A 144,179-nucleotide genomic window follows, 5' to 3' on the forward strand; every position below is an offset into this window, starting at 1 on the left:
GAGATTGCATGTCCATACATCCCTGAACGTAGCTGGCCAGTTGGATAAGTTGGTTAAGAAGGCATACGGAATGGTTGTATTTATTGGCAGAGACATGGAATAGAAGAACACGTGGGTTATGCTATTACTGTATAATCTTCCGGTCAGTCCACAGCAGGAGTACTGCGTGCAGTTCTGGTCACCGCATTTAAGGAAGGACATGATTGCGCTGGAGAGGGTACAGAGGAGTTTTACGTAGATGTTGCCGGGAGTGGAGCAACTTTGCGATGAGGACAGATTGGAAAGGTTTGGATTGTTTTTCTTGGAAAAGAGGAGGCTGATGGGCGACAGCATAGAGGTGTTTAAAATTAGGAGGGGCCTAGATATTGTTGATTAAAATGGCCTATTTCCCGTAAGGGAGAGGTCAACAACCAGGGGACATAAATTAAACGTATTACTCTAAGGGTTAAAGGGGATTTGAAGTTAACATTCTTCATCGAGATGTTTGTGGGTTTCTGGAACTCACTGCCTGAAAGTAGGTGGAGGCAGAACGTCTCAACACGTTTATAAAGTACTTGGATGTGCAATTGAAATGCCGTAAGATGCAGGGTTACACCCCTAAAACTGGACATTTGTTGGCCGGTGCAGGTACGATGGGCCGAAAAGGACTCCTTCCAAGCTGTAAACTTCTATCATTGCATAATTATCGGTTAGCATTACTTTCATGATACAAAACGAGGCGATCGGCTAATTAATGGCGTTACCAGTGAAAAAAAAATGTTCGTGTAAGCTGCGGCACGAACTCAGGAAACTGAGATTAAGAATCTTATGAGGATACTGTTCGGTGAACGTGAAGCTTTGGCTCGAGCCGTGGCATTTTGAAGCCCAGTGAAGGGCGTTAAACCGCTGTTTGATGCTGCATTCACCGCTTTCTACCGGCAACGGCTGATTGGAGAGTGCGTGACTGGAATGTTGGGGCTTGTCCCGCCCTCAGTCACTCTGGAGCTCGGGAAGAGCGTTTAGTCTATTGGTTTCTTTGTGGCTTCGATTTTCTGTTGTGAAGCGAGGCAGCGCGGCAGGATCCTTTAATAGTCTCTCACAGCTCAACTGAGTGAATGGAATGTGCAGCTTTCAGATGGGTTTATCCCCCTTCAGGGCTGGAAACGAGAGGGACTGAGAGACACTGTGTAGAGTTTGAGTTTGTACAGAACTGTACACAAAATCAGCAAATGCAACAGCGTCGTGAGACACTGCACTCTGTTAATATTGAAACGCTAATATGAATTATTTAATTTTTTCTAATCATTAATTGAACAGGTTTGCGAAATGATTCCGCCCGGTTTCGAACCGGGGACCTTTCGCGTGTAAGGCAAACTTGATAACCACTACAGTACGGAAACACTGCGACAGAATAAATGTCGGGAACATAAACAAAGCTTTAAACTCAACAGCTGCGCTGCACATCAGGAGCTTGCATTACGCGAATAGAATGACGTTGCTATATTTAGCAAGGTTGTGAGTGTGGGAGGAATTGATCCCATGTTTCTCGGAGTTTATACATAGGACCAGGCGCTGGCCATCTCGCACCACTGGTTAGAATCTGGAACACACTGCTTTAAAGGCGGCGGAGGCAGACTCAATCTTATCTTTCCAAAGTGAGTTGGATCAGTATCTGAAGGAAAAGAATGCACAGCTGCGGGTAAATGACGCGGATGTGGGACTTCTTGAGAGTAGGCATGGGCTCGATGGGCTGAATGGCCTTCTTTCGTGCTGTAACCATTACATTATTCTGTGATTCAATAACTTAGTAGTACATTTAATAGTGTGCATCGAAGCTGAATATTGCAAAGGGACAAGCATTGATTCGGCACAACTAGCGGCATCTGATTGAGAAGGTTCGGGTGCGCGAAAATTCGGGTGTAATGACTTTATATGCATCATTTTTGTTTTGTGAAGTTTCGGTCAGAGAAATGTTTTGGAAAGGAATTTTTTGCTGAAAAGACTCAGCATTTAATCCTCTTTCTGGTTGTTGGGGTCACATTTATTTTCGATGTTATTCTTCCACAATGTATATTTTGTTTGCTCTTTCACAATAACCAGACCTTGCTCTTCAATATATTTCACTGCTTACATGGTCACAGCAATGGAACAACGGGGGAATTAGGAGTTCCAGAAAGACAGGAATTTGTTCAGTACAGCAGAAATAGCTCCAGGAACAAAGGAATTACATAGATAAAGAGAAGAGTTGGCTCAAAAAACAGGTAAACTAGCTGTTCCTGTAGCAGGGGAATTAGGAGAGCGCACCATAATCACAATAATTCGTAGCAAAATTTATCGGGGATATGGCAGCCACATAAAAAGCTAAATAAGGTGCAATATAAGCAGCGCAATTTGAAGGTCCAGAAACAGGGGAATTAGGGTCTTCACGAACAACTAAAATAGCTCCAGACACAGGGGAACTAGGAGCTGCATAACCCGCGGTAGTAGGAGCTTCAGCAATAGTGGCTTTCGGAGCACCCTTAAGATGGTATTTAGCAGTTCCAAGAACATTAAAACTAACCACAGAACAAAGGAAATAGCTCAAGAAACAGGGGGAATGGGATATCCTTAATTACAGGAATTAATTCCATAAGCCGGGAAATTAGCTGCAGAAATGTTGGAGTTAACCTCACAAACTGGGGAATTAAGTGCTCATGTAACACCGGGATTAGAAGCTCCAGAAAGCGGGGAATTATGTCCAGAAATATCGTGATTAGCTTCAGAAAGAAGGAGAATCAAGTGCTCCAGAAACAGAGGACATTTCAGCTACAGATACAAGGTGATTAGATGGAACATGGAATGTGCTCCATAAACGGATGAATTTGGAACTCCACAGACTGTTAAATTAGCAGCTCGAGGAACAGTAGAATTAGCTCCAGAGACAGTGCAATTAGCTCCAGAAACAGGGGAATTGTCTTTAGAAAGAGCAGAGTTAGCTCTAGAAAAAGGTGACTAAGCTGTCCCTGCAGCAGGCTTTTTTTGAGAACGCGCCATAAGCAGGACACTTCGAAGAGAGATATATATATATATAATTAATAGAACTTAAATAAGACAATTCGGTGCTTCATCAACAGCGCAATTTGGAGTTCCAGAAAATGGAAAATTAGGAGCGCCACAACACCTCAGAATCTCCAGAAAGTAAGAAACTAGGAATTCCAAAAACTATCGAATGTTCTGCACATACAAAGGTAATAGGTCCAGAAACAGCTGAATCAGCTACAGAAACAGAGCAATTCCTTTCAGGAACAGTGAAATTAGAAGTCACAGAAATAGAGCAATTAGGAGCTGCAGGAACAGGGGAATTAGTGCAAAAACAAGGGACATGGCGCCAAAAAAAGGGGAATTAGGTTCAGAAACCGTGCAGTTAAGTGTTGAAAAAAGAAAAGTAGAAATTACAGAAACTAGTAAATTAACAGCTCCAGAAACAGTGGAATTCGCTCCAGGAACAGGGCAATGGGGAGCTGCAGAACGAGGGGAAGCGAGCTCCATGAAGACAGGAATAATCACAGTACACTTAATTAGCTGCAGAAAAAGTGCAATGGGGAACGGTACAAACAGGGGAAGCGAGCTCCAGGAACACAGGAATAATCATAGCACAGTGCAATTAGCTCCACAAACTGGGGAATTTTAGAAAGGGCAGAGTTACCTCCAGAAAAGGTTAATTTTCTGTTCATGTTGCAGGATCATTAGGAGAGCGTACCACAAACAGGACAATTCTAACCCATATCTATCTACAAACCAGAAGAAACATAAAAAGGACAATTATTGGAGCTCCAGAAAAAGGGAAATTAGGATCTCCAAAGGAATTTTCACCAGAAATGTAAGCATTAGCTCGAGAAACAGTCGAATTAGTAACAGAAACAGGGGAGCTACCTCGAGAACGGATGAAATAGGAGATCCACAATCTGGGATATGAGGAACTCGAGAAAAACACATGAGCTCCAGAAACAGGGGAATTAGCTCCAGGAACAGTGGAATTAGGAGCTGCAGAGAGGGGCATTAGGAGTTCCAGGAATACTGGAATTATCTTCAGAAACAGGGTAATTGTGTTTAGAAAGAGCAGAATTAGCTCCAGAAAGAGGCGACTTAGCTCACCCTGCAGCAGGGGATTTATGAAAGCGCACCATAAGCAGGACATTTCCAAGATATATATATATATATAATTAATAGTCACTTAAATAGGACAATAAGGTGCTTCATCATCAGTGCAATTTGGAGCTCCAGAAAAAGGACAATTTGGAGCTGCGCAAGCAACTCAGGTTCTGCAGAAAGTGGGGAACAAGGACTTCCAAAAACTATCGAATTTGCTCTGCAAACATAGGTATTAGGTTCAGTAACAGCGGATTTATCGACAGAACAGAGGAATTCCCTCCAGGAACACGGACATTAGGAGTCACAGAAAGAGAGCAAGAAGGAGCTGCAGTAACAGGGGAATTAGCGCAGAAACAAGGGAATTAGCACAATAAACATTGCAATTAGGTCTAGAAAATGTGCAATTAGGTCTTGGAAGAAGAAAAGTAGGAGTTACAGAAACTAGTAAATTAGAAGCTACAGAAACAGTAGAAATTCGCTCCAGAAACAGGGCACTGTGGAGCTGCAAAAACATGGGATGTGAGCTCAGAAGCACAGGAAAAATTAATAAGAACATAAGAACATAGAAATTAGGAACAGGAGTAGGCCATCTAGCCCCTCGAGCCTGCTGCGCCATTCAACACGATCTTGGCTGATCTGGCCGTGGACTCAGCTCCACTTACCTGCCCGCTCCCCGTAACCCTTAATTCCCTTATTGGTTACAAATCTATCTAACTGTGATTTGAATACATTCAGTGAGCTAGCCTCAGCTGCTTCCTTGGGCAGAGAATTCCACAGATTCACAACCCTCTGGGAGAAGAAATTCCTTCTCAACTCGGTTTTAATTTGGCTCCCCTGTATTTTGAGGCTATGGTCCCTAGTTCTAGTCTCCCCGACAGTGGAAACAACCTCTCTGCTTTCATCTTGTCTATCCCTTTCATTATTTTAAATGATTCTATAAGATCAACCCTCATCCTTCTGAACTCCAACGAGTAAAGACCCAATCTACTCAATATATCATCATAAGGTAACCCACTCATCTCCGGAATCAGGCAAGTGAATCGTCTCTGTACCCCCTCCAAAGCGAGAATATCCTTCCATAATAAGGTGAGCAAACCTGCACGCAGTACTCCAGGTGCGGCCTCACCAATACCGTATACAGTTGCATCAGGACCTCCCTGCTTTTGTACTCCATCCCTCTCGCAATGAAGGCCAACATTCCATTCGCCTTCCTGATTACCTGCTGCACCTGCAAACTATATTTTTGGGATTCATGCACAAGGACCCCCAGGTCCCTCCTTCTGCACCTCAGCATGGTGTAATTTCTCCCCATTCAAATAATATTCCATTTTACTGTTTTTTTTCCCAAGATGGATGACCTCACACTTTCCGACATTGTATTCCATTTGCCAAACTATTCGCATACCCGATCTAAATCTCTTTGCAGCCTTTCTGTGTCCTCTACAAAACCCGCTTTCCCACTAATCTTTGTGTCATCTGCAAATGTTGTTACACTACACTCTGTCCCCTCTTCCAAGTCATCTATGTATATTGTAAACAGTTGTGCTCCCAGTACCGATCCCTGTGGCACACCACTAACCACCGATTTCCAATCCGAAAAGGACCCATTTATCCCGACTCTCTGCTTTCTGTTAGCCAGCCAATTCCCGATTCATGCTAATACATTTCCTCTGACTCCACGTACCTTTATCTTCTGCAGTAACCTTTTGTGTGGCACGTTATCGAATAGCTTTAGGAAATCTAAATACAACACATTGGTCGGTACACCTCTATCCACCATGCTCGTTATACCATCAAAGAATTCCAGTAAATTAGTTAAACATAATTTCGCGTTCATTAATCCATGCTGCGCCTGCTTGATTGCACTATTCCTGTCGAGATGTCCCGCTATATCTTCCTTAATGATAGTTTCAAGCATTTTCCCCATTATAGGCTTTAAACTAACCGGCCTATAGTTACCTGCCTTTTGTCTGGCCCTTTTTTTTAAACAGAGGCGTTGCATTAGCTGCTTTGCAATTCGCTGGTACCTCCCGAGAGTCCAGTGAATTTTGGTAGATTATAACGAAAGCATCTGCTATAACTTCAGCCATTTTTCTTAATACCCTGGGATGCATTTTATCAGGACCAGGGGAATTGTCTACCTTGAGTCCCATTAGCTGTCCAGCACAACCCCACTAGTGATGGTGATAGAGATTGTCTCAAGCTCCTCCCTTCCCACATTCCTGTGACCAGCAATTTTTGGCATGCTTCTTGTATCTTCCAATGTGAAGACCGAAGCAAAATAATTGCTTAAATCTCAGCCAGTTCCACCTTTTCCGTTATTAAATCCCTCTTCTCAACTTCCCTTCCCATCTTCTCATCCACCTTCTCATAATCACAGTACAGCGCAATTAGCTCCAGAAACAGGGGAATTACGTTTCGAAAGAGCATAGTTACATCCAGCAATGGTGAATTTTCTATTCATGTTGCAGGGTAATTAGGAGAGCGGACCATAAACAGGACAATTTGAGCCATATAGATCGGAAAACTACAAGAAATGTAGAAAGGACAATTAAGTGCTTGATAAACTGCGGAATTCGGAGCTCCAGAAAAAATTAAGAGCTCCACAGGAATTTTCCCCAGACAAAAAAGATATTAGCTTCAGAAACCGTTGAATTAACAATAGAAACATGGGAGCTACCTCCAGAAAAGGCTGCATTAGGAGATCCACAATCTTGGATATTATGAACTCCAGAAAAAATATGAGCACCAGAAACAGGGAAATTAGCTCCGGGAACATTGGAATTAGGAGCTACAGAGAGGGGAATTAGGAATTCCATGGAAGTAGTTCAGAGACTATAGTTTTAGCTCCAGAAACAGGGGAATTATGTTTCGAAAGAGCAGAGTTAGCTCTAGAAAGAGGTGAATTAGCTATCGCTGCAGCAGGGGAATTAGGAGAGTGCGCCATAAACTGGACATTTTCTACATATACATATATATATATAAAACTATTAGACACTTAAATAGGACAAATAGGTGGTTCAGCAACAGTGCAATTTGGAACTCCAGAAAAAGGACAATTAGGGGCTCCACAAACAACTCAGAATCTCCAGAAAGAGGGGAACTAGGACTTCCACAAACCATGGGTATCTTTCCAGAAAAAAAGGTAGAAGAAACATAGAAACATAGAAAATACGTGAAGGAGTAGGCCGTTCGGCTGATCATTCACCGCAGTACCGCTGTCCGTTTTTCTCTTAATACCACTTGATCCCTTTGACCGTAAGTGTCATATCTAACTCCCACTTGAATATATCCAATGAACTAGCATCAACAACTCTCTGCGGTAGATAATTCCACAGATTAACAACTCTATGAGTTAAGACAGTTCTCCTCATCTCAGTCCTAACGGGCTTACCCCTTATCCTTAGACTCTATCCCATGGGTCTGGACTTCGCCAACATCGGGAACACTCTTCTTGCATCTAACCTGTCCAGTCCCGTCACAATGTTTTATGTTTATATGAGATCCCCTCTCATCCTTCTAAACTTCAGTGAATACAGGCCCAGACGATCCAGTCTCTCCTCATATGTCAGTCCTGCCATCCCGGGAATCAGTCTGGTGAACCTTCCCTGCACTCCCTCAATCGCAAGAACGTCTTTCCTCAGATTAGGACACCCAAAACTGAACACAATACCTCAGGTGAAGCTTCACCAAAGCCCTGTAAAACTGCAGAAAGACCTCCCTGCTCCGATACTCAAATCCCCTTGATATGAAGGCCAACACTCCATTTGCCTTCTTCACCGCAGGCTGCATCTGCATGCCAACTTTAAATAACTGAACTACCATGACACACAGGTCTCGTCGCACCTCCTGTTTTCCTAACATGTCGCAATTTAGATAATATTCTTACTTTGTGTTTTTTTCACCAAAGTGGATAACCTCACATTTATCCACATTATACTGCCTCTGCCATGCATTTGGCCACTCACGTTACCTGTCCAAATCACTCTTCAGCCTCTTAGCATCCTCCACACAGCTAACATCGCCACCCTGATTAGTGTCATCTGCAAACTTTGAGATGTTACACTCAATGCCTTCATCCAGATCATTGATTTTTATTGTAAATAGCTGGGGTCGCAGCATTGAGCCCTGCGACAGCCCACCATTCACTGTCTGCAATTCTGAAAAGGTCCCGTTTATCCCGACTCTCTGCTCTCTGTCTGCCAACCAGTTCTCTATCCACGTCAGTACATTACCCTCAATAGCATGTGCTTTAAATTTGCACACCAATCTCTTGTGTGCGACATTGTCAAAAGCCTTTTCTAAATAAAAATACACCATCCACTGCTTCTCCCTGGTCCACTCTACTAGTTACAACCTCAAAAAATTATTTGATTTGTCAAGCATGATTTCCCCTTCATAAATCCATGCTGACCTGGACCGATCCTGTCACTGCTTTCCAAGTGTGCTGCTACTTCGTTTTTAATAATTGATTCCAACTTTTTCCCCACTACTGATGTCAGGCTAAGCGGTCTATAATTACCTGTTTTCTCGTTCCCTCCTTTTTTTTAGCACAAGAAACAGTTGAATTCGCAAAGAAACAGGAGAATTCCCTGCAGGAAGAGCGAAATTAGGAGTCGCAGAAAGAGGGAAAGGAGGTGCTCCAGGAATACGGGAATTATCGCCAGAAACAGAGGAATTAGTTCTAGAAACTGAGAATAAGTCTTGAAAGATGAACGTAGGAGTTACAGATCTGGTAAATGTGCAGCTCCAGAAACAGTGGAATTCGCGGGAGAGAGAGGGCAATGGGAAGCTGCAGAAAAAAGGAAAGCGAGCTCCAGGAACTCAGGAATAATCACAGTACAGCGCAATTAGCTCCAGAAACAGGGGAAGTACGTTTAGAAAGAGGAGAGTTACCTCCAGAAATGATGAATTTTCTTTTCATGTTATAGGGTAATTAGGAGACCGCACCATAAACAGATCAATTCGGAGCCATATCTGTCGTCAAATTACTAGACACGTAAAAAGGACAATGATGTGCTTGATAAACAGCACACGTTGGAGCTCCAGACAAAAGGGAAATTAGGAGATCCAGAGCAATTTTCCCCAGAAAAATCGATAGCTCCAGAAACAGTGAATTAGCAACAGAAACAGTGGATTGAACTCCAGAAACAAATGCATTAGGAGATCCACAATGTTGGATATTCGGAGCTGCAGAAGAAGATGAGCTCCAGAAGCAGGGGAAGTAGTTCCTGGAACAGGGGAATTAGGAGTTCCAGGAATACTGGAATTAATTCAGAAACAAGAGTATTAGCTCCAGAAACAGGCGAAATAGAACTCGAAAGATAAGCATTAGGAGTTACAGAAACTGCCGGATTGAGCGCTGCAGAAACTGGGGAATTATGAGCTCCAGAAACACAGGAATTTTTCTAACACAGCGGAAGTAGCTCTAGAAACAAAGGAATAACATTTAGAAAGTGAAACGTTGGCTTATGAAACAGGTAAACTAGCTATTCCTGTAGCAGTGGAATTAGGAGCGCGCACCATAAGCAGAATACTTCGGGGCCAAATATATCGGGAAATGCTAGCAACATAATAAGAACAATTAGGTGTTTCATAAACAGCGCAATTTGAAGCTCCAGAAACAGGGAATTAGGAACGCCACAAACAACTGGAATAGCTCAAGAAACAGGGGAAATAGGACGAGCATTACCTGGGGTAGTAGGAACTTCAGCAACAGCCACACTGGGAGCTCCCGTACGATGGCATTTAGCAGCTCCAACCACGTTGAAACTAACCCCGGAAAAATGGAAATATTTCCAGAAACAGAGGGAGTGGGATATCCTTAATTACAGGAATTAATTCCTTAAACCAGGGAACTACATCCAGAAATATTGGAGTAAACACACACTGGGTAATTAAGTGCGCCTGAAACAGAAGAATGAGGAATTCCAGAAAGAGGGCAATTATGTCGCGATTTGCTACAGAAAGTGAGAGAATCAGGTGCTCCAGAAACAGAGAACATTTTAGCTACAGATACGAGGTCATTAGCCCCTGGAAAAAGGGAATTGCGTTTACAAAGAGCAGAGTTAGCTCTAGAAGGAGGTCCTTGCACAGGGGAGTTAGAAGAGCGCACCATCAACAAGACATTTCGGAGATATGTAGATATATATATATAAAACCAGTAGACACTTAAATACGATAGTTAGTTGCTTGATAAAGAGCGCAGTTGGAGCTCCAGAAAAAGGTCAAAAATTAGCTCCGCAAACAATTAAAAATCTCCAGAAAGAGGGGGACGAGTATCTCCAGAAACTATGGGATTTTCTCCGCAACAAAGGTATTAGCTCCAGAAACAGCTGAATTAGCGACAGAAACAGAAGAATTCCCCACAAGAATAGCGGAATTAGGAACCACAGAAAGCGGGGAAGTCGGAGCTCCAGGAACACGGGAATTAGCGAAGAAATAAGGTAATTAGCGCCAGAAACAAGGGAATGAAGTCAAGAAACTGTGGAATTAGGTCTTGAAAGATGAAAAGTTGGAGTTTTAGAAACTGGTAAATTAAAACCGCCAGAAACACAGTGAATTAGCTCCAGAAACAAGGCAACGAGGAGCTGCAGAAACAGATGAAGCGAGCTCCAGGAACACAGGAATGATCAAAGTACAGATCAATGATCTCCACAAACAGGCAAATTGCGTTTAGAAAGAGGAGAGTTACCTCCAGAAAAGGGGAATTTTCTGTTCATGTTAACGGGTAATTAGGAGAGCGCACCATAAACAGGACAATTCGGAGCCATATATATCAGCAAACTACTAGATCCGGAAAAAAGACAAGTATGGGCTTCATAAACTGCACAATTTGGAGCACCAAAAAAAAGGAAATTAGTAACTCCACAGGAATCTTCCTCAGAAAAAACATATTAGATCCGGAAACCGTTGATTTAGGACAGGAAACAGAGGAGTTACCTCCAGAAACAGATGCATCATGATATCCACAATCTCGATATTAGGAACTCGAGAAAAAACATTCGTTCCAGAAAAAGGGGTATTAACTCCAGGAACAGGGGAATTATATCGAAAGTTGAGAAATATGAGTTACAGAAACTGTCGAATTGGGCGCTGCAGAAACTGAGGAATTAGGTACCCCAGAAACACGGACATTTGTTCAATGCAGAGGAAGTAGCTCCAGAAACAAAGGAATTACATTTAGAAAGAGGAGTGTGTGCTCTCTCTCTCTCTTTCTCTCTCTCTCTCTCTCTCTCTCTCTCTCTCTCTCTCTCACACTCTCTCTTTCTCTCTCTCTCCTACTCCATCTCTCTCTTCCTCTTTCTCTCCATCTCTCTCTCTCTTTCTCTCTCACTCTCTTTCTCTCTCACCCTCTATCTCCTGATGCACCTCCCCTCTATCTCTCTCTCTCCACTGCACGCTGCTTATTTGTTTCCTGTTGCTCTTCTTGTTGATAAAATCTGTAATCTTTAAATTTTCTTAAAATATCGGAATGACCATCCGACTGAAAGTCATAAGAAGATAAGATCATAACATTAAAATTAGGAACAGGAGTAGGATCAATAAGATCATGGCTGATCAGCCCGTGGACTCGGCTTCACTTACCCGCGTGCTCCGCGTAACCCTTAATTCCCTTATTGGTTATAAATCTATCTATCTGTGACTTGAATACATTCAATGAGCTAGCCTCAACTGCTTCCTTGGGCAGATAAATCCACAGATTCACAACCCACTTGAAGAAGAAATTCCTTCTCAACTCGGTTTTAAATTGGCTCCCCCGTATTTTGAGGCTGTGAGCCCTAGTTCTAGTCTCCCCTACCAGTGGAAATAACCTCTCTGCCTCTATCTTGTCTATCTCTATCATTATTTTAAATGTTTCTATAAGATCACCCCTCATCCTTCTGAACTCCAACGAGTAAAGATCCAGTCTACTCAATCTATCATCATAAGGTAACACCCTCATCACCGGAATCAGCCGAGTGAATCGTCTCTGCACCCGCTCCAAAGCCAGTATATCCTTCCTTAAGTAAGGTGAACAAAACTACACGCAGTACTCCAGGTGTGGCCTTACCAATACCCTATACAGATGCAGCAGGACCTCCCTGCTTTTGTACTCTATCCCTCTCACAATGAAGGCCAACATTCCATTCGCCTTTCTGATTACCTGCTGCACCTGCAAACTATCTTTTTGGGATTCATGCACAAGGACCCCCAGGTCCCTCTGCACCGCAGCATGTTGTAATTTCTCCCCATTCAAATAATATTCCCTTTTACTGTTTTTTCTTCTCAAGTTGGATGACGTCACACTTTCCGACATTGTATTCCATCTGCCAAACCTTAGCACATTTGCTTAACCGATCTAAATCTCTTTGTAGCATTTCTGTGTCCTCCATACAACCCGCTTTCCCACTAATCTTTGTTTCATCTGCAAATTTTGTTACAATACACTCTGTCCCCTCTTCCAGGTCATCTATGTATATAGTAATCAGTTGTGGTCCCAGCACCGATCCCTGTGGCACAACACTAACCACCGATTTCCAACCCGAAAAGTACGCATTTATCCCGACTCTCTGCTATCTGTTCGCCTGGCAATTCTCTATCTATGCTAATACCTTTGCTCTGACTCCACGTACCTTTACCTTCTGCAGTAACCTTTTGTGTGGCACCTTATCGAATGCCTTTTGAAAATCGAAATACACCACATCCGTCGGTACATCTCTATCCACCATGCTCGTTATATCCTCAAAGAATTCCAGTAAATTAGTTAAACATGATTTCCCATTCATGAACCCATGCTGCGTCTGCTTGATTGCACTATTCCTATCTAGATGTCCCGCTATTTCTTCCTTAATGTTAGTTTCAAGCATTTTCCCCACTACAGATGTTAAACTAACCGGCCTATTATTAACTGCCTTTTGTCTGCCTCCTTTTTTAAACAGAGGCGTTACATTAATTGCTTTCCAATCTGCAGGTACCTCCCCAGAGACCAGATAATTTGGTAGATTATACCGAATGCATCTGCTATAACTTCCGCTATTTCTTTTAATACCCTGGGATGCATTTCATCAGGACCAGGGGACTTGTCTACCTTGAGTCCCATTAGCCTGTCCAGCACTACCACCCTAGTGATAGTGATTGTCTCAAGGTCCTCCCTTCCCACTTTCCCGTGACCAGAAATTTTTGGCATGGTTTCCACTGTGAATACCGAAGCAAAATAATTGTTTAAGGTCTCAGCCATTTCCACATTTAACATTATTAAATCCCCCTTCTCATCTTCTAAGGGACCAACATTTATTTTAGTTATTATTTTCCGTTTTATATATCTGTAAAAGCTTTAACTATCTGCTTTTGTGTCTTGCGCAAGTTTACATTCGTAATCTATCTTTCCTTTCTTTATAGCTTTTTTAGTCATTCTTTGCTGTTGCTTTAAATTTTCCCAATCTTCTAGTTTCCCACTAACCTTAGCCACCTTATACGCATTGCTTTTTAATTTGATACTCACCTTTATTTCCTTGGTTATCCACAGTTGGTTATCCATTCTCTTACCGCCCTTCTTTTTTAATGGAATATATTTTTGTTGCGCACAATGAAAGACCTCCTTAAAAGTCCTCCACTGTACCTCAATTGTGCCACCGTTTAGTCTGTTTTTCCAGTCTACTTTCGTCAACTCTGCCCTTATCCCACTGTAGTCCACTTTGTTTAAGCAGAGTAAGCTCGTTTTTGACACAACTTCCTCCCCCTCAATCTGTATTATAAATTCAACCATACTGACATCACTCATTCCGAGAGGATCTTTTACTCAGAGATCGTTTATTTTTCCGGTGTCATCACACAGGACCAGATCTAAGATAGCTTGCTCTCTTGTAGGATCTTTAACATAGTGTTCTAAGAAACAATCCCGTATGCATTCTATGAATTCCTCCTCCAGGCTACTCCGTGCGAATTGATTTGACCAATCGATGTATAGATTAAAATCCCCCATGACTACTGCTGTTACTTTTTCACATGCCTCCTTTATTCCCTTGATTATTGCCCGCCCCACAGTGAAGTTATTATTTGGGGTCCTATAAACTACACCCAACAGTGACTTTTTCCCCTTACTATCTCTAATCGCCATCCACAATGAATCAACATTTTGTTCATTAGAGCCAATATCGTCTCTCACAACTGCCCTGATATCATCCTTTATTAACAGAGCTACCCCACTTCCTTTCACTTATTGTCTATCTTTCCGAATCGTCAGATAACCTTGTATGTTTAATTCCCAGTCTTGGCCACCGTGAAACCATGTTAATTAGAAAAATGTATAATAGTGTCAAGCAGAGTCCGCATTGCTTTGTGAACATTAAATCACGTTTGACAAATTTGCTGGAGGATTAAGTGGAATGTAGCCAATTTTGGCGATGATACAAAGAGGGTGGGAAAGCAAATTGTGAGGAGGAAACAACAATCAGCAAAGCGAGATAAACAGGATAAGCAAGTGGGCAAAAATTTGGCAGATGGTGTATAATGTGGAAATGACTGAGTTATGCATTTTTGCATGACACAAAAAGTTAATTATTATTTAAATGAGAGAACCTAAAAAAAGTTGCAATTCAGAGGAACCTAGGAGTCCTTGTGCATGATAAAGAAAATGTTCGTTGGCAGGTCCAGCAAATAATCAAGAAGGCAAATAGATTGTTGTTTTTTTATTGCAAGGGGGTGAGCATAAAAGCAGAGAAGTCCTGGAACAACTGCACAGGGTATTGGGGCGGCCACACCTAGAGCACTGGGGGCAACTTTTCTCTCCTTATTCATGGGAGGATAAGCTTGCAGTTCAGGGAATGATTCCGGAAATGAGCAGATATGAAAAACGGATAAATTGTTTGGGCATATGCTCATTGGAGTTTCGAAGAATGAGAGCAGATCTTATTGAATCATATAACTTCCTGGTGAGGCTCGACAAGATGGATGCAGAGAGGATGTTTCCACTCGATGTGGAAACCAGTACGAGCGGTATTGTTTAAGAATAACGGGTCGCCCATTTAAAACTGAGATGAGGAGGAAGTTATTTTCTGAAAGAGTAGGAAATATGTGGAATTCTCTGCCGTAGAGAGCTGTGGAGGATGGGTCATTGAACAGAGTTAAGGTAGAGATAGACAATTTCTTTTCGATAATGAATTGAAGGATTATTAGCACCGGGCAAGGTATTGGAGCTGATCCCATGGTCAAAGCAGCCATGGTCTTATTCAATGACGGACACATTCGTCGGGCCTAATGGCCTGCCCCTGCACCAAAATCTTAAGTTCTAGCTTTCTTATTTCAGACCCCGGCCTATAGTTTCGTCTTGGCCCGGGGCGCAAAAAGTGCGGTATCAGATAATTTACTGCAAAGTAACTGAATATCACACGCTGCATATAAAGAGAGGCGGTTTTGCGCCACCGTCAGAAAGGATTTTCTGGGCCATATGCATCTTTCCTATTGTGGAGGTTAAGAATTATAACTGAGTGCAGTGATGGTAGCGAGAAAGGATTGCCACAGACATGTCAGCCAAATAATTAAGGTGCAGGATATAGTTGATGTAGATGGGTGGTTCAAAGTGCAGAATCATGGACACAGCAAAGGTGACTACCCAGTAAAGGCTGAGAATGTCATCGGATGAAATGTTATCACTAGGCTGCTGCAGCTTGCTGTGCAAATGGCAGAGAATGAATCCAGGGATGTCTATGAAGAACCAGAAATAACTTTGCAATTACCAACGTTTAAAATGGGAGAAGAGGTTCAGGAGGAAGAGGAGAGTTACCAAGCGGCTGGCACGATATTGCCCATGTTCTGCTGACACTCAGGTCGAATTTTTACTGCAGTCTCTCTCCGCGTCGACATTTGCTATTTCATCTTTGAGGCTGAAATCGCTATACACCGACTGCCAGAGGGTAGGTGAAAGGGAACAGATCGTTGGGGGAGATTGTTACTACTAGTGAAGAAAAGGTGAATGTTACCCTAGACAGTGTGTCTGTATGGAACAGCTGCGACATATTGTTGAACCCACCTTTCTTTCAGAAGTCAAATATAGGTCCATTACAGCCAGAAACTGAATAAAGAAATGGCAGAACTATTAAATGATACTGTCTTCATGGAAAAGGACATAAATAACGGCCAGAAATGCTGGGGAACCAAGAGACTAGTGAAGAAGAGGAATAAAAGAAATGCTTATTGCTAAGAAAATATTGCTGGGGATTAAAGGCTGATAAATATCCAGCGCCTGATGATCAACATCCCAGAGTAATAAAAGAGGTAGCTATGGAAATCATCGATGCATTGTTTGTCATCTTCCAACATTCTGCAGTTTGTGGAACAGTTCCTGCAGATTGGAGGGTGGCAAAAGTAACCCCACTATTTTAAAAATGTGGGAGAAGAAAACGGGCAACTAGAGACCGGTTAGCATGACATCAGAAGTAGGGAAAATGCTGGAGTCTATAATAAAGGATGTGATAATTGCATACTTAGATAATATCAACGGGATTAAACAAAGTCAACATGGATTTATGAAATGAAAATCATGTTTCATAAAACTACTGGAGTTATTTGGGAATGTAACAGATAGAATAGATAAGGGAAAACCAAAGGATATAGTGTATTTGGAATTTCAGATAGTCTTTGAAAAACTCCCACGTAAGTGATTAGTGTGCAACATTAAATCACATAGGATTGATGACAATGTTTTGGCATGGATTGTAAATTGGTCAACTGACAGGAAACAGAGAGTAGGAGCAAACGGGTCTTTTTCAGGGGGGCGGGCAGTGACTAGTTGGGTAACACAGAGATCAGTGCTTGTGCCCCAGCTATTCACAATATATATCAATGACTTCGATGAGGGAACCAAATGCATTATTTTAAAGTTTGCTGACGACATAAAACTACGTGGGATTTTGAGTTGTGAGGAACATGCAAAGACGTTGAAAGTCGATTTAGATAGATTTAGTGCGTAGGCAAACAAATAACAGATGCAATATAACGTGGATAAAATAAAAGTTATCCACTTTGTTAGGAAAAACATCAGGACAAATATCATTTAAATGCTGATGGCTTGGGAAGTGTCGATGTACAGAGAGACCTGGGTGTCCTTGTACACGAGTAATCGAAAACAAACATGCAGGTGCAGCCAGCACTTAAGAAGGCAAATGGTATGTTGGCCTTCATTGCAAGAGGATTTGAGCGCAGGAGCATTGAAGTTTTACTGCAGTTATACAGGGCCTTCGTGAGACCGCTCCTGGATTATTGTATTAAGTTTTCGTCTCCTTATCTAAGAAAGGATATACTTGCCAGAGAGGGAGTGCAACGAAGAATTACCAGACTGATTCCAGGGATGGCAGGACTGTCATATGAGGAGAGATTGGGTTGACTGGGCCAATATTCACTAGATTTTAGAAGAATGAGAGGGGATCTCATTGAAACGTATATTATTCTGACTGGTTTGGATCAACTGAATGCGGAGAGTATGTTTCCACTGGCTGCGTAGTCAAGACAAGGGTTCACAGTCTCAGGTTATGGGGTAGGAACTTTTGCACCGAGATGATAAAAATAAATCACTGAAAAATGGTGAACCTGTGGAATTCTCTACCAAAGAAGGCTATGGATGCCAAGTCACTGAATATATTTAGCAGGGAGCTGGATAGATTTCTGGAAACAAAAGGCATCAAGGTGTTTTTGGAAAAAGCGGTTTTGTGGCAGAGGATGAGCTATGATATTTTAAATGGCGGTGCAGGAAGAAGGGCCGAATGGCCTAATACTGCTCCTATTTTCTATGTTTCCAGAAGCACACACCCTACAGAGCATGAATCAAAATCAGACCCACAGCAGAGCCAAAACCAGTTTCCAGCACCATGGATTTTTCTAAATGTCAGGAATGTTCACGTCGGAACAAAGCTATCACACAGCTTCTACAAAGAATCAAGAATCTGCCGCTTGAGGGAGGACAACAAATGTCTCTGGACAACTAGCCTATCTAAAGTGAGCTCCAGAATAAACGTTGTAATTTCAATGATTGAGGTGGCATCACAGAATGTTGCAGCACAGACGTAGCTGAAGCTGCCCATGGTGCCCGAGCCGGCTCTTTGAAAGAGCTATCCAATTTTTCCCATTCTCCTGTCCCTTCCCATTTGCTCTGCAATTTCGCTTTTGTTGTAGCCTTTCAGTTAACGTTTGAAAGTTCCTCTTGAATCTGCCTTCGCAATCCTTTCAGGCAGCACTTTCCAGATCGTAACAACTCGATTCAACTCGCTATATCAAAGAACATCTCATCTTCGCCGTGGTTCTGTTGCCAAGCGACTTTAATCTGTATCCATTGGTTACTCACAATCCTGCCTATTAAAACAGTTTCTCCTTATCTAGCCGTTGAAGACCTTTCATAATTTTGAACTGTTCTATTAATTCCCTCCATATCCTTCTATGCTCGAAGGTGTACCATTCCATATAACATCATGGAGCGTTTCTAAAACTCACGATCATTGTTCAACGATTATTTAGTTTTGCGCATTTACGAAAACATTGCTCAGTTACTGACACATTGTCTCACAGTGTATTCCCAATGAAAAACAGTAATGCAGTGCCACAGAAGAAAGCTATCAGTAAGTTGGCAGGGGTTTGTCATGCAGGTGATGTCACAGTGCACCTTGATAAATATGGTTTAGTGCAAACTCAATGTATTAATCGAGTTTGGTCGATGTATTAATTGCCTCATTAATTGATACCGTCATTGGATTCTAACCATGGTTCTGGAACCTCTCGAGTGTTTAATTATTCTAGTTGACAGCAAAAATATTAGAGACAGTGTGGAAATTAATCAGTTCGATTATGTTAGTTTCATTCTGAATGATCACTGAGTCAAATGTGGAGAGAAACAGATGACCTAAGTTTTAGGTGCGGGTCTTGGTCAGGACATTCGGCTCGCTACCCAGACGTCGACAGACTTCCTGTTTGTTTCCAACATCTGACCCTTCTGTGCTTTTCGCTTGCAGGGTTAAAATTACCTTTTACAAAATATAGTCAGCTGAAATGCTATTGCTTCACAGTCTCTCCTTTATCCTAGATGTTGAGGAGATCCGTGAAGAAGTATAGGACAAAACTACTGAATCGAACCTTTAATCGGTATTGTAGAAGTTAACTCATTCGATGTTTACTGCATTCGTTCTTCCTTCAGTACATGAATAAATAGCAAAAAATTGATTAGAAACTCTTTGACTGGTAGCGATATATGTCCGTGGCAACATCAGCTGCTTCTTTTATGCCCTGCCTGATAGTCAGCTCTATTTCAGACAATGGCGATGAATATCATGCGCTTCATATACCGGGGGACCGATCTGATATCGTCCGATTTGGGCCACAAGCCGAGAGGAATTTCAAAGCCAATGCACCTGAATATTGGGCGGGGTGTAAACCGGACGGCTGACGCGTTCCATCCATGGCGAATTGATACATCTGAATGTCATTTTTGCACCTGTTCTAATCATAGAAACATAGCAATTTATGGCACAGAAGGAGGCCATTCGCCCTATGTTTACTGCGCAGGCCGCAGAAAACCCTATTCAGGCTAAACTTACTTCTAAGCACTTTTTCTATAGCCCTGTGCGTTACAGCAGTTTAAATGCATATACAAGCACTCGTTTTAACTGATTAGGTTTTCTGCCTCTACCACTTTTCAGGCAGTGAGTTCCAGACCCCGTCACCCTACAGGCGAAAAATATTCCCCTCCACTCCGCTCCAAACATTCTACAAATAACACTAAATCTATGTACCTGGTTATTGACCTCTCTGCTACGGGAAAAATGTCATCTCTATCCATTGTGTCTGGACTACTCATAACTTTTTACATATCAACAAACCTTCCCCGGTCTGCTCTGTTCCAAATAAAATAAACCCAGCCTATCGAATCATCGCAAAATATTTACAGTCCTAGCAAATCATTTATAATCTCTGTAACCTCTCTCACACAATCACATCTTTCCTGTATTGTGGAAACCAAAACGTCGTGAGATACTCTAGCTGTATTGTGTTAAACCATTCAAGCATAACCTCCCTGCTCTTTAAATCTATGACTCGGCTAATTAAAAAACATATATATATCACATGTGCCTTCTTATGCAACTTTCCACTGTCCTGCTACATTCAGGAGTATATTGACATGAACTCCAAGGTCTCTGCGTTCCTCTGCACTTCTCAGAATTTGTGTATTTCCTTGTCAGTCTTCCCCAAATGCATTAACGCAAACTTCTCCGGATTTCATTTCATTTACAACGTTACTGCCTCGCTCATCATTCCACTGTATCTTCCTGCAGTCCACAGCTTTCTTCCTCAATATTAACCGCAAAGCCAAATTCTGCATCATTTGCAAACTTGATTATGCCCACTACTTCGAAATCTAAATCACTGCTATGTGCGACAGAAGGAACGTAGTATTCATCCTGGTGGAAACACATTGGAAACAGCCTTGCATTCGCAACAACACGCGCCGATCATTAAGCTTTGCTTCCTGCCACTGACTGAATGTTGGATCCAACATACGTTTCCTTTCATCCCGTGGTCTTTTAATTTTCTGACCTGTTTATCATGTATTTCCTTGTCAAAAGCCTTACTGAAAACATGTGTACTACATCAAATGCACTACGCTGATTGAAACTACTCGATATCTTCTCAAAAGATTCAATCACATTAGTCAGATGCGACCTTGCCTTAATATTACGTATTAAATGCCCTTCATCAAACAATGTATTTCTAAATTGAGTGGATTTTTTACAATAATATTGCCAACACGGAGATTATTCTGACTGTCATATAATGGCTGGGTCGACCCATTCTTCCAGTTTAAAATACTTCTTTCTCTGTCCTTAAATAAAATAGCTGATGCAGCCTACAAATGGAACAGAAACACATTTAACATGGATCGGATGAACAAAATAACACTTTGAATCGCAGTTACCTCTTACAGCTATATTTGCAAGATAACTCCGATCTGATTTTACCGCTTTCCCCGCACATCCGCTTCATGCAGACAGGTATAATTTCCTCCTTTGGTTTGGTCTATATTCCTGATGGTGATGGTGAAAGGTTTGCTCCCTGCAGCTGCAAGCTGGCAATCCATGTAATTTGCTTCTCCTTGTCTGTAAAAGCAACATGTGAGGGCAGGAATGTCCCGGGGGATATTACACTGTAATCCACGGAAATAATTGTTTTGTGACGGCCTGTAAATGGAAACAAATAGTCGCGACAGTCGACTTCAAATGCAACACAAACTTACTTTGCGAACTGTAATATGAATGACCTACGCTTCGGTATACAGGACATAAATATGTAGATAACAGCAAAGAACAATTGGAGGTTAGTAACATACTGAAAGGCTTACACTCCGGTACTGCAGTGGTGTCCTCCCGCAGGTCGGGGTAGCCCATTATTTTGCAGGGGCCAGAGCTCCAGCTCTTATACTCCTGCTGTACGAGGTCGGTGCGGCAGAGCTAGTTGCCTGACCCTTGAAAAAGAATAAAGCACCGGCTCAAACTCGTGCCGTCGCTGATGTGCAACGGTCAGCAGACATGAAAAGAATCCACGCACAGGCATCTTCCACTCGTGGACTTCACATCTGGAATAACGGAACCTTCATTTAAATATCTGTGAACTCCTTCCCTTTGGTGTGGAATCATGTCAAACTCGTTCGAGGGACAGCCAGTGATGATGAGTAACATACAGGGGGAGAACATGCACGGATTCAAAAATTGGGCAGACATAGGGATAATTAAATGTCACAGAGAAAAGTGTGAAATGAGGGGTTTTAGAAGGCAGGATGAGGAGCAATAAACTAAACGAAATATAAACTAATTTTACACGGGGTGCATGCTCAGGGAGACATGCACATGTCTTCTAAGATGGCGGGAAAAGTTCAAAAGGCTGTTATGTAAAATTTGTAAATAAATGGATAGAATATAAAAGCAAGTAAGATATGCTAAATCTTTTCAAAAATCACTTGTTTTAACCCTGATGGAGTTTTGTGTCCAGCGCAGGTCGTCATACTTGAGGAAGCATGTCATGGGCAGATAGGGAATGGGTGACCATCAGGCAGAGCAGTGGAAGGAAGGTAGTCCAGGGGTCCCCTGCGGTCATCCCCTCCAAAATAGATATACCGTTTTGGGTAATGTTGGGGGAGATGACCCATCAGCAGAAGGCAGCAGCAGCTAAATTCATGACACCATGGATGGCTGTGCTGCAGAAGAGGGCAGGAAAAAGAGTGGGAGTGCTTTATCGGTTGGGAATTCTATTGTAGGAGGAAGCGATAGGCGCATCTACGAAGGCAATCGAGACAGCAGGATGGTATGTTGCCTCCCTTGTGCAAGTGTTAAGGATGTCTCGGAGCAGCTGCACAGCATTTTGTAGGGGTAGGGTGAACAGCCAGTTGTCGTGGGACATATAGGTACCAACGAAATAGGTAAAAACCTGAATGAGGTCCGACAAGCTGAATTTAGGGAGTCCAGGGGTTTAAATTAAAATGTAGGTCGTCAAAAATTATTCTCAGGATTACTACAGTGCCACGGTTTAATCAGACTCGAAATAGCAGGATAGTTGCAACGAATACGTGGCTTGAGGAATGGTGCAAGAGGGAGGATTCAAATTCCTGGGCCATTGGAACCGTTTTGGGGGAAGGTGGGACCAGTACAAACCGGACGTTCTGCATCTGGGCAGGAGCAGAATCAGTGTCCAAGATGGTGTGTTTGTTAGTGCAGCTCGGTAGGGTTTAAACTAATATGCAGGACGGTAGGAATCTATGCAGGGAGAGAGAGGGAAGTAAAATAGTGACAGAAGTAATGGTAGAAAGGAGATAAGGAAAAGTGAAGGGCAGAGAAATCACTGGCAAAATCAAAAAGTGCCACATGACAACACAATTTTAAAAGGACAAAGATTGTTAAAGATACAAGCCTGAAGGCTCTGTGTCTCAATGCGAGGAGCATGCGTAATACGATGGATGAACTAACTGCACAGATAGCTGTTAATGGACATGATGTATTTTGGATTATGAAGATATGGCTCCAGCGTGACCAAGGCGGGGAACTCAAAATCAAGGGGTATTCAATACTCAGCAAGGATACACAGAAAGGAAAAGGAGGTGGGGTAGCGTTGCTGGTTAAAAAGGTGACTGATGCAATGGTAAGGAAGTAAATTAGCTTTGATAATGTTGAATCTGTATGGTTACAGCTACGGAAAACGTAACCAACCAGTAGTAGTGAGATTGGGGATGGAATCAACAGGATATTAGGGATGCGTGCAAAAACAGTACAGTAGTTATCATGGGTGACTTTAATCTGCATATAGATTGGGCTAACCAAACTGGTAGCAATACGTTGGAGGAGGATAGGCTGGGGTGTATAAGAGATGGTTTTCTAGAACAATACATCGAGGAAACAACTAGAGAGCTGGCCATCCTAGACTGTGTGTTATGTGATGAGAGATGATTAATTAGCAATTTTGTTGTGCGCAGCCATTTGGGGAAGAGTGACCATAATATGGTTGATTTCTTCATTAAGATGGAGAGAGACACAGTTAATTCAGAGACTAGAGTGCTGAACTTAAAGAAAGGTAACTTCGAATGGTATGAGACGTGAATTGGTAGGATAGACTGGCGAATGCTACTTAAAGTGTTGATGTAGGAAAAGCAATGGCAGACATTTAAACAACACAAGAATGAACTTCAAAAATTGTACAACACTGACTGGTATACAGATAAAATGTGGAAGGTGGTTCAACCGTGGCAAACAAGGGACATTACAGATAGTATTAAATCCAAGGAAGAGGCATATAAATTGGCCAGAAAAACAGCAAACCTGAGGACTGGTAGACCTTTAGAATTCAGCAGAGGAGGAAAAAGGATTAAATTTGGAGAGAACAGAAAACTGACTACAAAAACTTCTGTGAAGAGAAAATGATTAGTGAAGACAAATGTAGGTCACTGTTTATCAGAATCAGGTGAATTAATAACGGCGACAAACGAAATGGCAGACCAATTGAACAAATGCTTTGCTTCTATAGTCTCTGGATCAGTTCCTATGCATTGGATGGTAGCTAATGTAAGCCCACATTTTTAAAAAGAAGGGAGAGAGAAAACAGCGATTTATAGACCAGTAAGCCTGATATTGGTAGTGGGAAAAATTTTGGAATGAATTATTCAAGATATAATGGCAGCGCGTTTGAAAGGCAGTGACAGGATCGGTCCAAGTCGGCATGCATTTATGAAAGGGAAATGATGCATTACAAATCTTCGAGAATTTTTTGAGGATTTAAAAGTTACAGTGGCCAAAGGAGAACCAGTGGATGCTGTGTATTTGGATTGTGAATAAGGTCCTGCACAAGAGATTAGTGTGCGAAATTAAAGCACATGGTATTGGGAGTAATGTCTTGACGTGGAAAAGAATTGGTTGTCAGACAGGACGCAAAGATTAGGAATAAACGGCTCCTTTTCAGAATGGCAGGCTGTGGCTAGTCGGGTACTGCAAGGTTCAATGCTGGGACCACAGCTTTTCAAAATATACATTAAGGATTTAGACGAAGGAATTGCATGTAATATCTCTAAGTTTCCAGATGACACTAAGCTGGGTGGCAGTGTGAGCTATGAGGCGGATGATAAGAGGCTGCAGAGTGACTTCGACAAATTAGGTGAGTGGGCAAATACATGGCAGATGCGTTATAACGATAATATATGTGAAGTTTCCCACTTTGGTGGCAAAAACAGGAAAAGAGAATTTTGTTTGAATGGTAAAGGATTAGGTAAAGGGGAAGTGCAACGAGACCTGGGTGTCATGGTACATCAGTCATTGAAAGTTGACATGCGGGTACAGTAGGCGGTGAAGAAGGCGAATGGCATGTTAATCTTCATAGCGCGTGGATTTGAATATAGGAGCAGGGAGGTCTCACTGCCGTTGTACAGGGCCTTGGTGAGGCCGCACCTTGAATGCTGTGTACAGTTTAGATCTCCTAATCTGAAGAAGGACATTCTTGCTATTGCGGGAGTGCAGCGAAAGTTCACCAGACTGTTTCCCCGGATGGCAGGACTGCTATAAGAGGAAAGACTGGATCGACTAGGCTTGTAATCAATGTAATTTGAAGAATGAGTTGGGATCTCATAGTAATATATAAAATTCTGATCTGATTGGGCAGTTTAGTTGCAGGAAGAATGTTCACGATTTTGGGCAAATGCAGAACCACGGGTCACAGTCTAAGGGTAAGGGTTAAGCCATTTATAACCGAGACGAGTATAAATTTCTTCACTCAGAGAATTATGAACCTGTGGAATTCTGTACCATTGAAAGTTGCTGAGGCCAATTCGCGAGATATATACAAAATGGAGTTAGATGTGGCCTTTACGGCTAAACGGATCAAGGATATTGGAGACAAAGCAGGAATGGGGTACTAAAGTGGCAAAAATGATCAACCATGATTATATTGGATGGTTGTGCAGGCTGGAAGGGCCGAATGGCCTACTCCTGCACTTATTTTCTATGTTTCTGTACTCCTCCAAACATTCTGCAGATTTAGACCCTGGAATCTGTCATAAGTCTCCATTTTTTGCTTGATTCTACATTATATGCCCTGGGTATCCAGGCGACATCGGATGTTTTCGTCCCAACCATTATCTTTAACGGCACAAAGGTGTTTGAACCCTCCAGATCTCCTCCATGAAGTACTCCCAATGCTCAGACACGCATTTGCCTTCAAGTCGCTGTTTCCAGTCCATTGTGGCCAAATCAACTCTCAGCTTAGCAAATTTGGCTGTTCCCGAATTTGAACTTTCCTTCCTGGTCTATCATTGTCCTTTTCCATAACTACATTAAATCTAAGAGAATTATGGTCACTGGCGCCTGAATGCCCTCCCATTGATACCCATTCCTCGTGCTGAGCTTCATTCCCTATAACTCAATCGAGAACATCCCCCTCCCGAGGTCAATTCACTACGTGCAGGCTGCAAAAGATCTCTTGAAAGCACTTTTGGAATTCAGCACGATCTATGCACTTCACACACATTTTATGCCAGTTAATATTAGGATAGTTGTAATCCGCTACTATTACAGCCCTATAGATTTTACACTTCTCAGAAATCTGCCTACAAATTTGCTCTTCGATCTCCCACTCACTGTTTGCAGCGTGTAGAGTGTGCTCACAGCAGTGTGATTGCCCCTGTTTTGTTTTTCAGTTCGACCCACATCCCTCTTTGGATGTTCCCTCAAACTTATCATCCCTCCTCATAGACGTAGTAGTTTAATTAATCTGTACCACGAACCGCCTTCTGTTTTTCTTCCCTCCCTATCCCGTCTCAAATTCCTGTAACCAGGAATGTTGACCTGTCATACCGGCCACTATTTTAGCCATGTCTCTGTACTAGCTATAATATCGTACATCAAATGTCTTCCTGTGTTCTCAGCTCATCTGTATTATTCGCTATACTCTTGCCTTTGAAGTATATACCATTTGATACAGGCAGACATCCTTGTTGACTGCAATCACACTTTTGTTTTCTCTGTGCTCTAATTTACCTTCTACGTTTTTGTTTTCCAATTCAAGTTTCTCCTCCCTCTCCACTGACTCCATTCTCGGTGTCTCATCCCACTGCCAAGCTCGTACAAACCCTGTCCAGTAGCATTAGCAAGCTCCCGGCGTGGATATTGGTCCAAGCTCTGTTGAGTGGCACTCCGTCCGATTTTTGCAGGTCCTGCCTCCGCAGAAACAGTCCCAATGCCTCAGGAAAACAAAGTCCTCCCTCCAGCACCAACGGTCCAGACACGCATTCATGCTTCTATTTCGTTACACATTAGCATATGGCATCGGGAGTAATCTGGAGATTACTACCCTTGAGGTGCTGCTTTTAATCTCTCTGCAAGTTCCCTAAAATCTGCCTCCAGGATCTCATCCCTATTTCTACCTATGTCTCTAGTAAAAATATGCACCAAGACCTCTGTCTGTTCACCCTCTCCCCCAAGAATGCCAAGCTACCGTTCGTTGATCGCCTTGATCTTGGCATTTGGAGGCAACATACATCCTGGAGTCAATTCTGCGTCTACTGAATCGTCTGTCTGCTCCCTTCACTATTGCATCCCCTCCAACCCTTCCTTGCGCTATTTCCTTTCCTCCAGTGGAGCTGAGCCGGCCTTGCTGCCGTGGACTTGGCTCTGACTGCACTGATCAGGCGAACAATCGTATCCACTAGTACTCAGGATAGATTACCGGTTGGTGAGCATGGTGCCCTCCAGGGCCTCCTGCACTATCTGCCTCGTCTTCTATTGTGTGTTGGCGACCACTTGCTCTCTGTCCACTCTCTCTTAGTCTTCGGCGTGACCACCTCTTTAACAATTCTCTGAACTTAGGTCTCACCCTCGTGGATCCACAACGTGATTCCTGCTGCCACTCATGCTCGGTAATCCATCACTCGATTTGTTGCAACTGGGTACACTTACTACAACTGTAGTCATACATGCTGCACGAAGCGTCCATGACTTTCCACAAATCACAGGATGTGCACTCCGCTAGATTGCGCGGCCATGCCATTCCTTCTCTCCCTTGATTTTACAGAGTAAGAGCGAACCTTTATTTAAAAGACTAAGCCTCACCCTTTAGTAAAAGACTAAAAACAAACTTTTATTTAAAGACGAAAAATAACTTAAAGGAAAAATAAAGCACTCTCCCACTCGTCTTCAATCAGCTCGTTCCCTTGTGCCATCGTCACTTTGAAACTCTGACGTTCCTTTCGAATGTGTCCTGTTGAACCTTGCTTTTACGTGCTCTGCCTTGCTTTAGCTCGCCGTGCTACTCACACAGAAGGTCCACTGCCTCTGTGGAACCTGCGCTTGCCACTATACTTTTATATGCTCCACCCTGCGTCAGCTTCCACTGCTGCTCCTATGCAGGTCCACTATCTCTGTCGAGCCTGCACTTGCTGCGCTACTTTTATGTGCACCACCCTGCATCAGGTCCCGCTGCTGCTCCCACGCAATTTCACAGCCTCTCATAATTCATTAAAATGTCACGCACAGTTACAGGAAATAATCAACAAGCCTTATGGTCTTTAGATCTAGAGGACTGGAATTCAAGGATTAGAAGATACTCTGCAGCTATTGGCAAGAGCACAGCTGCCGTACTTAAGCAGTTCTGGTCAGCACACCCGAGGAAGGATCTATTAATCCTGGAGGGAGTGCAGCATAGCGTTACCAGAATGATAATCGGACCCTTGTTTTTACTTTCCGAATAGAGCTTACACAAATTGTGATTGGATCCCGTGATATTTAGATGTTAAAGGGATAATTTTATCAACGTTTTCGAGATATGAAGGTAAACAGATAGGGTAGAGAGAGAAAAAATATTTCCACCTGTTGGGGAGTCGAGCCAAGGGTCATCGTCTAAAACTTAGAGCCAGGAATTTAATGAATGAGATTAGGAAACATTTCTGCACAGGAAGGATTGACGACCTTTGCAATTATCTTCAGCCAACAGCAATTGGTACTCGGTCAATTGCTAATTTTAATTCTAATTTAGAAAAATATCGGTGAACCAAAGGCATTAATGGTTATGGGCCAAAGCCGGGTATACGCCTTCCAATAGCAGATTTGCCAATATGTCTTGAATGACGGAACAGGCTCGAGGGGTTAGTTTACCTATTACTGTTCCTATGATCCTAAGATACTCATGATTTAATTTTAAATTAATGATTTGTGCTTAGTTGTAACATAGAGAGTAATAAAATCTAAGATTGACTAAAAAGGACAGAGGAACTGATAGGTAAATAAAATTGAGAAGGTTGTTCAAAAATAAAAGGCTCAAGCAATCTAACAACTCACCAAAAACAACTTTAAGTTGTATTTACCATTCATACTGTAATGGTTTAAGAAGCTCTTCATGCTAATTTATTAACATTGGAATATTTTGCTTCCCTCAGACGTTGCCACTCTTCTCTATATCATTTCTTTACTCTCTTTACTCGAAATGTCCCTTTTCACATCCGATTTCATTTCAATATCCTGAGCTGCAAGAGTTCACCAACCCGTGTTCAAACTATCCAATTCTCACTGTTAATCTGTGTGGAAGGTTGTATTCTTTCAAGACATCATCTAAATCTCCAAACTGTTCAGCTACCCTGTTCACTTCATCTACAATGCATGGAGTAAAGAGCATCTAATGTCTCTTACAGTAAAACCTCACGATGATTGAAGTTCCTTACACTTAATTATACATAAAGCATGAGATGGTGCGATTTTGCAATTAACGTAAAACCAACATCAACGCTGCTATGTATAATATTCAATTTAATACAATGACGCCTGTTTCCAACAGATACAGTGCAAACTGATACACCATAACCATAAACATTACATTTTACAATGAAGTCCTGTGACAGTCAGATAATTCACTCACACCGAACCAGAGAAGGAGATGAGAAAGACTCAGCAGCAAATTTAGTTCATTCGCCAGAACACTGAAGCGGCGCCGAATACAGACACAGTGAAATAATATTTCCAAAAAGTGATAAGTAATAACTACATTGAAATCTCAGTGTACTTAAACGTTGTTTCGGAGAGAGTAAATTTCGCTGACTCCTCTTAACACTGAGAACGTGAGCTCTTAATATTAATCATTGAAACACATTAATGAAATAATATTCCAGGAATCTTAGTTCTGCAAAGTGTAAGGATAACAGGACCTGATGAAAATATACCTGCTCTTAACCCATACACTTGATTCCAATGCATTCCATACAGAAAATATTCCAGCAAAAATATCTGGTTTGGATAAAGGAAGCTTGTTACATTTATAACTACTCATCCAAGAAGTAAAGAGCAGACACTTAAAGCAATCCTTCCATCAAACAATAGAAAAAAACAGGCGGCTTTTCATATCTGGTAGGAGTAGATATTTGTGTCAGGTTCAAGTCGCAGTTAACATCGATTTACACGCTTAAAGCTGTGGTAACGACTTATCAGGAAGTACAACGGCTGCAAGAACAAGACAGTAAATATTTTATATCTGGTGGATGACAGGATATCCCATGTATGTGAGAAGCAGTGACTTCTTTCAGAGTGGGACCCACAGCTCCGGCAGGCATTCTAAGCTTATACATTGCAATTGGCCCTGATTTATACAAGGATATGCCTCCACAGACACGGTTATACTCGCTGGATCATTGCAATTAGTTCGAGTTACGAGAACAAACACAAACACATTTGACTCTGATGTAAATAACGTGGCGGATGAAACACAAACATCTCAAATCCACAATATTACCCTAATCAGACATCTCTCGGGAATGAGACTTTAATCTGAATTCATACTTGACAAATTCAAAAATAATGAGCAGCTTCAGTTACATTTTTCATGCAATTGTATTGACCATGTTCACGCCTGCTCATTCATTTAAAGATTGTACCGATTTCTACTCAGTGTGCCGCAAAACCAAAGAACAGTAGAATATATTTTTTCCGTTCCGGCAATATTCCAGTTAAGTTATTAATATTTCGCCTCTGCCATGAGTATAGTCAAATGTCATTTTCAGTATTACAACCTTGAAATTATTGCTGCATAGAAAATAATCTCGATGATATTGGGGCATGGTACCCGAACATGCGTCATTACAGTGACTTCGTGCGCTACTTTACTGCAGATGGTATCCATATTGTTCTACATTGATCCATCATATGATCACCAGTACATAAAAAATAGCAGCCGGAGTAGATCATGCGGCCCATCGACCTTGCACATCCACAGACTTGCATCGCTGATCATCTGCACCTCTTGCGCGCCTTATCCCCACATCCCTTGATTCATTAGTTCCCAAATGTGCGTGACAGTTCGAGAGGCAAGCAGGCGGAAAGCAGGGCTCGCAATCGGAAGGAACCAACCACGAAATTTCACGAAATTTTCTTCGGGAATCCTCTGCTAAGTGGATGTCAACTTGCTGATGGAACAGCACATCCCATCTGCCCCTGTGCTCCAAAATGATTAATATACAAGAATATATTCTGAATCTAGCAGATCCTGGCAGTAACTGTAACATTACGACAAGGTTAAGGGAAGATTTATTCTCTATCGACAGGTGCTCAGCTGTGATGAAGGTCCGATGTGGTTTAAAATCCATTAGATTGAGGAAATTCTGATTTACAGGGCAAACAACCCCTATGATTCTCTCTGCCTATAATTTATGGTAAATTTCAGGATCAAGGGAGCCGGAATAGCACAGGTTGGACAGCGTAAGATGGAAGACCACCAAGCATATTGTCTACGGGGCTGTCGTGATACCCGCCTTCCTGTATGACAAAGAGTCGTGGACCACATACAGCAAAGATCTAAAATCGCTTGAGAAATGCAAACAGCAATGTATTCGGAAGATGCTGCAAAAACCCTGGGAGGATATACGCACTCGGTCAGTGTTCTCGATCATGCCAACATCCCCAGCATCGAAACACTGACCACACTCGACCAGTTCTGTTTGGCGTACCACATTGTCGACATGCCTGACACATGAGTCCCAAATCAAGCGCTGTACTCGGAACTCCTACACGGCAAGCGAGCTCCAGGTGTGCAGACGAAACGTTTCAAGGACACCCTCAGAGCCACTTTGATACAATGCAACATCCCCAGCAACACCAGAGAATTCCTGGCCAAAGAAATAGAAACAAAGAAGCATAGAAAATAGAAGCAGGATCAGGCCATTTGACCCTTTGAGTCTGCAACGCCATTCAATATGATAATGGTTCATCATGCATCCTCTGTACCCCAACCCTGCCTTCTCTCCATATCGCCTGATTCCTTTAGCCGGAAGGGCAACATCTAACTCGCTTTTGTAAATGTCCAACGAACTGGACTGAACAGCGAGAATTACACTGATTTACAACTCTCTGGGTGAAAATGTTTCTCCTCATCTCGGTCTTTTATGGCTTCCCCCGTATCCTTAGTTGTTATTCCTTGTTCTGCACTTCCCCAACATCAGGAACATTCTTCCTGCATCTAACCTGTCAAGTGCCGTCAGAATTGTATAAGTTTCTATGTACTCCACTCTCATTCATCTAAATTCCAGTGAGTACAATACTTGCCGATCCAGTCTATTCTCATATGTAAGTCCTGCCATCCAAGGATTCAGTCTGGTGAGCCTTCGCTGCACTCTCCCAACAGCAAGAATATCCTTCCTCAGATTAGGAGACCAAAACTGCACACAATACTGAAGGAGTGGTATAACCAAGGCCCTGCACAACTGCAGTAAGATCTCCCTCCTTCTTTACTCAAATCCCTCGCTACGAAGGACAACATGCCATTTGCTTTATTACTGCGTGCAGTACCTGCATGCATACCATCAATGACTGATGTACCATGAAACTCAGGTCTTGTTGCACCTCCCCTTTTACTAATCTGTCAGCATTCAGAAAATAATCTGCCTTCCTGTATTTGCAACCAAAGTGGATATCCTCACATTTAGCTAATTATATTGCATCTGCCATGAATTTGTCCATTCACCTAACCTGTCCAAATCCCACTGCAGTCTCTGAGTGTCCTCCTCGCTGCTCGCACTGACAGCCAGCTTAGTGTCATCTGCAATCTTCGTGATATTACATTCCATTCTTTCGTCTAAATCATTGAAGTGTTATGTAAATAGCTCGGCTCCCAGCACTGAATGCGACGGCACACCACTAGTCACTGCCCGCAATTCTGAAAAGGACCCGTTTATTCCCACTCTTTGCTTCCTGTTTTCCAACCTGTTCTCTATGCACGTCAATACATGAACTCCAATAGCATGTGCCTTACTTTTGCAAACTAACACTTGTGTGCGAACATGTCGAAACCCTTTTTTCAATCCAAATACACCACATCCACTGATTACCCTTTATCCACTCCACTAGATACATCCTCAAAAAACTCTATAAGATTTTTCGAGCTTGATTTCCCTTTCATAAATCCATACTGACTTAGACCGAACCTGTCACTGCTTTCCAAACGCGCTGCGATTACATATTTTATAATTGATTCAAGCATTTTCCCCACTACCGATTTTAGGCTTACCGGTGTATTTTCTCCCTCCATCCATTTTTAAAAAGTGCGGTTTCTTTGGCTACCCTCGAAGCAATAGGAACTGAACCAGAGTCCATGCAATGTGGGAAACTGACCACCACTGCATCTACTATTTCAAGTCCACTTCGTGAAAGACTCTGGGATGCAGACTATCACGCCCTGCGGATTTATCGGCCATCAGTCCCTTCAATTTCTCTAACACATTTCCTGATTAATATGGATTTCCCTCAGTTCCCCCTTCTCGCTAGTCCCTCGGTCCCCTATTATTTTCGGGAGGTTATTCTTTTGTTCCACGTTGAAAACAGGACCAAATTTCAATTGAACGCCCATTTCCTTGTTGCCCATTATGAATTCACCTGATTCTGACTGCAAGGGACCTAAATTAGTCACCCCTAAACCTTTTATCTTCACATATCTATATAAGCAGTTGTAGTCAGTTTTTATGTTCCCTGCAGGCTTACTCTCATACTCTATTTTACCCCTCCTAATTAAACCCTTAGACCTCCTCTGCCTAATTATCAATTTCATCCAGTCCTCAGGTTTGCTGTTTTTTCTGCCGAATTGTTATGCCTCTTCCTTGAATTTAAAATGTTTCTGATTTCCCTTGTTAGCCACGGTTGAGCTACGTACACTTTTTTATTCTTACGCAACACAGCGATGTACAATCGTTGTACATCATCCATGTGATATTTAAATGTCTGCCATTGCCTATCTACCATCAAAACAGTCAGTATCATTCTCCAGTCTATTTTAGTCAATTCACGTCTCACGAGGTCGATTTTTCCTTTCTTTAAGTTCCGACCCTGGTATCTAAATTAATGGTGTCACTCTCCATCTTAATGAAGATTTCTACCATATTATGGTCACTCTTCCACACAGGGCCCCGAACGACAGGATTGCTAATTCATTCTCTCTTTACAAAAGGCCCAGTCTCTGTAGTTTGGTCCTCGACATATTGTTCTAGAAAACCATCCGTCATACACACCAGAATCCTCCTCCACATTATTGCTACCAGTTTGGTTAACCCAATCAATATGTAGATTAAAATCACCCATGCTAACTGCTGTAACCTTTTTGCACGCGTCCCTAATTTCGTGTTTGATGACATCCCCAACCTCCGTACTACTGTTTGGTGGCCTGTACACAACTCCCACTAAGGTTTTCTGCCCTTTGGTGCTTCGCATCTCTACCCATATAGAGTCTACATTTTCCGCACTAATATCCTTGCTTTCTATTGTGTTAATCTCCTCTTTAACCAGAAACGCTCCCAGCTTCCTTTTTGCTTCCTGTCAGTCACTCCTGAATATTGAATATGCCTGGATGTTGAGTTCCCAGCCTTCGTTATCCTGGGGCCATGTCTCCATAATCACAATTCCCTCATATTGGTTAAAAGCTTTATGCGCAGTCAATTCATCAATCTTATTACGAAGGCTCCCCGCATTCTCAGTGCCTTCAGGCTTGTTTTTTCAAAACTTTGTCCGTTTAGAATCTTGTTGTAATGTGGCCCTTTTTGATTTCTGCCCTTGATTTCTCTGGCCTCCACTCTTGATTTCCGCCTTCCTACCTTTTGCTTCTGTCACCTTTTTACTTCCCTCTGCCTCCCTGCATAGATTCTCATCCCCCTGCCATTATATTTTAACCTTCCCCAACAGCCCTAGCAAAGTCTCTGCCGAGGACATCGGTTCCGGTCCTCCCCAAGTGCAGACTGTCCGGTTTGTACTGATCCCACCAACCCCAGATCCGGTTCCAATGTCCCAGGAATTTCAATCCCTCCCCTTGCAACATTCCTCAATAACGTATTCATCTGAGTTATCCAGCAATTCATACTCTGACTAGCACGTGGCACAGGTCACATACTGAGATTACTACCTTTGGGTCCGAATTTTTAATTTAACTCCTAGCTCCCTAAAGTCAGCTTGTAGCACCTCATCCGTTGTTTACCTATATCGTTGGGACCTATGTGTACCACGACAGCTGGCTGTTCACCCTCCCCCTCCAGACAGTGCTGCAGCCGCTCTGAGCCTTGACCCTTGCACCATGGAGGCAACATACCATCCTGGAGTCTCGTTTGCGGCCGCTGAAAAGCCTATCTATTTCCCTTACAATCGATTCCCCTATCAGCATAGTTCTCCCACTCTTGTTGCTGCCCCTGTGCAGCAGAGCCACCTGTGGTGCCATCGACTTGGTTTCTACTGCCTTCCATGATGAGCCATTTCCCCCAACAGTACCTAAGATGGTGTATCTGTTTTGGAGGGAGATGCCCGCAGGGCAACCATGTACTATCTTTCTTCCACTGCTCTGCCTGATGGTAACACATTCCCTATCCAGCTGTGTAAACATTAGCTGCGGTGTGACCAACTCACTAAACGTGACATTCCCGACATCCTTAGCATCGCGGATGCTCCACTGTGAATCCATCTGAGCCTCCAGTGCCGCAATGCGTATTGTCTAGAGCTGCAGTTGGATACACTTCCGGCACATGTAGTTGGCAGGGACACCTCCAGTGTCCCTGATGTCCCACATAGCACAGGAGGAGCATGACACGGGTCTGGTCTCTCCGGCCATAATTGAGCCTTAAATTAGCCTAATTGGTAACACGCCAAACGTTTCTTACTGTCAATAAAAGCTGAAGAAAAGAGAAAAAAAATAATCACCAATCGACAATCAAATAACTTAACTGCTTGGATGTGATGTCACACTCGTTTTTATTCAACATCTTTTTTGCCTTTTGAACCTGAACATTATCTCCCCTTGTTGAGCTGCTCTCTCGGCTGCCGCCCTTTTATGGGCCTCACTCTCCATACATTAAGCTGCTCTCCCGACTGCCGCCCTCGAACCAGACAATCATGGAATGGTTTAGTACTTTCGGCCCGTCGACCGGTGCTGATTTTCCCATTGCCCCGCCCTTTACCAGTTGCCCTGCAATTGTTTTTTCTTCAGACTTTTGTGGAACTCACTTATGAAAGAGACGATTAATTCTCTCTCCACCGCCATTTCAATCTGTGCTTTTCAGAACCTAACCACTCGTTGCTAAATGACCTTTTCCTGTTCTATGTTCATATGTGAAAAGTCTGGGAAACAAGAGAGGAATTCCTGTCACGCAACACAGCCTTCCAAAATATTCTATTCTCGTGAAACAAGCTCCTGAATTGTCGGCCAGCTGTACAGGTTAAATCACAGGTATATTCCAAGCGGAACTTTAACCTCAGCGTTTCTGTAGTGTAGTGGTTATCACGTTTTCCTAACTCATAAAAATTCCCAGGTCCCAAACGGGGTGGAAACATTTCTAAAATGTGTTCCTTTAAATATTAGAAAAAATTGAATAATATACATTAGTGGTTCAATATTAACAAGCTGAAATGTCTCACAACCTTGCTCTATTTGATGATTTCTCTGTACGTTTCTGTACACACGCATACTCAAAACCGTGTCTCTTGCCACTCTTATTTCCAGCCCTGACAGTACAGAAAGCCCCTCTCAAAGCTGCACGTTCCGGCTGCTTTCAGTTGAGTTGTGAAAGATTAATTTATGAATTTGCAGCGTTACCTCGCTTCAAATCAGCAGATGAAAGCCAGAAACAACTCATGAACTAATCGCCCTACCCCAGCTCTAGTGTGAGTGAGGCCGGGACAAGCAGCAACATTGTTGCCCACACACACTCCAATCAGCTGCCGGCAGAAAGTGGTGAATGCAGCTTTAATCCGCGGGTTACTGAATGAGAGGGGACCTCATACTTAGTGTCATCCGCAAATTTGGAGATACTACATTTTATCCCCTTGTCTAAATCATTAATGTACAATGTAAATGGCTGGGGCCCCATCATTCCACCCATCACTCCAGACATCATTCCACACATCGTTAACACATCGTTCCACAAATCATTTCACACCTCATTCCACACATCATTCGAAACCTCATTCCGTACCTCATTCGACACATCAATCCACACATCATTCCACACCTCATTCCAGACCTCATTTCACATCTCATTTCACACATCATTCCACACCTCATTCCACACATCATTCCAAACATCATTCCACACCCCATTCTACACATCATTCCTCACATGATTTTGCACATCATTCCACACCTCATTTCACACCTCATTCCACACATCATTCCACAGCACATTCCACACCTCATTCCACACCACATTCTACACATCATTCCAGACTTTATTCCACACATCATTCCACACATCATTTCACACATCATTCCACACCTCATTCCACGTCTCATTACACGCAGCATTCCACACATCATTCCAGACATCATTCCACCTATCATACCACATATCATACCACACTTCATTGCACACCTCATTCCACACATCATTCCACACATCATTCCACACATCATTCCACACATCATTTCGCACCTCATTCCACACATCATTCCAAAACTCATTCCACACATCATTCGATGCATCATTCCACAACACATTCCATCCGTTATTCTACACATCATTCCACACATCTTTCCAAACATCATTCCACACATCATTCCACACATCATTCCGCACATCATTCCACACCTCATTCCACACATTATTCCGCACATCATTCCACACCTCATTCCACACCTCATTCCACACATCATTCCACACATAATTCCACACATCATTCCACACCTCATTCCACACATCATTCCACGCCACTTTCCACACCTCATTCCACACATCATTCCATACATCATTCCACACATCATTCCACTCATCATTCCAAACGTCATTCCACATCTGATTCCACACATCATTTCAAACCTCATTCCACATATCATCCCAAACCTCATTCCACACATCATTCCACACCTCATTCCATACATCATTCCAAACCTCATTCGACACATTATTCCACACATCATTCCACACATTATTCCACACATCATTCCACACCTCATTCTAAACACCATTCCACACATCATTCCACACCTCATTCCTCACATCATTCCACACATCATTCCACACATCATTCCACACATCATTCCACCCATCATTCCTCACCTCATTCTACACAGCTTTCTACACATTATTCCATGACACATTCCACGCCTCATTCCACACATCATTACACACATCATTCCACACGTCATTCCTCAAATCATTCCACATATCATTCCACAAATCATTCGACGTATCATTTAACACATCATTCCACACATCATTCCACACAACATTCCACACATCATTCCACAAATAATTCCACACATCATTTCACACCTCATTCCACACATCATTCCAAACCTTATTCCACACATCATTCCATGCATCATTCCACAACACATTCCATCCGTCATTCTACACATCATTCCACACATCATTGCAAACATCATTCCACACATCATTGCAAACCTCATTCCACACATTATTCCACACATCATTCCACACATCATTCCATACATCATTCCACACATCATTCCACGCATCATTCCACAACTCATTCCACCCGTCATTCTACAGATCATTCCACACATCATTTCAAACATCATTCCACACATCATTCCAAACCTCATTCCACACATCATTCCACTCCTCATTCCACACATCATTCCACACATCATTCCACACATCATTCTAAACCTCATTCCATACATCATTCCAAAGATCATTACACACCTCATTCCATACATCTTTCCACACATCTTTCCACACATCATTCCACACATCATCTCACATATCATTCCACACATCATTGCATACCTCATTCCACACATCATTCCACACATCATTCCACAATTCATTTTACACCTAACTCTACACCTCAATTCAACCCTCATTTCACAACTGATTTCACACGAAATTTCACACATAATTCCACACATCATTCCACACATCATTCCACACATCATTCTAAACTTCATTCCATACATCATTCCAAACATCATTCAACACCTCATTCCACACTTCTTTCCACTCATCTTTCCACACATCATTCCATACATCATTCCAAACCTCATTCCACACATTATCCCACACATCATTTCACATATCATTGCACACCTCATTCCACACATCATTCCACACATTATTCTACACATCATTCCACACCTCATTTCACACCTAACTCCACACGTCAATTCAAACCTCATTCCACACGAAATTTCATACATCATTCCACACATCATTCCACACATCATTCTAAACTTCATTCCATACATTATTCCAAACATCATTCCACACCTCATTCCACACATCGTTCCACTGATCTTTCCACACATCACACCACACATCATTCACACATCATTCCGAACCTCATTCCACACATCATTCCACAAATCATTCCACACATCATTCCAAACCTCATTCCACACATCATCGCAAACCTCATTCCACACATCATTCCACACATCATTCCAAACGTCATTCCGCAAATCATTCTACATATCATTTCACACATTATTCCAAACCTCATTCCACACATCATTGCACACATCATTCCAAACCTCATTCCACACATCATCCCAAACCTCATTCCACACATCATTCCACACATCATTCCAAACGTCATTCCGCAAATCATTCTATATATCATTCCACAAATCATTCCATGTATCATTTAACACATTATTCAACACATCATTCCACACATCATTCTACACATGGTTCCACAAATATTTCCACACATCAATCCACACATCATTCCACGCATCATTCCACAACTCATTTCACCCGTCATTCTACACAGGTTTCTATACATTATTCCACACCTCATTTCAAACCTCATTCTACACATCATTCCACACATCATTCCACACATCATTTCACACATCATTGCACACCTCATTCCACACATCATTCCACACATCATTCCACACATCATTCCACAATTCATTTCACACCTAACTCCACACCTCAATTCAAACCTCATTCCACAACTCATTCCACACGAAATTTCACACATCATTCCACACATCATTCCACACATCATTCCACACATCGTTCCTCTCATCAACCCACACATCACACCACACATCATTCCACACATCATTCCGAACATCATTCCACACCTCATTCCACACATTATTCCGCACATCATTCCACACCTCATTCCACACCTCATTCCACACATCATTCCACACATCATTCCACACATCATTCCACACATCATTCCACACCTCATTCCACACATGATTCCACACTTCATTCCACACATCATTCCACACATCATTCCACGCCAGATCCAGACCTCATTCCACACTTCATTCCACACATCATTCCACACATTCTTCCACTCATCATTCCAAACCTCATTCCACACATTATTCCACACATCATTCCACACCTCATTCCACACCTCATTCCACACATCATTCCACACATCATTCAACACATCATTCCACACATCATTCCACACCTCATTCCACACATGATTCCACACTTCATTCCACACATCATTCCACACATCATTCCACGCCAGATCCAGACCTCATTCCACACATCATTTCACACATCATTGGAAGCATCATACCACACACCATTCCACACAACATTTCAAACCTTATTCGACACATTATTCCAAACCTCATTCCACACATCATTCCACAAATCATTCCACACATCATTCCAAACCTCATTCCACACATCATCCCAAACCTCATTCCACACATCATTCCACACATCATTCCAAACGTCATTCTGCAAATCATTCTACATATCATTTCACAAATCATTCCACGTATCATTTAACACATTATTCAACACATCATTCCACACATTATTCCGCACATCATTCCACACCTCATTCCACATCTCATTCCACACATCATTCCACACATCATTCCACACCGCATTCCACACGTCATTTCACACTTCATTCCACACATCATTCCACACATCATTCTACGCCACTTTCCACACCTCATTCCACACATCATTCCAAACATCATTCGACACATCCTTCCACTCATCATTCCAAACATCATTCCATACATAATTCCAAACCTCATTCCACACATTATTCCACACATCATTCCAAACATCATTCCACACATCATTCCACACCTCATTCTACACATCATTCCACACATCATTCCACATCTCATTCCTCACATCATTCCACAAATCATTCCACACATCATTCCACACATCATTCCACACATCATTCCACGCCAGATCCAGACCTCATTCCGCACATCATTCCACACATCATTCCACACATCCTTCCACTCATCATTCCAAACCTCATTCCACACATCATTCCACACATCATTCCACACATCATTCCACACATCATTCCACACATCATTCCACACCTCATTCCACACATGATTCCACACTTCATTCCACACATCATTCCACACATCATTCCACGCCAGATCCAGACCTCATTCCACACATCATTTCACGCATCATTCGAAACATCATACCACACACCATTCCACACAACATTTCAAACCGCATTCGACACATTATTCTAAACCTCATTCCTCACATCATTCCACACATCATTCCACACATCATTCCAAACCTCATTCCACACATCATCCCAAACCTCATTCCACACATCATTCCACACATCATTCCAAACGTCATTCCGCAAATCATTCTACATATCATTTCACAAATCATTCCACGTATCATTTAACACATTATTCAACACATCATTCCACACATCATTCTACACATCGTTCCACAAATAATTCCACACATCATTTCACACCTCATTCCACACATCATTCCATACATCAATCCACACATCATACCACGCATCATTCCACAACTCATTCCACCCGTTATTCTACACAGGTTTCTATACATTATTCCACACCTCATTTCAAAGCTCATTCCACACATCATTCCACACATCATTCCACACATCATTTCACATATCATTCCACACATCATTGCACACCTCATTCCAACCAAATTTCCACACGTCGTTCCACACATCATTCCACACCTCATTTCACACCTAACTCCACTCCTCAATTCAACCCTCATTCCACAATTCATTTCACACGAAATTTCACACATCATTCCACACATTATTCCACACAGCATTCCACACATCATTCTAAATTCATTCCATACATCATTCCAAACATCATTCCACACCTCATTCCACAGATCTTTCCACTCATCTTTCCACACATCATTCCACACATCATTCCACACATCATTCCGCACATCATTCCACACCTCATTCCACAAATTATTCCGCACATCATTCCACACCTCATTCCACACATCATTCCACACATCATTCCACACCTCATACCACACATCATTCCTCACACCATTCTAAAATTCATTCCACACATCATTCCACACATCATTCCACACATCATTCCGCACATCATTCTACACCTCATTCCACAAATTATTCCGCACTTCATTCCACACATCATTCCACACATCATTCGACACATCATTACACTCATCATTCCACACCTCATTCCACACATCATTCCACACCTCATTTCACACCTAACTCCACACCTTAATTCAAACCTCATTGCACAACTCATTCCACACGAAATTTCACACATCATTCCACACATCATTCCACACATCATTGCACACATCATTCTAAACTTCATTCCATACATCATTCGAAACATCATTCCACACCTCTTTCCACACATCGTTCCACTCATCTTTCCACACTTCACACCACACATCATTCCACACATCATTCCGCACATCATTCCGCACCTCATTCCACACATTATTCCGCACATCATTCCACACCTCATTCCACACCTCATTCCACACATCATTCCACACATCATTCCACACCTCATTCCACACGTCATTTCACATTTCATTCCACACATCATTCCACACAGCATTCTACGCCACTTTCCACACCTCATTCCACACATCATACCAAACATCATTCGACACATCCTTCCACTCATCATTCCAAACATCATTCCACACATCATTCCACACCTCATTCTACACATCATTCCACACTTCATTCCACACCTCATTCCTCACATCATTCCACAAATCATTCCACACATCATTCCACACATCATTCCATACATCATTCCAAACCTCAATCCACACATTATTCCACACATCATTCCACACAACATTCCAAACCTCATTCTACACATTATTCCAAACCTCATTACACACATCATTCCACACCTCATTCCACACATTATTCCAAACCTCATTCCACACATCATCCCAAACCTCATTCCACACATCATTCCACATATCATTCCACAAATCATTCCACGAATCATTGAACACATCATTCCACACATCATTCCACACGTCATTCTACACATCATTCCACAAATAATTCCACACCTCATTTCACACCTCATTCCACACATCATTCCAAACCTCATTCCACACATCATTCCATGCATCATTCCACAACACATTCCATCCGTCATTCTACACATCATTCCACTCATCATTCCAAACTTCATTCCACACACCATTCCAAACCTCATTCCACACATTATTTCACACAGCATTCCACACATCATTCCATACATCATTCCACACATCATTCCACGCTTCATTCCACAACTCATTCCACCCGTCATTCTACACAGCTTTCTATAGATCATTCCACACCTCATTCCACACATCATTCCACACATCATTCCACACCTCATACCACACATCATTCCACACACCATTCTAAAATTCATTCCACACATCATTCCACACATCATTCCACACATCATTCCGCACATCATTCTACACCTCATTCCACAAATTATTCCGCACTTCATTCCACACATCATTCCACACATCATTCGACACATCATTACACTCATCATTCCACACCTCATTCCACACATCATTCCACACCTCATTTCACACCTAACTCCACACCTTAATTCAAACCTCATTGCACAACTCATTCCACACGAAATTTCACACATCATTCCACACATCATTCCACACATCATTGCACACATCATTCTAAACTTCATTCCATACATCATTCGAACATCATTCCACACCTCATTCCACACATCGTTCCACTCATCTTTCCACACTTCACACCACACATCATTCCACACATCATTCCGCACATCATTCCACACCTCATTCCACACATTATTCCGCACATCATTCCACACCTCATTCCACACCTCATTCCACACATTATTCCGCATATCATTCCACACCTCATTCCACACCTCATTCCACACATCATTCCACACATCATTCCACACGTCATTTCACATTTCATTCCACACATCATTCCACACATCATTCTACGCCACTTTCCACACCTCATTCCACGCTTCATTCTACAACTCATTCCACCCGTCATTCTACACAGCTTTCTATAGATCATTCCACACCTCATTCCACACATCATTCCACACATCATTCCACACATCATTCCACACTTCATTCCACACATCATTCCACACATCAGTCCACACCACTTTCCACACCACATTCCACACATCATTCCACACATCATTCCACACATCCTTCCACTCATCATTCCAAACCTAATTCCAAACATCATTCCACACATCATTCCACACATCATTCCAAACCTCATTCCACCCATTATTCCACACATCATTCCACACATCATTCCACACATCATTCCACATCTCATTCTACACATCATTCCACACCTCATTCTACACATCATTCCACATCATTCCACACCTCATTCTACACAGCTTTCTACACATCATTCCAAACCTCATTCCACATATTATTCCACACATCATACCAAACATCAATCCACACATCATTCCACACATCATTTCACACATCATTCGAAACATCATTCTACACATCATTCCACACAACATTCCAAACCTCATTCCATACATTATTCCAAACCTCATTCCACAAATCATTCCACACATCATTCCACACCTCATTCCACACATCATTCCACAACACATTCCACCCGTCATTCTACACATCATTCCACACGAAATTTCATACATCATTTCCCACATCATTCCACACATCATTCCACACATCATTCTAAACATCATTCCATACATCATTCCACACATCATTCCACACCTCATTCCACACCACTTTCGACACCTCATTCCACACATCATTCCACACATCATTCCAAACATCATTCCATACATCGTTCCACACCTCATTCTACACATCATTCCACACATGATTCAGCACATGATTCCAAACATCATTCCACAAATCATTCCACACATCATTCCACACATCATTCCACACCTCATTCCACACCACTTTCGACACCTCATTCCATACATTATTCCACACAACATTCCACACATCATTCCCTACATCATTCCACACCTCATTCTACACATCATTCCACACATCATTCCACACCTCATTCCTCACATCATTCCACACATCATTCCACACATCATTCCACACATCAGTCCACCCATCATTCCACACCTCATTCTACACAGCTATCTACACATCATTCCAAACCTCATTGCACATATCATTCCACACATCATTCCAAACATCAATACACACATCATTCCACACATCATTTCACACATCATTCGATACATCATTCCACACATCATTCCACACAACATTCCACACATTATTCCAAACCTCATTCCACAATTCATTCCACACTTCATTCCACACCTCATTCCACACATCATTCCAAACTTCTTTCCACACATCATTCCACGCAGCATTCCACAACACATTCCACCCTTCATTCTACACATCATTCCACACGAAATTTCATACATCATTCCACACATCATTCCACACATCATTCCACACATCATTCTAAACCTCATTCCATACATCATTCCACACATCATTCCACACCTCATTCCACACCACTTTCGACACCTCATTCCACACATCATTCCACACATCATTCCAAACATCATTCCATACATCGTTCCACACCTCATTCCATACATTATTCCACACAACATTCCACACATCATTCCATACATCATTCCACACCTCATTCTACACATCATTCCACACATGATTCCACACATGATTCCACACATCATTCCACAAATCATTCCACACATCATTCCACACATCATTCCACACCTCATTCTACACGTCATTCCACACATCATTCCACACATGCTGACACACCTCATTCCACAAATCATTCCACACATTGTTCCACCCATCATTCCACACATCATTCCACAAATCATTCCACACATCATTCCACACATCATTCCACACATAATTCCACACTTCATTCCATACATCATTCCACACATCATTCTACGCCACTTTCCACACCTCATTCCACACATCATTCCAAACATCATTCGACACATCCTTCCACTCATCATTCCAAACATCATTCCATACATAATTCCAAACCTCATTCCACACATTATTCCACACATCATTCCACACATCATTCCACACATCATTCCACACCTCATTTTACACCTCATTCCACACATCATTCCACACCTCATTCTTCACATCATTCCACAAATCATTCCGCACATCATTCCACACATCATTCCATACATCATTCCAAACCTCAATCCACACATTATTCCACACATCATTCCACACAACATTCCAAACCTCATTCCACACATTATTCCAAACCTCATTCCACACATCATTCCACACCTCATTCCACACATTTTTCCAAATCTCATTCCACACATCATCCCAAACCTCATTCCACACATCATTCCACATATCATTCCAGAAATCATTCCACGTATCATTTAACACATCATTCCACACATCATTCCACACATCATTCTACACATCATTCCACAAATAATTCCACACATCATTTCACACCTCATTCCAAACATCATTCCAAACCTGATTCCACACATCATTCCATGCATCATTCCACAACACATTCCACCCGTCATTCTACACAGCTTTCTATAGATCATTCCACACCTCATTCCACACATTATTTCACACATCATTCCACACATCATTCCACTCATCATTCCACACTTCTTTCCGCACATCATTCCACACATCAGTCCACACCACTTTCCACACCACATTCCACACATCATTCCACACATCATTCCACACATCCTTCCACTCATCATTCCAAACCTAATTCCACACATCATTCCAAACATCATTCCACACATCATTCCAAACCTCATTCCACCCATTATTCCACACATCATTCTACACATCATTCCACACATCATTCCACATCTCATTCTACACATCATTCCACACCTCATTCTACACATCATTCCACATCATTCCACACCTCATTCCACACAGCTTTCTACACATCATTCCAAACCTCATTCCACACAGCTTTCTACACATCATTCCAAACCTCATTCCACATATCATTCCACACATCATTCCAAACATCAATCCACACATCATTCCACACATCATTTCACACATCATTCGAAACATCATTCCACACATCATTCCACACAACTAACCAAACCTCATTCCATACATAATTCCAAACCTCATTCCACAAATCATTCCACACATCATTCCACACCTCATTCCACACATCATTCCACAACACATTCCACCCGTCATTCTACACATCATTCCACACGAAATTTCATACATCATTTCCCACATCATTCCACACATCATTCCACACATCATTCTAAACCTCATTCCATACATCATTCCACACATCATTCCACACCTCATTCCACACCACTTTCGACACCTCATTCCACACATCATTCCACACATCATTCCAAACATCATTCCATACATCGTTCCACACCTCATTCTACACATCATTCCACACATGATTCAGCACATGATTCCAAACATCATTCCACAAATCATTCCACACATCATTCCACACATCATTCCACACATTATTCCAAACCTCATTCCACACATCATTCCACACCTCATTCCACACATTTTTCCAAATCTCATTCCACACATCATCCCAAACCTCATTCCACACATCATTCCACATATCATTCCAGAAATCATTCCACGTATCATTTAACACATCATTCCACACATCATTCCACACATCATTCTACACATCATTCCACAAATAATTCCACACATCATTTCACACCTCATTCCAAACATCATTCCAAACCTCATTCCACACATCATTCCATGCATCATTCCACAACACATTCCATCCGTCATTCTACACAGCTTTCTATAGATCATTCCACACCTCATTCCACACATTATTTCACACATCATTCCACACATCATTCCACTCATCATTCCACACTTCTTTCCGCACATCATTCCACACATCAGTCCACACCACTTTCCACACCACATTCCACACATCATTCCACACATCATTCCACACATCCTTCCACTCATCATTCCAAACCTAATTCCACACATCATTCCAAACATCATTCCACACATCATTCCAAACCTCATTCCACCCATTATTCCACACATCATTCTACACATCATTCCACACATCATTCCACATCTCATTCTACACATCATTCCACACCTCATTCTACACATCATTCCACATCATTCCACACCTCATTCCACACAGCTTTCTACACATCATTCCAAACCTCATTCCACATATCATTCCACACATCATTCCAAACATCAATCCACACATCATTCCACACATCATTTCACACATCATTCGAAACATCATTCCACACATCATTCCACACAACTAACCAAACCTCATTCCATACATAATTCCAAACCTCATTCCACAAATCATTCCACACATCATTCCACACCTCATTCCACACATCATTCCACAACACATTCCACCCGTCATTCTACACATCATTCCACACGAAATTTCATACATCATTTCCCACATCATTCCACACATCATTCCACACATCATTCTAAACCTCATTCCATACATCATTCCACACATCATTCCACACCTCATTCCACACCACTTTCGACACCTCATTCCACACATCATTCCACACATCATTCCAAACATCATTCCATACATCGTTCCACACCTCATTCTACACATCATTCCACACATGATTCAGCACATGATTCCAAACATCATTCCACAAATCATTCCACACATCATTCCACACATCATTCCACACCTCATTCCACACCACGTTCGACACCTCATTCCATACATTATTCCACACAACATTCCACACATCATTCCCTACATCATTCCACACCTCATTTTACACATCATTCCACACATCATTCCACACATGCTGCCACACCTCATTCCACAAAACATTCCACACATTGTTCCATCCATCATTCTACACCTCATTCTACACACAATTCTACACATCATTCCAAACCTCATTCCACACATCATTCCACACATCATTCCAAACATCATTTCACACATCATTCCTCACCTCATTCCACACATAATTCCAAACCTCATTCCACAAATCATTCCACACATCATTCCACGTATCATTTAACACATCATTCCACACATCATTCCACACATCTTTCCATACATCATTCCAAACATCATTCCACACATCATTCCACGCATCATTCCACACATCATTCCACCCGTCATTCGACACATCATTCCACACATCATTCCAAACATCATTCCACACATCATTCCACACATCATTACACACATCATTACACTCATCATTCCAAACCTCATTCCACACATCATTCCAAACATCATTCCATAAAACGTTCCAAACCTCATTCCATACATTATTCAACACAACATTACACACATCATTCCACACTTCATTCTACACCTCATTCTGCACATAATTCCACACATAATTCCTCACATCATTCCACACATCATTCCACACATCATTCCACATATCATTCCACACCTCATTCTACACATCATTCCACACATCATTCCGCACATGATTCCACACCTCATTCCACAAATCATTCCACACATTATTCCACCCATCATTCCACACCTCATTCTACACGTCATTCTACACATCACTCCAAACCTTATTCCACACATCATTCCACACATCATTCCAAACATAATTTCACTTATCATTCGACATATCATTCAACACATCATACCGCACATCATTCCTCACATCATTCCACACATCATTCCACACATCATTCCAATCATCATTCCACCCACCATTCCACAAATCATTCCACACATCATTCCACACATCATTCCACACATCATTTTAAACCTCATTCCACATTATATTTCACTCATTATTCCACACAACCTTCCACGCATCATTACACGCTTCATTCCACGGATCATTCCGCACCTCATTCCACACCTCATTCCACACATCATTCCACACATCATTCCACACATCCTTCCACATACCATTCCACACCTCATTCTACACGTCATTCCACACATCATTCCACACATCATTCCACACCTCATTCCACACATCATTCCACTCCCCATTCCACACATCATTCCACACCACATTCCATACATCATTCTACGCATCATTACACAACTCATTCTACCCGTCATTCCACACATCATTCCACACATCATTCCACACATCATTCAACACATCATTCCACACCACATTCCATACATCATTCCACACATCATTCCACACATCATTCCACCCACCATTCCACACTTCTTTCCACACATCATTCCACACATCAGTCCACACCACTTTCCACACCTCATTCCACACATCATTCCACACATCATTCCACACATCCTTCCACTCATCATTCCAAACCTAATTCCACACATCATTCCACACATCATTCCACACATCATTCCAAACCTCATTCCACCCATTATTCCACACATCATTCCACACATCATTCCACACATCATTCCACACCTCATTCTACACATCATTCCACACCTCATTCTACACATCATTCCACATCATTCCACACCTCATTCTACACAGCTTTCTACACATCATTCCAAACCTCATTCCACATATCATTCCACACATCATTCCAAACATCAATCCACACATCATTCCACACATCATTTCACACATCATTCGAAAAATCATTCCACACATCATTCCACACAACATTCCAAACCTCATTCCATACATAATTCCAAACCTCATTCCACAAATCATTCCACACATCATTCCACACCTCATTCCACACATCATTCCACAACACATTCCACCCGTCATTCTACACATCATTCCACACGAAATTTCATACATCATTTCCCACATCATTCCACACATCATTCCACACATCATTCTGAACCTCATTCCATACATCATTCCACACATCATTCCACACCTCATTCCACACCACTTTCGACACCTCATTCCACACATCATTCCACACATCATTCCACATATGATTCCACACCTCATTCCACACCACTTTCGACACCTCATTCCATACATTATTCCACACAACATTCCACACATCATTCCATACATCATTCCACACCTCATTCTACACATCATTCCACACATCATTCCACACATGCTGCCACACCTCATTCCACAAATCATTCCACACATTGTTCCATCCATCATTCTACACCTCATTCTACACACCATTCTACACATCATTCCAAACCTCATTCCACACATCATTCCACACATAATTCCAAACCTCATTCCACAAATCATTCCACACATCATTCCACGTATCATTTAACACATCATTCCACACAACATTCCACACATCTTTCCATACATCATTCCAAACATCATTCCACACATCATTCCACGCATCATTCCACACATCAATCCACCCGTCATTCGACACATTATTCAACACATCATTCCAAACATCATTCCACACATCATTCCACACATCATTACACACATCATTACACTCAACATTCCAAACCTCATTCCACACATCATTCCAAACATCATTCCATACAACGTTCCAAACCTCATTCCATACATTATTCCACACAACATTCCACACATCATTCCACACTTCATTCTACACCTCATTCTGCACGTAATTCCACACATCATTCCTCACATCATTCCACACATCATTCCACAAATCATTCCACACATCATTCCACATATCATTCCACACCTCATTCTACACATCATTACACACATCATTCCGCACATGATTCCACACCTCATTCCACAAATCATTACACACATTATTCCACCCATCATTCCACACCTCATTCTACACGTCATGCTACACAGCACTCCAAACCTTATTCCACACATCATTCCACACATCATTCCAAACATCATTTCACATATCATTCCACATATCATTCCACATATCATACCACACATCATTCCTCACCTCATTCCACACATCATTCCACACATCATTCCAATCATCATTCCACCCACCATTCCACAAATCATTCCACACATCATTCCACACATCATTCCACACATCATTTTAAACCTCATTCCACATTATATTCCACTCATTATTCCAGACAACCTTCCACGCATCATTACACGCTTCATCCCACGCATCATTCCACACCTCATTCCACACCTCATTCCACACATCATTCCACACATCATTCCACACATCATTCCACATACCATTCCACACCTCATTCTACACGTCATTCCACACATCATTCCACACATCATTCCACACCTCATTCCACACATCATTCCACACCCCATTCCACACATCATTCCACACCACATTCCATACATCATCCTACGCATCATTACACAACTCATTCTACCCGTCATTCCACACATCATTCCACACATCATTCCACACATCATTCAACACATCATTCCAAAACTCATTCCACACATTATTCCACAAATCATTCCACACATCATTCCACACAACATTCCACACCTGATTCTACATATCATTCCACACAACTTTCCACACATCATTCCACACCACATTCCATACATCATTCCACACATCATTCCAAACATCATTCCACCCACCATTCCATACATCATTCCACACCTCATTACACACATCATTCCACACATCATTCCACACATCATTCCACAACTCAATCCACCCGTCATTCTACACATCATTCCATACGTCATTCCAAACATCATTCCACACATAATTCCAAACCTCATTCCACACATCATTCCACACATCATTCCGCACCTCATTCCACACATCATTTCAGACATCATTCCACACATCATTCCACACCTCATTTCCCACCTCATTCCACACCTCAATTCACACCTCATTCCACAAATCATTACACGCGAAATTTCATACATGATTCCACACATCATTCCACACATCATTTCACACATCATTCTAAACCTTATTCCATACATCATTCCAAACATCATTCCACAGCTCAATCCACACATCTTTCCACACATCTTTCCACACATCTTTCCACACATCTTTCCACACATCATTCAACACATTATTCCACACGTCATTCCACAGCACATTCCACAGATCATTCCGCACTTCATTCCACACCTCATTCCACACGATTTGCCACACATCATTCCACACATCATTCCACACATCATTTCACACATCATTCCACACCTGATTCCACACCTCATTCCACACATCATTCCACACTTCATCCCACACGACATTCCAAACTTCATTCCACATAAAATTCCACACCTCATTCCAAACATCAATCCACACTGCATTCCATACATCATTCCACACATAATTCCACACCACTTTCGACACCTCATTCCACACATCATTCTACACATCATTCCACACACCATTCCACTCATCATTCCAAACCTCATTCCATACATCATTCCAAACATCATTCCATACATCGTTCGAAACCACATTCCATACATTATTCCACACAACATTCCACACATCATTCCACACGTCATTCCACACCTCATTCTACACATAATTCCACTCATCATTCCACACATGATTCCGCACATCATTCCACACCTCATTCTACACCTCATTCCACATATCATTCCACACATTATTCCACCCATCAATCCCCACCTCATTCTACACATCATTCTACACATCATTCCAAGCCTCGTTGCACACATCATTCCACACTTCATTCCAAACATCATTTCACACATCATTCGACACATCATTCCACACCTCATTCTAAAAATCATTCCACACATCATTCCACACATGATTCCACACCTCATTCCACAAATCATTCCACACATCATTCCAAACCTCATTCCACACATCATTCCACACATCATTCCAAACATCATTTCACACATTATTCCTCACCTTATTCCACACATCATTTCACCCCTCATTCCACACATCATTCCAAACCTCATTCCACACATCATTCCATGCATCATTCCACAACACATTCCATCCGTCATTCTACACATCATTACACTTATCATTCCAATCTTTATTCCACACACAATTCCAAACCTCATTCCACACATTATTTCACACATCATTCCACACATCATTCCACACCTTATTCCACACATCATTCCACACATCATTCCACACATCCTTCCACTCATCATTCCAAACCTAATTCCACACATCATTCCACACATCATTCCACACGTCATTCCACACATCATTCCACACATGCTGCCACACCTCATTCCACAAATCATTCATCACATTGTTCCACCCATCATTCCACACCTCATTCTACACACCATTCTACACATCATTCCAAACCTCATTCCACAAATCATTCCACACATCATTCCACACATCATTCCAAACATCATTTCACACATCATTCCTCACCTCATTCCACACATCATTCCAAACCTCATTCCACAAATCATTCCACACATCATTCCACGTATCATTTAAAACATCATTCCACACATCATTCCACACATCTTTCCATACATCATTCCAAACATCATTCCAAACATCATTCCACACACCATTTCACACAACATTCCACACATCATTCCACTCATCATTCCAAACCTCATTCCACACATCATTCCACACAACATTCCACACATCATTCCACTCATCATTCCTCACCTCATTCCACACATCATTCCAAAACTTATTCCACACATCATTCCACACATCATTCCACACATCAGTGCACACATCATTTCACTCATTATTCCACACATCATTCCACACATCATTCCACACATCATTCCACACGTCATTTTGAACCTCATTCCAGAATTTATTCCACTCATTATTCCACAGAACCTTCCACGCATCATTACACGCTTCATTCCACGCATCATTCCACACCTCATTCCACACCTCATTCCACACATCATTCCACACAACATTCCACACAACATTCCACACATCATTCCACACATCATTCCACACCTCATTCTACACGTCATTCCACACATCATTCCACACATCATTCCACACATCATTCCACACATCATTCCACACATCATTCCACACCTCATTCTACACGTCAATCCACACATCATTTCACACATCATTCCTCACCTCATTCCACACATCATTCCAAACCTCATTCCACAAATCATTCCACACATCATTCCACGTATCATTTACCACATCATTCCACACATCATTCCACACATCTTTCCATACATCATTCCAAACATCATTCCACACATCATTCCACGCATCATTCCACACATCATTCCACCCGTCATTCGACACATCCTTCCACACATAATTCCAAACATCATTCCACACATCATTCCACACATCATTCCACACATCATTACACTCATCATTCCAAACCTCATTCCACACATCATTCCAAACATCATTACACACATCATTCCACACCTCATTCCACACATCATTCCACACATCATTCCACACCTCATTCCACACATCAATCCACACATCATTCCACATATCATTCCACACCTCATTCTACACGTCATTCCACACATCATTCCACACATCATTCCACAACTCATTCCACACATCATTCCACACATATTTCCACACGTCATTCCACACATCTTTCCACACATCATTCCACCCATCATTCCAGACCACATGCTACACATCATTCCACACATCATTCCAAACATATTTTCACACATCATTCCCACACATCATTCCACACATCTTTCCAAACCTCATCTACAAATCAATCCACACATCATTCCAAACTTTATTCCACTCATAATGCGAAACCACATTTCACTCATCATTCCACACCTTTCCCTCACATCATTTCACACATCATTCCACACATCATTCCACACATCATTCCATCCATCATTCCAAACTTCATTCCACATATCATTCCACATATCATTCCACACATCATTCCACACATCATTCCACACCTTATTCTACACATCATTCCACACCCCATTCCACACATCATTCCACACCACATTCCATAAATCATTCTACGCATCATTACACAACTCATTCTACCCGTCATTCCTCACATCATTCCACACATCATTCCACACATCATTCAACACATCATTCCAAAACTCATTCCACACATTATTCCACAAATCATTCCACACATCATTCCACACATCATTCCACACCTCATTCTACATATCATTCCACACAATATTCCACACATCATTGCACACCACATTCCATACATCATTCCACACATCATTCCACACATCATTCCACCCACCATTCCACACATCATTCCACCCACCATTCCACACATCATTCCACACATCATTACACACATTATTCCACACATCATTCCACGCATCATTCCACAACTCAATCCACCCGTCAATCTACACATCATTCCATACTTCATTCCAAACATCATTCCACACATAATTCCAAACCTCATTCCACACATCATTCCACACATCATTCCGCACCTCATTCCACACATCATTTCAGACATCATTCTACACATCATTCCACACCTCATTTCGCACCTCATTCCACACCTCAATTCACACCTCATTCCACAACTTATTACACACGAAATTTCATACATCATTCCACACATCATTCCACACATCATTTCAAACATCATTCTAAACCTTATTCTATACATCATTCCAAACATCATTCCACAGCTCATTCCACACATCTTTCCACACATCTTTCCACACATCATTCAACACATTATTCCACACGTCATTCCACAGCACATTCCACACAATTTTCCACACATCATTACACACATCATTCCACACATCATTTCACACATCATTCCACACCTGATTCCAAACCTCATTCCACACATCATTCCACACTTCATCCCACACGACATTCCAAACTTCATTCCACATAAAATTCCACACCTCATTCCAAACATCAATCGACACTGCATTCCATACATCATTCCACACATAATGCCACACCACTTTCGACACCTCATTCCACTCATCATTCCAAACCTCATTCCACACATCATTCCAAACATCATTCCATACATCGTTCGAAACCATATTCCATACATTATTCCACACAACATTCCACACTTCATTCCACACATCATTCCACGCCTCATTCTACACATAATTCCACACATCATTCCACACATGATTCCACACATCATTCCACACCTCATTCTACACCTCATTCCAAATATCATTCCACACATTATTCCACCCATCAATCCACACCTCATTCTGCACATCATTCTACACATCATTCCAAACCTCGTTGCACACATCATTCCACACTTCATTCCAAACATCATTTCACACATCATTCGACACATCATTCCACACCTCATTCTAAAAATCATTCCACACATCATTCCACACATGATTCCACACCTCATTCCACAAATCATTCCACACATCATTCCAAACCTCATTCCACACATCATTCCACACATCATTCCAAACATCATTTCACACATTATTCCTCACCTCATTCCACACATCATTCCAAACCTCATTCCACACATCATTCCACACATCATTCAACACGTCATTCCACACATCATTCCACACATCATTCTACACATCATTCCACAAATAATTCCACGCATCATTTCACCCCTCATTCCACACAACATTCCAAACCTCATTCCACACATCATTCCATGCATCATTCCACAACACATTCCATCCGTCATTCCACACATCATTCCACAAAGCATTCAACACATCATTCCACGTATCATTTAACACATCATTCCACACATCATTCCACCCGTCATTCTACTCATCATTCCACACATCCTTCCAAACATCATTCCACACATCATTCCACTCATCGTTCCACACATTATTCCACACATCATTCCAAACGACATTCCGCAATTCATTCCAAATATCATTCCACAAATCATTCCACGTATCATTTAACACATCATTCCACACATCATTCCACACATCATTCTACACATCATTCCACAAATAATTCCACGCATCATTTCACCCCTCATTCCACACAACATTCCAAACCTCATTCCACACATCATTCCATGCATCATTCCACAACACATTCCATCCGTCATTCTACACATCATTACACTTATCATTCCAAACTTCATTCCACACACAATTCCAAACCTCATTCCACACATTATTTCACACATCATTCCACACATCATTCCATACATCATTCCACACATCATTCCACGCCTCATTCCAAAACTCATTGCACCCGTCATTCTGCACAGCTTTCAATAGATCATTCCACACCTCATTCCACACATCATTCCACACATCATTCCACACAACATTCCACACATCATTCCACACTTCATTCCACACATCATTCCACACAACATTCCACACCACTTTCCACACCTCATTCCACACATCATTCCACGCATCATTCCACACATCCTTCCAGTCAGCATTCCAAACTTAATTCCACACATCATTCCACACATCATTCCACACGTCATTCCACACATCATTCCACACATGCTGCCACACCTCATTCCACAAATCATTCAACACATTGTTCCACCCATCATTCCACACCTCATTCTACACACCATTCTACACATCATTCCAAACCTCATTCCACAAATCATTCCACACATCATTCCACACATCATTCAACACATCATTTCACACATCATTCCTCACCTCATTCCACACATCATTCCAAACCTCATTCCACAAATCATTCCACACATCATTCCACGTATCATTTAAAACATCATTCCACACATCATTCCACACATCATTCCAAACATCATTCCACACACCATTCCACACAACATTCCACACATCATTCCACTCATCATTCCAAACCTCATTCAACACATCATTGCACACAACATTCCACACATCATTCCACTCATCATTCCAAACCTCATTCCACACATCATTCCAAACATCATTCCATACATCGTTCAAAACCTCATTCCATACATTATTCCACACAACATTCCACACATCATTCCACACATCATTCTACACCTCATTCTGCACATCATTCCACACATCATTCCACATATCATTCCACACATCATTCCACAAATCATTCCACACATCATTCCACACACCATTCCACACCTCATTCTACACATCATTCCACACATCACTCTACACATCATTCTACACATCACTCCAAACCTTATTCCACACATCATTCCACACATCATTCCAAACATCATTACACATATCATTCGACATATCAATCCACACATCATACCACACATCATTCCAAAACTTATTCCACACATCATTCCACACATCATTCCACACATCAGTGCACACATCATTTCACTCATTATTCCACACATCATTCCACACATCATTCCACACAACATTCCACACGTCATTTTGAACCTTTTCCAGAATTTATTCCACTCATTATTCCACAGAACCTTCCACGCATCATGACACACTTCATTCCACGCATCATTCCGCACCTCATTCCACACCTAATTCCACACATCCTTCCACACATCATTCCACACACCATTCCACACATCATTCCACACATCATTCCACACATCATTCCACACCTCATTCTACACGTCATTCCACACATCATTCCACACATGATTCCACACCTCATTCCACACATCATTCCACACATATTTCCACACGCCATTCCACACATCTTTCCACACATCATTGCACCCATCATTCCAGACCTCATGCTGCACATCATTCCACACATCATTTCAAACCTATTTTCACACATCATTCCACACATCATTCCACACATCTTTCCAAATCTCATCCACAAATCAATCCACACATCATTCCAAACTTTACTCCACTCATAATGGCAAAACACATTTCACACGTCTTTCCACACCTCTTTCCTCACATTATTCCACACATCATTCCATCCATCATTCCAAACATCATTCCACATATCATTCCACATATCATTTAACACGTCATTCCACACATCATTCCACACATCATTCCACACATTATTCCAAAAATCATTCCACACATCATTCCACACATCATTCCACACATCATTCTACACATCATTCCACACCCCATTCCACATATCATTCCACACCACATTCCATACATCATTCTACGCATCATTACACAACTCATTCTAGCCGTCATTCCACACATCATTCCACACATCATTCCAAACATCATTCAACACGTCATTCCAAAACTCATTCCACACATTATTCCACACCACATTCCATACATCATTCCACACATCATTCCACACGTCATTCCACCCACCATTCCACACATCATTCCACACATCATTACACACATCATTCCACACATCATTCCACGCATCATTCCACAACACAATCCACCCGTCATTCTACACATCATTCCATACGTCATTCCAAACATCATTCCGCACATAATTCCAAACCTCATTCCACACATCATTCCACACATCATTCCACATCTCATTCCACACATCATTTCAGACATCATTCCACACATCATTCCACACCTCATTTCGCATCTCATGCCACACCTCAATTCCCACCACATTCCACAACTCATTACACACGAAATTTCATACATCATTCCACACATCATTCCACACATCATTTCACACATCATTCTAAACCTTATTCCATACATCATTCCAAACATCATTCCACACCTCATTCCACACATCATTCCACACATCTTTCCACACATCTTTCCACACATCTTTCCACACATCATTCAACACATTATTCCATACATCATTCCACAGCACATTCCACAGATCATTCCGCACATCATTCCACACCTCATTCCACACAATTTTCAACACATCATTCCACACATCATTCCACATATCATTCCACACATCATTCCACACCTCATTCAACACCTCATTTCACACATCATTCCACACTTCATCCCACACGACATTTGAAACTTCATTCCAAATAACATTCCACACCTCATTCCAAACATCAATCCACACATCATTCCATACATCATTCCACATATAATTCCACATCACTTTCGACACCTCATTCCACACATCATTCTACACATCATTCGACACATCATTCCACTCATCATTCCAAACCTCATTCCACACACCATTCCAAACATCATTCCATACATCTTTCGAAACCACATTCCATACATTATTCCACACAACATTCCACACTTCATTCCACACATCATTCCACACCTCATTCTACACATAATTCCACACATCATTCCGCACATGATTCCAAACATTATTCCACAAATCATTCCACACATCATTCCACACCTCATTCTACACATTATTCCACATATCATTCCACACATTATTCCACCCATCAATCCACACCTCATTCTACACATCCTTCTACACATCATTCCAAACCTCGTTGCACACAAGATTCCACACATCATTCCACAAATCATTCCACACATTGTTCCACCCGTCATTCCACACCTCATTCTACACATCATTCTACACATCATTCCACACCTCATTCAACACGTCATTCCACACATCAATCCACAAATCATTCAACACATCATTCCACTTATCATTTAACACATCATTCCACACATCATTCCACCCGTCATTCTACTCATCATTCCACACATCCTTCCAAACATCATTCCACACAGCATTCCACTCATCGTTCCACACATCATTCCACAGATCATTCCAAACGACATTCCGAAATTCATTCCACATATCATTCCACAAATCATTCCACACATTGTTCCACCCGTCATTCCACACCTCATTCTACACATCATTCTACACATCATTCCACACCTCATTCAACACGTCATTCCACACATCAATCCACAAATCATTCAACACATCATTCCACTTATCATTTAACACATCATTCCACACATCATTCCACCCGTCATTCTACTCATCATTCCACACATCCTTCCAAACATCATTCCACACAGCATTCCACTCATCGTTCCACACATCATTCCACAGATCATTCCAAACGACATTCCGAAATACATTCCACATATCATTCCACAAATCATTCCACGTATCATTTAATACATCATTCCACACATCATTCCACACATCATTCTACACATCCTTCCACAAATAATTCCACACATCATTTCACACCTCATTCCACACATCATTCCAAATCTCATTCCACACATCATTCCATGCATCATTCCACACCACATTCCATCCGTCATTCTACACATCATTCCACTCATCATTCCAAACTTCATTCCAAACAACATTCCAAAATTCATTCCACACATTATTTCACACATCATTCCACACATCATTCCATACATCATTCCACACATCATTCCACGCATCATTCCACAACTCATTCCACCCGTCATTCTATACAGCTTTCTATAGATCATTCCACACCTCATTCCACAAATCATTCCACACAGCATTCCACACTTCATTCCACACATCATTCCACACATCATTCCACACCACTTTCCACACCTCATTCCACAAATCAATCCATGTATCAATTAACACATCATTCCACACATCATTCCACGCATCATTCCACCACACATTCCGTCCGTCATTCTACACATCATTCCACACATCATTCCAAACATCATTTCACACATCATTCCAAACCTCATTCCACACATTATTCCACACATCATTCCACAGATCATTCCACACATCATTCCACACATCAATCCACGCATCATTCCACAACTCAATCCACCCGTCATTCTACACATCATTCCACACATCATTCCAAACATCATTCCACACATCATTCCAAACCTCATTCCACACATCATTCCACACATCATTCCAAACCTCATTCCACAACACATTCCATCCGTCATTCTACACATCATTCCACTCATCATTCCAAAATTCATTCCACACACCATTCCAAACCTCATTCCACACATTATTTCACACAACATTCCACAAATCATTCCATACATCATTCCACACATCATTCCACACATCATTCAACACGTCATTCCACACATCATTCCACAAATCATTCAACACATCATTCCACGTATCATTTAACACATCATTCCACACATCATTCCACCCGTCATTCTACTCATCATTCCACACATCCTTCCAAACATCGTTCCAAACATTATTCCACACATCATTCCAAACGACATTCCGAAATTCATTCCACATATCATTCCACAAATCATTCCACGTATCATTTAATACATCATTCCACACATCATTCCACACATCATTCTACACATCCTTCCACAAATAATTCCACACATCATTTCACACCTCATTCCACACATCATTCCAAATCTCATTCCACACATCATTCCATGCATCATTCCACACCACATTCCATCCGTCATTCTATACATCATTCCACTCATCATTCCAAACTTCATTCCACACAACATTCCAAAATTCATTCCACACATTATTTCACACATCATTCCACACATCATTCCATACATCATTCCACACATCATTCCACGCATCATTCCACAACTCATTCCACCCGTCATTCTATACAGCTTTCTATAGATCATTCCACACCTCATTCCACACATCATTCCACACATCATTCCACAAATCATTCCACACAGCATTCCACACTTCATTCCACACATCATTCCACACATCATTCCACACCACTTTCCACACCTCATTCCACAAATCAATCCATGTATCAATTAACACATCATTCCACACATCATTCCACGCATCATTCCACCACACATTCCGTCCGTCATTCTACACATCATTCCACACATCATTCCAAACATCATTTCACACATCATTCCAAACCTCATTCCACACATTATTCCACACATCATTCCACAGATCATTCCACACATCATTCCACACATCAATCCACGCATCATTCCACAACTCAATCCACCCGTCATTCTACACATCATTCCACACATCATTCCAAACATCATTCCACACATCATTCCAAACCTCATTCCACACATCATTCCACACATCATTCCACACCTCATTCCACAACACATTCCATCCGTCATTCTACACATCATTCCACTCATCATTCCAAAATTCATTCCACACACCATTCCAAACCTCATTCCACACATTATTTCACACAACATTCCACACATCATTCCACACATCATTCAACACGTCATTCCACACATCATTCCACAAATCATTCAACACATCATTCCACGTATCATTTAACACATCATTCCACACATCATTCCACCCGTCATTCTACTCATCATTCCACACATCCTTCCAAACATCGTTCCAAACATCATTCCACACATCATTCCAAACGACATTCCGAAATTCATTCCACATATCATTCCACAAATCATTCCACGTATCATTTAATACATCATTCCACACATCATTCCACACATCATTCTACACATCCTTCCACAAATAATTCCACACGTCATTTCACATCCCATTCCACACATCATTCCAAATCTCATTCCACACATCATTCCATGCATCATTCCACAACACATTCCATCCGTCATTCTACACATCATTCCACTCATCATTCCAAACCTCATTCCACACACCATTCCAAACCTCATTCCACACATTATTTCACACATCATTCCACACATCATTCCATACATCATTCCACACATCATTCCACGCATCATTCCACAACTCATTCCACCCGTCATTCTACACAGCTTTCTATAGATCATTCCACACCTCATTCCACACATCATTCCACACATCATTCCAAACATCATTCCACACATCATTCCACACTTCATTCCACACATCATTCCACACATCATTCCACACCACTTTCCACACCTCATTCCACAAATCAATCCATGTAACAATTAACACTTCATTCCACACATCATTCCACGCATCATTCCACCACACATTCCGTCCGTCATTCTACACATCATTCCACACATCATTCCAAACATCATTTCACACATCATTCCAAACCTCATTCCACACATTATTCCACACATCATTCCACAGATCATTCCACACTTCATTCCACACATCAATCCACGCATCATTCCACAACTCAATCCAGCCGTCATTCTACACATCATTCCACACATCATTCCAAACATCATTCCACACATCATTCCAAACATCATTCCACACATCATTCCACACATCATTCCACACCTCATTCCACAACACATTCCATCCGTCATTCTACACATCATTCCACTCATCATTCCAAAATTCATTCCACACATCATTCCAAACCTCATTCCACACATTATTTCACACAACATTCCACACATCATTCCATACATCATTCCACACATCATTCCACACATCATTCAACACGTCATTCCACACATCATTCCACAAATCATTCAACACATCATTCCACGTATCATTTAACACATCATTCCACACATCATTCCACCCGTCATTCTACTCATCATTCCACACATCCTTCCAAACATCATTCCACACATCATTCCACTCATCGTTCCACACATCATTCCACACATCATTCCAAACGACATTCCGCAATTCATTCCACATATCATTCCACAAATCATTCCACATATAATTTAACACATCATTACACACATCATTCCACACATCATTCTACACATCATTCCACAAATAATTCCACGCATCATTTCACACCTCATTCCACACATCATTCCAAACCTCATTCCACACATCATTCCATGCATCATTCACACAACACATTCCATCCGTCATTCTACACATCATTCCACTCATCATTCCAAACTTCATTCCACACACCATTCCAAACCTCATCCCACACATTATTTCACACATCATTCCACACATCTTTCCATACATCATTCCACACATCATTCCACCCACCATTCCACACAGCATTCGACACATCATTCCACACATCATTTCAAACATCATTCCACACCACATTCCACACATCATTCCACTCATCATTCCACACATCATTCCAGACATCATTCACACCTCATTCCACACATCATTCCGGACATCATTCCACGGATCATTCCACACTTCATCCCACACATCATTTCACACATCATTCCAAACCTCATTTCACACATCATTCCACACATCATTCCACACGCCATTCCACACATGATTCCACATATCATTCCACAAATCAATCCATGTATCATTTAACACATCATTCCACACATCATTCCACGCATCATTCCACCACACATTCCGTCCGTCATTCTACACATCATTCCACACATCATTCCAAATATCATTCCACACATCATTCCAAACCTCATTCCACACATTATTCCACACATCATTCCACAGATCATTCCACACATTATTCCACACGTCATTCCACGCATCATTCCACAAATCAATCAACCCGTCATTCTACACATTATTCCACACATCATTCCAAACATCATTCCACACATCATTCCAAACCTCATTCCACACATCATTCCACACATCATTCCACATCTCATTCCACACATAATTTCAGACATCATTCCACACATCATTCCACACCTCATTTATCACCTCATTTAACACCTCATTCCACACCTCAATTCACACCTCATTCCACAACTCATTCCCCACGAAATTTCATACATCATTCTACACATCATTCCACACATCATTACGCACATCATTCTAAACCTCATTCCATAGATCATTCCACACATCATTCCACACCTCATTCCACACCACTTTCGACACCTCATTCCACACATTATTCCACACATCATTTCAAACATCATTCCATACATCGTTCCAAACCTCATTCCATACATTATTTCACACAACATTCCACATATCATTCCATACATCATTCCACACCTCATTCTACACACCATTCTACACATCATTCCAAACCTCATTCCACACATCATTCCACACATCATTCCAAACATCATTTCACACATCATTCCTAACCTCATTCCACACATCATTCCAAACCTCATTCCACAAATCATTCCACACATCATTCCACGTGTCATTTAACACATCATTCTACACATCATTCCACACATCTTTCCATACATCATTCAAAACATCATTCCACACATCATTCCACGCATCATTCCACACATCATTCCACCCGTCATTCTACACATCATTCCACACATCATTCCAAACATCATTCCACACATCATTTCACATATCATTCCACACATCATTCCACTCATCATTCCAAACCTCATTCCACACATAATTCCAAACATCATTCCATACACCGTTCTAAACCTCATTCCATACATTATTCCACACCACATTCCACACTTTATTCCACACATCATTCTACACATCATTCCACACATCATTCCACACATCATTCCACACATCATTCCACATATCATTCCACACCTCATTCCATACAGCATTCCACACCTCATTCCACACATCATTCCACACATCATTCCAAACATCATTTCACACATCATTCCTAACCTCATTCCACACATCATTCCAAACCTCATTCCACAAATCATTCCACACATCATTCCACGTGTCATTTAACACATCATTCTACACATCATTCCACACATATTTCCATACATCATTCAAAACATCATTCCACACATCATTCCACGCATCATTCCACACATCATTCCACCCGTCATTCTACACATCATTCCACACATCATTCCAAACATCATTCCACACATCATTTCACATATCATTCCACACATCATTCCACTCATCATTCCAAACCTCATTCCACACATAATTCCAAACATCATTCCATACACCGTTCTAAACCTCATTCCATACATTATTCCACACCACATTCCACACTTTATTCCACACATCATTCTACACCTCATTCCACACATCATTCCACACAAGTTTCCACACATCATTCCACAAATCATTCCACACATCATTCCACACATCATTCCACACCTCATTCCACACATGAGTCCACACCTCATTCCACAAATCATTCCACACATTATTCCACCCATCATTCCACACCTCATTCTACACATCATTCTACACATCACTCCAAACCTTATTCCACACATCATTCCACACATCATTCCACACATCATTCCAAACCTCATTCCACACATTATTCCAAACCTCATACCATACATCATTCCTCACCTCATTCCACACATCATTCCAAAACACATTCCACACATCATTCCACACATCATTCCACACGTCATTCCACACATCATTCCACAAATCATTCCACACATTATTCCACACATCATTCCACACACCATTCCAAACCTCATTCTAAACAGCATTCCACACATCAGTCCACACATCATTTCACTCATCATTCCACACATCATTCCAGACATCATTCACACCTCATTCCACACATGATTCCAGACATCATTCCACGGGTCATTCCACACATCATCCCACATATCATTCCACACCTAATTCTGAACATCATTCCACACATCAGTCCACACATCATTTCACTCATTATTCCACACATCATTCTACAATTTTCTCCACACATAAACCCACACATCCTTCCACGCATCATTCCACACATCATTCCACGTATCATACCACACCTCATTCCACATCTCATTCCTCACATCATTCCACACATCATTCCACACCTCATTCCACACATCATTCCACACATCATTCCAAACATTATTTTAAACCTCATTCCACAATTTATTCCACTCATCAATCCACACAACCTTCCACGTATCATTACACGCTTCATTCCACGCATCATTCCACACCTCATTCCACAGCTCATTCCACACATCAGTCCACACATCATTCCACACATCATTCCACACATCATTCCACACATCATTCCACACATCATTCCACACCTCATTCCACACATCATTCCACACATGAGTCCACACCTCATTCCACAAATCATTCCACACATTATTCCACCCATCATTCCACACCTCATTCTACACATCATTCTACACATCACTCCAAACCTTATTCCACACATCATTCCACACATCATTCCACACATCATTCCAAACCTCATTCCACACATTATTCCAAACCTCATACCATACATCATTCCTCACCTCATTCCACACATCATTCCAAAACACATTCCACACATCATTCCACACATCATTCCACACGTCATTCCACACATAATTCCACAAATCATTCCACACATTATTCCACACATCATTCCACACACCATTCCAAACATCATTCTAAACAGCATTCCACACATCAGTCCACACATCATTTCACTCATCATTCCACACATCATTCCAGACATCATTCACACCTCATTCCACACATGATTCCAGACATCATTCCACGGGTCATTCCACACATCATCCCACATATCATTCCACACCTAATTCTGAACATCATTCCACACATCAGTCCACACATCATTTCACTCATTATTCCACACATCATTCTACAATTTTCTCCACACATAAACCCACACATCCTTCCACGCATCATTCCACACATCATTCCACGTATCATACCACACCTCATTCCACATCTCATTCCTCACATCATTCCACACATCATTCCACACCTCATTCCACACATCATTCCACACATCATTCCAAACATTATTTTAAACCTCATTCCACAATTTATTCCACTCATCAATCCACACAACCTTCCACGTATCATTACACGCTTCATTCCACGCATCATTCCACACCTCATTCCACAGCTCATTCCACACATCAGTCCACACATCATTCCACACATCATTCCACACATCATTCCACACATCATTCCACACATCATTCCACACATCATTCCACACCTCATTCTACACGTCATTCCACATATCATTCCACACATCATTCCACACCTCATTCCACACATCATTCCACACATCATTTCCACACGTCATTCCAGACATCTTTCCACACATCATTCCACCCATCATTCCAGACCTCATGTAACACATCATTCCACACATCATTCCAAACTTATTTTCACACATTATTCCACACATCATTCCACACATCTTTCCAAACCTCATCCACAAATCAATCCACACATCATTTCAAACTTTATTCCACACATAATGCCAAACCACATTTCACACATCATTCCACACCTCTTTCCTCACAGCATTTCACACATCATTCCACACATCATTCCACACATCATTCCATCCATCATTCCAAACATCATTCCACATATCATTCCACATATCATTTAACACTTCATTCCACACATCATTCCACACATCATTCCACACATTATTCCAAAAATCATTCCACACATCATTCCACACATCATTCCACACCACATTCCATACATCATTCCACGCATCATTACACAACTCATTCTACCCGTCATCCCACACATCATTCCACACATCATTCCAAACATCATTCAACACATCATTCCAAACCTCATTCCACACGTTATTCCACAAATCATTCCACACATCATTCCACACATCATTCCACAACTTATTCTACATATCATTCCACACAACATTCCACACATCATTCCACACCACATTCCAGACATCATTCCACGCATCATTACACAACTCATTCTAGCCGTCATTCTACACATCATTCCACACATCATTGCAAACATCATTCAACACATCATTCCAATCCACATTCCACACATTATTCCACAAATCATTCCACACATCATTCCACACATCATTCCACACCTCATTCTACATATCATTCCACACAACATTCCACACATCATTCCACACCACATTCCATGCATCATTCCACACATCATTCAACAAATCATTCCACCCACAATTAGACACATCATTCCACACTTCATTCCACACATCATTCCACACATCATTCCACGCATCATTCCACAACTCAATCCACCCGTCATTCTACACATCATTCCAAATGTCATTCCAAACATCATTCCACACATAATTCCAAACCTCATTCCACACATCATTCTACACATTATTCCACACATCATTCCACACCTCATTTCGCACCTCATTCCATACCTCAATTCACACCTCATTCCACAACTCATTACACACGAGATTTCATACATCATTCCACACATCATTCCACACATCATTTCACACATCATTCTAAACCTTATTCCATACATCATTCCAAATCTCATTCCACACCTCATTCTACACATCTTTCCACTCATCTTTCAACACATCTTTCCACCCATCTTTCCACACCTCATTCAACACATTATTCCACACATCATTCCACACCACGTTCCACAGATCATTCTGAACAACATTCCACACCTCATTCCACACAATTTTCCACACATCATTCCACACCTCATTCCACATATCATTCCACACCTGATTCCACACCTTATTCCAAACATCATTCCACACTTCATCTCACACGACATTCCAAACTTCTTTCCACATAACATTCCACACCTCATTCCAAACGTCAATTCACACATCATTCCATACATCCTTCCACACATAATTCCACAGCACTTTCGACATCTCATTCCATACATCATTCTACACATCATTCCACACCTCATTCCACTCATCATTCCACACCTGATTCCACACCTCATTCCACACATCATTCCACACTTCATCTCACACGACATTCAAAACTTCTTTCCACATAACATTCCACACCTCATTCCAAACATCAATCCACACATCATTCCATACATCCTTCCACACATAATTCCACACAACTTTCGACATCTCAGTCCACACATCATTCTACACATCATTCCACACATCATTCCACTCATCATTCCAAACCTCATTTCACACATCATTCCAAACATCATTCCATACATCGTTCGAAACCACATTCCATACATTATTCCACACAACATTCCACACATCATTCTACACATCATTCCACACCTCATTCTACACATAATTCCACAAATCATTCCACACATCATTCCACACATCATTCCACACCTCATTCTACACATCATTCTACACATCATTCCAAACCTCATTGCACAAATCATTCCACACTTCATTCCAAACATCATTTCACACATCATTCGACACATCATTACACACCGCATTCTAAAAATCATTCCACACATCATTCCACTCATGATTCCACACCTCATTCCACAAATCATTCCACACATTGTTCGACCCATCATTCTACACGTCATTCTGCACATCATTCCACACTTCATTCCAAACATCATTTCACACATCATTCGACACATCATTCCACACCTCATTCCAAAATTCATTCCACACATCATTCCACTCATCGTTCCACACATCATTCCACTCATCATTCCAAATCTCATTCCACACATCATTCCAAACATCATTCCATACATCGTTCCAAACCTCATTCCACACAACATTCCACACATCATTCCATACATCATTCCGCACCTCATTCCACACCTCATCCTACACATCATTCCCAAATCATTCCACACATGATTCCACACATCATTCCACAAATCATTTCACACATCATTCCACACATCATGCCACACCTCATTCTACACATCATTCCACACATCATTCCACACATTATTACACCCATCATTCCACACCTCATTCTACACATCATTCTACACATAATTCCATACCTCATTCCACGCATCATTCCACACTTCAATACAAACATCATTTCACACATCATTCGACACATCATTCCACACCTCATTCTACACATCATTCCACACATCATTCCACACATGATTCCACACCTCATTCCATAATTCATTCCACACAAATCGTTCCACCCATCATTCCACACCTCATTCTACACATCATTCTACACATCATTCCAAACCTCATTCCACACATCATTCCGCACATCTTTCCACAAATCATTCCACACATCATTCCACGTATCATTTAACACATCATTCCACACATCATTCCACACATCATTCCATACATCATTCCAAACATCATAACCCACATCATTCCACGCATCATTCCACACATCATACCACCCGTCATTCTACACATCATTCCACACATCATTCCACACATCATTCCACTCATCATTCCAAATCTCATTCCACACATCATTCCAAACATCATTCCATACATCGTTCCAAACCTCATTCCATACGTTATTCCACACAACATTCCACACATCATTCCACACATCATTCCACACCTCATTCTACACATCATTCCACACATCATTCCACACATGATTCCACAAATGGTTCCACAAATCATTCCACACATCATTCCACACATCATTCCACACCTTATTCTACACATCATTCCACACATCATTCCACACATTATTCCACCCATCATTCCACACCTCATTCTACACATCATTCTACACATCATTCCAAAACTCATTCCACACATCATTCCACACTTCATTCCAAACATCATTTCACACATCATTCGACACATCATTCCATACATCATTCCACACATCATTCCAAACCTCATTCCACACATTATTCCAAACCTCATACCACACATCATTCATCACCTCATTCCACTCATCATTCCAAACCTCATTCCACACATCATTCCACACATCATTCCACACCTCATTCCACACATCATTCCACAAATCATTCCACACATCATTCCACGTATTATTTAACACATCATTCCAAACATTATGCCATGCATCATTCCACACGTCATTCCACCCGTCATTCTACACATCATTCCACACACCATTCCAAACATCATTCCACGTATGATTCCAAACCTCATTCCACACAATATTCCAGACAACATTCCAGACATCATTCCACACATCATTCCACACCTCATTCTACGCACCATGCCACCCACCATTCCACAAATCATTCCACACATCATTCCACACATCAGTCCACACATCATTCCACACATCATTCCAACCACCATTCCACACAGCGTTCGACACATCATTGCACACATCATTCAAAACATCATTCCACACAACATTCCACACAGCATTCCACACATCATTCCACACATCATTCCAGACATCATCCACACCTCATTCCATACATTATTCCAGCCATCATTCCACGGATCATTCCACACATGACCCCACACATCATTCCACACCTCATTCTAAACTTCATTCCACACATCAGTCCACACATCATTTCACTCATCATTCCACACATCATTCCACACGTCATTCCACACATCATTCCACAAATCATTCCACACATCATTCCACGCTTCATTTATCACATCATTCCACACATCATTCCACGCATCATTCCACAATCATTCCACCCGTCATAATACACATCATTCCACACATCATTCCAAACATCATTCTACACATCATTCCAAACCTCATTCCACACATCATTCCACACATCATTCCAAACATCATTTCACACATCATTGGACACATCATTCCATACATCATTCGACACATCATTCCAAACCTCATACCACACATCATTCCTCACCTCATTCCACACATCAATCCACACTTCATTTCACTCATCATTCCACAATCATTCCACCCGTCATAATACACATCATTCCACACATCATTCCAAACATCATTCTACACATCATTCCAAACCTCATTCCACACATCATTCCACACATCATTCCAAACATCATTTCACACATCATTGGACACATCATTCCATACATCATTCGACACATCATTCCAAACCTCATACCACACATCATTCCTCACCTCATTCCACACATCAATCCACACTTCATTTCACTCATCATTCCACACATCATTCCACAAGTTATTCCACACATAAAACCACACATCCTTAAACGCATCATTACACACATCATTCCACGTATCATTCCACACCTCATTCCACACCTCATTCCGCAGATCATTACACACTTCATTCCACACCTCATTCCATACATCATTCCACACATCATTCCACACCTCATTTTAAACCACATTCCACAATGTATTCCACACATCAACCCACACAATCTTCCACGCATCATTACAAACTTCATTCCACGCATCATTCCACACCTCATTCCACAACTCATTCCACATATCATTCCACACATCATTGCACACATCATTCCACACATCATTCCACACATCATTCAACACATCATTCCACACCTCATTCTACACATCATTCCACACATCATTCCACACACCATTCCACACATCATTCCACACATATTTCCACACGTCATTCCACACATCTTTCCACACATCATTCCACCCATCATTCCAGACCTCATGCTAAACATCATTCCACACATCATTCCAAACCTATTTTCACACATCATTCCACACAGCATTCCACACATCATTCCAAACCTCATCCACACATCAGTCCACACATCATTCCAAACCTCATTCCACACATAATGCCAATACTCATTCCATACATCATTCCACACCTCTTTCCACACATCATTTCACACATCATTCCACACATCATTCCACACATCATTCCATACATCATTCCACACATCATTCCAAACCTCATTCCACACATTATTCCAAACCTCATACCATACATCATTCATCACCTCATTCCACTCATCGTTCCAAACCTCATTCGACACATCATTCCACACATCATACCACACGTCATTCCACACATCATTCCACAAATCATTCCACACATCATTCCACGTATTATTTAACACTTCATTCCAAACATTATTCCACGCATCATTCCACACATCATTCTACCCGTCATTCTCCACATCATTCCACACACCATTCCAAACATGATTCAACATATCATTCCAAACCTCATTCCACACAATATTCCAGACAACATTCCAGACATCATTCAGCACATCATTCCACACCTCATTCTACACACCATGCCACCCACCATTCCACAAATCATTCCACACATCATTCCAAACATCATTCCACATATCATTCCTCATATCATGTAACACTTCATTCCACAACTCATTTTACCCGTCATTCCATACATCATTCCACAATTCATTCCAAACATCATTCAAGACATCATTCCAAACTTCATTCCACACATTATTCCACAAATCATTCCACACATCATTCCACAAATCATTCCACACCTCATGTTACACATCATTCCACACATCATTTCGCACATCATTCCACACATCATTCCACACATCATTCCACGCATCATTCCAGACATCATTCCACACAACATTCCACACAACATTCCAAACATCATTCCACACATCATTCCACACCTCATTCCACATATCAATCCACACATCATTCCACACCTAAATATACACATCATTCCTCACACCATTCCACACTTCATTCCACACCTCATTTCACACATCATTCCACAGATCATTCCACACATCATTCCACATATCATTCCTCCCATCATTCCTCACATCATTCCACACTTCATTCCACACGTCATTTCACACATCTTTCCACGGAACATTCCAGCCTCCATTCCACACCTCATTCTACACATCATTCCGCACATCATTCCACGCATCATTCCAGACATCATTCCAAACATCATTCCACACATCATTGCACACATCATGCCACGCATCATTCCACACCTCATTCCACACCTCATTTCACACATCATTCCACACCTCATTCTACACATCATTCCTCACATCATTTCACACATCATTTCACACCTAATTCTATACATCATTCCACACATCATTCCACACATCATTCCACACATCATTCCACACCTCATTTTAAACCTCATTCCACAATTTATTCCACACATCAATCCACACAACGTTCCACGCATCATTACACGTATCATTCCACGCATCATTCCACACCTCATTCCACACCTCATTGCACACCTCATTCTACACTTCATTCCTCACATCATTTCACACCTCATTCCACACCTCATTTCACACCTCATTCCACACATCATTCGCCGCATTATTCCACACATCATTCCACACATCATTCCACGCATCATTCCACAACTCATTCTACCCGTCATTCCACACATCATTCCACCCGTCATTCTACTCATCATGCCACACATCATTCCAAACATCATTCCACACATCATTACAAACCTCATTCCACACATTATTCCACACATCATTCCAGATATCAGTCCACACTTCATTCCACACATCATACCAAACATCATTTCACACATCATTGGACACACCATTCCAAACATCATTCCAAACCTCATTCCACACATTATTCCAAACATCATTCCACACATTATTCCAAACCTCATACCACACATCATTCCTCACTCATTCCACACATCATTCCAAACCTAATTCCACACATCATTCCACACATCATTCCACACGTCATTCCACACATCATTCCACAAATCATTCCACACATCATTCCACGTATCATTTAAAACATCATTCCACATATCATTCCACGCATCATTCCACACATCATTCCACCCGTTATTCTACACATCATTCCATACATCATTCCAAACATCATTCCACACATTATTCCAAACCTCATACCACACATCATTCCTCACCTCTTTCCACACATCATTCCACACATTATTCCACAAATCTTTGCAGACATCATTCCACACTTCATTCCACACCTCATTCTACACATCATTCCACCCACCATTCCACAAATCATTCCACACATCATTCCACACATCAGTCCACACATCATTCCACACATCATTACAAACCTCATTCCACACCTCATTCCTCACATCATTCCATACAACATTCCACATATATTTCCACACCAAATTCCACACATCATTCCACACATCATTCCAAACCTCATTATGCAAATCATTCCACACATTATTCCAAACATCATTCCACACATCATTCCACTGATCATTCCACACATCATTCCAGACATCATTCCACACCTCATTCCACACGTCATTCCACACATCATTGCACACATCATTCCACACCACATTCCACATCTTATTCCACAAATCATTATACACATCAATCCACACATCATTCCACCTATCATTGCACACATCATTCCACACATTATTCCACACATCATTCTACACAACATTTCACACATCATTCCAAACCTCATTCCACACATTATTCCAAACCTCATTCCACACATCATTCCACACCTCATTCCAAACTTCATTCCACACATCATTCCACACATCATTCCACACACCATACAACACATCATTCCCCAAATCATTCCGCACATCATTCCACACCTCATTCCACACATAATTCCACACATCATTCCACAACTCATTCCACAACTCATTCCACACGTTATTTCACAGATCATTCTACACATCATTCCGCACATCATTCCACACATCATTCCAAACGTCATTCCACACATCATTCCACACAACATTCTACACAACATTCCACATATCTTTCCACACCTCATTCCACATATCATTCCACATATCATTCCACACATCATTCCACACAACATTCCACACATCATTCCAACCATCATTCCTCACATCATTCCACACTTCATTCCACACCTCATTCCACACAGCATTTCACACATCCTTCCACACATCATTCCACCCACCATACCACGCCTCATTCTACACATCATTCCACATATCATTCCAAACATCATTCCACACGTCATTCCTCACATGATTTCACACCTCATTCCACACATCATTCCACACATCATTCCACACGTCATTCCACACAACATTCCACACATCATTCCAACCATCATTCCTCACATCATTCCACACTTCATTCCAAACCTCATTCCACACATCATTTCACACATCCTTCCACACATCATTCCACCCACCATACCACACCTCATTCTACACATCATTCCACACATCATTCCACACCCCATTCTACACATCATTCCTCACATGATTTCACACATCATTCCACACCTCATTCTATCCATCATTCCAGACTTTATTCCGCACATCATTCCACACATCATTCCACACATCATTCCACACATCATTCCACACATCATTCCACACATCATTCCACCTATCATACCACATATCATACCACACATCATTCCACAACTAATTTCACACATAATTCCAAACATCATTCCACAACACATTCCACATCTCACTCCACACATCATTATACACATCATTCCACACATCATTCCACCCATCATCCCACACATCATTCCACACATCATTGCAAACCTCATTTCACACATCCTTCCACACATCATTTCATACAACATTCCACATATCTTTCCACACATCATTCCACACATAATCCACATATCATCACACACATCATTTCACACATCATCCCACACATCATTCCACACCTCACTCGTAACATCATTCCACAGATCATTCCACACATCATTGCTCTCGACATTCCACACATCATTCCACAATAAATTACCACACATCAATCCACACATCATTCCATGCATCATTCCAAGCATCATTCCACGCGTCATTCCACACAACATTCCACACATCATTCCACGCATCATTTCACACATCATTCCACACATCATTCCATACCTCATTCCACACCACATTCCAAACATCATTCCACACACCATTCTACAAATCATTCCACACATCATTCCTCACCTCATTCCCACATCATTCCACAACTCATTAAACGCGTCATTCCACACATCATTCCACACATTATTCCAAACATCATTCAACACAACATTCCAAACCTCATTCCACACATCATTGAACACATCACTCCAGACTTTATTACACACAGCATTCCACACCTCATTCCATGCCTCATTCCATGCATAATTCCACACATCATTCAACATACTAATTCACACATCATTCCATACAAAATTCTACACGTCATTCCACACATCATTCCACACATCATTCAACACATCATTCCACACCTCATTCCAGATAACATTCCAGACATCATTCCACACTCATCATCCAACACATCATTCCACACATCATTCCGCACATCATTTCACACCTCATTCCACTCATCCTTACACACATCATTCCACACATCATTCCACACCTCATTCCACAACTCTTTCCACACCTCATTTCATACCTCATTCCACAACTCATTCCACACGTCATTTCACACATCATTCCACACGTCATTCCATACCACATTCTATACATCATTACACACATTATTACACACATCATTCCACACATCATTCCTCACATCATTCCACGCATTATTCCACAAATCATTCCACCCTTCATTCCACACATCATTCCACACATCATTCTGCACATCATTTCACACCTCATTCCACTCATCATTCCACACATCATTCCACACATCATTCCACACCTCATTCATCAACTCATTCCACACCTCATTTCATACCTCATTCCACAACGCATTCCACACGTCATTTCACGCATCATTCCAACCATCATTCCACTCATCGTTCCACACATCATTCCAAAACTCATTCCACACATCATTACAATCATCATTCCACACGTCATTCCACCCATCATTCCACCCATCACTCAACACATCATTCCACACATCATTCCACACATCATTCCACACCTCATTCCACACTTCATTCCACACCTCATTCCACACCTCATTTCACACCGCATTCCACAACTTCATTCGACCCGTCATTCCACACATCATTCCACACATCATTCCAAACATCATTCCACACAAAAGTACGAACCTCAATCCACACATCATTGCACACATCATTCCACACATCATTCCACACATCATTCCACACATCATTGCACACCTCGTTCTAAACATTATTCCACACATCATTCCACCCATCATTCCACCCACCATTCCATACGTCATTCTGCACATCATTCAAAACATCATTCCAAACATCATTCCACAACTCATTCCACCCGTCATTCCACACATCATTCCAAATATCATTCCATACATCATTCCACACATCATTCCAAACTTCATTCCACACATTATTCCACACATCATTCCACACATCATTTCACACCTCATTCTAAACATTATTCCACACATCATTCCACACATCATTCCACCCATCATTCCATACCACATTCTACACATCATTACACACATCATTCCAAACATCATTGCACACAGCATTGCACACATCATTCTACACGTCAATTCCACACGTCATTTCACACATCATTCCACAGGTTATTACACACATCATTCCACACATCATTCCTCACATCATTCCACGCATCATTCCACAAATCATTCCACCCTTCATTCCACACATCATTCCACACATCATTCCAAACATCATTCCACACATCATTGCAAACCTCATTCCACACATCATTCCACACATCATTCCACACATCATTCCGCACCTCTTTCTACACATTATTCCACACACCATTCCACACATCATTCCACACCTCATTCAAAACATCATTCCACACATCATTTCACACATCATTCCACACATCATTCCACCCACCATTCCACACTTCATTCCAAACTTCGTTCTACCCATCATTCCACCCATCACTCCGCAAATCATTCCACACATCATTCCACACATCATTCCACACATCATTCCACACATCATTCCACACGTCATTCCACACCTCAATCCACACGATATTTCACACCACATTTCATACATCATTCCACACAACATTCCAAACATCATTCCATACATCATTCCACACATCATTCCACACCACATTCCACACTTCATTCCAGACATCATTCCACATATCATTTCACACATCATCCCTCACATCATTTCACACCTCACTTTTAAAATCATTCCACAGATCATTCCACACATCATTCCACACATCATTCCAAACATCATTCTACACATCAATTGAGACTTCATTCCACACATCATTCCACACATCATTCCGCACCCCGTTCCACATATCATTCCACACATAATTCCTTACAACATTCCATACCTCATTCCGCACATCATTCCACACATCATCCAAAACATCATTCCACGCATCATTCCACAAAGCATTCCACCCTTCATTCCAGACATCATTCTACACATCATTGCAAACGTCATTCCACACATCATTGCAAACCTCATTCCACACATCATTCCACACATCATTCCACACATCATTCTCCACATCTTTCTACACATCATTCCACACAACATTCCACACATCATTCCACACCTCATTCAAAACATCATTCCACACATCATTTCACACCTCAATCCACACCTTATTTCACAACTCATTTCACACATCATTCCACACATCATTCCAAACATCATTCCATACATCATTCCACACATGATTCCACACCACATTCCACACTTCATACCAGACATCATTCCACACATCATTCCACACATCATTCTCCACATCTTTCTACACATCATTCCACACAACATTCCACACATCATTCCACACCTCATTCAAAACATCATTCCACACATCATTTCACACCTCAATCCACACCTTATTTCACAACTCATTTCACACATCATTCCACACATCATTCCAAACATCATTCCATACATCATTCCACACATGATTCCACACCACATTCCACACTTCATACCAGACATCATTCCACACATCATTTCACACATCAATTGAGACTTTATTCCACACATCATTCCACACATCATTTAACACATCATTCCACAGATCATTCCAAATATCATTCCACACATAATTCCTTACAACATTCCTCACCTCATTCCGCACAACATTCCAGACATCATCCAACACATCATACCACACATCATTCCACACCTCATTCCTGACATAATTCCACAGATCATTCCATACTTCATTCCACACGTCATTCCAAAACTCATGTCACACCTCATTTCATATCTCATTATACAACTTATTCCACACGTCATTTCACACATCATATCCCACATCATTCCACACATCATTCCACACAACATTCCACACATCTTTCCACACCTCATACCACACATCATTCCACACATCATTCCACGCATCATTCCATACAACATTCCACACAGCATTCCACAGCTCATTCCACACATCATTCCACATATCATTCCACACATGATTCCAAACATCATTCCACACATAATTCTACATCTCATTCCACACATCATTATAAACATCATTACACACATCATTCCACACAACATTCCACCCATCACTCCACACATCATTCCATACATCATTCCATACATTATTCCACACATCATTCCATACCTCATTCCACACTTCATTCCACACCTCATTCCACACCTTATTTCACACCGCATTCCACAAGTCATTCCACCCGTCATTCCACACATCATTCCACACAACATTGCAAACCTCATTCCGCACAACATTGCACACATCATTCCACACATCATTCCACACATCATTCCACAGATCATTCCAAACATCATTCCACACATCATTCCAAACTCATTCCACACATCATTGCAAACATCATCCCACACATCATTGCGCAACACACTCCACACCTCATTCCACACATCATTATAAACATCATTCCACACATCAATTCACAGCTCATTCTAAACATCATTCTACACATCATTCCACATATTATTCTACCCATCATTCCACACCTCATTCTACACTTCATTACACACATCATTCCCAACAGCATTCCAAACATCATTCCACACAGTATTCCACACAGCATTGCACACATCGTTCCACACGTCATTCCACACGTCATTCCACGCACCATTCCACACATCATTCCACCCGTCATTCCACACATTATTCCACACATCATTCCAAACATCATTCCAAATATCATTCCAAACCTCATTCCACTCATTATTCCACATAACATTCCAAACATCATTCCACACATCATTCCACACCTCATTCGAGTCATCATTCGACACACCATTCCACACATCATTCCACATCTCATTCCACACATCATTTCACACATCATTCCACACATCATTCCACACATCATTGCACCCACCATTCCACACCTCATTCGACACATCCTTCCACACATCATTCCAAACAACATTCCACATATCATTCTACACCTCATTCCACACATCATTCCACACATCATTCCACACATCATTCCACACATCATTCCAAACATCGTTCCAAACATCATTCCACACATCATTCCACACATCATCCCACACATCATTGCACACATCAATCTTAACATAATTCCACACATCAGTCCAGACATCATTGCATTCATCATTCCACACATCATTCCAAAATTTATTCCAGACATCAATCCACACATCATTCCATGCATCATTCCACGGATCATTCCACGCATCATTCCACACATCATTCCACACATCATTCCACACCTCATTCCACACATTATTCCACACATCATTCCACACCTCATTTTAAACATGATTCCACTATTTATTCCACACATCAATCCATACATCCTTCCACGCATCATTCCACGCTTCATTCCACGCATCATTCCAGACCTCATTCCACACCTCATTCCACACATCATTCCACACATCATTCCACACATCATTCCACACATCATTACGCACCTCATTCCGCACATCATTCCACACATCATTCCACACATCATTCCGCACATCATTTCAGATCTCATTCCACACATCATTCCACACATCATTCCACACATCACTCCACACCTCATCTCACACCTCATTCCCGTCATTCCACACAGCATTCCTCACAAATTATTCCAAACCACGTTCCACACATCATTCCAAACCTCACTCCACACATTATTCCACACACTATTCCACACATCATTCCAAAGCTCACTCTACACATCATTCCACGCATCATTCCACACATCATTCACCACCTCATTCCAAACATCATTCCACACATCATTCCACACATCATTCCACACATCATTCCACCCATTTTTCCTCACCTCATTCTACACATCATTCTACACAACATTCGAAACCTATTCCACACATTATTCCACACCTCATTCCACACATCATTCCACACATCATTCCATACAACATTCCACACCTCATTCCACACATCATTCCACACATCATTCCCCACATCATTCCACATATCATTCCACACTTCATTCCACACCTCATTCCAGACATCATTCCAGACATCATTCGTCACATCATCCAACACATCATTCCACACATCATTCCGCACATCGTTACACTATTTATTACTCACATTAATCCAAACATCCTTCCACGCATCATTCCACAGGTCATTACACACATCTTTCCACATATCATTCCACACCTCATTCCACACCTCATTCCACGCATCATTCCACACATCATTCCACACATCATTCCACACATCATTCCACACATCATTCCACACATCATTCCACACATAATTCCACACGTCAAACCACACGTCATTATACACCTCATTCCACACCACATTCCACACATCATTCCACACCTCATTTCCCACCTCATTCCAAAACACATTCCACCCGTTATTCCACACATCATTCCACACATCATTCCAAACATCATTCCGCAACATCATTCCAAACCTCATTCCACACATTATTCCACACATCAATCCACCCATCTTTCCACACATCATTCCAAACCTCATTCTACACATCATTCCACGCATCATTCCACACATTATTCCACAACTCATTCCACACATCATTCCACACATCATTCCACACATCATTCCACACATCATTCCACCCATTTTTCCACACCTCATTCTATACACCATTCCACACAACATTCCAAATCTATGCCACGCCACAATCCACGCATCATTCCACACATCATTCCACACATCATTCCACATATCATTCCACACATCATTCCAGACATCATTCCAGACATCATTCCTCATATCATCGAACACAACACACCATACATCATTCCGCACATCATTCCACACCTCATACCACACATCATTCCACACATCATTCCACTCATCATTCCAAACATCATTCCACAATTTATTCCACACATCAATCCACACATCATTCCACACCTCATTCCACACATGATTCCACACATAATTCCAAACCTCATTCCACACATCATTCCACACGTCATTCCACATCTCATTTTAAACATAATTCCAATATTTATTCCACACATCAATCCACACATCCTTCCACGCATCATTCCACGCATCATTCCACGCATCATTCCACACCTCATTCCGCAAATCATTCCACACCTCATTCCACGCATCATTCCACACATCATTGCACACATCATTCCACACATCATTCCAAACACATTCCACACATCATTAAACACATCATTCCACACGTTATACCACACGTCATTGTACACCTCATTCCACACCACATTCCACACATAATTCCACATCTCATTTCCCACCTCATTCCACAACACATTCCACCCGTTATTCCACACATCATTCCACACATCATTCCAAACATCATTCCGCAACATCATTCCAAACCTCATTCCACACATTATTCCACACATTATTAAACCCATCTTTCCACACATCATTCCAAACCTCATTCTACACATCATTCCACTCATCATTCCACACATTATTCCACAACTCATTCCACGCATCATTCCACACATCATTCCACACATCATTCCACACATCATTCCACCCATTTTTCCACACCTCATTCTTCACACCATTCCACACAACATTCCAAACAACATTCCACATATCATTCTACACCTCATTCCACTCATCATTCCACACATCATTCCACACATAATTCCACCCATCATTCCACACCTCATTCCAAACATCATTCCACACATCATTCCACACATCATCCCACACATTATTCCACACCTCAATCTTAACATAATTCCACACATCAGTCCAGACATCATTGCATTCATCATTCCACACATCATTCCACAATTTATTCCATGCATCATTCCACGGATCATTCCACGCATCATTCCACACATCATTCCACACATCATTCCACACCTCATTCCACACATTATTCCACACATCATTTCACACGTCATTTGAAACATGATTCCACTATTTATTCCACACATCAGTCCATACATCCTTCCACGCATCATTCCACGCATCATTCCACGCATCATTCCAGACCTCATTCCACACCTCATTCCACACATCATTCCACACATCATTCCCCACATCATTCCACACATCATTACTCACCTCATCCCGCACATCATTCCACACATCATTCCACACATCATTCCGCACATCATTTCAGATCTCATTCCACACATCATTCCACACATCATTCCACACATCACTCCACACCTCATCTCACACTTCATTCCCGTCATTCCACACAGCATTCCACACAAATTATTCCAAACCACGTTCCGCACATCATTCCAAACCTCATTCCACACATTATTCCACACACTATTCCACACATCATTCCAAAGCTCACTCTACACATCATTCCACGCATCATTCCACACATCATTCACCACCTCATTCCAAACATCATTCCACACATCATTCCACACATCATTCCACACGTCATTCCACACATCATTCCACCCATGTTTCCTCACCTCATTCTACACATCATTCTACACAACATTCGAAACCTATTCCACACATTATTCCATACATCATTCCACACATCATTCCACACTTCATTCCATACAACATTCCACACCTCATTCCACACATCATTCCACACATCATTCCCCACATCATTCCACATATCATTCCACACTTCATTCCACACGTCATTCCAGACATCATTCCAGACATCATTCGTCACATCATCCAACACATCATTCCATACATCATTCCGCACATCATTCCACAATTTATTCCACACATCAATCCACACATCCTTCCATGCATCATTCCACGCATCATTCCACGCATCATTCCACACCTCATTCCACACCTCATTCCACACCTCATTCCACACATGATTCCACACATAATTCCAAACCTCATTCCACAATTCATTCCACACATCATTCCACATCTCATTTTAAACATAATTCCAATATTTATTCCACACATCAGTCCACACATCCTTCCACGCATCATTCCCCGCATCATTCCACGCATCATTCCACACCTCATTCCGCAAATCATTCCACACATCATTCCACACATCATTCTACACATCATTCCACACATCATTCCACACATCACTCCACACCTCATCTCACACCTCATTCCCGTCATTCCACACAGCATTCCACACAAATTATTCCAAACCACGTTCCTACCATCATTCCAAACCTCATTCCACACATTATTCCACACACTATTGCACACATCATTCCAAAGCTCACTCTACACATCATTCCACGCATCATTCCACACATCATTCCACACATCATTCCACACATCATTCCATACAACATTCCACACCTCATTCCACACATCATTCCACACATCATTCCCCACATCATTCCACATATCATTCCACACTTCATTCCACACCTCATTCCAGACATCATTCCAGACATCATTCGTCACATCATCCAACACGTCATTCCACGCATCATTCCACACATTATTCCAAAACTCATTCCATGCATCATTCCACGCAGCATTCCACGCATCATTCCACACATCATTCCGCACATCGCTCCACTATTTATTACTCACATTAATCCAAACATCCTTCCACGCATCATTCCACAGGTCATTACACACATCTTTCCACACATCATTCCACACCTCATTCCACACCTCATTCCACGCATCATTCCACACATCATTCCACACATCATTCCACACATCATTCCACACATCATTCCACACATCATTCCACACGTCAAACCACACGTCATTATACACCTCATTACACATCACATTCCACACATCATTCCACACCTCATTTCCCACCTCATTCCAAAACACATTCTACCCGTTATTGCACACATCATTCCACACATCATACCAAACATCATTCCGCAACATCATTCCAAACCTCATTCCACACATTATTCCACACATCATTCCACCCATCTTTCCACACATCATTCCAAACCTCATTCTACACATCATTCCAAGCATCATTCTACACATTATTCCACAACTCATTCCACACATCATTCCACACATCATTCCACACATCATTCCACACATCATTCCAACCATTTTTCCACACCTCATTCTATACACCATTCCACACAACATTCCAAATCTATGCCACGCCACAATCTACGCATCATTCCACACATCATTCCACAAATCATTCCACATATCATTCCACACATCATTCCACACATCATTCCAGACATCATTCCTCATATCATCGAACACAACACACCATACATCATTCCGCACATCATTCCACACCTCATACCACACATCATTCCACACATCATTCCACTCATCATTCCAAACATCATTCCACAATTTATTCCACACATCAATCCACACAGCCTTCCATGCATCATTCCAGGCATCATTCCACGCAACATTCCACACCTCATTCCACACCTCATTCCACACATGATTCCACACATAATTCCAAACCTCATTCCACACATCATTCCACACATCATTCCACTTCTCATTTTAAACATAATTCCAATATTTATTCCACACATCAATCCACACATCCTTCCACGCATCATTCCACGCATCATTCCACGCATCATTCCACACCTCATTCCGCAAATCATTCCACACCTCATTCCACGCATCATTCCACACATCATTCCACACATCATTTAAACACATCATTCCAAACACATTCCACACATCATTAAACACATCATTCCACACGTCATACAACACGTCATTGTACACCTCATTCCACGCCACATTCCACACATCATTCCACATCTCATTTCCCACCTCATTCCACAACACATTCCACCCGTTATTCCACACATCAATCCAGACATAATTCCAAACATCATTCCGCAACATCATTCCATACCTCATTCCACACATTATTCCACACATCATTAAACCCATCTTTCCACACATCATTCCAAACCTCATTCTACACATCATTCCACTCATCATTCCACACATTATTCCACAAATCATTCCACGCATCATTCCACACATCATTCCACACATCATTCCACACATCATTCCACCCATTTTTCCACACCTCATTCTTCACACCATTCCACACAACATTCCAAATCTATTCCACGCCGCAATCCACATCTCATTCCACACATCATTCCACACATCATTCCACACATCATTCCACACATAATTGCACCCACCATTCCACACCTCATTCGACACATCCTTCCATACATCATTCCAAACAACATTCCACATATCATTCTACACCTCATTCCACACATCATTCCACACATCATTCCACACATCATTCCACACATCATTCCACACCTCATTCCAAACATCATTCCACACATCATCCCACACATCATTCCACACCTCAATCTTAACATAATTCCACACATAGTCCAGACATCATTGCATTCATCATTCCACACATCATTCCACAATTTATTCCACACATCAATCCACACATCATTCCATGCATCATTCCACGGATCATTCCACGCATCATTCCACACATCATTCCACACATCATTCCACACCTCATTCCACACATTATTCCACACATCATTCCACACGTCATTTGAAACATGATTCCACTATTTATTCCACACATCAATCCATACATCCTTCCACGCATCATACCACGCATCATTCCACGCATCATTCCAGACCTCATTCCACACCTCATTCTACACATCATTCCACACATCATTCCACACATCATTCCACACATCATTACGCACCTCATCCCGCACATCATTCCACACATCATTCCACACATCATTCCGCACATCATTTCAGATCTCATTCCACACATCATTCCACACATCATTCCACACATCACTCCACACCTCATCTCACACCTCATTCCCGTCATTCCACACAGCATTTCACACAAATTATTCCAAACCACGTCCCGCACATCATTCCAAACCTCATTCCACACATTATTCCACACACTATTCCACACATCATTCCAAAGCTCACTCTACACATCATTCCACGCATCATTCCACACATCATTCACCACCTCATTCCAAACATCATTCCACACATCATTCCACACATCATTCCACACATCATTCCACACATCATTCCACCCATTTTTCCTCACCTCATTCTACACATCATTCTACACAACATTCGAAACCTATTCCATACATTATTCCACACATCATTCCACACCTCATTCCACACATCATTCCACACATCATTCCACACATCATTCCATACAACATTCCACACCTCATTCCACACATCAATCCACACATCATTCCCCACATCATTCCACATATCATTCCACACTTCATTCCACACGTCATTCCAGACATCATTCCAGACATCATTCGTCACATCATCCAACACATCATTCCATACATCATTCCGCACATCGTTCCACAATTTATTCCACACATCAATCCACACATCCGTCCATGCATCATTCCACGCAGCATTCCACGCATCATTCCACACATCATTCCGCACATCGTTCCACTATTTATTACTCACATTAATCCACACATCCTTCCACGCATCATTCCACAGCTCATTACAAACATCTTTCCACGTATCATTCCACACCTCATTCCACACCTCATTCCACGCATCATTCCACACATCATTCCACACATCATTCCACACATCATTCCACACATCATTCCACACATCATTCCACACATCATTCCACACATCATTCCACACGTCAAACCACACGTCATTATACACCTCATTCCACACCACATTCCACACATCATTCCACACCTCATTTCCCACCTCATTCCAAAACACATTCCACCCGTTATTCCACACATCATTCCACACATCATTCCAAACATCATTCCGCAACATCATTCCAAACCTCATTCCACACATTATTCCACACATCATTCCACCCATCTTTCCACACATCATTCCAATCCTCATTCTACACATCATTCCACGCATCATTCCACACATTATTCCACAACTCATTCCACACATCATTCCACACATCATTCCACACATCATTCCACACATCATTCCACCCATTTTTCCACACCTCATTCTATACACCATTCCACACAACATTCCAAATCTATTCCACGCCACAATCCACGCATCATTCCACACATCATTCGACACATCATTCCACATATCATTCCACACATCATTCCAGACATCATTCCAGACATCATTCCTCATATCATCGAACACAACACACCATACATCATTCCGCACATCATTCCACACCTCATACCACACATCATTCCACACATCATTCCACTCATCATTCCAAACATCATTCCACAATTTATTCCACACATCAATCCACACATCCTTCCATGCATCATTCCACGCATCATTCCACGCATCATTCCACACCTCATTCCACACCTCATTCCACACCTCATTCCACACATGATTCCACACATAATTCCAAACCTCATTCCACACATCATTCCACACATCATTCCACATCTCATTTTAAACATAATTCCAATATTTATTCCACACATCAATCCACACATACGTCCACGCATCATTCCACGCATCATTCCACGCATCATTCCACACCTCATTCCGCAAATCATTCCACACCTCATTCCACGCATCATTCCACACATCATTCCACACATCATTCCACACGTCATTCCAAACACATTCCACACATCATTAAACACATCATTCCACACGTCATACCACACGTCATTGTACACCTCATTCCACACCACATTCCACACATCATTCCACATCTCATTTCCCACCTCATTCCACAACACATTCCACCCGTTATTCCACACATCATTCCACACATCATTCCAGACATCATTCCAGACATCATTCCTCATATCATCGAACACAACACACCATACATCATTCCGCACATCATTCCACACCTCATACCACACATCATTCCACACATCATTCCACTCATCATTCCAAACATCATTCCACAATTTATTCCACACATCAATCCACACATCCTTCCATGCATCATTCCACGCATCATTCCACGCATCATTCCACACCTCATTCCACACCTCATTCCACACCTCATTCCACACATGATTCCACACATAATTCCAAACCTCATTCCACACTTCATTCCACACATCATTCCACATCTCATTTTAAACATAATTCCAATATTTATTCCACACATCAGTCCACACATCCTTCCACGCATCATTCCACGCATCATTCCACGCATCATTCCACACCTCATTCCGCAAATCATTCCACACATCATTCCACACATCATTCTACACATCATTCCACACATCATTCCACACATCACTCCACACCTCATCTCACACCTCATTCCCGTCATTCCACACAGCATTCCACACAAATTATTCCAAACCACGTTCCACACATCATTCCAAACCTCATTCCACACATTATTCCACACACTATTCCACACATCATTCCAAAGCTCACTCTACACATCATTCCACGCATCATTCCACACATCATTCACCACCTCATTCCAAACATCATTCCACACTTCATTCCACACATCATTCCACACATCATTTCACCCATTTTTCCACACCTCATTCTACACATCATTCTACACAACATTCGAAACCTATTCCACACATTATTCCACACATCATTCCACACATCATTCCACACATCATTCCATACAACATTCCACACCTCATTCCACACATCATTCCACACATCATTCAGCACATCATTCCACATATCATTCCACACTTCATTCCACACCTCATTCCAGACATCATTCCATACATCATTCCGCACATCGTTCCACAATTTATTCCACACATCAATCAACACATCCGTCCATGCATCATTCCACGCAGCATTCCAAGCATCATTCCACACATCATTCCGCACATCGTTCCACTATTTATTACTCACATTAATCCACGCATCCTTCCACGCATCATTCCACAGCTCATTACACACATCTTTCCACACATCATTCCACACCTCATTTCACACCTCATTCCACGCATCATTCCACACATCATTCCACACATCATTCCACACCTCATTCCAAACACATTCCACACATCATTCCACACATCATTCCACACGTCAAACCACACGTCATTATACACCTCATTCCACACCACATTCCACACATCATTCCACACCTCATTTCCCACCTCATTCCACAACACATTCCACCCGTTATTCCACACATCATTCCACACATCATTCCAAACATCATTCCGCAACATCATTCCAAACCTCATTCCACACATTATTCCACACATCATTCCACCCATCTTTCCACACATCATTCCAAACCTCATTCTATACATCATTCCACGCATCATTCCACACATTATTCCACAACTCATTCCACACATCATTCCACACATCATTCCACACATCATTCCACACATCATTCCACCCATTTTTCCACACCTCATTCTATACACCATTCCACACAACATTCCAAATCTATTCCACGCAACAATCCACGCATCATTCCACACATCATTCCACACATCATTCCACATATCATTCCACACATCATTCCAGACATCATTCCAGACATCATTCCTCATATCATCGAACACAACACACCATACATCATTCCGCACATCATTCCACACCTCATACCACACATCATTCCACACACCATTCCACTCATCATTCCAAACATCATCCCACAATTTATTCCACACATCAATCCACACATCCTTCCATGCATCATTCCACGCATCATTCCACGCATCATTCCACACCTCATTCCACACCTCATTCCACACCTCATTCCACACATGATTCCACACATAATTCCAAACCTCATTCCAGACATCATTCCACACATCATTTCACATCTCATTTTAAACATAATTCCAATATTTATTCCACACATCAATCCACACATCCTTCCACGCATCATTCCACGCATCATTCCACGCATCATTCCACACCTCATTCCGCAAATCATTCCACACCTCATTCCACGCATCATTCCACACATCATTCCACACATCATTCCACACGTCATTCCAAACACATTACACACATCATTAAACACATCATTCCACACGTCATACCACACGTCATTGTACACCTCATTCCACACCACATTCCACACATCATTCCACATCTCATTTCCCACCTCATTCCACAACACATTCCACCCGTTATTCCACACATCATTCCACACATCATTCCAAACATCATTCTGCAACATCATTCCAAACCTCATTCCACACATTAATCCACACATCATTAAACCCATCTTTCCACACATCATTCCAAACCTCATTCTACACGTCATTCCACGCATCATTCCACACATTATTCCAAAACTCATTCCAGGCATCATTCCACACATCATTCCACACATCATTCCACACATCATTCCACCCATTTTTCCACACCTCATTCTTCACACCATTCCACACAACATTACAAATCTATTCCAGGCCACAATCCACATCTCATTCCACACATCATTTCACACATCATTCCACACATCATTCCACACCATTGCACCCACCATTCCACACCTCATTCGACACATCCTTCCACACATCATTCCAAACAACATTCCTCATATCATTCTACACCTCATTCCACACATCATTCCACACATCATTCCACCCGTTATTCCACACATCATTCCACACATCATTCCAAACATCATTCCGCAACATCATTCCAAACCTCATTCCACACATTATTCCACACATCATTCCACCCATCTTTCCACACATCATTCCAAACCTCATTCTACACATCATTCCACGCATCATTCCACACATTATTCCACAACTCATTCCACACATCATTCCACACATCATTCCACACATCATTCCACACATCATTCCACCCATTTTTCCACACCTCATTCTATACACCATTCCACACAACATTCCAAATCTATTCCACGCAACAATCCACGCATCATTCCACACATCATTCCACACATCATTCCACATATCATTCCACACATCATTCCAGACATCATTCCAGACATCATTCCTCATATCATCGAACACAACACACCATACATCATTCCGCACATCATTCCACACCTCATACCACACATCATTCCACACACCATTCCACTCATCATTCCAAACATCATTCCACAATTTATTCCACACATCAATCCACACATCCTTCCATGCATCATTCCACGCATCATTCCACGCATCATTCCACACCTCATTCCACACCTCATTCCACACCTCATTCCACACATGATTCCACACATAATTCCAAACCTCATTCCAGACATCATTCCACACATCATTTCACATCTCATTTTAAACATAATTCCAATATTTATTCCACACATCAATCCACACATCCTTCCACGCATCATTCCACGCATCATTCCACGCATCATTCCACACCTCATTCCGCAAATCATTCCACACCTCATTCCACGCATCATTCCACACATCATTCCACACATCATTCCACACGTCATTCTAAACACATTACACACATCATTAAACACATCATTCCACACGTCATACCACACGTCATTGTACACCTCATTCCACACCACATTCCACACATCATTCCACATCTCATTTCCCACCTCATTCCACAACACATTCCACCCGTTATTCCACACTTCATTCCACACATCATTCCAAACATCATTCTGCAACATCATTCCAAACCTCATTCCACACATTATTCCACACATCATTAAACCCATCTTTCCACACATCATTCCAAACCTCATTCTACACGTCATTCCACGCATCATTCCACATATTATTCCAAAACTCATTCCAGGCATCATTCCACACATCATTCCACACATCATTCCACCCATTTTTCCACACCTCATTCTTCACACCATTCCACACAACATTACAAATCTATTCCAGGCCACAATCCACATCTCATTCCACACATCATTTCACACATCATTCCACACATCATTCCACACCATTGCACCCACCATTCCACACCTCATTCGACACATCCTTCCACACATCATTCCAAACAACATTCCTCATATCATTCTACACCTCATTCCACACATCATTCCAAACATCATTCCACACCTCATTCCAAACATCATTCCACACATCATTCCACACATCATCCCACACATCATTCCACACCTCAATCTTAACATGATTCCACACATCAGTCCAGACATCATTGCATTCATCATTGCACACATCATTCCACAATTTATTCCACACATCAATCCACACATCATTCCATGCATCATTCCACGGATCATTCCACGCATCATTCCACACATCATTCCACACATCATTCCACACGTCATTCCACACATTATTCCACACATCATTCCACACGTCATTTTAAACATGATTCCACTATTTATTCCACACATCAATCCATACATCCTTCCACGCATCATTCCACGCTTCATTCCACGCATCATTCCAGACCTCATTCCACACCTCATTCCACACATCATTCCACACATCATTCCACACATCATTCCACACATCATTACGCACCTCATTCCGCACAACATTCCACACATCATTCCACACATCATTCCGCACATCATTTCAGATCTCATTCCACACATCATTCCACACATCATTCCACGCACCACTCCACACCTCATCTCACACCTCATTCCCGTCATTCCACACAGCATTCCACACAAATTATTCCAAACCACGTTCCGCACATCATTCCAAACCTCATTCCACACATTATTCCACACACTATTCCACACATCATTCCAAAGCTCACTCTACACATCATTCCACGCATCATTCCACACATCATTCACCACCTCATTACAAACATCATTCAACACATCATTCCACACATCATTCCACACATCATTCCACACATCATTCCACCCATTTTTCCTCACCTCATTCTACACATCATTCTACACAACATTCGAAACCTATTCCACACATTATTCCACACATCATTCCACACATCATTCCACACATCATTCCATACAACATTCCACACCTCATTCCACACATCATTCCACACATCATTCCCCACATCATTCCACATATCATTCCACACTTCATTCCACACCTCATTCCAGACATCATTCCAGACATCATTCGTCACATCATCCAACACATCATTCCATACATCATTCCGCACATCGTTCCACAATTTATTCCACACATCAATCCACACATCCGTCCATGCATCATTCCACGCAGCATTCCACGCATCATTCCACACATCATTCCGCACATCGATCCACTATTTATTACTCACATTAATCCACACATCTTTCCACGCATCATTCCACAGCTCATTACACACATCTTTCCACATATCATTGCACACCTCATTCCACACCTCATTCCACGCATCATTCCACACATCATTCCACACATCATTCCACACATCATTCCAAACACATTCCACACATCATTCCACACATCATTCCACACGTCAAACCACACGTCATTATACACCTCATTCCACACCACATTCCACACATCATTCCACACTTCATTTCCCACCTCATTCCACAACACATTCCACCCGTTATTCCACACATCATTCCACACATCATTCCAAACATCATTCCGCAACATCATTCCAAACCTCATTCCACACATTATTCCACACATCATTCCACCCATCTTTCCACACATCATTCCAAACCTCATTCTACACATCATTCCACGCATCATTCCACATATTATTCCACAATTCATTCCACACATCATTCCACACATCATTCCACACATCATTCCACACATCAATCCACCCATTTTTCCACACCTCATTCTATACACCATTCCACACAACATTCCAAATCTAGTCCACGCCACAATCCACGCATCATTCCACACATCATTCCACAAATCATTCCACATATCATTCCACACATCATTCCAGACATCATTCCAGACATCATTCCTCATATCATCGAACACAACACATCATACATCATTCCGCACATCATTCCACACCTCATACCACACATCATTCCACACATCATTCCACTCATCATTCCAAACATCATTCCACAATTTATTCCACACATCAATCCACACATCCTTCCATGCATCATTCCACGCATCATTCCACGCATCATTCCACACCTCATTCCACACCTCATTCCACACCTCATTCCACACATGATTCCACGCATAATTCCAAACCTCATTCCACACATCATTCCACACATCATTCCACATCTCATTTTAAACATAATTCCAATATTTATTCCACACATCAATCCACACATCCTTCCACGCATCATTCCACGCATCATTCCACGCATCATTCCACACCTCATTCCGCAAATCATTCCACACATCATTCCACACATCATTCTACACATCATTCCACACATCATTCCACATCTCATTTTAAACATAATTCCAATATTTATTCCACACATCAATCCACACATCCTTCCACGCATCATTCCACGCATCATTCCACGCATCATTCCACACCTCATTCCGCAAATCATTCCACACATCATTCCACACATCATTCTACACATCATTCCACACATCATTCCACACGTCATACTACAAGTCATTCTACACCTCATTCAACACCTCAGTCCACACATCATTCCACAACTCATTTCCCACCTCATTCCACACATTATTCCACACAATATTCCACCCATCACTCAACACATCATTCCACACATCATTCCACACATCATTCCACACATCATTCCAAACCTCATTTCACAGCTCATTCCACAACTCATTCCACCCGACATTCCTCAATCATTCCATAAATCATTCCAAACATCATTCCATACAACATTCCAAACCTCATTCCACACATCATTGCACACATCATTCCACACATCATTCCACACATCATTCCACGCATCATTCCACACAACATTCCACACATCATTGCAAACATAATTCCACACTTCAATCCACACCACATTCCACACCTCATTAATCACATCAATTAAAACATCATTCCACACATGAATTCACACCTCATTCTAAACATCATTCCACACATCATTCCACACATCATTCCCCAACTCATTCCACAACACATTCCACCCATTATTCCACACATCATTCCACACATCATTCCAAACATCATTCCACACATAATTCCACACATCATTCCACACATTGTTCCACACATCATTCCACCAATCATTCCACACATTATTCCAAACCTCATTCTACACATCATTCCACGGATCATTCCACACATCATTCCACACCTCATTCCACACATCATTCCACACATCATTTCTCGCATTTTTCCACACTTCATTCTACACATCATTCCACACAACATTCCAAACCTATGCCACACAGCATTCCACACATCATTTCACACATCATTCCATTCCACATTCCACGCCTCATTCCACGCATCATTCCACACATCATTCCACACATCATTCCACATATCATTCCACACATCATTCCATACAACATTCCACATGTCATTCCACACATCATTTCACACATCATTCCACACATCATTCCACATATCATTCCACACATCATTCCACACCTCATTCCAGACATCATTCCAGACTGCATTCCACACATCATCGAACACATCATACCACACATCATTCCTCACGTCATTCCACTCATGATTCGAAACATCATTCCACAATTTATTCCACACTTCAATCCACATAACCTTCCACACATCATTCCATACAACATTCCACAACTCATTCCACACATCATTCCAAACATCATGCCACACATTATTCCACATATCATTCCACACATCATTCCAAACCTCATTCCAGACATCATTCCAGCATCATTCCTCACATCATCCAACACATCATACCGCACATCATTCCGCAAATCATTCCACACCTCATTCCACAATTTATTCCACACATCAATCCACACATCCTTCCATGCAACATTCCACGCATCTTCCCACGCATCATTCCACACCTCATTCCAGACCTCATTCCACTCATCATTCCACACATCATTCCACACCTTATTCCACACATCATTCCACACATCATTCCACACGTAATTATAAACATCATTCCACTATTTATTCCACACATCAATCCACACATCCTTCTATGCATCATTTCACGCATCATTCCACGCATCATTCCACATCTCATTCCACACCTCATTCCACACCTCATTCCACACATTATTCCACACATCATTCCACAAACCATTCCAGACATCATTCCACACATCATTCCAAAACTCATTCCAAACATCATTCCACACGTCATATCACACGTCATTCTTCACATCATTCGACACCTCATTCCACACGTCATTCCACAACTCATTTCCTACCTCATTCCACAACACATTCCACCCGTAATTCCATACATCATTCCACATATCTTTCCAAACATCATTCCACACATCATTCCAAACCTCATTCCACACATTATTCCACACATCATTCCAACCATCACTCCACACATCATTCCACACATCATTCCACACATCATTCAACACATCATTCGACACATCATTCTAAACATCATTCCACACATCATTCCAAACCTCATTTCACAGCGCATTCCACAACTCATTCCACCCGTCATTCCTCAATTATTTCACCCATCATTTCAAACATCATTCCATACAACATTCCAAACCTCATTCCACACATCATTGCACACATCATTCCACACATCATTCCACACATCATTCCACACATCATTCCACACATCATTGCAAACATAATTCCACATATCATTCCACACCACATTCCACACCTCATTAATCACATCAATTAAAACATAATTCCACACATGAACTCACACCTCATTCTAAACATCATTCCACACATCATTCCACACATCATTCCCCAACTCATTCCACACATCATTCCACGCCTCATTCCACACATGATTCTACACATCATTCCAAACATCATTCCAAACATCATTCCACACATCATTCCACACAGCATTGCACACATCATTCCACACGTCATTGCACACGTCATTCCACGGATCATTCCACACCTATTTCCCACCTCATTCCACAACACATTCCACCCGCTATTCCACACATCATTCCACACATCATTCCAAACATCATTCCACACATAATTCCACACATCAATCCACACATTATTCCACACATCATTCCACCAATCATTCCACACATTATTCCAAACCTCATTCTACACATCATTCCACGGATCATTCCACACATCATTCCACACCTCATTCCACACATCATTCCACACATAATTTCTCGCATTTTTCCACACTTCATTCGACACGTCATTCCACACAACATTCCAAACCTATGCCACACAGCATTCCACGCATCATTTCACACATCATTCCATTCCTCATTCCACGCTGTATTCCACGCATCATTCCACACATCATTCCACACATCATTCCACATATCATTACACACATCATTCCATACTACATTCCACAACTCATTCCACACATCATTCCAAACATCATGCCACACATCATTCCACATATCATTCCACACATCATTCCACACCTCATTCCAGACATCATTTCAGACATCATTCCTCACATCATCCAACACATCATACCACACATCATTCCGCAAATCATTCCTCACCTCATTCCACAATTTATTCCACACATCAATCCACACATCCTTCCATGCATCATTCCACGCATCTTCCCACGCATCATTGCACACCTCATTCCAGACCACTTTCCACTCATCATTCCACACATCATTCCACACCTCATTATAAACATCATTCCACTATTTATTCCACACATCAATCCACACATCCTTCCACGCATCATTTCACGCATCATTCCACGCATCATTCCACACCACATTCCACACCTCATTCCACACATCATTCCACACATTATTCTACACATCATTCCACACATCATTCCAGACATCATTCCACACATCATTCCAAAACTCATTCCAAACATCATTCCACACGTCATATCACATGTCATTCTTCACATCATTCGACACCTCATTCCACACGTCATTCCACAACTCATTTCAAACCTCATTTCACAATACATTCCACACGTCATTCCATACATCATTCCACATATCTTTCCAAACATCATTCCACACATCATTCCAAACTTCATTCCACACATTATTCCACATATCATTCCACCCATCACTCCACACATCATTCCACACGTCATTCCACACATCATTCCCAACATCATTCCACACATCATTCCAAACATCATTCCACACATTTTTCCACACATCATGCAGGCATCATTCCACACATCATTCCACACATCATTCCAAACATTTTTCCACACATCATGCAAACATCATTCCACACATCATTCCACACCTCATTCCACACATGAGTCCACACATCATTCCAAACATCATTTCAAACATCATTCCACACATCATTTCACACAGCATTGCACACTTCATTCCAAACGTCATTTCACACGTCATTCCACAGATCATTCCATACATCATTACACACATCATTCCACACTTCATTCCACACATCATTCCACACATCATTCCAAAACTAATTCCAAACATCATTCCACACATCATTCCACACATCATTCCACCCGTCATTCCACACATCATTCCACACCACATTCCACACCTCATGACACACATCATTCCAAACATCATTCCACACATCAATTCACACCTCATTCTGCACATCTTTCCACACCTAGGCCACACAAACATTCCACACATCATTTCACACATCATTCCATTCCTCATTCCACACTTCATTCCACGCATCATTGCACACATCATTCCACACATCATTCCACATATCATTCCATGCATCATTCCATACAGCATTCCACACCTCATTCCACACATCATTCCACACATCATTCCACACCTCATTCCAGACATCATTCCAGACATCATTCCTCACATCGTCCAACACATCATACCACACATCATTCCGCAAATCATTCCACACCTCATTCCACAAATCATTTTAAACATCATTCCACAATTTATTCCACACATCAATCCACACATCCTTCCATGCATCATTTCACGCATCTTCCCACGCACCATTCCACACCTCATTCCAGACCTCATTCCACAATTCATTCCACACATCATTCCACATCTCATTCCAAAACTCATTCCAAACATAATTCCACAATTTATTCCACACATCAATCCACACATCTTTACACGCATCATTCCAAGCATCATTCCACGCATCATTCCACACCTCATTCCACACCTCATTCCACACATCATTCCACACATCATTCCACACATCATTCCAAAACTCATTCCAAACATAATTCCACACATCATTCCACACGTCATACCACACATCATTCTTCACATCATTCGACACGTCATTCCACACTTCATTCCACAACTCATTTCCCACCTCATTCCACAACACATTCCACCCGTCATTCCACACATCATTCCACATATCTTATCAAACATCATTCCACACATCATTCCAAACCTCATTCCATACATTATTCCACACATCATTCCACCCATCACTCCACACATCATTCCACGCATCATTCCACACATCATTCCACACATCATTCCACACATCATTCCAAACATCATTCTATAACACATTCCGAACCTCATTCCACACATCATTGCACACATCATTGTACACATCTTTCCACACAACATTCCACACATTTTTCCACTCATCATGCAATCATCATTCCACACATCATTCCATATCACATTCCAAACATCATCCCACACATCATTCCACACCTCAATCTTAACATAATTCCACACAGCAGTCCACACATCATTCCACAACTCATCCCACACATCATTCCAAACATCATCCACACATCAATTCATACCTCATTCTAAACATCATTCCACACATCATTCCACACATCATTCCACAACACATCCCACACATGATTCCACACCTCATTCCACACATGATTCCACACATCTTTCCAAACATCTTTCCAAACATCAATCCACACATCATTTCACACAGCATTGCACACATCAATCCACACGTCATTCCACACTTCATTCTACAGATCATTCCATACATCATTACACACATCATTCCACACATCATTCCACACATCATTCCACGCATCATTCCACAGATCATTCCACCGGTCATTCCACACATCATTCCACACATCATTCTAAACATCATTCCACACATCATTGCACACATCATTCCACTTATCATTCCACACATTATTCCACAATTCATTCCACACATCAATCCACACATCATTCGATGCATCATTCCACGCATCATTTCACACGTCATTCCACACATCATTCCACGCATCATTTCACACATCATTCGACACATCATTCCACACAAAATTCCACACAGCATTCCACAACACATCCCACACATGATTCCACACCTCATTCCACACATGATTCCACACATCTTTCCAAACATCTTTCCAAACATCAATCCACACATCATTTCACACAGCATTGCACACATCAATCCACACGTCATTCCACACTTCATTCTACAGATCATTCCATACATCATTACACACATCATTCCACACATCATTCCACACATCATTCCACGCATCATTCCACAGATCATTCCACCGGTCATTCCACACATCATTCCACACATCATTCTAAACATCATTCCACACATCATTGCACACATCATTCCACTTATCATTCCACACATTATTCCACAATTCATTCCACACATCAATCCACACATCATTCGATGCATCATTCCACGCATCATTTCACACGTCATTCCACACATCATTCCACGCATCATTTCACACATCATTCGACACATCATTCCACACAAAATTCCACACAGCATTCCACGCATCATTCCATACCTCATTTTAAACATCATACCACTATTTATTCCACACATCATACACATCTCATTCCACACCTCATTCCACGCATCATTCCACACATCATTCCACACATCATTCCACACATCATTCCAAAACTCATTCCAAACATCATTCCACACATCATTCCACACATCATTCCACAACTCATTCCACCCGGCATTCCACACATCATTCCACACCACATTCCACACCTCATGACACACATCATTCCAAATATAATTTCACACATCAATTCACACCTCATTCTAAACATCATTCCACACAACAATCCACACTTCATTCCAAATATCATTCCACACATCATTTCACACAGAATTGCACACATCATTCCACACGTCATTCCACACGTCATTCTACAGATTATTCCATACATCATTACACACATCATTGCACACATCATTCCACACATCATTCCATGCATCATTCTACAACTCATTCCACCGGTCATTCCACACATCATTCCACACCACATTCCACACCACATGACACACATCATTCCAAACATCATTCCACACGTCAATTCACACATCATTCAAAACATTATTCCACACATCAATCCACACATCATTCCACAACTCATCCCAGACATCATTCCACACCTCATGCCAAACATAATTCCAACCATCATTCCACACAGCATTGCACACATCATTCCACACGTCATTCCACACGTCATTCCACAGATCATTCCATACATCATTACACACATCATTGCACACATCATTCCACACATCATTCCACGCATCATTCCACAACTCATTCCACCGGTCACTCCACACATCATTCCACACAACATTCCAAACATCATTCCACACATCAGTCCACACATCATTCCACTTATCATTGAACACATCATTCAACAATTCATTCCACACATCAATCCACACAACATTCGTTGCATCATTCCACGCATCATTCCACACGTCATTCCACACCTCATTCCACACATCATTCCACACGTCATTCTACACATCATTCCACACATCATTCCACACATCATTCCACACCTCATTCCACACATCATTCCACACATCATTCCACACATCATTCCACCCACTATTCCACACCTCATTCTGCACGTCATTCCACACATCATTCCAAACATCATTCCACACATCATTCCACACATCATTCCACACATCATTCCACACCTCATTCCAAACATCATTCCACACATCATTCCACATATCATTCCACCCACCATTCCACACCTCATTCTACACGTCATTCCACACATCATTCCACACGTCATTCCAAACCTCATTCCATACATCATTATAAACCTCATTCCGCACATCATTCCACACATCATTCCAAACCTCATTTCACACATTATTCCACACATTATTCCACACATCACTCTACACATCATTCCACACCTCATTCCACACATCATTCCACACCTCAATCCACACATCATTCCAGCCAACATTCCACACCTCATTCTACACGTCATTCCACACATCATTCCAAACATCATTCCACACATCATTCCACACATCATTCCACACATTATTCCAGACATCATTCCACACATCATTCCACACATCATTCCACACATCATTCCACAACTCATTCCACATATAATTCCACCCCTCATTCTACACATCATTCCACACACCATTCCACACATCTTTCCACACCTCATTCCACACATCATTCCACCCACCAATCCACACCTAATTCGACACATCATTCCACACATCATTCCAAACTTCATTCCACACATCAATTCACACATCATTCCACACATCATTCCACACATCATTCCACACACCATTCCACATATCATCCCATCATCATTCCACACCTCATTCCAGACATCATTCCAGACATCATTCCTCACATCATCGAACACATCATACCACACATCATTCTGCACATCATTCCAGACCTCATACCACACATCATTCCACACATCATTCCACTCATCATTCCAAACATCATTCCACAATTTATTCCACACATCAATCCACACATCCTTTCATGAATCATTCCACGTATTATTCCACACATCATTCCACACATCATTCCACACATCAATTCACACCTCATTCCACACATGATTCCACACATCATTCCACTCATCATTCCAAACATCATTCCACAATTCATTCCACACATCAATCCACACATCATCCCATGAATCATTCCACGTATCATTCAAAGCATCATTCCACACCTCATTCCACACATCATTCCACACCTCATTTTAAACATCATTCCACTATTTATTGCACACATTAATCCACACATCCTTCCACGCATCATTCCACGCATCATTCCACGCATCATTCCACACATCAAACCACACCTCATTCCACACATCATTTCACACATCATTCCACCCGTCATTCCACACATCATTCCACACCACATTCCACACCTCATGACACACATCATTCCAAACTTCATTCCACACATCAATTCACTCCTCATTCTAAACATCATTCCACACATCAATCCACACATCATTCCACAACTCATCCCACACATCATTCCACACCTCATGCCACACATGATTCCAAACATCTTTCCAAACATCATTCCAAACATCATACCACACATCATTCCACACAGCATTGCACACATCATTCCACACGTCATTCCATACGTCATTGCACAGATCATTCCAAACATCAATACACACATCATTCCACACATCATTCCACACATCGTTCCACGCGTCATTCCACAACTCATTCCACCGGTCACTCCAAACATCATTCCACACATCATTCTAAACATCATTCCACACATCATTCCACAAATCGTTCCACTTATCATTCCACACATCATTCCACAATTCATTCCACACATCAATCCAGACATCATTCGTTGCATCATTACACACATCATTCCACACCTCATTCCACACCTCATTCCATACATCATTCCACACTGCATCACAGACATCATTCCAAACATTATTCCACACATCATTTCACACCTCATTCCACACATCATTCACACATCATTCCACACATCATTCCACCCACTATTCCACACCTCATTCTACATGTCATTCCACACATCATTCCAAACATCATTGCACACATAATTCCACACATCATTCCACACATCATTCCAAAATTCATTCCAAACATCATTCCACACATCATTCCACATACCATTCCACCCAACATTCCAGACCTCATTCTACACGTCATTCAACACATCATTCCAAACATCATGCCGCACACCATTCCACACATCATTCCACACCTCATTCCACACATCATTCCACACCTCAATGCACACATCATTCCACCCAACATTCCACACCTCATTCTACACGTCATTCCACACATCATTCCACACATCATTCCAAACATCACGCAACACATCATTCTACATATCATTCCACACATCATTCCACACCTCATTCCAGACATCATTCCAGACATCATTCCTCACATCATCCAACACATCACACCACACATCATTCCGCAAATCATTTCACACCACATTTCACAATTTCTTTCACACATCAATCCACACATCCTTCCATGCATCATTCCGCGCATCTTCCCACGCATCATTCCACACCTCATTCCAGACCTCATTCTACTCATCATTCCACATATTATTACACACATCATTCCAAAAATCATTCCAGACATCATTCCACACATCATTCCAAATCTCATTCCAAACATCATTCCACACATCATTCGACACCTCATTCCACACATCATTCCACAACTCATTTCCCACCTCATTCCACAACACATTCCAACCGTCATTCCATACATCATTCCATATATCTTTCCAAACAGCATTCCACACATCATTCCAAACCGCATTCCACACATTATTCCACACATCATTCCACCCATCACTCCACACATCATTCCACACATCATTCCACACATCATTCCACACATCATTCCACAACTCATTCCAAACATCATTCCACACATTTTTCCACACATCATGCAAACATTATTCCACACATCATTCCACACATCATTCCACACATTTTTCCACACGTCATGCAAACATCATTCCACACATCATTCCATATCACATTCCACACCTCATTACACACATCATTCCACACCTCATTCCACCCATGATTCCACAAATCATTCCAATCATCATTTCAAACAACATTCCACACATCATTTCACTCAGCATTGCACACATCATTCCAAATGTCAGTCTACACGTCATTCCACAGATCATTCCATACATCATTACACACATCATTCCACACTTCATTCCACACATCATTCCACACATCATTCCAAAACTCATTCCAAACATCATTCCACACATCATTCCACACTTCATTCCACCCGTCATTCCACACATCATTCCACACCACATTCCACACCTCATGACACACATCATTCCAAACATCATTCCACACATCAATTTACACCTCATTCTACACATCATTACACACAACATTCCAAACCTATGCCACACAGCATTGTACACTTCATTTCACACATCATTCCATTCCTCATTCCACACTTCATTCCACGCATCATTCCACACATCATTCCACACATCATTCCACATATAATTCCATACATCATTCCATACAGCATTCCACACCTCATTCCACACATCATTCCACACAACATTCCACAGATCATTCCACATATCATTCCACAGATCATTCCACACCTCATTCCAGACATCATACCAGAAATCATTCCTCATATCATCCAACACATCATACCACACATCATTCCGCAAATCATTCCACACCTCATTCCACACACCATTCCAAACATCATTCCACTATTTATTCCACACATCAAGCCACACATCCTTCCATGCATCATTTCACGCATCTTCCCACGCACCATTCCACACCTCATTCCAGACCTCATTCCACACATCATTCCACACATCATTCCACACCTCATTCCACACATCATTCCACACATCAATCCACACATCCTTACACGCATCATTCCAAGCATCATTCCACGCATCATTCCACACCTCATTCCACACCTCATTCCACACATCATTCCACACATCATTCCACACATCATTCCAAAACTCATTCCAAACATCATTCGACACTTCATTCCACGCATCATTCCACACATCATTCCACACATCATTCCACATATCATTCCACACATCATTCCATACAGCATTCCACACCTCATTCCACACATCATTCCACACATCATTCCACACATCATTCCACATAATTTTCCACACATCATTCCACACCTCATTCCAGACATCATTCTAGACATCATTCCTCACATCATCCAACACATCATACCACACATCATTCCGCAAATCATTCCACACCTCATTCCACACATCATTCCAAACATCATTCCACAATTTATTCCACACATCAATCCACACATCCTTCCATGCATCATTTCACGCGTCTTCCCACGCACCATTCCACACCTCATTCCAGACCTCATTCCACACATCATTCCACACATCATTCCACACCTCATTCCACACATCATTCCACACATCAATCCACACATCCTTACACGCATCATTCCAAGCATCATTCCACATCATTCCACACCTCATTCCACACCTCATTCCACACAACATTCCACACATCATTCCACACATCATTCCAAAACTCATTCCAAACTTCATTCCACACATCATTCCACACGTCATTCCACAACTCATTTCCCACCTCATTCCACAACACATTCCACCCGTCATTCCACACATCATTCCACATATCTTTCCAAACATCATTCCACACATCATTCCAAACCTCATTTCATACATTATTCCACACATCATTCCACCCATCACTCCACACATCATTCCACACATCATTCCACACATCATTCCACACATCATTCCAAACATCATTCCACACATTTTTCCACACATCATGCAAACATCATTCCACACATCATTCAATACATCATTCCACACATTTTTCCACACATCATGCATACATCATTCCACACATCATTCCTCATTACATTCCTCACCTCATTTCACACATCATTCCATACCTCATTCCAAACATGATTCCACACATCATTCCAAACATCGTTTCAAACATCATTCCACACATCATTTCACACAGCATTGCAAACATCATTCCAAACGTCATTTCACACGTCATTCCACAGATCATTCCATACATCATTACACACATCATTCCACACATCATTCCACACATCATTCCAAAACTCATTCCAAACATCATTCCACACATCATTCCACACATCATTCCAGCCGTCAATCCACACATCATTCCACACCACATTCCACACCTCATGACGCACATCATTCCAAACATCATTCCACACATCAATTCACACCTCATTCTACACATCATTCCACACAACATTCCAAACCTATGCCACACAGCATTCCACACATCATTCCACACATCATTCCACACATCATTCCACACATCATTCCACATATCATTCCACACATCATTCCACACCTCATTCCAGACATCATTCCAGACATCATTCCTCACATCATTACGCACCTCATTCCACACATCATTCCACACATTATTCCACACTTCATTTCACACATCATTCCATTCCTCATTCCACACCTCATTCCACACATCATTCCACACATCATTCCACACGTCATTCCACATATCATTCCACACATCATTCCACACCTCATTCCAGGCAACATTCCACACATCATTCCTCACATCATTACGGACCTCATTCCACACATCATTCCACACATCATTCCACACAGCATTGCACACAAATTATTCCAAACATCATTCCACACATTATTCCACACTCTATTCTACACATTATTCCAAAGCTCACTCTACATATCATTCCACGCATCATTCCACACATCATTCACCAACTCATTCCACACATCATTCCACACATCATTCCACACATCATTCCACACATCATTCCAAACATCATTCCACCCATTTTTCCACACCTCATTCTACACATCTTTCTACACAACATTCGAAACCTATTCCACACATTATTCCACACATCATTCCACACATCATTCCACACATCATTCCATACAACATTCCACACCTCATTCCACACATCATTCCACACGTCATTCACCACATCATTCCACATATCATTCCACACTTCATTCCACACCTCATTACAGACATTATTCCAGACATCATTCCTCACATCATCCAACACATCATTCCACACATCGTTCCGCACATCGTTCCACAATTTATTCCACACATCAATCCACACATCCGTCCATGCATCATTCCACGCAGCATTCCACGCATCATTCCACACATCATTCCGCACATTGTTCCACTATTTATTCCTCAAATTAATCCACACATCCTTCCACGCATCATTCCACAGCTCATTACACACATCATTCCACACATCATTCCCCACCTCATTCCACATTCCACGCATCATTCCACACATCATTCCACACATCATTCCACACATCATTCCAAACACATTCCACACATCATTCCACACATCATTCCACACGTCATACCACACGTCATTTACACCTCATTCCACACCACATTCCACAAATCATTCCACACCTCATTTCCCACGTCATTCCACAACCCCTTTCCACCCGTTATTCCACACATCATTCCACACATCATTCCAAACAACATTCCGCAACATCATTCCAAACCTCATTCCACACATTATTCCACACATCATTCCACCCATCTTTCCACACATCATTCCAAACCTCATTCTACACATCATTCCACGCATCATTCCTAACATTATCCCACAACTCATTCCACACATCATTCCACACATCATTCCACACATCATTCCACACATCATTCCACCCATTTTTCCACACCTCATTCTACACACCATTCCACACAACATTCCAAATCTATTCCACGCCACATTCCACGCATCATTGCACACATCATTCCACACATCATTCCACATATCATTCCACACATCATTCCAGACATCATTCCAGACATCATTCCTCATATCATCGAACACACCACACAATACATAATTCCGCACATCATTCCACAGCTCATACCACACATCATTCCACACATCATTCCACTCAACATTCCAAACATCATTCCACAATTTATTCCACACATCAATCCACACATCCTTCCATGCATCATTCCACGCATCATTCCACGCATCATTCCACACCTCATTCCACATATCATTCCACACATCATTCCATACTACATTCCACAACTCATTCCACACATCATTCCAAACATCATGCCACACATCATTCCACATATCATTCCACACATCATTCTACACCTCATTCCAGACATCATTCCAGACATCATTCCTCACATCATTACGCACCTCATTCCACACATCATTCCACACATCATTCCAGACATCATTCCGCACATCATTTCAGATCTCATTCCACACATCATTCCACACATCATTCCAAACATCACTCCACACCTCATCTCACACTACTTTCCCGTCATTCCACACAGCATTGCACACAAATTATTCCAAACCACATTCCACATATCATTCCAAACCTCATTCCACACATTATTCCACACACTATTCCACACATCATTCCAAAGCTCACTCTACACATCATTCCTCGCATCATTCCACACATCATTCACCACCTCATTCCACACATCATTCCACACATCATTCCACACATCATTCCACACATCATTCCACCCATTTTTGCACACCTCATTCTACACATCATTCAACACAACATTCGAAACCTATTCCACACATTATTCCACACATCATTCCACACATCATTCCACACATCATTCCATACAACATTCCACACCTCATTCCACACATCATTCCACACATCACTCCCCACATCATTCCACACCTCATTCCACACATCATTCCACACATCATTCCATACAACATTCCACACCTCATTCCACACATCATTCCAGACCTCATTCCACACCACATTCCACGCATCATTCCACACATCATTCCACACATCATTTCACACATCATTCCAAACACATTCCACACATCATTCCACACATCATTCCACACGTCATACCACACGTCATTGTACACCTCATTCCACACCACATTCCACACATCATTCCACACCTCATTTCCCACCTCATTCCACAACACATTCCAGCCGTTATTCCACACATCATTCCACACATCATTCCAAACAACATTCCGCAACATCATTCCAAACCTCATTCCACACATTATTCCACACATCATTCCACCCAACTTTCCACACATCATTCCAAACCTCATTCTACACATCATTCCACGCATCATTCCTAACATTATTCCACAACTCATTCCACACATCATTGCACACATCATTCCACACATCATTCCACACATCATTCCACCCATTTTTCCACACCTCATTCTACACACCATTCCACACAACATTCCAAATCTATTCCGCGCCACATTCCACGCATCATTCCACACATCATTCCACACATCATTCCACATATCATTCCACACATCATTCCAGACATCATTCCAGACATCATTCCTCTTATGATCGAACACACCCCACAATACATCATTCCGCACATCATTCCACACCTCATACCACACATCATTCCACACATCATTCCACTCATCATTCCAAACATCATTCCACAATTTATTCCACACATCAATCCACACATACTTCCATGCATCATTCCACGCATCATGCCACGCATCATTCCACACCTCATTCCACACCTCATTCCACACATCATTCCACACATGATTCCACACATAATTCCAAACCTCATTCCACACATCATTCCACACATCATTCCACATCTCATTTTAAACATAATTCCAATATTTATTCCACACATCAATCCACACATCTTTCCATGCATCATTCCACGCATCATTCCACGCATCATTCCATACCTCATTCCGCAAATCATTCCACACATTATTCCACACATCATTCTACACATCATTCCACACATCATTACATAACTCATTCCAAACATCATTCCACACATCATTCCACACGTCATACTACAAGTCATTCTACACCTCATTGAACACCTCAGTCCACACATCATTCCACAACTCATTTCCCACCTCATTCCACATATTATTTCACACAATATTCCACCCATCACTCAACACATCATTCCACACATCATTCCACACATCATTCCACACATCATTCCACACCTCATTCCACACCTCATTCCAAACCTCATTTCACAGCGCATTCCACAACTCATTCCACCCGTCATTCCACAATCATTTCACACATCATTCCAAACATCATTCCATACAACATTCCAAACCTCATTCCACACATCATTGCACACATCATTCCACACATCATTCCACACATCATTCCACACATCATTCCACATATCATTCCACACATCATTGCAAACATAATTCCACACATCATTCCACACCACATTCCACACCTCATTACACACATCAATTAAAACATCATTCCATACATGAATTCACACCTCATTCTAAATATCATTCCACACATCATTCCACACATCATTCCCCAACTCATTCCACACATCATTCCACACTTCATTCCAAACATGATTCTACACATCATTCCACGCGTCATTCCACACGTCATTCCACACATCATTCCACACCTATTTCCCACCTCATTCCACAAAACATTCCACCCGTTATTCCACACATCATTCCACACATCATTCCAAACATCATTCCACACATAATTCCACACATAATTCCACACATTATTCCAAACCTCATTCTACACATCATTCCACGGATCATTCCACACATCATTCCACACCTCATTCCACACATCATTCCACAAATCATTTCTCGCATTTTTCCACACTTCATTCTACACATCATTCCACACAACATTCCAAACCTATGCCACACAACATTCCACACATCATTTCACACATCATTCCATTCCACATTCCATGCCTCATTCCACGCATCATTCCACACATCATTCCACACATCATTCCACATATCATTCCACACATCATTCCATACAACATTCCACACGTCATTCCACACATCATTTCACACATCATTCCACACATCATTCCACATATCATTCCACACATCATTCCACACCTCATTCCAGACATCATTCCAGACTGCATTCCAGACATCATCGAACACATCATATCACACATCATTCTTCACATCATTCCACTCATCATTCGAAACATCATTCCACAATTTATTCCACACTTCAATCCACATAAACTTCCATGCATCATTCCACGCATCTTTCCACGCATCATTTCACACCTCATTCCACACCTCATTCCACTCATGTTTCCACACATCATTCCACACCTCATTCCGCACATCATTCCACATATCATACCACACCTCATTTTAAACATCATTCCACTATTTATTGCACACATCAATCCACACATCCTTCCACGCATCATTCCACGCATCATTCCACCCATCATTCCACACCTCATTATAAACATCATTCCACTATTTATTCCACACATCAATCCACACATCCTTCCACGCATCATTCCACGCATCATTCCAAACATCATTCCAAATATCATTCCACACATCATTCCACACAGCATTGCACACATCATTCCACACGTCATTCCACACGTCATTCCAAACATCATTCCACACCTCATTTCCCAACTCATTCCACAACAGATTCCACCCGTTATTCCACACATCATTCCACACATCATTCCAAAACATCATTCCACACATCATTCCAAACCTCATTCCAAACCTCATTCTTCAGTTAATTCCACGCATCATTCCACACATCATTCCACACCTCATTCCACACATCATTCCACACATCATTCCACGCATTTTTCCACACCTCATTCTACACATAATTCCACACAACATTCCAAACCTATGCCACACAGAATTCCACGCATCATTTCACACATCATTCCATTCCTCATTCCACGCCGCATTCCACGCATCATTCCACACATCATTCCACACATCATTCCATACTACGTTCCACAACTCATTCCACACATCATTCCAAACATCATGCCACACATCATTCCACATATCATTCCACACAACGTACCACACCTCATTCCAGACACCATTCCAGACATCATTCCTCACATCATCCAACACATCATGCCACACATCATTCCGCAAATCATTCCACACCTCATTCCACAATTTATTCCACACATCAATCCACACATCCTTCCATGCATCATTCCACGCATCTTCCCACGCATCATTCCACACCTCATTCCAGACCAAATTCCACTCATCATTCCACACATCATTCCACACCTTATTCCACACATCATTCCACACATCATTCCACACCTCATTATAAACATCATTCCACTATTTATTCCATACATCAATCCACACATCCTTCCACGCATCATTTTACGCATCATTCCACGCATCATTCCACACCTGATTCCACACCTCATTCCTCACCTCATTCCACACATTATTCCACACATCATTCCACACATCATTCCAGACATCATTCCACACAACATTCCAAAACTCATTCCAAACATCATTCCACCCGTCATATCACACGTCATTCTTCACATCATTCGACACCTCATTCCACACATCATTCCACACATCATTCCACCCATCACTCCACACATCATTCCACACATCATTCCACACATCATTCCACACATCATTCCACAAATCATTCCAAACATCATTCCACACATTTTTCCACACATCATGCAAACATCATTCCACACATCATTCCACACCTCATTTCACACATTTTTCCACACATCATGCAAACATCATTCCACACATCATTCCACATCACTTTCCATACCTCATTACACACATCATTCCACACCTCATTCTATACATGATTCCACACATCATTCCAAACATCATTTCAAACATCATTCCACAACTCATTTCACACAACATTGCACACATCTTTCCAAACGTCATTTCACACGTCATTCCACAGATCATTCCATACATCATTACACACATCATTCCACACATCATTCCACACATCATTCCACGCATCATTCCACACATCATTCCACACATCATTCCACCCGTCATTCCACACATCATTCCACACCACATTCCACACCTCATGACACACATCATTCCAAACATCATTCCACACATCAATTCACACATCATTCCACCCATCTTTCCACACATCATTCCAAACCTCATTCTACACATCATTCCACGCATCATTCCTAACATTATTCCACGACTCATTCCACACATCATTCCACACATCATTCCACACATCATTCCACACATCATTCCACATATCATTCCACACCTCATTCCATACAGCATTCCACACCTCATTCCACACATCATTCCACACATCATTCCACACATCATTCCACATATCATTTCACACATCATTCCACACCTCATTCCAGACATCATTCCAGACATCATTCCTCACATCGTCCAACACATCATACCACACATCATTCCGCAAATCATTCCACACCTCATTCCACACATCATTTTAAACATCATTCCACAATTTATACCACACATCAATTCACAGATCCTTCCATGCATCATTTCACGCATCTTCCCAAGCACCATTCCACACCTCATTCCAGACCTCATTCCACACATCATTCCACACATCATTCCACATCTCATTCCACACATCATTCCACACATCAAACCACACATCCTTACATGCATCATTCCAAGCATCATTCCGCGCATCATTCCACACCTCATTCCACACCTCATTCCAAAACTAATTCCAAACATAATTCCACACATCATTCCACACGTCATACCACACATCATTCTTCACATCATTCGACACGTCATTCCACACTTCATTCCACAACTCATTTCCCACCTCATTCCACAACACATTCCACCCGTCTTTCCACACATCATTCCACATATCTTATCAAACATCATTTCACACATCATTCCAAACCTCATTCCATACATTATTCCACACATCATTCCACCCATCACTCCACACATCATTCCACGCATCATTCCACGCATCATTCCACACATCATTCAACACATCATTCCAAACATCATTCTATACCACATTCCAAACCTCATTCCACACATCATTGCACACATCATTGCACACATCATTCCACACAACATTCCACACATTTTTCCACACATCATGCAATCATCATTCCACACATCATTCCATATCACATTCCAAACATCATCCCACACTTCATTCCACACCTCAATCTTAACATAATTCCGCACAGCATTCCACACATCATTCCACAACTCATCCCACACATCATTCCAAACATCATCCACACATCAATTCACAACTCATTCTAAACAACATTCCACACATCATTCCACACATCATTCCACAACACATCCCACACATGATTCCACACCTCATTCCACACATGATTCCACACATCTTTCCAAACATCTTTCCAAACATCATTCCACACATCATTTCACACAGCATTGCACACATCATTCCACATGTCATTCCACACTTCATTCTACAGATCATTCCATACATCATTACACACATCATTCCACACATCATTCCACACATCATTCCACGCATCATTCCACAGCTCATTCCACCGGTCATTCCACACATCATTCCACACATCATTCTAAACATCATTCCACACATCATTCCACACATCATTCCACTTATCATTCCACACATCATTCCACAATTCATTCCACACATCAATCCACACATCATTCGATGCATCATTCCACGCATCATTTCACACGTCATTCCACACATCATTCCACGCATCATTTCACACAGCATTCGACACATCATTCCACACATCATTCCACACAGCATTCCAAGCATCATTCCACACCTCATTATAAACATCATTCCACTATTTATTCCACACATCATACCACATCTCATTCCACACCTCATTCCACGCATCATTCCACACAGCATTCCACACATCATTCCACACATCATTCCAAAACTCATTCCAAACATCATTCCACACATCATTCCACACATCATTCCACAACTCATTCCACCCGTCATTCCACACATCATTCCACACCACATTCCACACCTCATGACACACATCATTCCAAATATCATTTCACACATCAATTCACACCTCATTCTAAACATCATTCCACAAATCAATCCACACATCATTCCACAACTCATCCCACACATCATTCCACACCTCATGCCACACATGATTCCACACATGATTCCACACATCATTCCAAATATCATTCCACACATCATTTCACACAGCATTGCACACATCATTCCACACGCCATTCTACACGTCATTCTACAGCTCATTCCATACATCATTACACACATCATTGCACACATCATTCCACACATCATTCCACGCATCATTCTACAACTCATTCCACCGGTCATTCCACACATCATTCCACACCACATTCCACACCTAATGACACACATCATTCCAAACATCATTCCACATGTCAATTCACACATCATTCTAAACATTATTCCACACATCAATCCACACATCATTCCACAACTCATCCCACACATCATTCCACACCTCATGCCACACATGATTCCACACATCATTCCAAACATCATTCCAAACATCATTCCACACAGCATTGCACACATCATTCCACACGTCATTCCACACGTCATTCCACAGATCATTCCATACATCATTACACACATCATTGCACACATCATTCCACACATCATTCCACGCATCATTCCACAACTCATTCCACTGGTCACTCCACACATCATTCCACACATCATTCTAAACATCATTCCACACATCAGTCCACACATCATACCACTTATCATTGAATACATCATTCCACAATTCATTCCACACATCAATCCACACAACATTCGTTGCATCATTCCACGCATCATTCCACACGTCATTCCACACCTCAATCCACACATCATTCCACATGTCATTCTACACATCATTCCACACATCACTCCACACATCATTCCACACCTAATTCCACACATCATTCCACACATCATTCCACACATCATTCCTCCCACTATTCCACACCTCATTCTACACGTCATTCCACACATCATTCCAAACATCATTCCACACATCATTCCACACATCATTCCACACATCATTCCACACCTCATTCCAAACATCATTCCACACATCATTCCACATATCATTCCACCCACCATTCCACACCTCATTCTACACGTCATTCCACACATCATTCCACACCTCATTCCACACCTCATTCCATACATCATTATAAACCTCATTCCACACATCATTCCACACATCATTCCAAACCTCATTTCACACATTATTCCACACATCATTCCACACGTCACTCTACACATCATTCCACACCTCATTCCACCCAACATTCCACACCTCATTCTACACTTCTTTCCATACATCATTCCAACAACATTCCACACATCATTCCACACATCTTTCCACACATCATTCCAGACATCATTCCACACATCATTCCACACATCATTCCACACATCATTCCACATCTCATTCCACACATCATTGCACCCCTCATTCTACACATCATTCCACACACCATTCCACACATCTTTCCACGGCTCATTCCACACATCATTCCACACATCATTCCACACATCATTCCACAAATCATTCCAAACATCATTCCACACATTTTTCCACACATCATGCAAACATCATTCCACACATCATTCCACACCTCATTTCACACATTTTTCCACACATCATGCAAACATCATTCCACACATCATTCCACATCACTTTCCATACCTCATTACACACATCATTCCACACCTCATTCTATACATGATTCCACACATCATTCCAAACATCATTTCAAACATCATTCCACAACTCATTTCACACAACATTGCACACATCTTTCCAAACGTCATTTCACACGTCATTCCACAGATCATTCCATACATCATTACACACATCATTCCACACATCATTCCACACATCATTCCACGCATCATTCCACACATCATTCCACACATCATTCCACCCGTCATTCCACACATCATTCCACATCACATTCCACACCTCATGACACACATCATTCCAAACATCATTCCACACATCAATTCACACATCATTCCACCCATCTTTCCACACATCATTCCAAACCTCATTCTACACATCATTCCACGCATCATTCCTAACATTATTCCACAACTCATTCCACACATCATTCCACACATCATTCCACACATCATTCCACACATCATTCCACATATCATTCCACACCTCATTCCATACAGCATTCCACACCTCATTCCACACATCATTCCACACATCATTCCACACATCATTCCACATATCATTTCACACATCATTCCACACCTCATTCCAGACATCATTCCAGACATCATTCCTCACATCGTCCAACACATCATACCACACATCATTCCACAAATCATTCCACACCTCATTCCACACATCATTTTAAACATCATTCCACAATTTATACCACACATCAATTCACAGATCCTTCCATGCATCATTTCACGCATCTTCCCAAGCACCATTCCACACCTCATTCCAGACCTCATTCCAAACATCATTCCACACATCATTCCACATCTCATTCCACACATCATTCCACACATCAAACCACACATCCTTACATGCATCATTCCAAGCATCATTCCACGCATCATTCCACACCTCATTCCACACCTCATTCCAAAACTAATTCCAAACATAATTCCACACATCATTCCACACGTCATACCACACATCATTCTTCACATCATTCGACACGTCATTCCACACTTCATTCCACAACTCATTTCCCACCTCATTCCACAACACATTCCACCCGTCTTTCCACACATCATTCCACATATCTTATCAAACATCATTTCACACATCATTCCAAACCTCATTCCATACATTATTCCACACATCATTCCACCCATCACTCCACACATCATTCCACGCATCATTCCACGCATCATTCCACACATCATTCAACACATCATTCCAAACATCATTCTATACCACATTCCAAACCTCATTCCACACATCATTGCACACATCATTGCACACATCATTCCACACAACATTCCACACATTTTTCCGCACATCATGCAATCATCATTCCACACATCATTCCATATCACATTCCAAACATCATCCCACACTTCATTCCACACCTCAATCTTAACATAATTCCACACAGCATTCCACACATCATTCCACAACTCATCCCACACATCATTCCAAACATCATCCACACATCAATTCACAACTCATTCTAAACATCATTCCACACATCATTCCACACATCATTCCACAACACATCCCACACATGATTCCACACCTCATTCCACACATGATTCCACACATCTTTCCAAACATCTTTCCAAACATCATTCCACACATCATTTCACACAGCATTGCACACATCATTCCACATGTCATTCCACACTTCATTCTACAGATCATTCCATACATCATTACACACATCATTCCACACATCATTCCACACATCATTCCACGCATCATTCCACAGCTCATTCCACCGGTCATTCCACACATCTTTCCACACATCATTCTAAACATCATTCCACACATCATTCCACACATCATTCCACTTATCATTCCACACATCATTCCACAATTCATTCCACACATCAATCCACACATCATTCGATGCATCATTCCACGCATCATTTCACACGTCATTCCACACATCATTCCACGCATCATTTCACACAGCATTCGACACATCATTCCACACATCATTCCACACAGCATTCCAAGCATCATTCCACACCTCATTATAAACATCATTCCACTATTTATTCCACACATCATACCACATCTCATTCCACACCTCATTCCACGCATCATTCCACACAGCATTCCACACATCATTCCACACATCATTCCAAAACTCATTCCAAACATCATTCCACACATCATTCCACACATCATTCCACAACTCATTCCACCCGTCATTCCACACATCATTCCACACCACATTCCACACCTCATGACACACATCATTCCAAATATCATTTCACACATCAATTCACACCTCATTCTAAACATCATTCCACAAATCAATCCACACATCATTCCACAACTCATCCCACACATCATTCCACACCTCATGCCACACATGATTCCACACATGATTCCACACATCATTCCAAATATCATTCCACACATCATTTCACACAGCATTGCACACATCATTCCACACGCCATTCTACACGTCATTCTACAGCTCATTCCATACATCATTACACACATCATTGCACACATCATTCCACACATCATTCCACGCATCATTCTACAACTCATTCCACCGGTCATTCCACACATCATTCCACACCACATTCCACACCTAATGACACACATCATTCCAAACAGCATTCCACATGTCAATTCACACATCATTCTAAACATTATTCCACACATCAATCCACACATCATTCCACAACTCATCCCACACATCATTCCACACCTCATGCCACACATGATTCCACACATCATTCCAAACATCATTCCAAACGTCATTCCAAACATCATTGCACACAGCATTGCACACATCATTCCACACGTCATTCCACACGTCATTCCACAGATCATTCCATACATCATTACACACATCATTGCACACATCATTCCACACATCATTCCACGCATCATTCCACAACTCATTCCACTGGTCACTCCACACATCATTCCACACATCATTCTAAACATCATTCCACACATCAGTCCACACATCATACCACTTATCATTGAACACATCATTCCACAATTCATTCCACACGTCATTCCACACCTCATTCCACACATCATTCCACATGTCATTCTACACATCATTCCACACATCACTCCACACATCATTCCACACCTAATTCCACACATCATTCCACACGTCATTCCACACATCATTCCTCCCACTATTCCACACCTCATTCTACACGTCATTCCACACATCATTCCTCCCACTATTCCACACCTCATTCTACACGTCATTCCACACATCATTCCAAACATCATTCCACACATCATTCCACACATCATTCCACACATCATTCCACACCTCATTCCAAACATCATTCCACACATCATTCCACATATCATTCCACCCACCATTCCACACCTCATTCTACACGTCATTCCACACATCATTCCACACCTCATTCCACACCTCATTCCATACATCATTATAAACCTCATTCCACACATCATTCCACACATCATTCCAAACCTCATTTCACACATTATTCCACACATCATTCCACACGTCACTCTACACATCATTCCACACCTCATTCCACCCAACATTCCACACCTCATTCTGCACGTCATTCCATACATCATTCCAAACAACATTCCACACATCATTCCACACATCTTTCCACACCTCATTCCAGACATTATTCCACACATCATTCCACACATCATTCCACACATCTTTCCACAGCTCATTCCACACATCATTCCACCCACCAATCCACACCTAATTCGACACATCATTCCACACATCATTCCAAACTTCATTCCACACATCAATTCACACGTCATTCCACACATCATTCCACACATCATTCCACACACCATTCCACATATCATCCCATCATCATTCCACACCTCATTCCAGACATCATTCCAGACATCATTCCTCACATCATCGAACACATCATACCACACATCATTCCGCACATCATTCCAGACCTCATAGCACACATCATTCCACACATCATTCCACTCATCATTCCAAACATCATTCCACAATATATTCCACACATCAATCCACACATCCTTCCATGAATCATTCCACGTATCATTCAACGCATCATTCCACACCTCATTCCACGCCTCATTCAACACATGATTCCACACATCATTCCACACCACATTCGACACATCATTCCACACATCATTCCACACCTCATTTTAAACATCATTCCACTATTTATTGCACACATCAATCCACACATCCTTCCACGCATCATTCGACGCATCATTCCACGCATCATTCCACACCTCATTCCACACATCATTCCACACCTCATTTCGCACCTCATTTCACAACACATTCCACCCGATATTCCAAACATCACTCCACACATCATTCCACACATCATTCTAAACATCATTCCACAGATCATTCCATACTTCATCCCACTTATCATTGAACACATCATTCCACAATTCATTCCACACATCAATCCACACAACATTCGTTGCATCATTCCACGCATCATTCCACACGTCATTCCACACCTCATTCCACACATCATTCCACATGTCATTCTACACATCATTCCATACATCACTCCACACATCATTCCACACCTAATTGCACACATCATTCCACATATCATTCCACACATCATTCCACCCACTATTCCACACCTCATTCTACACGTCATTCCACACATCATTCCAAACATCATTCCACACATCATTCCACACATCATTCCACACATCATTCCACATATCATTCCACCCACCATTCCACACCTCATTCTACACGTCATTCCACACATCATTCCACACCTCATTCCACACCTCATTCCATACATCATTATAAACCTCATTCCACACATCATTCCACACATCATTCCAAACCTCATTTCACACATTATTCCACACATCATTCCACACGTCACTCTACACATCATTCCACACCTCATTCCACCCAACATTCCACACCTCATTCTACACGTCATTCCATACATCATTCCAAACAACATTCCACACATCATTCCACACATCTTTCTACACATCATTCCAGACATTATTCCACACATCATTTCAAACATCATTCCACACATCATTCCACATCACATTCCACACATCATTGCACCCCTCATTCTACACATCATTCCACACACCATTCCACACATCTTTCCACAGCTCATTCCACACATCATTCCACACACCAATCCACACCTAATTCGACACATCATTCCACACATCATTCCACACATCATTCCACACACCATTCCACATATCATCCCATCATCATTCCACACCTCATTCCGGACATCATTCCAGACATCATTCCTCACATCATCGAACACATCATACCACACATCATTCCGCACATCATTCCAGACCTCATACCACACATCATTCCACACATCATTCCACTCATCATTCCAAACATCATTCCACAATATATTCCACACATCAATCCACACAACCTTCCATGAATCATTCCACATATCATTCCACGCATCATTCCACACCTCATTCCACACCTCATTCAACACATAATTCCACACATCATTCCACACCTCATTCCACACCTCATTTCACACATCAATTCACACCTCATTCCACACATGATTCCAAACATCATTCCACTCATCATTCCAAATATCATTCCACAATTTATTCCACACATCAATCCACACATCCTCCCATGAATCATTCCACGTATCATTCAACGCATCATTCCACACCTCATTCCACACCTCATTTAACACATCATTCCACACATCATTCCACACCTCATTCCACACATCATTCCACACATCATTCCACACCTCATTTTAAACATCATTCCACTATTTATTGCACACATCAATCCACACATCCTTCCACGCATCATTCGACGCATCATTCCACGCATCATTCCACACCTCATTCCACACCTCATTCCACACCTCATTTCCCACCTCATTCCACAACACATTCCACCCGATATTCCAAACATCATTCCACACATCATTCCAAGCATCATTCCACACATCATTCCACAACTCATCCCACACATCATTCCACACCTCATGCCACACATGATTCCAAACATCTTTCCAAACATCATTCCAAACATCATCCCACACATCATTCCACACAGCATTGCACACATCATTCCACTTGCCATGCCACACGTCATTGCACAGATCATTCCAAACATCATTACACACATCATTCCACACATCATTCCACACATCGTTCCACACATCATTCCACAACTCATTCCACCGGTCACTCCACACATCATTCCACACATCATTCTAAACATCATTCCACACATCAGTCCACATATCATTCCACTTATCATTCCACACATCATTCCACAATTTATTCCACACATTAATCCACACATCATTCTTTGCATCATTCCACGCATCATTCCACATGTCATTCCACACATCATTACACACATCATTCCACACAACATTCCAAAACTCATTCCAAACATCATTCCACACGTCTTTTCACAACTCATTTCCTACCTCATTCCACACATCATTCCACCCATCACTCCACACATCATTCCACACATCATTCCACACATCATTCCACATATCATTCCACACATCATTCCAAACATCATTCCACACATTTTTCCACACATCATGCAAACATCATTCCACACATCATTCCACACCTCATTTCACACATTTTTCCACACATCATGCAAACATCATTCCACACATCATTCCACATCACTTTCCACACCTCATTACACACATCATTCCACACCTCATTCCACACATGATTCCACACATCATTCCAAACATCATTTCAAACATCATTCCACAAATCATTTCACACAACACTGCACACATCTTTCCAAACGTCATTTCACACATCATTCCACAGATCATTCCATACATCATTACACACATCATTCCACACATCATTCCACACATCATTCCACACATCATTTCAAAACTCATTCCAAACATCATTCCACACATCATTCCACACATCATTCCACCCGTCATTCCACACATCATTCCACACCACATTCCACATCTCATGACACACATCATTCCAAACATCATTCCACACATCAATTCACACCTCATTCTACACATCATTCCACACAACATTCCAAACCTATGCCATACAGCATTCCACACATCATTTCACACATCATTCCATTCCTCATTCCACACTTCATTCCACGCATCATTGCACACATCATTCCACACATCATTCCACATATCATTCCACACATCATTCCTTACAGCATTCCAAACCTCATTCCACACATCATTCCACACATCATGCCACACCTCATTCCACACCTCATTCCACACATCATTTTAAACATCATTCCACAATTTATATCACACATCAATCCACAGATCCTTCCATGCATCATTTCACGCATCTTCCCACGCACCATTCCACACCTCATTCCAGACCTCATTCCACACCTCATTCCACACCTCATTCCAAAACTCATTCCAAACATAATTCCACACATCATTCCACACGTCAGACCACACATCATTCTTCATATCATTCGACACGTCATTCCACACTTCATTCCACAACTCATTTCCCACCTCATTCCACAACAAATTCCATCCGTCATTCCACACATCATTCCACATACCTTTTCAAACATCATTCCACACATCATTCCAAACCTCATTCCATACATTATTCCACACATCATTCCACCCATCACTCCACACATCATTCAACACATCATTCCAAACATCATTCTATACCACATTCCAAACCTCATTCCTCACATCATTGCACACATCATTGCACACATCATTCCACACAACATTCCACACATTTTTCCACACATCATGCAATCATCATTCCACACATCATTCCATATCACATTCCAAACATCATCCCACACTTCATTCCACACCTCAATCTTAACATAATTCCACACAGCATTCCACACATCATTCCACAACTCATCCCACACATCATTCCAAACATCATCCACACATCAATTCACACCTCATTCTCAACATCATTCCACACATCATTCCACACATCATTCCACAACACATCCCACACATCATTACACACATCATTCCACATGTCATTCCACACGTCATTCCACAGATCATTCCATACATCATTACACACATCATTGCACACATCATTCCACACATCATTCCACGCATCATTCCACAACTCATTCCACCGGTCACTCCACACATCATTCCACACATCATTCTAAACATCATTCCACACATCAGTCCACACATCATCCCACTTATCATTGAACACATCATTCCACAATTCATTCCACACATCAATCCACACAACATTCGTTGCATCATTCCACGCATCATTCCACACCTCATTCCACACCTCATTCCACACATCATTCCACATGTCATTCTACACATCATTCCACACATCACTCCACACATCATTCCACACCTAATTCCACACATTATTCCACACATCATTCCACACATCATTCCACCCACTATTCCACAACTCATTCTAGACGTCATTCCAGACATCATTCCAAACATCATTCCACACATCATTCCACACATCATTCCACACATCATTCCACACCTCATTCCAAACATCATTCCACACATCATTCCACATATCATTCCACCCACCATTCCACACCTCATTCTACACGTCATTCCTCACATCATTCCACAACTCATTCCACACCTCATTCCATACATCATTATAAACCTCATTCCACGCATCATTCCACACATCATTTCACACAGCATTGCACACATCATTCCACACGTCATTCCACACTTCATTCTACAGATCATTCCATACATCATTACACACAACATTCCACACATCATTCCACACATCATTCCACGCATCATTCCACAGCACATTCCACCGGTCATTCCACACATCATTCCACAAATCATTCTAAACATCATTCCACTCATCATTCCACACATCATTCCACAGTTATCATTCCACACATTATTCCACAATTCATTCCACACATCAATCCACACATCATTCGATGCATCATTCCACGAATCATTTCACTCAGCATTCGACACATCATTCCACACATCATTCCACACAGCATTCCACGCATCATTCCACACCTCATTATAAACATCATTCCACTATTTATTCCACACATCATACCACATCTCATTCCACACCTCATTCCACGCATCATTCCACACATCATTCCACACATCATTCCACACATCATTCCAAAACTCATTCCACACATCATTCCACACATCATTCCACAACTCATTCCACCCGTCATTCCACACATCATTCCACGCCACATTCCACACCTCATGACACACATCATTCCAAATATCATTTCACACATCAATTCACACCTCATTCTAAACATCATTCCACACATCAATCCACACATCATTCCACACCTCATGCCACACATGATTCCACACATGATTCCACACATCATTCCAAATATCATTCCACACATCAATTCACACCTCATTCTAAACATCATTCCACACATCAAATCACACATCATTCTAAACATTATTCCACACATCAATCCACACATCATTCCACAACTCATCCCACACATCATTCCACACCTCATGCCAAACATGATTCCACACATCATTCCAAACATCATTCCAAACGTCATTCCAAACATCATTCCACACAGAATTGCACACATCATTCCACACGTCATTCCACACGTCATTCCACACATCATTCCACGCATCATTCCACAACTCATTCCACCGGTCACTCCACACATCATTCCACACATCATTCTAAACATCATTCCACACATCAATCCACACATCATCCCACTTATCATTGAACACATCATTCCACAATTCATTCCACACATCAATCCACACAACATTCGTTGCATCATTCCACGCATCATTCCACACGTCATTCCACACCTCATTCCACACATCATTCCACATGTCATTCTACACATCATTCCACACATCACTCCACACATCATTCCACACCTAATTCCACACATCATTCCACACATCATTCCACACATCATTCCACCCACTATTCCACACCTCATTCTACACGTCATTCCACACATCATTCCAAACATCATTCCACACATCATTCCACACATCATTCCACACATCATTCCACACCTCATTCCAAACATCATTCCACACATCATTCCAGATATCATTCCACCCACCATTCCACACCTCATTCTACACGTCATTCCACACATCATTCCACACCTCATTCCACACCTCATTCCATACATCATTATAAACCTCATTCCACACATCATTCCACACATCATTCCAAACCTCATTTCACACATTATTCCACACATCATTCCACACGTCACTCTACACATCATTCCACACCTCATTCCACCCAACATTCCACACCTCATTCTACACTTCTTTCCATACATCATTCCAACAACATTCCACACATCATTCCACACATCTTTCCACACATCATTCCAGACATCATTCCACACATCATTCCACACATCATTCCACACATCATTCCACATCTCATTCCACACATCATTGCACCCCTCATTCTACACATCATTCCACACACCATTCCACACATCTTTCCACGGCTCATTCCACACATCATTCCACCCAACAATCCACACCTAATTCGACACATCATTCCACACATCATTCCAAACTTCATTCCACACATCAATTCACACCTCATTCCACACATCATTCCACACATCATTCCACACACCATTCCACATATCATCCCATCATCATTCCACACCTCATTCTAGACATCATTCCAGACATCATTCCTCACATCATCGAACACATCATACCACACATCATTCCGCACATCATTCCAGACCTCATACCACACATCATTCCACACATCATTCCACTCATCATTCCAAACATCATTCCACAATATATTCCACACATCAATCCACACATCCTTCCATGAATCATTCCACGTATCATTCCACGCATCATTCCACACCTCATTCCACACCTCATTCAACACATGATTCCACACATCATTCCACACCTCATTCCACACCTCATTTCACACATCAATTCACACCTCATTCCACACATGATTCCACACATCATTCCACTCATCATTCCAAACATCATTCCACAATTTATTCCACACATCAATCCACACATCCTCCCATGAATCATTCCACGTATCATTCAACGCATCATTCCACACCTCATTCCACACCTCATTCAACACATGATTCCACACATCATTCCACACCTCATTCCACACATCATTCCACACATCATTCCACACCTCATTTTAAACATCATTCCACAATTTATTGCACACATCAATCCACACATCCTTCCACGAATCAATCGACGCATCATTCCACGCATCATTCCACACCTCATTCCGCACCTCATTCCACACCTCATTTCCCACCTCATTCCACAACACATTCCACCCGATATTCCAAACATCATTCCACACATCATTCCAAACATCATTCCACACATCATTCCACAACTCATCCCACACATCATTCCACACCTCATGCCACACATGATTCCAAACATCTTTCCAAACATCATTCCAAACATCATTCCACACATCATTCCACACAGCATTGCACACATCATTCCACTCGTCATTCCACACGTCATTGCACAGATCATTCCAAACATCATTACACACATCATTCCACACATCATTCCACACATCGTTCCACGCATCATTCCACAACTCATTCCACCGGTCACTCCACACATCATTCCACACATCATTCTAAACATCATTTCACACATCAGTCAGCATATCATTCCACTTATCATTACACACATCATTCCTCAATTTATTCCACACATCAATCCACACATCATTCCACACTGCATTCCAGACATCATTCCACACATCATTCCAAACCTCATTTCACACATTATTCCACACATCATTCCACACGTCATTCTACACATCATTCCACACGTCACTCTACACATCATTCCACACCTCATTCCACACATCATTCCACACATCATTCCACACATCATTCCACCCACTATTCCACACCTCATTCTACATGTCATTCCACACATCATTCCAAACATCATTGCACACATAATTCCACACATCATTCCACACATCATTCCACAATTCATTCCAAAAATCATTCCACACATCATTCCACACATCATTCCACCCAACATTCAAGACCTCATTCTACACGTCATTCCACACATCATTCCAAACATCATGCCGCACATCATTCCTCACATCATTCCACACCTCATTCCACACATCATTCCACACCTCAATCCACACATCATTCCACCCAACATTCCACAACTCATTCTACACGTCATTCCACACATCATTCCAAACATCATTCCACACGTCATTTCACACATCATTCCACACATCATTCCAAACATCATGCAACACATCATTCCACACCTCATTCCAGACATCATTCCAGACATCATTCCTCACATCATCCAACACATCATACCACACATCATTCCGCAATTCATTTCACACCTCATTCCACACCTCATTCCACACATCAATCCACACATCCTTCCATGCATCATTCCACGCGTCTTCCCCCGCATCATTCCAGACGTCATTCCAGACCTCATTCCACTCATCATTCCACACATTATTCCAGACATCATTCCACACATCATTCCAGACATCATTCCACACATCATTCCAAACCTCATTCCAAACATCATTCCACACATCATTCGACACCTCATTCCACACATCATTCCACAACTCATTTCCACCTCATTCCACAACACATTCCAACCGTCATTCCATACATCATTCCACATATCTTTCCAAACAGCATTCCACACATCATTCCAAACCACATTCCACACATTATTCCACACATCATTCCACCCATCACTCCACACATCATTCCACACATCATTCCACACATCATTCCACACATCATTCCATTCCTCATTCCACACTTCATTCCACGCATCATTCTACACATCATTCCACACATCATTCCACATATAATTCCACACATCATTCCATACAGCATTCTACACCTCATTCCACAAATCATTCCACACATCATTCCACACCTCATTCCACACCTCATTCCACACAGCATTCCACACATCAATCCACGCCTCATTATAAACATCATTCTACTATTTAATCCACACATCAATACACACATCCTTCCACGCAACATTCCACGCATCATTCCACACCTCATTCCACACCTCATTCCACACATCATTCCACACATCATTCCACACATCATTCCAAACAGCATTCCAAAACTCATTCCAAACATCATTCAACACATCATTCCACACGTCATACCACACGTCATTCTTCACCTCATTCGACACCTCATTCCACACATCATTCCACAACTCATTTCCCACCTCATTCCACAACACATTCCACACGTCATTCCACATATCTTTCCAAACATCATTCCAAACATCATTCGAAACCTCATTCCACACTTTATTCCACACATCATTCCACCCATCGCTCCACACGTTATTCCACACATCATTCCACACATCATTCCACACATCATTCCACACCTCATTGCAAACATCATTCCACACATCAATTCACATCTCATTTTAAAGGTCATTCCACACATCATTCCACACAGCATTGCACACATCATTCCACACCTCATTCCTCACGTCATTTCACAGATCATTCCATACATCATTACACACATCATTCCACACATCATTCCACACATCATTCCACGCATCATTCCACAGCTCATTCCACCGGTCATTAAACATATCATTCCACACATCATTCCACACATCATTCCAAACATCATTCCACACAGAATTGCACACATCATTCCACTCGTCATTCCACACGACATTCCACACATCATTCCACGCATCATTCCACAACTCATTCCACCGGTCACTCCACACATCATTCCACACATCATTCTAAACATCATTCCACACATCAATCCACACATCATCCCACTTATCATTGAACACATCATTCCACAATTCATTCCACACATCAATCCACACAACATTCGTTGCATCATTCCACGCATCATTCCACACCTCATTCCACACCTCATTCCACACATCATTCCACATGTCATTCTACACATCATTCCACACATCACTCCACACATCATTCCACACCTAATTCCACACATCATTCCACACATCATTCCACACATCATTCCACCCACTATTCCACACCTCATTCTACACGTCATTCCACACATCATTCCAAACATCATTCCACACATCATTCCACACATCATTCCACACATCATTCCACACCTCATTCCAAACATCATTCCACACATCATTCCAGATATCATTCCACCCACCATTCCACACCTCATTCTACACGTCATTCCACACATCATTCCACACCTCATTCCACACCTCATTCCATACATCATTATAAACCTCATTCCACACATCATTCCACACATCATTCCAAACCTCATTTCACACATTATTCCACACATCATTCCACACGTCACTCTACACATCATTCCACACCTCATTCCACCCAACATTCCACACCTCATTCTACACTTCTTTCCATACATCATTCCAACAACATTCCACACATCATTCCACACATCTTTCCACACATCATTCCAGACATCATTCCACACATCATTCCACACATCATTCCACACATCATTCCACATCTCATTCCACACATCATTGCACCCCTCATTCTACACATCATTCCACACATCATTCCACACATCTTTCCACGGCTCATTCCACACATCATTCCACCCAGCAATCCACACCTAATTCGACACATCATTCCACACATCATTCCAAACTTCATTCCACACATCAATTCACACCTCATTCCACACATCATTCCACACATCATTCCACACACCATTCCACATATCATCCCATCATCATTCCACACCTCATTCTAGACATCATTCCAGACATCATTCCTCACATCATCGAACACATCATACCACACATCATTCCGCACATCATTCCAGACCTCATACCACACATCATTCCACACATCATTCCACTCATCATTCCAAACATCTTTCCACAATATATTCCACACATCAATCCACACATCCTTCCATGAATCATTCCACGTATCATTCCACGCATCATTCCACATCTCATTCCACACCTCATTCAACACATGATTCCACACATCATTCCACACCTCATTCCACACCTCATTTCACACATCAATTCACACCTCATTCCACACATGATTCCACACATCATTCCACTCATCATTCCAAACATAATTCCACAATTTATTCCACCCGATATTCCACACATCCTCCCATGAATCATTCCACGTATCATTCAACGCATCATTCCACACCTCATTCCACACCTCATTCAACACATGATTCCACACATCATTCCACACCTCATTCCACACATCATTCCACACATCATTCCACACCTCATTTTAAACATCATTCCACAATTTATTGCACACATAAATCCACACATCCTTCCACGCATCAATCGACGCATCATTCCACGCATCATTCCACACCTCATTCCGCACCTCATTCCACACCTCATTTCCCACCTTATTCCACAACACATTCCACCCGATATTCCAAACATCATTCCACACATCATTCCAAACATCATTCCACACATCATTCCACAACTCATCCCACACATCATTCCACACCTCATGCCACACATGATTCCAAACATCTTTCCAAACATCATTCCAAACATCATTCCACACATCATTCCACACAGCATTGCACACATCATTCCACTCGTCATTCCACACGTCATTGCACAGATCATTCCAAACTTCATTACACACATCATTCCACACATCATTCCACACATCGTTCCACGCGTCATTCCACAACTCATTCCACCGGTCACTCCACACATCATTCCACACATCATTCTAAACATCATTCCACACATCAGTCAGCATATCATTCCACTTATCATTACACACATCATTCCACCATTTATTCCACACATCAATCCACACATCATTCCACACTGCATTCCAGACATCATTCCACACATCATTCCAAACCTCATTTCACACATTATTCCACACATCATTCCACACGTCATTCTACACATCATTCCACACGTCACTCTACACATCATTCCACACCTCATTCCAAACATCATTCCAAGAATCATTCCACACATCATTCCACACAGCATTGCACACATCATTCCACACGTCATTCCACACGTCATTCCAAAGATCATTCCATACATCATTACACACATCATTCCACACGTCATTCTACACATCATTCGACGCATCATTCCACAACTCATTCCACCGGTCACTCCACATATCATTCTACACATTATTCCACACACAATTCCACACATCATTCCACACCTCATTCATCATATCATTCCACACATCATTCCACACATCATTCCACCCACCATTCCACACCTCATTCTACACGTCATTCGACACATCATTCCAAACATCATTCCACACATCATTCCACACATCATTCCGCACATCATTCCAGACATCATTCCACACCTCATTCCACACATCATTCCACACATCATTCCACTCATCATTCCACACCTCATTCCACACCTCATTCCACACATCATTCCAAACATCATTCCACACCTCATTCTACACATCATTCCACACGTCAATCCACAGATCATTCCATACATCATTGAACACATCATTCCACACGTCATCCCTCACGTCATTCCACAGATCATTCCATACATCATTACACACATCATTCCACACCTCATTCCACAGATCATTCCATACATCATTACACACATCATTCCACACATCATTCCACACATCATTCCATATATCATTACACAAATCATTCCACACATCATTCCACACATCATTCCACGCATCATTCCACAGCTCATTCCACCGGTCATTACACACATCATTCCACACATACCCGGGCTCTGATGGACTGCATCCCAGTGTACTTAAGGAGGTGGCCTTGGAAATAGTGGATGCATTGACAGTCATTTTCCAACATTCCATTGACTCTGCATCACTTCCTTTGGAGTGGAGGGTAGCCAATGTAACCCCACTTTTTAAAAAAGGAGGGAGAGAGAAAACAGGGAATTATAGACCGGTCAGCCTGACATCGGTAGTGGGTAAAATGATGGAATCAATTATTAAGGATGTCATAGCAGTGCATTTGGAAAGAGCTGATATGATAGGTCCAAGTCAGCATGAATTTGTGAAAGGGAAATCATGCTTGACAAATCTTTTGGAATTTTTTGAGGATGTTTCCAGTAGCGTGGACAAGGGAGAACCAGTTGATGTGGTATATTTGGACTTTCAGAAGGCTTTCGACAAGGTCCCACACAAGAGATTGATGTGCAAAGTTAAAGCAGATGGGATTGGGGGTAGTGTGCTGACATGGATTGTGAACTGGTTGTCAGACAGGAAACAAAGAGTAGGAGGAAATGGGTACTTTTCAGAATGGCAGGCAGTGACTAGTGGGGTACCGCAAGGTTCTGTGCTGGGGCCCCAGCTGTTTACACTGTACATTAATGATTTAGACGATTGGGATTAAATGTAGTATCTCCAAATTTGCGGATGACACTAAGTTGGGTGGCAGTGTGAGCTGCGAGGAGAATGCTATGAGGCTGCAGAACGACTTGGATAGGTTAGGTGAATGGGCAAAGGCATGGTAGATGAAGTATAATGTGAATAAATGTGAGGTTATCCACTTTGGTGGTAAAAACAGAGAGACAGACTATTATCTGAATGGTGACGGATTAGGAAAAGGGGAGGTGCAAAGAGACCTGTGTGTCATGGTACATCAGTCATTGAAGGTTGGCATGCAGGTACAGCAGACGGTTAAGAAAGCAAATGGCATGTTGGCCTTCATAGCGAGGGGATTTGAGTACAGGGACAGGGACGTGTTGCTACAGTTGTACAGGGCTTTGGTGAGGCCACACCTGGAGTATTGTGTACAGTTTTGGTCTGCTAACCTGAGGAAGGACATTCTTGCTATTGAGGGAGTGCAGCGTAGGTTCACCAGACTGATTCCCGGGATGGCGTGACTGTCTTATCAAGAAAGACTGGATCAAATGGGCTTGTATTCACCGGAGCTCAGACGAATGAGAGGGGACCTCATAGAAACGTTTAAGATTCTGACGGGGTTAGACACGTTGGATGCAGGAAGAATGTTCCCAATGTTGGGGAAGTCCAGATCCTGGGGACACAGTCTAAGGATAAGGGGTAAGCCATTTCGAACCGAGATGAGGAGGAACGTCTTCACCCAGAGAGTGGTGAACCTGTGGAATTCTCTGCCACAGAAAGTTGTTGAGGCCAATTCACTAAATATATTCAAAAATGAGTTAGATGTAGTCCTTACTAGAAGGGGGATCAAGGGGTATGGCGAGAAAGCAGAAATGTGGTACTGAAGTTGCACGTTCAGCCATGAACTCATTGAATGGTGGTGCAGGCTAGAAAGGCCGAATGGCCTACTCCTGCACCTATTTTCTATGTTTCTATGTTTCTATTACACACATCATTCCACACATCATTCCACACATCATTCCACGCATCATTCCACACATCATTCCACAATTCATTCCACACATCAATCCACACATGATTTGATGCAACATTCCACGCATCATTTCACACATCATTCGACACATCATTCCACACATCATTCCACGCATCATTCCACACCTCATTATAAACATCATTCCAGTATTTATTCCACACATAAATCCACACATCCTTCCACGCATTATTCCACGCATCATTCCACGCATCATTCCACACCTCATTCCTTACCTCATTCCACACATCATTCCACACATCATACAAAACCTCATTCCACACCTCATTCCACACATCATTCCAAAACTCATTCCACACATCATTCCACACATCAATCCACACATCATTCCACACATCATTGCAAACATCATTCCACACATCAATTCACACCTCATTCTAAACATTATTACACACATCAATCCACACATCATTCCACATCTCATCCCACACATCATTCCACACCTCATTCTACACATCATTCCTCACGTCAATCCACAGATTATTCGATACATCATTACACACATCATTCCACACATCATTCCACACATCATTCCACGCATCATTCCACAGCTCATTCCACCGGTCATTACACACATCATTCCACACATCCCCAGGGTCTGATGGACTGCATCCCAGAGTACTTAAGGAGGTGGCCTTGGAAATAGTGGATGCATTGACAGTCATTTTCCAACATTCCATTGATTCTGCATCACTTCCTATGGACTGGAGGGTAGCCAATGTAACCCCACTTTTTAAAAAAGGAGGGAGAGAGAAAACAGGGAATTATAGACCGGTCAGCCTGACATCGGTAGTGGGTAAAATGATGGAATCAATTATTAAGGATGTCATAGCAGTGCATTTGGAAAGAGGTGACATGATAGGTCCAAGTCAGCATGGATTTGTGAAAGGGAAATCATGCTTGACAAATCTTTTGGAATTTTTTGAGGATGTTTCCAGTAGAGTGGACAAGGGAGAACCAGTTGATGTGATATATTTGGACTTTCAGAAGGCTTTCGACAAGGTCCCACACAAGAGATTGATGTGCAAAGTTAAAGAACATGGGATTGGGGGTAGTGTTCTGACTTGGTTTGAGAACTGGTTGGCAGACAGGAAACAAAGAGTAGGAGGAAATGGGTACTTTTCACAATGGCAGGCAGTGACTAGTGGGGTACCGTAAGGTTCTGTGCTGGGGCCCCAGCTGTTTACACTGTACATTAATGATTTAGACGAGGGGATTAAATGTAGTATCTCCAAATTTGCGGATGACACTAAGTTGGGTGGCAGTGTGAGCTGCGAGGAGGATGCTATGAGGCTGCAGAACGACTTGGATAGGTTAGGTGAGTGGGCAAAGGCATGGCAGATGAAGTATAATGTGGATAAATGTGAGGTTATCCACTTTGGTGGTAAAAACAGAGAGACAGACTATTATCTGAATGGTGACAGATTAGGAAAAGGGGAGGTGCAATGAGACCTGGGTGTCATGGTACATCAGTCATTGAAGGTTGGCATGCAGGTACAGCAGGCGGTTAAGAAAGCAAATGGCATGTTGGCCTTCATAGCGAGGGGATTTGAGTACAGGGGCAGGGACGTGTTGCAACAGTTGTACAGGGCCTTGGTGAGGCCACACCTGGAGTATTGTGTACAGTTTTGGTCTCCTAACCTGAGGAAGGACATTCTTGCTATTGAGGGAGTGCAGCGTAGGTTCACCAGACTGATTCCCGGGATGGCGGGACTGACTTATCAAGAAAGACTGGATCAACTGGGCTTGTATTCACCGGAGCTCAGAAGAATGAGAGGGGACCTCATAGAAACGTTTAAGATTCTGACGGGGTTAGACACGTTGGATGCAGGAAGAATGTTCCCAATGTTGGGGAAGTCCAGAACCAGGGGACACTGTCTAAGGATAAGGGGTAAACCATTTAGGAGCGAGATGAGGAGGAACTTCTTCACCCAGAGAGTGGTGAACCTGTGGAATTCTCTGCCACAGAAAGTTGTTGAGGCCAATACACTAAATATATTCAAAAAGGAGTTAGATGTAGTCCTTACTAGTAGGGGGATCAAGGGGTATGGCGAGAAAGCAGAAATGTGGTACTGAAGTTGCATGTTCAGCCATGAACTCATTGAATGGCGGTGCAGGCTAGAAGGGCAGAATGGCCTACTCCTGCACCTATTTTCTATGTTTCTATGTTTCTATTACACACATCATTCCACACATCATTCCACACATCATTCCACGCATCATTCCACACATCATTCTAAACATCATTCAACACATCAGTCCACACATCATTCCACTTATCATTCCACACATCATTCCACAATTCATTCCACACATCAATCCACACATGATTTGATGCAACATTCCACGCATCATTTCACACATCATTCGACACATCATTCCACACATCATTCCACGCATCATTCCACACCTCATTATAAACATCATTCCACTATTTATTCCACACATCAATCCACACATCTTTCCACGCATCATTCCACGCATCATTCCACGCATCATTCCACACCTCATTCCTTACCTCATTCCACACATCATTCCACGCATCATACCAAACCTCATTCCACACCTCATTCCACACATCATTCCACACATTATTCCACACATCATTTCACACATCATTCCAAAACTCATTCCACACATCATTGCAAACATCATTCCTCACATCAATTCACACCTCATTCTAAACATTATTACACACATCAATCCACACATCATTCCACACCACTTTTCACACCTCTTTACACACATCATTCCAAACATCATTCCTCACATCAATTCACACCTCATTCTAAACATTATTACACACATCAATCCACACATCATTCCTCATCTCATCCCAGACATCATTCCACACATCATTCCAAACATAATTCCAAGCATATTCCACACATCATTCCACACAGCATTGCACACATCATTTCACACGTCATTCCACACGTCATTCCACAGATCATTCCATACATCATTCCACACCTCATTCCACCAATCATTCCACCCACCGTTCCACACCTCATTCTGCACGTCATTCCACACATCATTCCAAACATCATTCCACACATCATTCCAAACCTCATTCCACACATTATTCCACACATCATTCCAAACCTTATTCTACACATCATTCCACGCATCATTCCACACGTTATTCCACACCTCATTCAACACATAATTCCACACATCATTCCACGCATTTTTCTACACCTCATTCGACACATCATTCCACACAACATTCCAAACCTATGCCACACAGCATTCCTCACATCATTTCAAACATCATTCCATTCCTCATTCCACTCCTCATTCCACGCATCATTCCACACACCATTCCACACATCAATCCACATATCATTCTACACATCATTCCATACAGCATTCCACACCACATTCCACAGATCATTCCACACATCATACCACACATCATTCCGAACATCATTCCACACCTCATTCCACACATCATTCCACACATCATTCTACTCATCATTCCAAACATCATTCCACAATTTATTCCACACATCAATCCACACATCCTGCCACGCATCATTCCACGCATCATTCCACGCATCATTCCACATCTCATTCCAGACCTCATTCCACACATTTTTCCACACATCATGCA

General features: G+C 41.6%; 1 non-coding gene across 1 annotated transcript; it reads right to left on the bottom strand.

Annotated features, from left to right (window-relative positions):
- Positions 1–1,306: 1,306 nt before the first annotated feature.
- Positions 1,307–1,379, bottom strand: trnav-uac (transfer RNA valine (anticodon UAC)). The gene has a single exon. It is a non-coding gene; the product is annotated as a tRNA-Val (tRNA).
- Between the last annotated feature and the right edge of the window lie 142,800 nt (positions 1,380–144,179).

This window comes from Pristiophorus japonicus, unplaced genomic scaffold (genome assembly GCF_044704955.1).
Source record: "Pristiophorus japonicus isolate sPriJap1 unplaced genomic scaffold, sPriJap1.hap1 HAP1_SCAFFOLD_134, whole genome shotgun sequence".
NCBI lineage: Eukaryota > Metazoa > Chordata > Chondrichthyes > Pristiophoridae > Pristiophorus > Pristiophorus japonicus.